At 46.9% G+C, this 144179-nt stretch overlaps 2 long non-coding RNA genes across 2 annotated transcripts; one reads left to right on the top strand and one right to left on the bottom strand.

Moving 5' to 3' along the window:
* The first annotated feature begins 77770 nt into the window (after window positions 1–77770).
* On the top strand, window positions 77771–132322 carry LOC109492763. Its single transcript, XR_002736966.2, has 3 exons — window positions 77771–77960; window positions 102473–102607; window positions 131039–132322. It is a non-coding gene; the product is annotated as an uncharacterized LOC109492763 (long non-coding RNA).
* Window positions 123291–129015, bottom strand: LOC123380947. The gene is made up of 3 exons (XR_006587405.1): window positions 128826–129015; window positions 127819–127907; window positions 123291–123824 (listed from the first exon to the last, which is right to left on the bottom strand). It is a non-coding gene; the product is annotated as an uncharacterized LOC123380947 (long non-coding RNA).
* Window positions 132323–144179: the final 11857 nt, after the last annotated feature.

Raw genomic sequence — 144179 nt, 5'->3', positions numbered from 1 at the left:
CTCTCTCTCACACACACACACACACACCCCTGGTATGAGTTCCAAGGATTCACAACTCGGTGAGAAGCAGAGCTGAGGAAATGCGGCGTGCCCCCCTCCCCCCCCCCCCCCCGGCAAGGCTTCTGTGGTTTGGTCTTGTTTTGTTCTGCTTTGTTTGGGGGGGGTTTGTGTGTTTGGGGGGTGTCTTTTTATTTTTTATTTTTGGCCTTTCCCATTTGCCTCGTTCCCCGCCCGGCACAGAGAGCTGCGTCCTGCCGGAGTTCCAGAGAAAATAGAGGACTTCTTCCTACTCCGTCCCCTTTTCGTACTCGGCTTTCCACCACATGCTGACAGGACGTCCACGGTCCCTACGCGAGCTTTGATGTAAGGGACAGTTTTGACACCTGGGCTCCTCCCGGTTCTTGAGCCAAATTCAGCAGCAGCAAGAGCACCGCCTCACTGGAGGGAGAACCGCCAGGCTTGGGGCCGAAGCCACACCTTGGCCTCCAGCAGCTTCTGGGGCTCACACGCCTTTGTCCCCACAGACCACCATGACCTTGCATGCGTGGTTCCAGACCTGACTCGGTCTGAGGAGCTCAAGTCACTATTCCAAATCCCCCTACACACACACACACGCACATCCATATACTTACATGTTCCACACATGTGCACACAGGTGCATGCATTGCTTTGATCCTGGACATCCATGAACTTGAACTTTTCCCCCCTTAAGGAAACCTTGCCATCAGTCCTGTTTTTAAGAGGTTTTGTGACTAAGGGATGAACCAGGGATATTTGTCCTAAATGAGTACAGGTTCTTTACGTGGTCAAGCCCAGGAGCAGAGCTCCCCCCCCCCCCCCACCACCCCGGACATCGTTCTCGTTATTTGCCTCTGTGTTTTGGTAGCAAGTTAAAAACCGCTACGAATAACACTGAACTTCTGGTGAGGACTTCTGTGTCCCAGATGGTAGGCCAATGACTTTAAGTGTATTATCTGATTTACTTTTTACCAAAACAAACAAAACAAACAAACGAACCCGAACACTACGATGTAGGTGTTATCATGATCCCTATTTGGCATCTGAGGACACTGAGCCACCAAGAGGTTAAGACACTGTTCAAGGTCGTACAGCAGGAACGGGGGTATAGTTGGGATAAATACTCAGGTGAGAGGGGCGCCTGGGCGGCCCAGTCGCTTCAGTGTCGGACGCCTGATTTCGGCTCAGGTCATGACCTCGTGGTTCATGAGATTGACCCCTGCATCAGGCTCTGCGCTGACTGCTTAGGATTCTCTGTCTCCCTCTCTCTCTGCTCCTCCCCCACGCACACGCTCTCCCAAGCTCTCTCTCTCTCTCTCTCAAAATGAATATAAACTTTAAAAGAAAAAAACTGAGGTCGAAGCTTACAACCTTAACCACTGTGTTTGTCTCCCAGACATCTGTCACGCTTGTATCGGTCATCCATCTACTCTTTTCTCAGTAACCTCACCTGATGTCCTGGGGAAAGCCAGTCCATACGCCCCTGGTGGTGGTGGCTGTACCACGGGCTCTTGGGTAAGCCCAAGACGTGCACGGAAACCAACCAGCTCGCCTCCTTCACCGGGCCCGGGGATGCTTTGAAGGGAATGTAGGCCAGTCAGAGCCAACAGTATGTGTAGGGGTCCCTCTAGACGGTCGTAGCCCTGTTGGATTTGAATGGAGAAGTCCGAGTCCTGGGAGCTGCCTGTGCCTACCTGGGGACCCCCTGACCTGAGAAGTCATGGAGACCCGAAGAGGAAGCGAGGACCCAGGTCCTGGACACATTTCTGGACCCGGAATAGAAACCAGCCGACAGTAAGTTTTACCCCTCATTGAGTTCGTCACACGCACCAAAAAACTCCCTTGAAGTTTTCAGCTGGTTTGACCGGACTTCGCTGCCCCACACAGCTCGGAGTCCTGAGTGGTGGGTGGGTCCTCTCCCGTGTGCCACCTGTGCGACACCACTTGGGAGGTCACCCCCTCTCCCTGAGACCAGGTGTCCTCCCCACCGAAGCAGAGGGAGAGCGCCCCCCAGAGCACGCCGTGCTCTGCCCACCACGGGCAAGAGCGAGGCCAGCGGGCGAGAGAGCGCGAAGGTTGATTTTTCTCCCGCTAGAGAAAAATCTCCCGACTTCCTCAAGTTGACCTTAATTCGTTTCATTATAACATCACTTAAATATGTGCAAACGTAAATTAGATACGATCTCCTTATGTTTATAGCTTTTATACGTCTATAAAAACCAAAACAAATTTAAAGATTAAATACAAACAAAACCATAAAACCCTATAAAAGTCCAATTAAAAGCATGGATTTAATGTGACAGATGATGTGGTGACAAAACCAAATCTCGGCAGTGTGGCTCTCCTCCCCGCGGTTCCCCTGCAGGGTCCGGAGAATTCTGTGAATCGTACCCCCACGGTCTCCCGAGGAGGCCGTCCTCACCTCTGTCTGCCCCAGAAGCTTTTCTCAGTTCAACCCGCAGGAACCCTGTCTGTCCAGCACACCGTGACGTTTTCTGGCCTTCTCAGTGCACACAGTCCTCTGTGCTTGTGGCCGGCCCGACCCCAACACGGTCCCGGCCACAGCTATAAAGGCAGGCGCTGGGGGCCCGTTGGGTCACGTGGCATATTGGGTCCATAATATGCTGACCCAATGGATTTTTTTAGGCAAGTATTATCAGAATAAAAGAACAACGTTTTGTGAATTATTCTTAAGACTTAGAGGCATCCCAAGGACATGACCTTGAACTCTACTGAGAGAAACACAGGATCATAAAGAATCTGGAGCTTAAGACCAGTCTCTGAGCACAGCCACTGAAGCCATTGGACTTAAGGCAAGTTATTTCTAAGTCTCCGTGTTTCTGTCTGTAAGCTGAGATTTAATAAAAATATCTGCCTCATAAGTTTGATAAGTCATATGCAATGAGGTAATGAATTAAAGCTCTATACTGGGTTGACTAGTGTCCCCCTAGAATTCAGGCTCATACCCGATTAGAGAACACTGTATTTCGATGCCTGGTGTCCTTAAAAGAAATGGGAGATTTGGACACAGAGACACAGACAGAGAAAGACACACACACATGTCACGACAGGCCGAGATCAGAGAGACGGATCTACAACGCAGGGAATGCCAGGGTTGCTGGCAATCGCCGGAAGCTGGGAGAAAGGCATGGAACAGATTCTATCTCAGAGTTTCCGGAAAGGATCCAAACCTGCTGACGCTTCATTTTTGAATTCCCGTCCTCCAAAACTGTGAGGCGATGAACTTCTGTGGTTTTAAGCCACTCCGTTTGTGACCCTTTGTTACAGCAGCCCAGGAAACTAAGCTCATCGTAAAGGTAAACAATATATGGCAGCTTTTTATCAGCCGAAGAGACTTCCAAGCATTTCAAGCAAGTGTCTGTGAACCTTTTCTCCTTCACTTCCAGCCCCTGGGTCTGGCCCCGATGTGAAGTTTGTAGCACCAGCAGCCAATAGAACACGGCACTTTATAGTTTACAAAGCTTTTCCCTACAGGTTGTTTCAGTTAATTCTCCCAGGTCGATAAAGTTAACAACTTTCGCACGTTGGCCAAGGAATCTTCTAGAGCTAATTGGATAAGTGCAATGTGGTATCTCAGACGAGATCCTGGAAGAAAAATGGATGTTGGTGGAAACACTGGCAAAACCCAATTAAAGCCTGTGGCTTGGTTTACAGTAATACAACAGTGATAATTTCCTAATTTTGACAAATTTAACATGCTCCTGTAAGAGGCTGTCAGTTTATGGAATCTGGGTGAATAGTATATGGAAATTCTCTGTACTGTCTTTGCAACTTTTCTTGGAATCTCAAATTACCCCAAATAAAATCTGATTTTAAAAAGGCTAATTGGAAATACTCTGAGTTAGATCTGAATGCTTTGCTGAAATGTCACCGAGAAACCCTAGCAGATAAAAATAATGACTACCCTCACTTTTGCTCCCATATTTTTTTCTTTGAAAAAGCTATCATCGGGGCACCTAGGTGGCTCGGTTGGTTAAGCGTCCGACTTCCGGTTTCAGCTCAGGTCATGATCTCATGATTCGCGGGTTCAAGCACCACGTGGAGCTCTGTGCAGACAGTGTGGAGCCTGCTTGGGACTCTCTCTCTCTCCCTCTCTCTCGGTCCCTTCCCCACTCGAGTGCTTTCTCTCTCTAAATAAATAAATAAATGTAAATACATTTATATATATAATATATTACATATTATATATATAATTATTATATATTATATATATCATTATACAAATATATAAAATATATTATATATTATATATATATAAATGATATATATAATTATTTTATATCTATGTATAGGCTATCATTATATTGTCCACTATTATTAAAGCTCCATATAGGATATGTGGAAGGTACATAAAATTTAAAGGAGGAATTAAAAAGCACCAACCATGGTCTCACCACCGAAAGACCATGAGTGTTTTAGTGCACCTCCTCACCATCTGTTTAGTTTGGGCTTTCTACACATGTGACCGTCCTCCTTCCCTCCTCGTACTCACCTGAGCAGCTGGATGTTGCCAGAGAGCTCACTTTTGTGCTGGGAGAGCTGGGGGTGTGGCTAGAACTCACAGCCATGAATCCTAGTGGGCACCCAGCATGACCCTACTTTGTCGCTTCTCTATACTGAAACTGCACACGCACACGCACACACACGAGAGGTCTCCTGTGTCATCCTCCTCTTCCCGTGACCAGTGCCACCAGCCCAGCCATGTGTGCCCCCGTGTCCTGTGTGCCCTGCTCCGATCCGAACACCTTCTCGGAGACGTGCTTGTCCTCTGTCTCCCGAGTCACCAACATCTCCTTCTTCATTCCCAGTAGCGTGAGTAGGCTCCACTAGCTCCTAGCGTGGGGGAAAGACCCCCTGTGTCCCACAGCCCCTCCAGCTTCACCATTTGTCCTTTAGAAGAGGATGCGGCTGTAGGGAACACTATTTTGTATTTTGTGTAGATTCTTTAGTTGTTCATCATCAAATGACCAAAACATATATACAGAGTTATAAATATGGAATCCTTTCTTACGTGTACGGGGGGGGGGGGGGGGGGGGGCGCGTTTGGGAGAGCAGAGAGGGGCAGGGAGAGAAAATCTTAAGCAGGCTCCACACCCAGTATGGAGCCCAACAGGGTCTTGATCTCACAATCGTGAGATCATGACCTGAGCTGAAATCGAGAGTCGTACCCTCAACCGACTGAGCCACCCAGGCGCCCCTGGAGTCCTTTCTGTCAACACTGTGGAAGGTGCTGTGGGTACAAACAAGGAACCAAAAGACTAGTCTGTACAAAAATGCTATGGAGGAACATGAAAGAACATAACCATGGCCCAACTCTGAATAGCGTGCACACCGAAGGGTGCGTGCGTCAGCGGAGAGGTGGGCGGGAGCTGGGAAGCCTGGGGAGTTCTCAGAGGGAGACAACTGAGCCTGCCCTGGTTTTCCCGTAATGCTTTTGTATTGCATGTAACAGTTTACAAATCAATCTCACGTCATCAACTTGGGGGGTCCTCAGACACCCCTCCCCCCAGAGAGGTATTCAAGAGGTAGGTGTCCTCACTTGCAGACAGTTTGGGATGGTTTGTCCAGGATCACACAGATAGACTCCAAACCCAGAAGGTCCAGCTACAAGGCTGGTGTCGGGCCCCTTGCCCCTCTCCCCTCCCCCAGCTCCCCCACGCAGAGTAAATGTTCAAGTACGTCTCTGGGTTTGTCACCTCACCACACAGAAATGACTAGAAGAACTGTCCCCAGATTTGAAGGGTGTGGTAAAGGTGGGCTCACGTAAGATACTGGCAACGTAGCCCACACAAGCTCACGAGAAGGGTCTACAAAGACACAGACCGACGTCCCCCAGGGAAGCCAAAGCTGAGGAGTGACCAGGGGCTGTGTCTTCATCCAAAGACTGTAGGGACGCCATAGACAGAGACAACAAACCGGGGCATGTGCCAAGTCAGAGGCCCCGAGGATGCTTCCAAAGGCAGCATTGGGATCAGACTATCAGGCAGGCGACTCTGGCCTTCAGCCTAATGGAGGTGGGGGCTCCGGCTGGGGTTCAGTGAAAAGCACATGAATTCATAAAATATTAAAATTGGAAGACTCTCAGGGATCATCTTGTCCCACCCACTCAGTGTATAGATGAGGAAGTGAATTTCCCACGGCTACACAGCCAGCTCAGAAGGGAGCTCAGACAACGTTCTTCTCCAGTATCACATGGAGCCTCTCGCCCACAGAGTATTACTAAAGAAATGCAACCTGATTTTCCCGTACATAAAGTTACGCGGGAAAAAATTATCCCCTGCTCAAAGCTCTTAGGGAAAGAATTTTAATGAATAGGTTAAGTTACATTTTGTAGACAAATGGGCATTTTCTTCCCAAGGGCACTTGAAAGCAATCTACACATCTTCTGTGCTTTGCTTCTTTCCCCGTGGACTCTCTTAGCACACGCTCTCCAGGAATGCACAAAGGTGAGCCTCAGCCCAGTCCTTGCTGAGAATATCACAACCCCCAAATGACGGGGTCGGCTGAATGAGACCCTGCTGTCCCATGAACTAAGAAGACGTCACCGCTGAATGGCATGATCATTCATGACCATGCCACATTTCCTGGGCAGTCAGTCACTTGACCCAGGTAAGGATGGGGAGACAGGATGCACTGACGGAATGGGCGTAAGGTCTTAAATATTCTTCTGTGCTGAACTACCTGTAGCTGAGATCTTGTACCCTGCTCGTGGCATGGAGTCAAGAGGGGTGTGGCCAGCAGCAGGGAAGTACCTGTCCACGTGTCTGCGGGAGAACGTGCCAGAAGACGGTGGGGGGGGCGCATATGTGGAGACAGCCTCACAGCTACTTCCTCTCCCCTATCACGTGGTGGCTGTTTTGCTGTCCCTTCAGACCTGCTCACCTGTCTTGATCACACCATCAGGATGGAAGTTACGTAGCTCTTCGTTAATAATTCTCGCAAAGGTCCTTTTTAAAAATAATTTATTTAGGGGCACCTGGGTGGCGCAGTCGGTTAAGCGTCTGACTTCAGCCAGGTCACGATCTCTTGGTCTGGGAGTTCGAGCCCCGCGTCGGGCTCTGGGCTGATGGCTCAGAGCCTGGAGCCTGTTTCCGATTCTGTGTCTCCCTCTCTCTCTGCCCCTCCCCTGTTCATGCTCTGTCTCTCTCTGTCCCAAAAATAAATAAACGTTGAAAAAATATATATAAAAAAAATAATAATTTATTTATTTGTTTACATTTTATTTATTTTTGAGAGACAGAGAGGGACAGAACACAAGTGGGGGAGGGGCAGAGAGAGACGGAGACACAGAATCCGAAGCAGGCTCCAGGCTCCCAGCTGTCAGCACAGAGCCCGACGAGGGGCTCGAACCCACAGACCGCGAGATCGTGACGTGAGCCGAGGTCGGATGCTCAACCAACGGAGCCACCCAGGCGCCCCTTATAAATGTCCTTTTTAAGATACTTGCACTGGTATCGCAAGAATGGATTCCCCTTGGCGACTAGATGCCATGATTAGACGATCTTTTATGCTACATCAAAGCAATGTTTTAATGGCAAATCAGACTCCTATCATCTCAAAAACAGAAGCAGGTCAACTAGGGCACCTGAAGGCTTATTTCTGGCGGGGGTGGGGGTGGTAGCTATTTTATGCCAAAATTACTAAAATCATAATGAGATCAAGAGTGAGGCTAACACTCAAAGTTTGGGGCCTGGTGGGTAGGGTTTTGGCAATACACATGTTTTTTTTTCTTTTTTCCACTCGTTCAATCCAAAACGACAGCCTTGAAAACCCCTCTGTGATGTTCACCGTGCTCTAAGACATGACAGTGGCCGTAATTCAAATTTATGGCTGGGTGTGTGTGTGTGTGTGTGTGCGCGCGAATGTACGCTTTTCTTTCTCTTCTTTAAACTAGTAATGAAGTTGTAAGCGCGGCACCTTTCATTACCTATTCATTAAAGATATGACATGAAAACAGTTTCCATGGAAATGGCTTTGTGGATTCTGAGTACATAATAAGAATTTCATTGTTTACACTACAGCACAGATAACTGACGGATGTTATTGTAGCTAGTAAAGTCTTACTTAGCTCCGTGAATGCGTGCAGGGGCACAAGGGCGGTGCGCGTGGTCCCCGACGCTCCCCCGCGCGCCCCGAAGCTCTCCCTTGTCGGTGGCCGTGACCTTACGGTGGGGAGGAGTGCTGAGCTACGCCTTTTCAACACCATGAAGCTTAAATATTGAAACATTCCAAAGAAAAGAGCCAAAATAGTTCCCTTCCACATTAACATGAATGCATTTAATGTAAAGGAAGATTTTTTTTCCTCTGCTGACGTTTGGGCTCTGACACAAGAGCCTGGGTTCAAATCTCGGCTCTGATGCTTATTAGGTGCAAGACCTCAGCCAAATGGCCTCGTCTCTCCCTAAGCCTTAGTTTTCTTATCTGTGAAAGGGGAGTAATCTGCATATGTAATACATTACACATATTATAAGACATACATATAATCGTAATTGTATATAACATAATGACTACATATACTTAGCACAGGATTGTCTTGAGGATTGGAGGAGAAACTCCATAAAGCACTCAGCAGATGCCTGGCTCCTATAAAATGCTCCCTACCTGGGACGTGGTGGTGTTGTCCTTGTTTACCATTAACAGGTTGAGAAAACTGACGGGGGCCCATTTCCAGGCTCAGCCAAGTGCCTTCTTCCTTCCGAGGGTCTCCCTGAAAGTGCAGCGGCCCCTCCCTGCTCCAAGCAGCGGCGGGAGGCACCTGTCCCCTTGCGGCCCCTTCCAGCTCCCGTCTGCCTTCAATGATTTATGGCCTCTCTCCATGAGGCCAGGCCCTCCTGAAGGTCAGTGGCCACCCCAGCCTTTCCTATCACGGCTCAGGGCCCGGCACAAAGTAGAAACACCCCCCACACACACACAAAAGGGAGGGGGTTGGTTTATGAACAACTGAATTAATTAACACCCACCCTGTGAACTCAACTCAGGAAGTGAGGATTTTTATTGCTTCGATTTGGTTTGGGAGGTGGCTGGAGCACAGGGAGGCCAAGATCTTTTTTTTTTTTTTTAATAAATGTAAAAGTACAGAGGTGCCTGGGTGGCTCAGCCGGTTCGGCATCCAACTCTCGGTTTCGGCTCGGGTCATGATCTCACGGTTTCGGGGGTTCGAGCCCCACATCAGGCTCTGTGCTGACAGCACAGAGCCTGCTTGGGATTCTCTCTCTCTCTCTCTCTCTCTCTCCTTCGTGCCCCTCCCCCCCTCGCATGGTCTCTGTCTCTCCAAAATAAATAAATAAATAAATTTTAATAAAATAAAAAATTAAATTAAAATATATAAAAGGATGCAGGATATGCATGACCCAAGGCTGAAAACGAGTCCTTAATGACTAAGACACATGCAGTTTCTGGAGTATTCCCCGGCCACCGGTCCCATGGGGCCAGGACGAGGGCCAGGACCAGGAGGCACCCAGCTGCCACCTTTCATGTGGCATTCACTCACAGGGCGGTTAAGCCCTGCACTCTAGACTCGCCCATCTTTACCCCAGACCCAGCCCTGCGTCCCGTACAGCCCGTGCACTTGGATCCTGTGTTTGTTCGCTCTGGGCTGTCACACAAAGCCCTCCTGCCCCCGGTCACCTAAAGTCCCTTCCCTCCACTTCTGAGGCAAAAATCAGAATAGGGACAAGAACAGTCCCTGACACAGCAGACGGGGATGTCACCGGGTGACTCTGGCGCTACACTTTGCAAAGGGATACCATTGGGACCTTATTTATCAAACAGACATTAATCCAGTTCCGCACGACTGTAGCACAATTTACTCAAAACATGCCAGGAAGCCTTCCAGCCTATGAAAATCCGCGTCCCACCCTCTTCATCTGCACTGTGAATCCCGACTGCTGGCATCCAGATGAGAGAAAGAGATTCAACCATGAAGACGTGTTTGACATAGACCATGACTATAGAATAAGAATTGTAATTGCCAGAAGGATTCCTTGAATAATTAAGCCAGTTAGGGGTAAGGGGTACCGGGAAACAGAGAGAGAGAGAGAGGAAGGCAGAGACACAGGACATCGTCCCTCGTCTGTTGTTTCACACGGAGGGCCCCCACTCATCGTATTTCCAAGGTGCCCCAGGAAAGCAAAAATGCCTGGAGTCATCGTCACGCAGAAGAGCAGGTTGTAACTGGAACACTGACTCTCAAATTTACGTGGAGGGGCCACTCGGGTGGCTCAGCCGGTTAAACATCTGGCTCTTGGTCATGATCTCGCCGTTTGTGAGTTCAAGCCCCACACTGGGCTCTGCGCTGTTAGCGTGGAGCCTGCTTGGGGTTCTCTCTCTCCCTCTCTCTCTCTGCCCCTCCCCTGCTCTTGCTCTCTCTCCCTCCCTCTCTCTCTCTCTCTCTCAAAATAAATAAATAAACTTAAGAAAAATACAAATAAAATTTACGTGGAAATGTAAAGGACCCAGCATATCCAAAACAACTTGGAAAAGGAGAATAGAGCCCAAACACAGAGATTGCAAGGCTTATTAAAAAGCTATAACTTCGGGGCGCCTGGGTGGCACAGTCGGTTAAGCGTCCGACTTCAGCCAGGTCACGATCTCGCGGTCCGTGAGTTCGAGCCCCGCGTCAGGCTCTGGGCTGATGGCTCAGAGCCTGGAGCCTGTTTCTGATTCTGTGTCTCCCTCTCTCTCTGCCCCTCCCCCGTTCATGCTCTGTCTCTCTCTGTCCCAAAAATAAATAAACGTTGAAAAAAAAATTAAAAAAAAAAAAAAAAGCATAACTTCAAGAGGGTGTGGTTTTGGCACACAGAGATCAGTAGGACAGAACAGAGTCCAGAAATCAACCCAGGCATATATCAAATATACTCATCAAAGCACGTATCATTTGGTTTTCAATAAAAGGGCTAAGGTAATTTAAAGTGAAAAGCTTATAGGGCGGGGACAATTGGATTTCCATATGCAAAAAAATAAAGAACCCAAACCCTTACCTCACATCATATACAAGACTTAACATGAAATAGATCACACATCTAAATGTAGGTGCTAAAATTTTTTTGAATTTTAGGGGCGCCCGGGTGGCTCAGTCAGTTAAGTATCTGACTCCGGCTGAGGTCACGATCTCACGGTTTGTGGGTTCCAGCCCCGTGTCAGGCTCTGTGCTGACGGCTCGGAGCCCGGAGCCTGCTTCTGATTCTGTGTCTCCCTCTCTCTCTCTGCCCCTCCTCTGCTCACGCTCTGTCTCTCTCTGTCTCAAAAATAAACATTAAAAAAATGTTTTTTTTTTAATTTTTTTAATTTTAAATTTTGGAGAAAACGTAGGTGAAAACCCTAATGATGTGGATTTGCCAAAAATTTCTCAAATATAACAAAAATAAAAAGCACACACTACATAATTTTTTAAAATCAGTACATTGACTTCATTAAAATTTAAAACTTTTGCTCTTTAAAACTCTCTGTTCTGAACAAGAAAGGCAAGCCACAGACTGGGACAGAATATGTGTAAAAGTTCATCAGACAAAGACTTGTCCCTAGAATATATAAAGAGCTTTTGAAACGGAATAATAAAGGAGACAACTCAATTTACATATGGGGAAATATTTGTACACTTTATCAAGGAAGATCTACAGACAACAAATGAGGACATGACTGTGTGACATTATTCCTCGGTGAGGGAGGTACAAATTAAAATCACAACGGGATATTATTACACACTCACCACAAGGGCTGGAAGGAAAAAGACCGACCGCACCGAGAGCTGGCAAGAATTTGGGAGAACTGAAATGAATCCTTACATGCTGTTGGAAGACAAAGTGATGTGACTACTTTTGCAAACATTTGGCATTTTCTTAGAGATTTTATTTTTTGAAGTAATCTCTATACCCAATGTGGGGCTTGAGCTCACAACTTCGAGATCAAGAGTCTCATGCTCTACGGACCGAACCAGCCAGGGCCCCCCACCCCGACATTTTTTTCAAAAAGCAAAGCGCATGCCTACCGTATGGCCCAGCCATTCCATTCCTAGGTATTTGCCCCCCAAAACAGAGGCATACGCTCACACAAAGATTGTACTCAAGGGGCGCCTGGATGGCTCAGTCACTTAAACGTCTGACTCTTGGTTTCAATTCCGGTCACGATCTCACGGATCGTGAGTTCCAGCCCCACATCGGGCTCTGCGCTGTTAGCATGGAGCCTGCTTGGGCTTCTCTCTCTCCCTCTCTCTCTGCTCCTCCCCCGCTTGCTCTCTCTGTCTCTCTCGCAACATAAGCAAATAAACCTAAAACAACAAAGGCTGCACTCAAACATTTGTAGCAGCTTTGCTTGTAATAGTTAAAAGCTGGGGAAAAAATACAAATGTCCGTCACCAGGTGAACGTATAATCAAGTTGCAGGAAATCCATACGACGGACTCGGCGACGTGAGGGAATGAACTACTGATACACTCAGCAACATAGGTGGATCTCCACCATGATTATGCTGACAGAAGCGAGGCAAAAAAAAAGAGTCCATACTGGATGAATCTGTTTGCGTAAGAGTCAGGGAGATACATACACATCTGTAATGACACAAAACAGCTATGTCTGGGGACAGGGACGCAGAGAGGGTCGGGAGGACGGCTTCCTAAGGGGCACGGGAAGCTTTGAGGAAGACAGATTGGTTTGTCGTCTTGAGTGTGGAGGGTGAGTCATGGGTGCGCACGCACGTCAAAACCCATCAGGCTACACGCTTCCCATACGCGTCACTTATTATATGTCAATTTTACCTTAATAAACTTGCTTCTTTTTTTTTTTTAAGGCAAAACAAAGCAGTGAATGAGGGAGAAAACCAGTATCAGCCGTGGCCCCAAGATGGCGGAGGAGCTGCACGTACCCCACTGACCTTCCTCTTCGAAGCCCCCCAGCGGATGAGAGGCCAGCTGGAGCCCTGGGGGAGCTCCCCTCACACCGTCTCAGGAAGTGGATCCGAGCATCTCGGGGGTAGACTGACGGCCACTGGGATGTGCGTCCCGGTCTCCCCAGTGAAGGCGGCCTCCCTGCTGCCGGGAATGCTGTTGGCAGGAGAGCCTCTACCCGGAACACAAAGATGGGTTCGTGGCTCTGGGCTCCCTAAAGCTCCTCTCTGAATCCTGTGTTGGCAGGGACCCCCCCACCCCTTCCCTGGGGGACCAGGAGCTTGTGTCCCTGGCACAGCAGACAAATATCTTGTCCTTGTGATGCTATCAGGAAGCCGTTCGTCTGATGAATAGTCCACAGTTCCTGCTCCTGGGCCTCCAAACTCCACCCCAAACTCCTCACCACATCAACCTACCGTGTCTGGGCACTGTGGCTCTCTGCACACCCCTTGTCCCCTCCCCCCCCAACGGTCCTAGCAACAAAGGACAACTACAAGCAGAACTGAGATACGAAACTTTTTCATAGAACAATTCAGTAACGGTCACAATAAATAATAGTATTATTTTACACCCCGAGGACAATTACCGTTTCCATGATCTCATTCTATTAGCAATAATGAAGTGATCTGCACAGGGCTACCTGACGAGGGAAGGGCAGAGCCGGGTTCAAAGCCAGGACCGCATCCTAGGTCAGGCGCGAATGTTTTCCAAACTTCGTGAACTTTGTACATCGTTCGTCCTCGTATTTAATTATCGTTTTCTTAAAGTTGATCCTCTTCTGTGAAAGAAATGTATCAATTTTAAAATTTCTGTCGCTTCTGAAAATGGAAAGTAAGGATCACTTACACAAATGGGAAAAAATAAACGTAAAAACAAATGCCGTAAACGCAAAACAGTATTATTAACCGTTGGCCTAAAGCCACTGTCTACAGAAGGCTCTGAGCCTGGGGCTGGCATCAGAAAAGCGTTAAGACCAACACCCAGGGGCGCCTGGGTGGCGCAGTCAGTTAAGCGTCCAACTTCAGCCAGGTCACGATCTCGCGGTCCGTGAGTTCGAGTCCCGCGTCAGGCTCTGGGCTGATGACCCGGAGCCTGGAGACTGTTTCCGATTCTGTGTCTCCCTCTCTCTCTGCCCCTCCCCCGTTCATGCTCTGTCTCTCTCTGTCCCAAAAATAAATAAAAACATTGAAAAAAAATTTAAAAAAAAGACCAACACCCAATAGGCCTTTGCGCCTGGCTGGACCCAGAATGGCTCAAGGGGGACTGGAAACTGAGTAACTTTGTCACTGGGCGAGTCCGTCGGCAACTATTGCCTCACCCGTGCCGCCCAAACCGCCTGGGTGCCTCTGTACGTGAGGCTCAGTCCCCTCTCCAGCCGTGGCAGAACCCCAGGAGCCAGCTGTGTCACCAGCTTACCGGCCCTGGGACAGCATGGCCGTCGGCGCTGGCTTTGTGTGTCTCTGACGCAGGTCAGAGCCCTGACTCTACACCACGTCCCTGGTCTAGCAGTCTCCTTCTGTGTTGGTCATGCCTCTCCAGAGAAACAGAACCAGTAGGAGATAGGTAGATGATAGGAAGCTGGGTAGCAGGTAAATAGGTAGATATCTGTAAGGAGGAGTTGGCTTACGTGGTTACGGAGGCTCTGGAGTCCCACAGTCTGCCATCTGTAAGCTGGAGCCCCTGGAAAGCCGGTGGGAGGATTCCATCGGAGTCTGAAGGTCTGGGGACCACAGGAGCCAATGGGGGCCGGGGCGGTTGAAGATGGGCGTCCCAGCTCAATAGCGAGGCAGAGAGCGAAAGGGGCCAATTCCCCTTCCTCTTCCTCTCTGCTCTGTCCAGGCCCGCGGTGGCTGGGTGGTTGGGAGGGCAGTCTCCCTTACCGAGTCCACTAATGATTATTCAAGGGTTAATCTCACCCAGAAGCGCCCTCACAGAGCCACCCAGAAATCGTGTCCAACCGAGTCACCCCGTGGCCCACTCCAGCTGACACGAGAGATTGCTCACCACACCCTCCGAGCCTCAGCGGGCGTCTAGAAGCAAAGCGTGGCCAGAGGGAGGCCCGTGTGCCCCGGCTGGCACAGCTCACCCCGTCGGGGGTGTGCCTGAGGCCACACACGGGCAGTGAGCGGAACCCACCGAACCCACTTACAGCTATTCTCCTGGTAGGAGGCCCACCTCGACGCCCAAAATGTCCTGCATTGCGTGGGGTTAGTTAGGCCAAGGCAAGCCCACAAAAGGCACAACGTGGGGTTCCCTCCGAGTCTGTCCACCGCACCCTGATCGCTTTGGTTTCCGCTTGACGGGCACGGGACATGCCCTGCTGGGTTGCCCTGGTCGCGTTGCCTCCAGCTGTCTGCAAAGCGCAGAAGGAAGCACACAGGGGCCTTTGCCCCCCTCTCTGGCCGGCCTGCGAGCCCTCCCCGGGACGCGCTTCCCGGCTCAGAGGGCATCCGATTTGCCATAGGGCCTTCCCGCAAAAAGCGTGACCGGCCAGCGCTCCCTCCTTGCGCGAATGAACTTCATCGCTGAAGCTCAGTACAGCGGCGGAGGAAGATGCTTCCGTGCCTTTTCAAGGTCAGAAAGGAGAGCGAGGAGCATAAATACGGAGCGGGCCTTGCCGCAGCCAAACAGACCTTGGCATCAGACCCACAAAAGCAGAGATTAGCTACACGCAGCCGCTTGCCAGCCGAATGCGTCTCCCCTTGTGGGGGTTTTATCGCCCCCCCTCTGGAGCCTCTCTGGAGCTGGCTGGCATCCTCGCACTTTTTGGGTGGGGCCACTGGCAAAATGCGGTTTCTTAAAAAAAAAAAAAAAAAAAAATCCGTTTTCTGTTAGATTTGGTCTGCCCCGCAGCGGAAGGGCTCCAATCGTCCTGAGGCAGGAGTGTATATCCTTGGACCCTGAACGAAAAGCTCAGGGAAGGCCACTTGCTCCCCCAAAGTCCAGAGTCCAGAACCGCCCCCCCCCCGAGGGGACAGCGTCGCCTCCCCCTTGCACAGGCGGCTGCTCCCCTTTGATCCCCCCCCCCCCCGGGTTCCTCTGGGACCAGGAGCCAAGGACTCGCTCCTGGAGCCTCCCACCCACCTGTGTGTGTGATGACACGGCGTTAGACGGCTCACTGGGAAGGCGGGAGGTGGCTCTTGTCCTTCCGTCTTCACGAGATTATGACTCCGCTCCGTGGGTCCGTAGGTGGGAGCGGGCTTTGTGCAGATATAAGAGCACTGGCCGGGGGAGCCTGGCCACCTGGGCCCTGAACCCAGCTCCCCACGTGACCCTGGGCCAGTCACTTACCCTCTCAGAGGCTTTGTTTCCCCGGCAGCAAAATGAGAACGAGTGAAATTGTCTCTTACGGGTCACGGTGAGACTCCCGCGTCGCTACAGTTAAACTCCAAAGTACAGGCCACGGTGTGGGGAGCCAGCGGTAGCCCTTCTGATGAGGACCATGGAAATGCCACAGGGGGGGCCCAGGAAGGGAGAGAATGCGCCGTCACTGGGTCTCCCGCTCCGTAGCGTGTGATGCTGGCCAGGCTGGTTCTCCCCAGAAAAATGGGACCAAAAAATGCACACGGCCTCACGTGGAGCCTTACGGCACGGCCACAGCCCTCAGTTGACCACAATTCTCCTGCATTCCGTTTTCAAGCCAAACACCCTGATGTCGACGGCTCGACGGAGAAGCATCAGAGTAAAAACAAACGTCCCGCTTACTCCCTACGCGTATGTCTGTTGCCTGTAGGAAGAACGTTCTAGCTGGCACCCGCCTTTCCAAGGAACAGTGACCTAAACAAAGTGAAGAGCCACTTTTCTATGCTTTCTGGGGGGAAGGGAAGCGAACGCTCGTTAGCCTGGAGAAGGGGAGGTTGAAAGGCGCAGGAATCCCCTCTCCCCAGGTTGGAAGGTCATCCCAGGAAAAGCTGCTGTCATTGAAGGTGATGTGGTGGCAGGAGGGATGCCTGTCAGAGAGAGGGAGCTTCTGCTGCAAACGGAAAAGACTTTTCTGCCGGGAAGCGTTGTGCGAGCTGCCTCATGAGGGAGAGAAGTGTGAGTTTCACAGAAGGTTCCGGTGGCATCCAGATAACTGTTTGTCGGGATGTTCTTTAAGAAATTCCTGCCTCAAGGGGAAACACTGAGCTGCGTACCTTCGGGGATCCCTGCCTCCCTCCCTGCTAGACTTGAAGACTCTGAAATTGACAGACATAACATTTGTTGGAAGCTGGTCTACACTGGGATACCCAACATGCATTCACGAACAGCCGAATAGATGCAATCTTCCTTCAGAAAGGTTGTCTGCCGTTTCATTTTTTAACTTTTTTCTCTCTACAGTCAACATTTCCAGAAGGTTCCCCTCACCCAATATCCGCTTTCCTGATCAACATTCCTCTACACAGTCACCAACAAATAGTGGCAAAGAGTAGCATCTCCCTAAACAAAACTGAGTCATCGGCATCACACAATCTCATGGCCTTCCTGTGTTAGAGTGTAGAGGACAGGCTCAAACACCGGAGGGGTGCCAAGGGTAAAGGAACCCGAGTCACATCTACTCGGTGCTGACAGGTAGCATTTTTACCTGTCCCTCACTCTCCTACCAGCCATTGGTAACCATCCGAAATCTGACTTTGTGAATAATGTCATTCCTCCTGTTTTTCCCCAAGAACCATAGACTGTAGTTACTTGGTACCACGGGTAATCATTTTCATAGAAGGAGAGCTTTAAGAATTTATGGCACACATTTCGTACTTGTTACCTCGACCCGCTTAAATGTTTGGGAGTCAGGCATTACATACGGCTAAGGGGGAAATCATTCCAAGCCCAAGTTTCCAGGTCTGACTTGTGGTTTGTAATTATATCTAATAGAAAAAAGTGAAATTCACACAGTAGACTTAAAAAAAAAAAAAAAAGCATTGGGGCGCCCCGGGTGGCTCAGTCGGTTAAGCATCCGACTTTGGCTCAGGTCGTGATCTCACGGTTGGTGGGTTCCAGCCCCGTGTGGGGCTCTGTACTGACAGCTCAGAGCCTGGAGCCTACTTTGGATTCTGTGTCTCCCTCTCTCTCTGCCCCTCCCCTGCTCCTGCTCTGTCTCTCTCTCTCAAAAATAAATAAACATTTAAAAAAGTTTTAAAAAAAGAAAAGAGCATGGTTGGCTCCTAAACACATACTTACATCCATCTTTTACCTGAATTTCTTGGCTTAACCCATTAAAGTGATTAGGGATATAGCTGGGATCGATTGCTGGGGTTTTCTCCTTGAACACTTTATTTATTCAATTTTTTAAAAAACGTTTATTTTTGAGAGAGAGCACACGAGCACAAGCAGGGCAGGGGCAGAGAGATAGGGGGAGACACAGCATCCGAAGCGGGCTCCAGGCTCCAAGCTGTCAGCCCAAGGCCTGACGCGGGGCCCGAACCCACAAACCGTGAGATCATGACCTGAGCCAAAGTTGGACGCCTAACTGGCTGAGCCACCCAGGCGCCCCCTCTTTGTACAGTTTAAATAATGGCCCTTTGTCTTTCACTTTTGCTGAATGACCTTCTGGCAACATAACCAGGGAGTAAACAGTCCGCAGGCCAGCTTCTTGTGAAAGTCTTTTTTCCAGAAGGGGGCCCCTGCCAGGACCCCCCAGGGTCTCAGGAGAATGGCTTGCTCCTCAGCACCTGACAAATAGGGCCAAAATGATAGATCTCTTGGCTTAAGGACATCTTACATATTTATGGAATGACATCTTTCTCCATCAAGATTCATGATCTAGATTTTCAGCTACCAAGAGGGACCTCGGCCGTTGTCCTAGCAAGTGTCACATTAATGTGGCCCTTACATTGTTGAGATTCACAGAGCAGAGTGAACAAAAGTCAGAGGCAATGCAAATACGTGGTTAGAAGACAACTACACCTAAATCTTTCCCTTTCAGATTTCAAAGACAGCACAGCAGAGAACCTATTTCATCTAGAAAACCTTAACGTGAGTCAGGGCAAGCTTTGTAAACAGCATTCCAGCTTATGATCCAATATGTTTCTTGAAGCCTGAATTTAAAATTAGTATTCATATTTTTCCTTTTTTTCTTTTTGAAAGCGAGCGCGAGAGCATGTGAACGGGGAGGGGCAGAGGGAGAGAGGATCTTAAGCAGGCTCCACGCCTTGCACGGAGCCCAGCTTGTGGGGCTCAAGCTCACACCCGCGAGATCCTGACCAGAGCCAAAGTCAAGAATCAGACGCTTAACCCCCTGAGCCCCCCCGGCACCCCTAAAAATAGTATTCTTCTCATCGCTTAGCAAACTCCTTCAAAAAGGTCAGTCTGCCACTGTGTTACATGCTACAACTGTGAATTTTTAAAACATTATTTCACCTTCGTTTGAGAGCTCAAAAACTAAACTTTGAGGTTAAGTTAAAAGGGTTGCTACACAAGAATTCTGCGATAAACCTCAACTGTGCAGTTAGGGGCCTTCCAGGATAGTGCTTGTTGAATACATAACAAACCGTTTCTCTTGCATGAAAGTTGGCTGTTAGCATGATCTCAGGATTTGTGTCATGAGAGGACTATTTTTAATGCAAATTACAGCTTACACACAACTGTTGAGTTGTGGAGCCTGGGAGACTTCCTGGATCTTAGAACTGTTATTAGTAATTCACGGAAATTGATTACCTGAAGAACAGTCAGATCTTTTTACCCTTGTGTGGCAGAGATGGTAAACATAACTGTTAGTTGTCAGGGTGATCTTTTTTTTTTCTTTCAAAAAACATTCATTAAAACCGCTGGAAACCATGCTGGTTAAAACAGGGGGTTGCAATTTTCCGAGTACTTCATGCGTCTTGGAAGGGAATTCATTACAACAACAGAGCACTGGGCTGACTCCACTTGCGTGAAACAATGGCCTCTTTGGAAACGCTAGGTGTGTAACCAAATGAATGCACACTGCCCTCACAGAGATAAAAATATTGATCTTAGGAGCGTCACAGCCTAAAGACTACAGGTTATTGGAAAATAAGGAAATCTCTTCTTTCTGTTCCAGCCTCTTAACGCCCCTGATTATCACGAGGGTACTTAATTATCTGGTGAGCACATCTTCAGTAATGGGCAGAGTTCTGAAGAGAAACAATCAAAAATTTCTGGTTTGATGTTTTGCTTGTTGCGTTTTCCCCTGAGAGGTTGAAATTAAGTGCCTTCCTCCCTCCTGAAATCTATTCTTGAATCAGGACTGTCAAGAAAGCCTGATGCTAGAGGTTAAGAAATACCTTAGTAAATTCAAGCCACCTGGATAATTACATTTAAAATGTCCTCCCTTCCAAATTAACCAGACACCGCCTTGGTTACTTCAATTCCCACTTCCCTGCTAATTTCCTGGACCCATCATGGTGTAATGAATTCTTTATTCCGAATTGACTCTTCTTCGCTTAGTTCCACCGGAGTTTTTAAAAAGCCACAACCACAGCAAGAACTATTTGCCTTTTACAGAAGTTTCCCTTTAAATATAAAGGCTACAAAGGCACTGGTACGTTACAAGTAAAAGGACAGAAAAGATATTCCATAATCTTTACCATTAGTACAAATTATAGGAAAAGTGCTATGGGTCTATTAATATCAGACACAAGATTAAAGGCAAGGAGAACTACAAGAGATAAAGGGGGGGGGTTGTGATAAAAGGGTTCACTAATCGGAAAGACAAAGCAATTCTAAATGTGTTTGCGCCCAGTCGTAGAGCATAGGGAAATCTTACAAAATAAACAGCTGGAGGCAGAAGGAGGGGAAGGAAGCCTAGTTAATGATTTTAACATTCCACTCTCAGTAATTGATGGACCAGTAGACAGAAGCCCAACAAAGAGAGAATCGACAGGAGATCTCTGGACTATTCAAGAAAGCCCCACAAACCAAAAGTCAAGGACAGCCCCGACAGAAAGATGGGGGGAAGATGTGTAAGGGTGACTTCCAACAGAGGAATCCCAAAAGGCTAGCAGGCAAATTAAAAGACGCTCAAATGTGTTAGTAATCAGAGAGGGACAGTGAAACCAGTGAAGAGCCGTCACTTGACATCTGTAAGACTGGCAAAAATTAGGACATGGGCTGATTCCAAGCCTTGGAAAAGAGCATAGACAAGCACAGAGATGGGCAGCAATGGGGTGAGGGGGAGGAGTGAATGGTTTACTCGGCATGGCGCTGGTTGCAAGCCATGGAATGTTGATGGCCGAGAGAAGCGATGACCTTCAGCGGCGTGGATGGGTCTTCATCTTAGTGCTCAGCGAAGAAAGTAAGAAACAGAGTCAGATACATAACCAAATACCATTCCTGGAAAACACAAATGCATGCACGCAAACAACGGTGCGCGTTTTCGAGAAGCCCTTACAAACCAAAACAAACACGTTGCATTAGAATCGTTCCCTACAGCAGGGAAGGGAATAATGATGGAGATTCAGAGTGAAAGAAAATAAAGGTGGAAAACCAGGAGCAAGGAAGAAAAAAAGGGAAATGTTTTCACGTGGCTGGAAACATTCTATACACACACACACACGCACACACACAGCACTGAGACACAACACGCATTCATAGGGAATCATCAGTTGTGGTATATACACTAAATAGATTATTAAGACTGTGTAGGAACTTTCCCAATGCTTATGGTATCATGCTAAATTAAAAAAAACAAGATACACATGTTATCACAATGTGATTATGACTTTTTTTTTTTAAAAAAAGTGTTTACATACATATACACACGGGAAACAAGATCAGAAGGGAAAGAACTAAAATGCTAAAAATAATAGGGTGGTGTGATTATGGATATTTGTTTTCCTTTTTCTTTTTAGTCAGTTACATTTACATTCATATATATTTCTTTTCATGGGCTCTGTTTCATCCTTTCTTTGTAATCTATGTTCTCATTTCTCTTTCACACACAATGTTGACCCCTTATGAATAAATACAGAAAAAGAACACATTTTTACCGGAACTTAAAGGGTTTCTAGATGATTCTTCCATCTCCAAACTGACCAGAAAGTTGGTCAGTTGGAACCCCACGTTCGATATTTGATCACGGCACGCTTGTATCTCCACGACCCCAATGGCGGAGGGTGTATGGGTTCACCTGCTTGCTTGGATGAACGTCTTTGGACTACTTTGGGATTTGCTAATGGGGACCTACGGGTTAAAATCTGTTAAAAATCTGGAAGCGGCCCATGATTACCCGTGGTCATTCATAAAGGACCTCTGCTGTGTTCTCAAGGCCGGGCCAGCATGGGGCGGGGAGTGGGGGGGGGGGGAGTTTTGATATTTTTCCTTCCTTTTTTCTTCTTTAAACGTTTATGGTGATTTTCTTCCTGTTTTCATACAAACGTTGTTAGCGATCAGGGGTGACTGCAAGAGAGCCAAATGTTCCAGTTTTGTTTAGACCCACAGCCAGGACCATTCTGTCGCTTTCTAGTTTGAATTCCAGTGGGGTTTTTTTCTTTTGCAGAGATGTGTAAAGTATGGATTATGAATGAAGACAAAACCGTGGAATTTAATTTGCCAAGGGACCCCTCCACAGAAGCTCTACAGAGCCGCAGACATCAACTTTACCCCAGCAAAGGAATCCCCAGAGAGAGGCAATAAATCTCAAATATTGTCCACAGATGTGCAGTAATCAGAAACCACCCATATAATATAGGACTGTTCTGTTTTTTCCTCTGCCCTCCTAATTTTTTCTGATGTCTCTTTCCACTCTCCTCTCCCCTGCTCCTATCTCTTAAGACACATAATCAAAGGACGTCTCTGGGTCTTATCAGACATCTGTGGTTTTCCTTTCCCTCCATAACTGTCAGAAAGAAGAAAGTGGATAGTAGTTATCTGCAAAGTATCCTGTATTTCACCTTTATTATCTGTATGCTACACTATCCTAGATCTAACCCCTTGACAGTAATAAAGAGAAAATCTTTTTAAGAAATTGATCTACCATTGCTGCCTATTCTTCCTCAGAGGATGTGATCCTTCCATTTATTACAGAATAATCGTCCCGATGCCGAAGCGTGTGATGTAATATGCTAAGAGCACGCTGTGAGCCATCCGTCAGGACGCACGGCAGTGGAGCATGTGACCGAGCTTTGGTTGTCTCGCACAGAGAGTGGCCAGGTCAGTGTGGGTCCTGGCCGCTCAGAGAAGCACAACACCTCTGTTACATTTAGACGGAGCACTCCAGGAGGAGATGGAGGAAATTGCCGCTTTCACTCACCTTCCTGTGGTGGTTTTAATGAGATTGCTCCGGAACCTGACAAAACAATTCTGGGGCTTATCTGGAAGAAGTAACTTGTGAGAATAACAAGAAAAATTCTGAAACAGAAGAATCATTATGGAGTGTCTGCCCTGGCAAATGCCAGAACCCATAATGCTGGTTTCTGGAACAGTATGTCCTGGCACAGCAACGATCAAGCAAGTGAAACAGAACGGAACGTACATACGCAAACCCGAGGTTAGAGAAGAAACAGTATTTGAGGGTGATGCCTGCAATCAGTGAGCGAGAGATGGGTTATTTAATCAGCGGATATGGAAAACCTTACCAGCTATTTGTATGCCCACCTTGGTCCTTACACCAAAATAAATTACAGTGGGATCAAAGGGTTCAATGTAAAATTGTAACTGTAACTCTAAAGCTGTTAGAATAAAACAGTGGGGAAGGCTGTTATGCTCTTGTGATAGTACTTTCTCAATATAAACACCCCAGCCAGAAAACTTTAAAGATCGAATATTTTATTGTATGAAGCCTGTACGTTTCTTCATGTCAAATGATACCACCAAGATTAAAGACAAAATAGAAACTGAGAAAACATTTTTGTAAGATATATGACCAAGGATCAACAGTATCAATTTACGAAGACAACTATATCAAAAATGGGTGAAGGACTAGAACAGGTCATTCGCAAAAGTACACGTGGCGTTTCAACGTGTAAGAATTCAGCTTGCTAACGCTTAAAAGAAATGAAAATCAAAACTATGGTAACATATTTTACTGCATCAAGTTGGCAGGGATTTAGAAGAGTGATAACACACAGTGTAGGCAAAGGGGTAGGGGAACCGGTGTTTTCATATTCAGTTGATGGGAGAATAAATTGCTAAAACCCGTTGCATGGAAATTTGGGGATAACTCAAATTGTGATCATCGTAACAATAACCGGCACCCTTGTCTCTTACTGACTTTAAAGGACATTGTTTCTAGTGTTTTATTAGTAAGCAGAAATTGGCTGTTGTTTTGCGTAACATGATTTACACACGTACCATACACACACATAAAAAGTTTATCTGGAAGCATTGTTTTGTTTCACCATGGGCTTATTAAAAATAAAGAGTAGACACTGAAGCTTGTTAATTAAAGTTCTAGGATCTATTGATAATATATAGTGGAATATATTAATAGATTTCTTACTATTAAATCAGCTTTGCTTTTCTACTAAAGCCTCCCCTCTGTCTCGTATACCTTCGATATCCCATAGGCTCTATATTTCAATAGAGGATTCTAATATTTACCCGGGTTTTGAGTGAGAGCGTCCTGCCATTTGTCTGTGACGTACATGGGTTGGTCTGTGACGTACATGGGTTGGTCTCTAAAATCTAAAGATTTTAGAGGCTTTCCTTATTTCTCTGTGCTCTCAAAGAGCTAACGAGGCACAGACGTTCTGTTCCTTGAAGGTTTGAAGGAGCTGGCCATGAAACCCTCTGGATAAAAACCTTTACATTCTGACTTAACTTCCTCCAGCCCTTTCCTTGGTTATTAGCTCATTTAGATTTTCTAGTTACCTCTCAGTTGATTAAGATCTTGAGGATTTTCCTTGAAAATCATCTACCTCATCCTTGTGTTTAAGTTGATTAGTAGAGGAATAAGCGAAGTAGCATCGTAGAATCCTTCAAATTTTATCAACATCTCTGCTCACTTTCCCTGTGGGCTTCTTCTCCCAAATCTTGACTAAGCTGTTTAGTAAACTAATACAATGCATTAATTATCCCCTGGCCTCCCAAAGAACTAGCTCTTGGGTTTTTTAGTTATGCCATTTTCTACTTTATTAACATGTAATTTTATGTCTGTTTTTCCCTCCTAGTTTCTTAAAATGTGTGAACTCTCTTTAAAAAAATTTTTTTAATGTTTACTTATTTTTGAGAGAGAGAGACAGAGTGTGATCAGGGGAGGTGCAGAGAGAGAGAGGGAGACACAGAATCCGAAGCAGGCTCCAGGCTCCAAGCTGTCAGCACAGAGCCTGATGAGGGGCTTGAACTCAAGGACTGTGAGATCATGACCTGAGCTGAAGTCGAATGCTCAACTGACTGAGCCACCCAGGTGCCCCTGAACTCTCTTTTAAAATAGGTTTTCATTTTTAGAACAGTTTTAAGGTCACAGCAAAATGGAGCAGAATATCGATTCTTTTTTATTATCTGAATTGGATACTTGAATTATGTATTTTTCTTTTTTATTTAATAAAGTGCTTAACAGAAAATGCCCGTACCATCCACTTTCAGCTAATTTTAAAACTCAAAGGTTTTAAAATCGTATTTTTATTGTCATTATTTCCTAGATATTCTATATATAGTTACAGGGTTTCTTTCCTTTTCGGTTTAAAAATGGGATAAAAGGGAGAGTTTTTGTTTGGGTTGCAGGCTTTTGGAGTTTCTTTTCCACCTTTGCCGTTAGCTTCCAGAATATTGGGTAGAGACTGTGGTACTTTTCCTTCTTTAGGGAACACATCGAGTTTTTGTAACGGTTTCACTGTGATAATGCGTAAATGTACCATTGGCATATGAAAAGGCATACTGCGTAAAGTTCATATATTTACTAGATTTGCCTTGTTAATTACATTATTCAGATTTCTACATGTTCACTTTTGTTTCCTATTTGGTCCCTAAAGTGGAGGAGTGGAGGTTCTTTTGTTTTGTTTTAAGCTTATAAGCTTTGTGAAATCTTTTTTTTTTTAATTTTTTTTTCTCAACGTTTTTATTTATTTTGGGGACAGAGAGAGACAGAGCATGAACGGGGGAGGGGCAGAGAGAGAGGGAGACACAGAATCGGAAACAGGCTCCAGGCTCCGAGCCATCAGCCCAGAGCCCGATGCAGGGCTCGAACTCACGGACCGCGAGATCGTGACCTGGCTGAAGTTGGACGCTTAACCGACTGCGCCACCCAGGCGCCCCCTTTTTTTTTTTTTTGAGAGAGAGAGAGAGAGAGTGAGCGAGCGAGCATGAGTGGCAGAGGGGCAGAGGGAGAGGGAGAGAGAGAATCCTAAGCAGCCTCCACACCCCGCACCAAGCTCAGTCTCATGAGATCATGACCTGAGCTGATCTCAAGATTCGGATGCTTACCTGACCAAGCCACCCAGGTGCCCCCCCCCTCCCCAAGAGGAGTTTTAAGGTTTTTCATTAAAATGTTATTTCTATTTTTTTCTCCTGCATTTCTTGAGTTTTTCCCAGTGATAGATTTTATTTAGTTAGGAAAGATTATGACAATTCTATCTTAATTGTATACTATCCCCTTTGTGTCAGTGAAAGCTTTTTACATTGTAAATGATAGAAAGCCTATCTCAAACTTGCTTGAACAATAAATGGAATGTACTGGTTCTTGTAACTAACGAACCAAGCTTTAGGTGAGGCTTGATCCAGCAGCCCCATTTGACATCACCAAGATCTTGGTTACTTGCCTTCTTTCTACTCTTTTGGAGTATCTATGAGTACCTATGTTCTTTTTTTTTTTTTTTTTTTTTAATGTTTATTTTTGAGGGAGAGAGAGCGGGGAAGGGACAGAAAGAGAGGGAGACAGAGAATCTGAAGCAGCCTCTGCACTGTCCGCACAGAGTGGGACACAGGGCTTGAACTCACAACTCATGAACTGAGCCAAAGGTGGATGCTTAACCAACCGAGTCACCCAGGCATCCCTATTGTTTTGTGGTCTCTTCCCAAAGCTGAAAGTCCGTCTTTCCCAGCTCAAGACACATGGCTAATCATAGAAGAAAGTTAAACTCCTCAAAGGGGGGATCAGGACAATACAGTATTGGGGAAAAAATGTTCTGGAAAAGCAATCAACAAATATTCACTACCATTGTATCAATGATCTCATTCGATGCCTCTTTCCTTGAAGTTTTCTTTCTTTGATATTCATACTGTAATCTGTTTTTATTCATTCTGTTTGCCATAGTTTTGCCTATCCTATATACATGTGTCAGTATGTTCTTCTATTTATGTCCTTTATTTATTTATTTTTATTTTTTTATCTTTATTTTTGAGAGAGAGAGAGAGAGAGAGAGAGAGAGAGAATGAGCAGGGGAGGAACAGAGAGAAAGTCACAGAATCCGAAGCAAGCTCCAGGCTCTGAGCTGTCAGCACAGAGCCCGACAAGGGGCTCCAGCTCACAAACCGTGAGATCATGACCTGAGCCGAAGTCGGACTCTTAACCAGCTGAGCCCCCCAGGTGCCCCCTTTATTTATTTTTTAAAGTTTATTTATTTACTTTGAGGGCGGATGAGGGGCAGACAGAAGGAGAGAGAGGATCCCAAGCAGGCTCAGCCCTGCCAGCTCACAGAGCCTGCTGTGGGGCTCAAACCCATGAACTGAGAGATCACGACCTGAGCCAAAATCAAGAGTCAGACGCTTAACCGACTGGGCCACCCAGGCGCCCCTCTCTGTGTCCTTTAGAAATGAAACCACATCACTGATGCACCCTTATGACCGATGTGCCCAAACTACCCCTTTACACAGCTGCCGTCCATGAAAAAGTTAACCTCTCCTGTGGTAACTTCAATGCTCCCCGGTGATCTTTCTACCCTTGTCATAGGCAGGATGCTTGTGCTTGTCATGTGCCTAATTCTGCACCACCAGGTTCAGAGAGCCCCCAGATAGCTGTCATTGTCCTGGGAGTCCCTGCACCTGTGCCCTCGTTCTGCCGCTGGGACCATTGCACTCACTGCGGTTGCCCCTTTATTTCCAACCCCTTTACTATCTCAACATCTCCTCTCTCCAGCTTGTTTCCCCGAAGGCCAAGTGCCATGCTCCCACCTGAGCTCACGTGTCTCGGCTTTCTACCCAGAAGGCCGCCAGTGCGGGCTCTACAGGTGTCCTGCCCGCGTCACCCCAGGTTTTGCCTCTACAAGCTGAAGGAGGCTTCCTTCCTACACACAGCGCAGCTCTGCCCAGGGGCTTTATCTGCAGGCAGGGAGGGGGCTGGGCTGCACCCAGGACAAGCCAGAAGTTTCGAAGAGGGATGGCCTGGGCGGCAGTGTCACCCATTGCCAGGGACGTGGTGACAATTACCCAGCTGCCTCAGCGTGCGGTTGGGTTGACTTCCTGCTGGAGGCGGAGGGAGGGAGCCCGTCCCCGTGAGTGGCTCCAGAATTCAGCCTTTTTTTTTTTTTTTTTGGCGTCCTTGTCTGTCCTGTCTCACCTCCTCACACCCCTGCCAGTATTTCTCAGGATCACCCTACAAATAAACTACCTCGAATCCGCATCTCAGGATCTGCTTCCAGGGAAACCGAAATCAAGACGGCCCTGCGAGACGAGATCAAAGACACTATTTGAACCGTTGCCACGCAGAACTTTGTTTATTTAAATTATTTGATGAACCATGGAGAGCGTTCCTTTAACTTGTAGGCACAATCGTCTCACTGACAGCGGTCGCTTCTTTTATATAAACTCAATTAAACACAACAGCGTGCGTTGAACACTTCCCCTGTCCGCTACGCTAAGTGAGGTGCCAAGGGAGATGTGAGGATTGATACGTGTTGTGCCCAGCCATCAAGGTCTTAGAGGGAGAGGGCGCTGAGCCACTTACAGAAATCTCTCTGACTCGGAGAGCGTGATTAGCGTTACAGAAAATCCGACGCGTTTGGATGGGAGGTTTTTGTTTTGTTTTGTTTTGTCCTTCTCTTTTGAAAATCTGCTGGGTTTCTGGTAATCAGATGTTGACGAGATACAAAGACCATGAATTAAATTTAAGATGTAAATAATAGCAACTCAATGGTCGTGGACCCATCACCCAGTATGAGAAAAAAATTGTCAATTACCTTTGAAGTCAGCGCCGTGTGTGTGTGTGTGTGTGTGTGTGTGTGTGTGCGCGCGTGTCCTTCCCTGATCTGAGTCCTTCCGCTTCCCTGATCTGAGTCACCGTGATGGTGAATTCCGTGTTTATCACTCTTATTTTCTCTATACTTGTAGCATGTGTTTGTATCGCTAAGCAATATTTATTTTAGTTTTGTTTGTTTTTAAACTTTTGCACGTGAGTCCTTCCCTTTTTCCTCTATTTGTTTAGAGATTAGGGGCGCCTGGGTGGCTCTGTCGGTTAAGCATCCGACTTCAGCTCAGGTCATGATCGCGGTTCCTGAGTTCGAGCCCTGCGTCGGGCTCTGTGTCGACAGCTCAGAGCCCGGAGCCTGTTTCAGATTCTGTGTCTCCCTCGCTCTCTGCCCCTCCCCTGCTCATGCTCTGTCTCTTCTCCCTCTCTCAAAAATAAATAAACGTTAAAAAAAATTTTTTTAAGAAAATATGCTTCTCATTTTCATTATTTTAATAGCTACCCTAGAGATTTTAACACACACATTTGATTTACCAAAATGTATAACTCATGACTATCTGTACTCTCCTCTGAAACGATATAAGGCCTTAGAACAGTTTAATTCTAGGGGCGCCTGGCTGGCTCATTTGGAAGAATGTGCGACTCTACATCTCTGGGGTGTGAGTTCGAGCCTTACATTGGGTGTAGAGATCACTTAAAAATAAATACATACATACATACATAACTTTTTAAAAAAACACTTTAATTCTGAGAACCCCCTCCAGACATTAGTGCTATTTTATAAGAATTCTGTTTTTTCAACCAGGAGAATTGCTAATATTGTTTTATTCAGCCCATGTTTGGGTGCACGTACTTCCTTCACTCTTTGTTCCTTCTTGCACCGCAGACCTTCATCTGGATTGCATTCCTTCTGCCTAACATCCATGTTTTAGAATTTCCTTTACTTAGGGGTCTACAGGGAGCAAAGCCTCTCCATTTTCTAGAAAGATGTTCTGCTGGGTACATTGAACTAGGTAGACAGTTATTTTCTCTTAGGATGGTGATGGTACCTTTCTTTCCTGCCTGGGATTCGGTGGTTCCTACTGAGAAATCAGGGGTCAGTCTCATTGCCATTCATTTGAAGGTGCTTTCCTTCCCTCTGGATATTTTTTACGCTTGTCTCTGTTCCTGGTGGTCTATGTGTGGTGATGAGTCTATGCGTAGGATTTCCTTTTACTCATCCATCTTGCTTGGGTTTCGCTGGGCTTTCTCAATCTGTGTTGTGGGGAAGGACTGACTATTATCTCTTCAAATATTGCCTCTGAGCCATTTTGTCCCTATTCTCTTTCAGAAACTCTGATCAGACGTGTGTTGGACCGTCTCATTCCACCCTGCACATCTCCTTGTCACTCTTCCTACTCTCCGATGTCTTAATCTCTCGGTGGCTCCCTGGGAAAGTTTTTAGACGTGCCTTTTCCTTTACGGGCTCTTGTCAGCTGTGTCTCATTGCCTTCCGTCGAGTTTTCAATATTAATCATTCTGGTTTTCATCTTAAAATTCTATCTGTTTATTTTTCAAACCTGCTCAGTCATTTATTTATAATCTCTTATTGTTTAATCATCTTTTCATTAACTCATTTTATGTCTTTCAACGTAAACACTGAACCCTCCTTATTGTGTGTTCTTTATGTGATAATTTCAACCATGACTTATTTGGGAATCTGATTCTCCACTCTCTGCTGGCTTTCACTCTTGATTATTTTCTTGTGGCTTTTACTGTGTATATGTTTCTAGGAAGTTTATACGTGTGGGTTAGTTGGGGCCCAAGCTGAAGGTGGGTTTGTCCAGAGAAGAGAGAGATGATTTGCTTCTGCTAAGCTTCTAGGAAGACAACCAGCCTGGAACCCCTTTAAATTTGCTACAGATAAATTAGCCTCAGGTTACATTTTAGGTATAAATCTTGTGCTTATAGATGGTCAGGGAGGCACACTTCCTCCAACACCATGTTTCAGAAACAATTTTACCTGCATTTTGGGGAATGGGAGAAAGTGGTTTCATTTCGAGTTTACTCTTTTTTTAATGTTTGTTCATTTATTTCGAGGGAGTGGGGAGAGGCGGAGAGAGAGGGAAAGAGAGAATCCCAAGCAAGCTTGGAACCGCCAGTGTGCAGAGCCCGAGGTGGGGCTCGATCTCACAAACCGTGAGATCGTGACCTGAGCTGGAATCCAGAGTCAGACGCTTAACCATCTGAGCCACCCAAGCACCTGTCTAGTTTACTCTTATACTAATGAGATAACCCTTCAGAGCAGGGTTTCTCAATCTCGTCACTCCTGACATTTTGGACCCGATAATTCTCTGTTGTGAGAGTCTGTCCTGTACGTCGAAGGGTGTTTCGCAGCATTCCTGGCTTTACCCAGAAAATGCCAGTAGCACCTCTCTGACCATGACAATCAAAAATGTCTCCAGACATTGCCACTCGTACCCTGGTGGGCCAAATCACCCCCCCCCCCCCCCCCGGTTAAAAAAGAACAGCTGCTTTAGATTACCAGTAGGGATTCTTCTTTTAGACTCCATCCATTCCCAAGGAGCTATGAAAATCAAAGTTCAAGGTTATCCTGTTCATCAAACGCTCCCAAGAGGAAAACCAGCCTACCTCCGTAGGTAGCTAGATAATGCCTAATCCATTACGGCAGGTGCTCTTTCAAGAAAAAGAAATTAAGACCCAGACACGCAGAAGGAGGATGAGGTGAAGACACAGGGTGAAGAGGACCATCTGAAGGTCAAGGACAGAGGCCTCTGAGGACACCGACTCTGCAGATACCTTGATATCAGACTTCCAGGCCCCAGAACCAAAAGAAAATGAATGTCTGTTGCGTAAGCCCCTGGTGTGAGGTACTTGTTACGGCGGTCCTAGCAAACTAATATGTCTCTTCACCTTGATTTTCTTTTTCTTATGTTCTTAGTGTACTCTTAGTACCCAGCTTGCAGACTGGGGCCAGTTAGTACCTGTGATTAGAACATATGGGGAACCTGGGTGGCTTGGTCGCTTAAGCGTCCCATCTGGACTCAGGTCATGGTCTCAGGATTTGTGAGTTCGAGCCCCACGTCGGGCTCTCTGCTGTCAGCATGGAGCCCGGTTTGAATTCGCTGTCTCCCTCTCTCTCTGCCCCCTCCCTGACTCGCTCTTTCTCTTTCCCTCAAAAATAAATCAACATCAAAAATTTTTTTAAAAAGATGCCAGTGATGCCAAGGTCACGCACCCAGTCACAGGGTGGGAGTCAGGAGGGAAACATCTCCATCACCACAGAATGCCTCTAATGCCAAAGTAACCACCAGACAAAAATGTTTGCCCAGCACAAGACAACCCGACACAACGTCTGCCAGCCCACGGATACTTCCTAAAAATTGTCCATGAAGTTCAGATGCTTCGGGTGCTATTTTATCCCCTTGAGGTGAACACATGCGGTTTCTCATAACTGTTACCCTAATACTTCATGGTTAGAATCTAAGAGCCGTTGCTCTTACTAGTTCCCTCCTCAAACCAGCATGATCTGTCCTTGAAGCTGAGACGCCAATCTGTCCTAGTGATGGAGAAGAGAACTGCTCAAAACCTCCGTTAACCAGGAGAAACTTGGAAAGTCTGGCTGCACGTGCTCATTATGGTTTATTTGAATATATCCTCCCGTTACTCAACCAGATGGGAGACGGAAACCCTGACCCCACCCCATTCATCGCCGTGAAGGACCACCAATCACAGGGAAGGGACACGCCGACGGAGGTTCCTCACAGCGAGCGCTCCTGGGGTCCAGTGGGTCCGCTTTCCATCTCCCACCCTTTCGCGGCAATGTTTTTTCTTTCTTTTATTTTCCCTTTCTCTTCTGATCAATAAGTCATAGAGGACAAAAGGCAACTTGCACTGGCTCCTTGATTTGCTGTGTACCTCACTCGAAGTGTTAGGTTTTAGAACCCAATTTTTAAAAATCATTTATACTTCAGAGTAGAAAAATAGCAACATTACTAGAAGATTCAATTAAATTATCCCAGGTTAATGCGTTCACTGTCGGCCATGAATAAACCACAAGTACATAGCCAATGAATAGACTATAAAGCTCCATTTCTTTCACAGATCTATAGTCTCTTTGGCGAGCATATTAAAATATATTTTCTAACAGAAAAAAAAATGAGATGCCCTTTTGTTTACTCCTTTTTACAGCAAGTTAGTGCCTATCATTCCCAGGACAATGGTTTCCTTAAAACTACAATAGCTTTGATCTCTTCCAGCCCCAGAGGACGCTGGGAAAATCTCTCACTTGGGTTAACTTTGCTGAATATATTTAACCAGTAAATTATTTGCCTTCCCAACTGGAAGAACCAATATACATTTATGTCCTAGGAATGGTTTGTTTTACTAACTTTATGAGTGAAGACCTCAATAGTAGCAAAGCCAAGGGACATTTAATTAAGTTATATTTGCTTTTTCATGATCTTTAGCTCTAGCTTATAAATCAAGAATCAATGAGTACTTAATTTCCTCTTATAGCATTAAAAGTAATTGCTTCATAAATTCACTTTAGTAATCCAAATATTTGCACACAGTACAGCACAAAGAGAAGTTGTTTCACTGATGAGATCCTAACTTTTATTTTATTAGTATAAAATGGAGCTTGCTCATTTTATAGCTTATGATTTTCCTGGCTGCCTCAAATTCCTTTTTGAAGCAGACAGGATATAAATTTAAAATAAATACAATTATGACTTTGCTTGAGAAAAAAAAAGGCCAGTCTACTTATTTAAAATATAAAAAGACATCATAGTTGCAGATACATTTCTGCTTAGTAGAGTATAACTACAATGAGTAAATTCTTTCCCCCAAAATTGGGCATGCTGGGAAAGCAACAGAAAATATTTTCAAGCCTGGTTTAACCTTTATCTGTATGTTTTATTGGGGGGGAGGAAGTCTTCATAAAACTGTTATCTCCACTGCTACGTGATTTTGCTCTGCCCCAGAGGCTGAACATGTTTTGTCTTCTTTAACTGCCCTGGTCTCAATATTTCCCTAAATTTGGATAGCACGTTACGATTTCCAAAACGCATTTACAGTGGCCGAGTGCTCCAAGTCTCCATGAACTGCAGATCATGTTCTTGGCATAACTAAAGGAAAAGCTCAGCCAGGGGCGAGCTGGGGCGAAGGCACCCAGCAAGGGGCGAGCTGGGGGGAAGGCACCCAGTTCTTCAGGTGGCAGGTGGGGGCCGTGGCTCTCCCACAGCTACTTACACCTGTGCGCTGTTTCCTTCAATATATATATACATATACGTATGTGTATATATATGCACATATATACGTATATGTATATATACGTATACGTATATATGCGTATATATACATACGTATATATATATATATTTTAATGTTTATTTATTTTTGAGAGAGATAGAGACAGAGCGTGAGTAGGGCAGGGGCAGAGAGAGAGAGGGAGACACAGAACCTGAAGCAGGCTCCAGGCTCTGAGCCATCAGCACAGATCCCAATGTGGGGCTCGAACTCATGAACCACGAGATCATGACCTGAGCCAAAGTCCCATGCTTAACCCACTGAGCCACCCAGGCGCCCCTCATTCAACACCTATTTCAGCACCTACTGTGTATCAGCTTCTTAAGGAACTTACAGTCCAGAGCCAACATGGATGAACCTAGAAAACATGCCCAGTGAAAGAAGTCAGCAGGAAAGACCACATATTATACGATTCCACACATACGAAGCATCTGGGGGCCTGGGGGATGGAAGGAGAGAGGAATGGGGGGCGGGGAACAGGTAAGGTGTGTGGGGTTTCTTTGAGGGGCAACTAGAATGTTCTAAAATTGATTGTGGTGGTAGATACTCAACACTGTGAATATAAAACCACTGAATTGTACATTTAAAGTGGGCAAATTGTATGGGGTGTGCATTGTATCTCAATTAAGTTGTTTTCTTAAAAAACTAGGGGCGCCTGGGTGGCTCGGTCAGTTAAGCGTCAACTTTGGCTCAGGTCATGATCTCACAGTTCGTGAGTTTGAGCCCCGCGTCGGGCTCTGTGCCGAAAGCTCGGAGCCTGGAGCCTGCTTTGGATTCTGTGTCTCCCTCTCTCTCTGCCCTTCCCCCCCACTCTCTCTCTCTCTCTCTCTCTCTCTCAAAAATAAATAAAAAACATTAATTAAAAAGAAAGTTTAAAAAAAAAAAACTAGACAGAGCGACTAGAGAAGCCACACCTCCTGACCCCGAGGGGGCGGATGCTGACCTACTCTGTCCCAGCTGTCCCCAGCGCACCGGCTGCCTCTGTGAGCATGGCTACATTCCCCAGAGGCAGGACCAGCCCTGGCTCTGGGGACACCCCTGGGGACCACGCGAAACCACAACGCTGTTCCCTCCCTCCAGCCCCTGCCACTCTAGAGCGTCCCCGCTCCAACCTTGTGGACAGTGTGGGACAAACCCCACACGGGTGTGGGGGTGAAGAATGGTCACGTCCTTAGAGTCCTTTCCTTGTCAGACACCAGATTCCTCTAGGACCAGGGACAGCAACCCAGAGGAAGGGCACATAGCCTGGACCCTCAGGAGGGACAGGTGTCCTTCAGTACCAGGGATCCTGTTGCTTCGGACACGAGCCTTGGTGCTCCTGGCTGCAACACGGCTCCAAGAAGTTCCCGGAGGCTTCCTGCAAGGCACGCCCGGGGCCGTGCGGAGGCCCTTGGCGGATCTCGAGTCTAAATGACCCCATTCCAGAAACTTACCGGTAGAAAAATTGCCACTACAATTTGTCTTGCCTTGATAAGCCACCCTCTTCCCGCCTCCCCGTCTGCACGGGCAGGTCGCACTACCCTGCTCCCGTCCCTCCACCTGGTGCCTGGTGGCATCTCACACACCTCTTCGCAGGTCCCACTCAGGACCACTTCCTCCGCGAACTGCTCGGTAAGCCCTTCCGGCGTTCTCTTAATGTCAAGGGCACTCATGTGGTGACAGGATCCGTCTCTCGTGAGTCGGGGACCGCGGGTCTGGGGCTGTCTGCTACGTCTTCCTGTGGCCCCAGCCTAGAGCCCTGCGCCCACAAAGGAAGGCGCCACCCCGCTGGGGTTATCCAACTTGAAAGGAGTTCAGTCATTTAACAAGCAGAGGCTTAGATGAGAGGCATGTAGGCAGAAGCCAGAGTTCTACTTCCAAAAGCCTGAGAAGAAAAACAAGCATGTTTCTTTAGTGATATCAAACGAGACAAAGGAAAGAAGAAACCGCCTGAGGTCACAGACAACCATCAGAGTGGAAGATTTCCACTGGAGCGCGAGGGAATAATCAAGATTTATTTTTTAAATATTGTTATTAAATAAACATTAGAGCAACTTTTGCATATCCGACTTATTTATAGCTTAAGGCATGAAAAACTACATTAGAATGTTGAATTCGAAGAATCCACTGCAGCCTGCTAGCTGACAGGCCGTCAACGTATTTGCAAATATTTTCTGGAACAGTAACCTTGAAGGATGCCAGCCCCATTCAGTGTAACCTTATCACAAGACAGGAAGGGAGCGTGGAGACGCGTCGGACGCAAAGGACGGTCTAGGTCCCTGTAACCCCTGCCGGCGCTTTGAACAAGGAGCTTGCCCACCGTCTCAGCCAAAAGCCGCGCGTGTATCTCTTGGGTATTTACATCTCTCTCGGCTGCACTTTAAAAAGACGCTATGCGGAAGGCCCCCTTGAGAAATTGTGCTCCGGGCAGGAATTTGTGAGTACATTAGTCACATTTAAGAGGGTTTATATCCTCCAGTCTGCAATAACATAGTTCTGTGAAAATTATGTAATCATTTTAACAAAGAGTCTCTAATTGACATGAAAAGGCAAAGTCAAAATAAAAATGAATTTCAGCGCGAGCAGTACAGATTCTTCATCTTCACAGCCACCCCCCCCCCCCCCGAGCCTGGTGGCGGGTGGGGGAAGGGGGGGAGCACCGGGAGCCGCATCACAGGACCTTTCCGTCGCTCTTGGCCTTGTGAAAGCCTTAGTGGCGGATTCCTCCAGGGAGCGATTTTTCTTTAATACCCGATACCTGTACCTTTCAAACACCTCAAATGTGTTCCTTTTCTTCTGATATTCAGCATGATCTTCAGTACTTTAAAGATCTTCCCTTCCACCGAGAAGAAAAATACCTTTCTTTGGATGAAAAGCTATTATGGCCCATTTAAATAATCATGAAACGTTTGGGTGGTTTAAAAATTATATCTGGATCATTTAGCAAGGTTGGCACAACATCTGACTTCTAAAATCAGCATTTTGCCAAATATTTTAGCCATATCACAGTTGCTAAGCTAACGAGAAAATGTTAATCGCTTGGCACGAATGTGGCCATGTTAAAATTAAACAAAATTGATTGCCTTCAAAATAACCTTTTGTTTTCGCCTCCAAAAACCTGCTTTGCACATTTGGTGTAGGTGCAAACTCATTGCTCATCCTGACACTAACATCCTTCATGTCTTAAACAGGTTCTGTGTTTTCCTTTGTTCTTCTCATCAATAACAAGGAGCCCATATTTCACGACTATTCAACAGTTGCTGCGTACCCATTACTTGCTCGATGTTACGCGGTGAGATGTAACTAGGGTCTGCGGTTATGGTAGACTGTAGGCCAAGTGCTACAAGGGAGGAAATAATAGTGTATCGAATCTAGCCAGTGTACCGTTGCTAGATTATAACGTTTCCAGAGGAGTTTATGAGTGAAAAGAAAAGCAAATTCATTACTTCCTTTGGCTTATCCATTCTAATATGTTCTCAGCAACGTATTTTGCAAAAGTAAATCTGTGCAGCTGCCGTCTGTCCGTCCCCGTGGTGAGCACAAAAGCACAAGACGTAGCGCCCCCTCCCCTCCCGCCTCCCGCCAAAGGAGTTCAGAAGCTAGCTCCGAAGACAAAGCATACAGTTCGTAACACTGTGAATAATAATGAGCTCCATAAAAACCATACCAGAGGCATGAGAAATGTATCAGGAGAAGAGGGGAGGAAATGAAATTCGCTGAACACCTGCTATGTGCCGAGGTGTTTCACACGTACGATGAGTCTCAATCTAGGCACCCAGAGGCACCCTGGTGGCGCCCCACGGCATTCGTCAAAGAGGGGGTGGGAAAATGTACACAAAAACGTCTGAAACCGTTCACCGCGGGGGAGAAGATTTGTATCCTATATATCCATGGAACTTTTTTAGATTAACACATATATGTGGTTTTCAATTAAAACTGGTTAGTTAAATGCACATACGTGTACCTGAGCCTACTCCTGATCCATCAGAATTTCTCACATTCTCCACTAACAATCACTAACATATATAGATCATCCTAGCTCTATTGACTGATTTAACCCTTTACCATGGAGGAAACTGAGGCTCAGAGACGTCAAGACATTTGCTAAAGACACCAAAGTCAGTGAGTGGCAGGGACAGAATTTGACACACGGTCTCTCCGCAGCTGTTGAGGTGATCACGTGGGTCTTGCCTTTATTCCATTAACACGGTCTGTTATATTGATCGATTTTCATAGGTTGAACAAACCTTGCATTCATTCCAAGGATAAATCTCATGTGGTCATGGTTTATCATCTTTTTTATATGTGGCTGGATTCAGTTTACTGGTATTTTATTGGGAAATTTTGTATTGTCTCTACTGGTATTTTATTGGGATGCTGGTTTGTAGTTTTCCTGTGATGTCTTTTGTCTGGTTTTGACATCAGGGTAACACTGGCCTCTAGAATGATTTGAGAAGTGGTCCCCACTCTTCTATGTTTGGAAGACTTAGCAAAGAACTGGTGTTAATTCTTCCTTAAGGTTTGATGGAAATTACCAGTGAAGCCATCTGGTTCTGGGCTTTTCTTTGCGGGAGGTTTTCTTCATTACTAATTCGATCTCCTTGTATCCAGATTTTCTATTTCTTCTTAAGTTAGTTTTGGTAATTTCTGTCCTTATAGGAATTTGTCCACTTCACCTAGGTTATCTGATTTTTTGGTGTACAATTATTCATAGTACTGCCTCGCTGTCCTTTTTCATAGTGGTATTTTCTCCTTTTTCAGTTCTTTTGGTGGGCGAGAGGGTCAGTCGAAAGATTTTTCAATGTTTTTATTTTCTTGGTCTTCATTGATTTTCTCTATTGTTTTTCTACTTTCTGTTTCCCCTGTGTCGACTCCAATCTTTATTATCTCCTTTCTTCTGCTAGCTTTGGATTTAGTTCGCTCTTCTTTTTATAGTTTGTTAAGGTGTAAGTTTGGGCTATTGATTCAGGATATTTTTCCCCCTTTAATATAGGTAGTTAGTGCCATCTAAGAACTATTGTTATTATGTGCCATAAGTTTTGGTGTGTTGTGTTTTCGTTCCCATTCATTCAAAGGACTTTTCTAATTTCACTTGTGATTTCTGGTTGGATCCATTGGTTCTGTGGAACGTGTTAACTAATTTACACATATGTGTAAATTTCCCAAATTTTCTTCTGTGATTGATTTCCAATTTCATTCCATTTTAGCTGGAGAACGTATTTTGTATCATTTTAACCCTTGTAAATCTACTGAGTCTTGTTTTATGACCTTACATATGCTCTATCTTGGAGAATATTCTATTTTGTACTTGAAGAGAATGTGTGTTCTGCTGCCAGGTGGAATGTTCTGCAGATGTCTATTAGGTCTAGTTGGATTACGGCGTTGCTCAAATGGTTTATTTCCCTGTTCATCTTCTGCCTGGTTGTCTCTACTAGTGCAAGCGAGGCATTAAAATCACCAACTGTCATTGTTGAATTGTCTATTTCTTTCTTCAAATCTGTTAGTTTTTGTTTCATGCATTTTGGAACTTTATTTCAGGCGCATGAATGTTTATTATTGTTATATCTTCTTAATTTCTTGAACTTTTATCATGATAAAATGTCCTTTGTCTCTACTAACGATTTTGTACATAAAGCCTACTTTTTTCTGATATTAGTATAGCCACTCCAGCTCTTTTTTGATTATTGTTTGCACGATATATCTTTTTTCCATCCCTTGATTTCCAACCTATTTTTGCCTTTGGCTAAAACATGTCTCTTATAGACAGCATGCAATGGAATCTTTTTTAAATGCGTTTCGCCAATATCTGCCTTTTAATTGGAGTTTTACTCTATTTACATTTAGTATAATTATTGATAGGATAAGATTTATGTCTGCAGTTTTCCTATTTGCTTTATCTACATCTTTTGTCTTTTTTGCTCTTCTATTATCATCTTTTGTATGTTAAATATTTTCTCGTGCCTCATTTTAATACCATTGTCACCACTTTAGCTTTTCTTTCTTTTTTTTAATGTAGCTATTTTCTTACTGGTTGCCCTAGGGATCATAATTAATATATTTTTAAAGTTTATTTTATTTATTTTGAGAGAGAGAACACACACGTGAGAGAATGTAATTTTTTTAGATTAAGGCATATATGTGGTTTTCAATTAAAACTGGTTATGGGGCGCCTGGGTGGCTCAGTCGGTTAAGCGTCCGACTTCGGCTCAGGTCACGATCTCGCGGTCCGTGAGTTCGAGCCCCGCGTCAGGCTCTGGGCTGATGGCTCAGAGCCTGGAGCCTGCTTCCGATTCTGTGTCTCGCTCTCTCTCTGCCCCTCCCCTGTTCATGCTCTGTCTCTCTCTGTCCCAAAAATAAATAAAAAACATTAAAAAAAATTTTTTTAACTGGTTAGTTAACCGCACATACGTGTACCTGAGCCCACCCAGGGCTCAAACCCACAAAATGTGAGATGATGAGCTGAGCTGAAATCAAGAGTCAGATGCTTAACCGACTGAACCACCCGGTGGTTAACATCTTAATTTACAACTTAAATTACAACAGTTTGGATTAATACCAACTCAATTTCAATGTACTACAAAAACTGTACTCCTCTATAGTTCCATTCTCTCCCTCATCCTTTGCATTGTTATTAGTGTATAAATGACATTTGTGCACATTGTCTGTCAATTACCGCAAATTTATAACTACTGCTCTCTGCAGTTGTCTTTCGTATCAGATGGGAGAAAAAGAAGAATTAAAAATATGTTAATACTGTCTTTTATGTTTGCTTCTGTCACGATCTCTGCCACTGCCCTTTATTTCTTCATATGGATTCAAGTTGCTGCCTAGAGTCCTTTCAGCTCAGACTCGAGGACCCCCTTTAGTATTACTTGTGGAGCAGGTCTGTTAGCCACAAAATACTCAGTTTTTGTTTTTCAGGGAACATTTTAACTTCTCTATCATTTTCAAGGGATAATTTGCTAGATTTAAGTTTTGGTTGGTAGCCTCTATCTTTCGGCACTTTGAATATGTCTTCCCACTGCCCTCTGGCCTCCATAGTTTCTGATGAGGACTCAGATGTTAATCTTATTGAAGCTCTTCTGTATTTGATGAGTTGCTTCTTTATGCAGGTCTTAAGACTCTCTTTGTTTTTGGCTTTTAATAGTTTGATTATAATATGTTTAGCTGTGACTCTCTCAGTATATCCTACTTGAAATTCATTGGGCTTCTTGAATGTGTTGATTAATGTTTTTCATCAAATTTGGGAAGTTTTGAGGGCTCCTAGGTGGCTCAGTCAGTTAAGCGGCTGACCTTGGCTCTGGTCATGATCTCGCAGTCCATGAGTTCGAGCCCCACGACGGGCTCTGTGCCGACGGCTCGGAGCCTGGAGCCTGCTTCAGATTCTGTGTCTCCCTCTCTCTCTGCCCCTCCCCAACTCACGCTCTGTCTCTCTCTTTCTCAAAACTGAATAAATGTTAAAAAAAATTTTTTTTTTAATTTGGGAAGTTTTTGTCCATTAATTCATCAAATATTCTTTCTGCCCCTTTTTCTCTCTGCTCTCCTTCTGGGATTTTCAGTATGCATATTTGGTATGTTTCGCGGAGTCCTACAGATCTCTGTTTTTCCTCATCCTTCTTTTCTTTCTTTCTTTCTTTTTATTTTTTTTCTGTCCTCAGACTGGAAGGTCTCAGTTGACCTGTCTTCAAGTTTTCTGATTCTTCACTCTGCCTACTCAAATCTGTAACTAAGCCCCTCTAGTATATTTTTCATTTTAATTACTATAATTTTCAAATCCAGGATTTCTATTTGGTTCTTTCCCATAATTTCTGTCCCTACCTGATATTCCCTATTTGGTAAGACATCATTCATGTACTTTCATTTAGTTATTTATACAGGATTTCTTTTTAGTTTTTGAACATATTTTAAATAAATAATGTAAAGCCTTTGTCTAGTAATTCCAATGTCTGGGCTTCCTCAAGGATAGTTTCTATTGAATTTTTCCCCCCTGTATTTGAGCCACACTTTCTTGTTTATTTGCAAGTTTTGTGTCTTGTTTTTGTTTGTTTGTTCCTAAAAACTAGACATTTAAAATAAGAAATGGGGCAACTGTTGAAATCAGATTCTCCCCCAACCCCAGGGTTTATTGTTGTTGCTGTTTGTTATGGTTGCTGTTGGCTTTTTATTGACTTTTCTGAACCAATTCCGTAATGTCTTATTCTTCGTTAGGTGACAAAAGTCTGTGCAGTTAGCTTAGTGGTCAGCTAATCATTGGGCAGAGAGATTTCCTTAAATACTTAAAACCAATAAATCTCCTAGTCTTTGATGAGGGGCTCTGTGTGCATGTTGGGCACAACTTCAACACTCAGCCACGAGGCTTATAACTCTGTCTTAGCCTCACTTCTTGCTTGTGCAGAGCCTCAGAGTTCTTCAAACTTGAGAGCTTAGAGCCTTCTCAGGCCTTTCCCTAAGCATATGTATAGCCCTGTAGATGTGTATAAACATGTGCATGGCCTTCTAGATTCCTAACAATATGTCAGAGATTCCAAAGCTCCCTATGGACATCTGATTTCCTAGATTTTTCCTTTAAACCCTTTGTTTGTGTATTATTTTCCCCAACTGCTATCCATCACCTTTTGAGTACTTACTGTGTTCCAGACATTGTGCTGGGTACCTAGAGATACATGACATAGTCCCTCCCGTTGTGGGGTCCACATTCTAGATAAGGAGGTGGCACTGCAGCTGGGTTTCATAAATGATGTGGGCAAAGTAACACCTGGGGAAGTCCAAGGGCGAGACATTCAATGAAGCTTGGGGTAGAGGCAGGCTTTCCAGAAGAGGCAGTGTCCTACCTGAGCTTTAAGGGACAAATGCTTGCTCAAAATTGGTGGGGGGAGTGGTCATGTGTTAGCCTGTTCAGGCTGCCGTAACAAAATCTCACCGACTTAGTGGCTTAAGCAACACAAATTTACTTTCTCACATTCCTGGAGGCTAGAAGTCCAAGATCAAGGTATCAGCAGCTTGGTTTCCCCTGAGCACTCTCTTTCTGGCTTGCAGACAGCCAGCTGACTGTGTCCTCACATGGCCTCCCCTCTGTATGTGCACACTCCGGGTGTCTCTTCCTCCTCGTATAAGAAAACCAGTCCTTTTGGAATAAGGACCCACTCTTACGACTTCATTTGACCCTAAGTACTTTTTAAAGTCCTGTCTCCAAATATGGACACTGGGAGTTATGGCTTCAGTGTATGAATTTCGGGAGGATACAGTTCAGTCCATAACAGATAATAATTCAACAAAAGTTTGGAAATGGGAGGGGACGCTGGTATGCACTAAGATGTACACTTTGATTGATGCTTTCTCCTTTACCTACCAGTTCCTACCCCCAGGTTATCTTGGTTTTCTGAGTTTCTATGTCCTTGTTTCACTTTCCTGAAATAAAAGAGTATACAGAAGTCTTTAAATAACTTACATTTATTTAAAAAATACATTTAATGAAACGAAAGAAAATTTTATGGAAAGAAAAAATATCACTAGGACAGATATAGATGATTATTAAAGTTTTAAAGTACTAAAGTACTTAAGTATACTAGAATATTGTGTACCCTTTCATAGTGTGCTCTTGTGATTAGGCAGCGGCAGCCCAGCTGGGACTACATTTCCCAGCCTTCCTTGCCTCCAGATGGGGCCATGTGACTCCCTCAGGCCAATCAAATGTGAGTTTGGCCAAATTAGGTTAGAACGTGGCTCTTTATCCATCACTGAATGGAGAAGATTCCAAAGCACTACAGGAGGGACTCACCATGAGCTGGAAGATAGCCTGGGTTCCTGAAAACTCGCACTGGACTTGCTGTGAGCAAAACTTCACTTCTAGAGCATTACACCTCTGAGATTTCAGAGTTTCTCTTTTCAAACTACCTGCATCACCTTAACTAAAGTAATCACCATAACCCCAAAGTTGTTTTTCTTTTTGCACATATTTCCTTCTAGTTCTTAGCAACACGGATTCATTTTTACATAGCCGTCAGCCTGGAGACCATTTCTATTCATTTCTATTCATTTTTTTAACATGCAGATATTTTTTAAAGATTTCCTTGTCCATCCATTAATTTCATTAAAAAAATTTTTTTTCAACGTTTATTTATTTTTGGGACAGAGAGAGACAGAGCATGAACGGGGGAGGGGCAGAGAGAGAGGGAGACACAGAATCGGAAACAGGCTCCAGGCTTTGAGCCATCAGCCCAGAGCCTGACGCGGGGCTCGAACTCACGGACCGCGAGATCGTGACCTGGCTGAAGTCGGATGCTTAACCTACTGCGCCACCCAGGCGCCCCAATTAATTTCATTTTTAGGGCCTAGATAATATTTCACTGAACAAACCTGTTCCCGATTGTTGAACATTTGGCTGTTTCCAATTATTACTTGAAAGTTATATAAAGTACCTATTAGTCTGACATTGGGCAGGGAAATAAAAAAAAAAAAAAATTATCCAGCAAGATAACACCACAGACATGGAAAAGAGAAGCAAACGCCAGAAGAAGGGAAACAGACCAGGAGATAAAAGGAATTGATTCCTATAATAGGTCCCTCAAGGATAGCTACATTTGAAGAGCAGAAATTCTCAACCCACACATGTCCCTTAAGTGTAGGACATGGGATTCAATCAGATACGGTCTCTAGGCTAATGTGACAGGTCATTAAATATTTACCACCAGTTAGAACCCGAAGACGCAAAGTTAACACAGAAAAAAAAAAAAAAATAGCTGAGGCGCCTAGATGGCTCAGTTAGTTGAACCTCCGATGTTGGCTCAGGTCATGATCTCACAGTTGGTGGGCTGGAGCCCCGCGTTAGGCTCTGAGCTGACAGAGCAGAGCCTGCTAGGGATTTTCTCTCTCTCCCTCTCTCTCTCTGTCCCTCCCCCACTCTCTGAAAACAAATAAACAAATTTTAAAAAAAAGAGAAGAAATAAAAGTTTTAGAACCAAAAGCCTGGATTTCAGGATCGAAGTGCCCTTCTTCCCCCCGGGAGGTCTCTGTTTTGTCTCTACAACCGGACTGTATCACTTATGTAAGTGAAAATGTTTGGCAAGCTGTAAATTGCCAGTGCGTATGCATGCAGACAATATTTTGAAATATTATCCAACATACTTTCCTTCTGGGTAGTTCCCGTGTTTCCTGTGCGAGTTTCCACACAGAAATTTTGCAAGTCCATGCCTGGCGGTTATTTGACAGGCAGCCTTGCCTTTCCTTTGCAGGAACCAAGAGAAATGGCTCCAGGGATTTCTAAAACCAACAGCGGCCCATCACGATTGAAACCCGGTGGACTGACGTGTGAGCTGCAGCCGAGAGAAGGGTGTGTGGGATGCGTGGGGAAAGCTAAGAGAACTGGGGCAGGGGGGCTAGGGTCTAAACGCTGGTGAGGGTCCTCTTCCCGCCCCACACCCCGGGTGCCATCTGAGATTCCCCAGATGGATCTGCAGACTCAAAATTAGGTAACACAAAACTGTTCCCCATCAGCACTCTGAAAGAGTCTTCAAGCGTGATGATCTCACAACACGCCCCCCCCCCGGGGGGGCAGAAGGGAGAACCCGTGATTCCTCAGGGCTTTGGAAACTGAGGACTCCCGTCCCCCCGCCCTGAACCGAGTGCCAGAGGACCTGTGCTGTTGCGCCTGGTCCCCAGCACGCGGGGCTCCAGGGAGAGGCCACCGGTGGGATCCCCAGCCTGGCGGGGCGGAAGGATGTGGCCCTTCTTAGGGTGAGCACCCCAGAAAACCGGGTCAGGGTGAGGCATGTCAGAGCCCCCCCAGTTCTCCAGCCAGGCCAGCCAGAGAGGACGCCCGCACAGCAGACGTGGGTGCCCTGGGGCCTATCCAGGGAGCGTGGGAGGGAAGAAAATGGAGAGTTCCCTTGTACCCGCAAGACTCTTCCGCCCTCAGGGGAATCAGGGGTCTGGCGACAAGTTCACTCGCTCCCAGTATACAGAAAGTGATCACCTTTGCACATCCCGGTTTGTGACCAGGAAATGCATGACAAGAGGGGGAAAGCGGCTTTGCATTCAGAGCGCTTTGCAAATTGTAATGCAAATGTTTACTATTATCGCTATTAATTGCTACAGTGGCGCTATGTTCACTTATTCCGTAAATATTTATTGTCTACCAAGAGTCACACACCAGTGAGGCTACTGAAGACAAGGGCACAAAAAGCAGCAAAACGCCTGCCCTGGGGAGCCTCGGGTCTGGGGAGGCTCGGGTCTGCGGGGGGGGGGGGGGGGGTCTCGGATCTGGGGCGTGGGGGGCTCGGGTCTGGGGAGGTTCGAGTCTGGAGGGGGCTCGGGTCTGGGGGAGGCTCGGGTCTGAGGAGGCTAGGGTCTGGGGGGGGTCTCGGATCTGGGGCGAGGGCGGGGCTCGGGTCTGGGGGGGTGTCGGATCTGGGGGGTGGGGGGCTCGGGTCTGGGGGGGGCTTGGGTCTGGGGGGGCTCGGATCTGGGGCGTGGGGGGTTCGGGTCTGGGGAGGCTCAGGTCTGGGGCGGGGGGGGGTCTCAGATCTGGGGCGAGGGAGGGGCTTGGGTCTGGGGGGGCTCGGATCTGGGGCGTGGGGGGCTCGGGTCTGGGGAGGCTCAGGTCTGGGGCGGGGGGGGGGGTCTCGGATCTGGGGCGAGGGAGGGGCTTGGGTCTGGGGGCGTCTCGGATCTGGGGCGTGGGGGGCTTGGATCTGGGGCGTGGGGGGCTCGGGTCTGGGGGGTGCTCGGGTCTGGGGGGGTCTCGGATCTGGGGCGTGGGGGGCTCGGGTCTGGGGAGGCTCAGGTCTGGGGCGGGGGGGGGTCTCAGATCTGGGGCGAGGGAGGGGCTTGGGTCTGGGGGGGCTCGGATCTGGGGCGTGGGGGGCTCGGGTCTGGGGGGTGCTCGGGTCTGGGGGGGTCTCGGATCTGGGGCGTGGGGGGCTCGGGTCTGGGGAGGCTCAGGTCTGGGGCGGGGGGGATCTCGGATCTGGGGCGAGGGAGGGGCTTGGGTCTGGGGGCGTCTCGGATCTGGGACGTGGGGGGGCTCGGGTCTGGGGCGTGGGGGGCTCGGGTCTGGGGAGGCTCGGATCTGGGGCGTGGGGGGGGCTCGGGTCTGGGGAAGCTCAGGTCTGGGGGAGGCTTGGGTCTGGGGGGGGGGCTCGGATCTGGGCGGGGCGTGCTCGGGTCTGGGTGGGGCGGACAGGAGCAAACGCATAGGGAGGGTGCTAAGCAAGCCAGCTGGTGGTAAATACTAGGAGGAAAATAAGGCAGGGGGTGCCGAGGATGGTCAGGGCGGCCCTCCCTGAGAAGGTGTGGTCAGAGCGGAGCCCGGGGGGTAAAGGATCGGCTCGCTGCTCGGCGAACCATCCAGGGCGGAGGCGGGCAGGTGCGATGCAGGAGCCTCCAGGCCGGGTGGCTGGAGCAGAGAGAGCAGGGCCGGGAGGGGAGGAGGCCTGGCTGCAAGGGAAGGAGAGGGGCGACTCCCTTAAGGCCCCCGGGACCCGCTTCGCCTCCAGTGAGATCGGCCGGCCCTTGGAGGGCTTGGAAACTGTGCAGGGACAGACCTGAAATGAAGTCGGGGAAGTGGAGGGGGAGAGGGGTTGGGGACTCCTCCCCGGAGGGCGGCCTTTCCAGCAAGGACACCGGTGAGCAGGGGAGGGTAGACAACCGTGTCCTTCCTAGAACTCGGTGAATTTGCTTCTTGATCATCATAGTTGGTCTCCCAGATTTATTGCAGCAGGGAAAAACAAAAGCTCCGGCCTGACTCCGCGGGGAGAGCGGGGGAGGCGGAGGCGGGGAGGGACCGTCATAATTTGTCCGTTTCACAGCTCAGGACACACAAAAGACACTGAAAGATCGGCCCACAGTCGTCCAACCGCAACAGTGGGGAGAGAGGGCCAGATGTGAGGCCCCCCGTATTTCCATCTCCGGCGCCCTCACCGACAGGTGCAGCGGCTGAGGGGGGGGGGGGCAGGGCCCTCGGGAGGGAGCGGGCTTCTCACCTGTGCAGGGGCCTCTGTGGGGGGCCGCGGGGAGAGGGGAGCAGGTAGCTGCCTGGGACAGAGCGCTCGCTCTCTCGCTCTCTCTCTCTCTCTCTCTCTCTCTCCATCCCTCCTTCCCTCTCCCTTCCAGACTGGGATGGAGAACAGCCAACCTCAGGAGAGTCAGAAATAACAAACAAACGGGCAATGAAGTGCTTTACGGATGGCGGGTGGATGCTGAATAACATTAACGCAGCCGGGACGGTGAACCGACGGGAAGACTGCCGTCGCCATGACTCCAGGTGTGCGAGGCCAGCTGCCCCCCCCCCCCCGGCCTCCACCCCCGCTACCTGCAGCTCAGCGCACGATCACAGGGCCCGGGATGCCTGCGCCTGCCGCTGGCTGCTGATGGATGGCCCCCTCCCCTAATGGAGACCATCCCCGGGTTGGGGGGGGGGGCATCGCCCTCCCTTGCGCCCTCTCCGCTGCGCTAACGAAGCATCGGCCAGTGCATACATCACCGGGAAATGGCACGCGGGGGTTGGGGCAGCTTTCCCTTGCATTTTGTTGCCCTCCGTCGATTGCTTCGCACCCCCGCCCCCCCCCCCCCCGCCTCCTCGCCTCTTCGCTGCCGTCCTGTTTTTACACCGATCGCTGTCCTGACCCTTATTCTCTCTCCCTTCACGTCTCTGCCCTCGGCCGACTAATTTATTGATTGGCTTTTACCTAAGGCCAAATGAAGTTCTCCTTTATTGAGACAATTTCTCAAAGTCTGGAACTCGCACAGAAGGACTGCGCCTCACGTTCTCTTTAATTAATGGAGAGCCACTCACCGAGCGGGGTCCGGCCGCCACATGCACCGCGCATGTTAATGTCCTTCCCACTCTGCTGGCTGCACCCGCGCGCGTGCCGCCCAGACGCCAGAGACACAAAGAATGGTTTGATCCGGGCCGCTGGCCCAGGAAGTCGTCCCACACATCCTGCCCTTAAGCCAGGGGCTGTGCCTTTGCGACCTGGATGGGCAGTGGGGTCTGAGTCACCGTCCAAAGGCACAAAAACAAGACATCGCTGACCCTTGTCCGGAATTACTGCTTCCCTGAGAGCTACTTCTGTGTCAAATAGGCAGGTCGTTGAGGAAATTGAGGCGTGTGCTCAATTTCTCGCCGAACCCCGCCGCCAGCCCCCTCTCCTTACTCACCTTCTCTCTGCCTGCGAAGCTGCGAGGAAGCAACTCGAACACCTGTCCCACGGTCCAGCCTCTTTGCCCGGCTGTCGACTTCCAAAACTCTGTGCTTTACCGTGAGTCTCAAAAGCAGGCTGGGCAGCCCACTTAGGTCCCTTTCGTTTACCAAACGCCATGGTAAAAATATGATTCTGCAGTAGTGTTGTGACTTCTATCTGCTGTTGTGTTAATGCCAAGACTGGGCCCACCAAAGACCACAAAGTCACAAATGCTGTCTCTCTAATCTTTACTTTGCCAAGTCACCAGCTTAAGGAGGAGGCAGGGCCTCTTACCCCAAACTCCCCCCCGGGGGCGGACTGACGGGCAATAATGTGTTTGTGTTAAACCATTTATAGGAAAAGGTCCTTAGGGAAAAGTCGGCTACCTGCTCAGCTTAAAATCACCCCCATCTTGGGGGCGCCCGGGGGGCTCAGTCGGTTGGGCGTCCGGCTTCGGCTCAGGTCATGATCTCGTGGTTCGTCAGTTTGAGCCCCGCATCGGGGCTTTGTGCTGATGGCTCGGAGCCTGGAGCCTGCTTCCGATTCCGTGTCTCCCCCTCTCTCTGCCCCTCCCCCGCTTGTGCTCCGTCCCTCAAAAATAAATGTAAAAAAAAAAAAAAATTAAAATCACCCCCATCTCTCTACGGAGTTTACCTGTGTTCAGATTCCTAATGTATTCCTCCAAGTTTCCTTACCCGAATCAAGCAAGCACGAATATAGATTCTTCCTCTGCCCCCGCCCACCACGCGTACCTTTATGTAAAAAGTGCCATACTATATATACTGTTCCTTCTTTCCACACAACGGTGTACCCTGGAGATCTTTCTTTACCTAAATAGAGATCATGTGGATGCATCATCCGTGTAACCAGCCATCTGTTGATGGCCTTGGATTGTCTCCAGGCTTCCCGATGACAGTGCTGCAACGAATAACCAGACACGTACTCCGTACTAACATGTGGGCTAGAAGACGTGTACACAAAGTCCCAAAATTGGAATCCAGAGTCCCAGGGATAGCCCTTTGGCACTTTGATAGATATTGCCAAAGAGCCTCCAGAAGGTTTGCACCGATTTAAACGCACGGCAGTCACGCATACCTATGCCTCTTCCCCCACCCCTTCACCAACATGATATTATCACACGTCTTTCCTGAGGCGCCTGGGTGGCTCAGGCAGTCAAGCATCTGACTCTTGGTTTCAGCTCCGGTCATGATTGCACAGTTCATGAGTTCGAGCCCTGCATCTGGCTCCATGCTGACAGCTCAGAGCCCGCTTGGGATTCTCTCTCTCCTTTTTCTGCCCCCTCCTGCTCTCTCTCTCTCTCTCTCTCTCTCTCTCTCAAAATAAAACAAACTTAAAAACAAACAAACAAACAAAACAGGGGCGCCTGGGTGGCTCAGTTGGTTAAGCGTCCGACTTCGGCTCAGGTCTAGAGCTCACGATTTGCGGGTTCGAGCCCCACATGGGGCTCTGTGCTGACGGCTCAGAGCCTGGAGCCTGCTTTGGATTCTGTGTCTCCCTCTCTCTGCCCCTCCCCTGCTCATGCTATCTCTCTCTCTCTGTCTCTCAAAAATAATGTTAAAAAAAATTTTTTTTAGTTAAAAGCGCAACCAACCTCTTTTTTTAAAAAAAAACATGTTTTTCCTCCAATCTAATAAGCAAAAACTGGAGACTCCATTTTTCTTTGCCTTCCTCTACTTATGAGAGAGGCTAAGTAAGCATCATTTCATAGGTTTAGGAGGAACTTGTATTTCCTTTATTGTCAACTGTATCATTCGCCTATTTTTTCTTAAGTAGGCTCCACACTCAGCACAGGGCTTGAACTCACCACCCCGAGATCAAGACCCGAGCTGAGATCAAGAGCCAGACCCTTAACCAACTGAGCCACCCATCATTTGCCTATTTTTCTATTGAGCGCTTAGGTTTCGTCGTATTGTCATCAATTTCTGGGAGCTCTTTACATATTCAGAAGGTCAGTCCTTTGCTACAAGGTGAGCCAAATGGGTTGCACTTTATCCGTTCAGTTTTGGTTTGTGCTTTGGCTCTGCTTCGTAGGATTTCTGTTTGCTTTCTTCTATCCTGTGATGCGATTGTGGTGGTTTTGCCACCCGGGAGGCTTTTAGTACTGTGTAGTCAAATTTGTCCGTATTTTCTGGCTTTCGCGTCATAGTTAGAAAGGACTTCTCCACTCCAAAATTAAAAAGGAACTCTCCCGTTTTTCCTCTGGCAAATGCGTGGTTACATTCACATCTTTGACTCCTCTAGAGTTTATCCTGATGGACAGTGTAAAGGTGAGATCATAGATTTACTTTTCCTCACAGCTACTCTCCGGTCTCATCAGATGACAGACATTTTTGCTGTGTCATACAGAAAAGAAAGCAAGTCATTACTGTCAGAGGTTTTGTTTTTCGTCCCTCCACAGAGACTCGAGGATATGTTCCTGCTGCATTCTCTTTGCTGCCTTTCCCGCCTCTCTGCCACTATTCAAACCCTGGGAATTCCTCGTCATTTTGTTTGTCAGGTCGGTCCTTCCAATCGCCCAGCCAGTTTTGTCCTTTGTCTTTTTAATGAAGCTTTTTATGGAAGTATGACACCCAGACAGAAAAGCACACAGGTCATAAATAGCTTTATGAAGTCTCACAAAGCGAACACACCCGGATAACCACCCGGCTGCAGATCGAGGGCGTCCCAGCATCCCAGAGCCCCTGGGTCCTCCCTGCCAGTGTCTACCCCCGCCCAAAGGTAACCGCTCACGATTTCCGTCACCACAGGCTGGTCTGCTTGTCGTTCAAGTGTGTATCAATCGCATATACCACATGCACCCTCTTGCCTCTGACTCCTTTCTCCCCGCATTGTGCTTATGGATTCCAACACGTTGTTCCCACTGTAGTTCTTCCTTTGTTCTGGTCGCTGTGCGTCTCACTGTGTGAAAAGAACACCACGGACTTATCCATTCTCCTGCTGACATTTGCATTGTTTCAAATTGGGGACCATTATGAGGACCGATGCTATCAACATGCTCGTCGTGTCCTTTGGTGCACCTGCGGGAGCTTTTCGACTGGGTAAATACCTCGGTGTGGGAGTCCTGAGTTAAGATATGCATACGGCTGGCTCTCCGCTCTACAGCGATGCAGTTTCTAACTGTTTTTAAACTCGATTCAACAAAAGTGTAGTCAGTTAAATCCCCAGCGAAATACAGCCCGTTAATTTCTTGGTGCCCCGCTGTCTTCAGATACCTTACATAAATTCTCTCTCTATATATACCCCCCATTATCCCGAGATGTCATTCTATTATTGCCCCCACTTTACAGCTGATAAGACTGAGCGGGGTCATGTTCTCCCAGTGGAGAATTTTCACTGCCACATTGTAAAATGCTGACGCTATCATATTTTATAAAGCTACTTATCTCTGCAGCAATTTTGAGTTTGACTCCTGGGTTTTTAAGATAGATTTCAGAACAGGGATGGGTTTGGGCTATGAAGACAAGAAGCAATTGCTAAGCATTAAGAGATTGATGGGATTCAAGACAATATGTATTATACTTAAGTTGTCATTTAAACTGCAGTGAGTTTCTATGTCTACAGGTGGTTGGGTAAGAAGTGTGAACATGTAAGAGGTCGTGAGTATTCATTCATTCATTCATTCATTCATTCATTCACATTTTCCAGCAATGTTACTGAGTCCCTACCGAGTTCAGGACTGGGACAAAGCTCGGGGAAAATGGTAAAGTAAAATGGAGTAAAAGATTATAAATGTCCTAGACATTGAAAGCTAAGACTCGCCAGTTTCTATTGGAACTAAAGCGAAACAATTCAAAGCAATCTGACAAGTACTATCAAAGACTATGGATAGGGTGCCTGGGTGGCTCCGTGAGTGAAGCGTCCGACTTCGGCTCGGGTCATGATCTCGGGGTTCGTGACTCGAGCCCTGCGTTGGGCTCTGTGATGACAGCTCAGAGCCTGGAGCCTACTTCGGATTCTCTGTTCTTCCTCTCTCTCTGCCCCTCCCCTGCTCATGCACGCGCACACGCTCTCTCTCTCTCTCTCCCAAAAATAAACATCAAAAAATTTTAATATTCTAACAAAAAAAAGATTATGGACAAAACTATTGCAATAAAGGAGAGAATTGGAGAAGGCTTCCCAGAGATGGGACATTTGGGCTGGCCTTTGAAGGATAAATAGGGGTTCTCTGGACAGCTGAGCAAAGGAAAGAGCACGGTTGCAAAAAATGATAATTTAGGTGTTGTTCAAGGTATACAAGGGGAAGAAGAGAGAAGTGATGGGGAGTGACAGACGTATGTTGCTCAAGTCAAAGAAATCTCTGAATGCCACACCAAGGATTTAGATCTTATTCTGTGTGTACTTGGGGGCAGGGTAACGACTCAAAGAGTTTGGCAACAACAATGCATAAAATGTACAAGTTTGTGCAATTTAAACACGAAATTGCCATTTTTGAATTTGTTTCATGTTTTTAATTTATTTTTGAGCCTCCTTTGGATTCTGTGTCTCCCTCTCTCTCTGCCCCTCCCCTACTCATGTTCTCTCTCTCTCTCAAAAATAAGGAAACATTTTTAAAAAATCAAAACAAATAAATTTACATAGATTTGACAATATTCTAATGTAGAGACAAGACCTCTTCTTTCAGTGTAAAGTATTCAAATGCATTTCCAATGTCTTTTTTACATATGAAATTTTTACACCATTAACACACTGGCATACATTTTTGAGGAACTTTACCATGGAACAAGAACTTAGACACTTGCAAATAATCTTTTAAAATTTTCTAGCTTAGGGGAAACTGGGTGGCTCAGTCCGCTAAGCTTCCGACTTCAGCTCAGGTCATGATCTCACGGTTCACGGGTTCAAGCCCCACCCGGGGCTCTGTGCGGACAGCTCCGAGCCTGGAGCCCGCTTCCAATTCTGTGTCTCCCTCTCTCTCTGCCCCTCCCCCGCTCGTGCTCTGTCTCCCAAAAATAAATAAATGTTAAAAATGGCGCAGTCGGTTAAGCGTCCGACTTCGGCCAGGTCACGATCTCGCGGTCCGTGAGTTTGAGCCCCGCGTCGGGCTCTGGGCTGATGGCTCAGAGCCTGGAGCCTGTTTCCGATTCTGTGTCTCCCTCTCTCTCTGCCCCTCCCCCGTTCATGCTCTGTCTCTCTCTGTCCCAAAAATAAATAAACGTTGAAAAAAATTAAAAAAAAATTTTTTTTCTTTCATAAAATAAAATTTTCTAGCTTCCTGTGACTCTTCAGTTTTCAATTACTGTGATTTTTTTTTAATCATTGTCTCAGCTGCTCCTAATTCTATAGCAATTTTTCAATGACTTATCCATAGCGTGTCTTTTTAATAGCATTCCACTCATATTTTATAGATACAGGTCTTTTTCCCTTACCCCCCCTCCCCCGTATGTCATTCATTCAGTCAACACTAAATTAGATGACCGGGTTACACTAACAAGGGCAACTGACATAAACAGGTTTGGGAACTAACACATTAGACTCTGGGCGGTCACACAATCCAGCTGGTGGGGAAAATGCATAGATGTCCTGAGTGAATGATCTCTAGACCAGCAACATCAGTATCACTGACGACTGGTGAAAAGGGTAAATGCTTCAGCCCCACCCAGAGTTATTGAATTAGAAACTGTGGGGGTGGAGCCCAGAAGCCCCTCCAGGTACTTCTGATGTTCCCTAACATTTGAGAACCTCTGCCCTGCAGAGCAACCTGCTGGTCCCATGCTTTCTCCACAAGTGTGAACCATGTTTCGTCAAGGAATGGAGGGCACCAGTTCATCGGTTCACGGTCAAGAGGCTTCGGGTGCATAGCTCTATGTAGATATGGAAATTATTTTTTAACCGAATTGAATCAGTCTATAGTGGACTCCTCTGGGACCCTGGATCACATCCCCTGAACCACTCCCGATTTCAGCCCCAACGGGGCCAGGCAGTTGTATGTGAGCACCAACCTCCTCTCACACATACTGCCCACCTTCCCTTTCATCTTCTGTCCCAGAGGCTCCGTCTCCTGTCTTGCAGTCAGGGGACATCTCTGGAGCAATTCCGCCCTCTTCTCAGGAGGTTCCAGGTGGATGAAGCCTTCAATTCCCATTTTATGTGACGATTTTGCTTTTTCTTCCTCCTGGACTCACTCTCCCTGCCACCTCACTCCTGCTTCCTGGGATCTCTTCCCAAAGAAACTACCTGCACCGCACCCTTGTCTCAGGCTCTGCTTCCAGGGAAACCCACACTGAGACATAACCCCCTTTTTTCTTAATCACATGCTTTCGATATTGTATTTCAGCATAGGCATCTACCGTAATGCAACTAGTCATCTACTGTTAAGACACTGAGAGGGTTTCAAATTATAAGGTGATGACATTTTTTTACAAAAGTCTTCCTACTCTTATACCGATATATCTATTGGGAAGTTTTCAAAAGTAGAACTGCTGGGTATATGCATTTATTATTTTTTTTATTTTTTTAACGTTTATTTATTTTTGAGAGAGACAGAGACAGGATGCGAGTGGGTTAGGGGCAGAGAGAAAGGGAGACACAGCATCCGAGGCAGGCTCCAGGCTCCGAGCTGTCAGCACAGAGCCTGACGCGGGGCTTGAACTCACGAGCTGTGAGATCATGACCTGAGCCGAAGTCGGACGCTCGACCGACTGAGCCACCCAAGCGCCCCTGGGTATGTGCATTAAAAATTTTTATTAGTGCTGCCAGATTTCCCTCCCAAAAAACTATGTCACTACGAACTCACACCCAAAGTTTATAATACTGCCTGTTACATTATCTTTCCCATCATTTAGTGTTAGCATTTTTTTAATCTCATAAGTAAAATTCATGTGACGTCAATTATAAGCTCTTTTGAGCATGAAAAAAATCTTAGCCTCTCCAATAGTCCACCCTTTTTTTCTACCTTTTGTATTTTATTTTTGTTTCTAGTCTTGCGCTACTGTAAACAATGATATATAGTAAACATTGTTATTTATAAATTTTGACTATGTTTCTGATTGTTTTTAGCATAGATTTTAAAAGCTGAATTACTTGGGCACACCTGGGTGGCTCAGTCGGTTAAGCGTCCTGCTTCAGCTCCGGTCATGATCTCAAGGTTCATGGGTTTGAACCCCGCATCGGGCTCTGGGCTGACATCTCAGAGCCTGGAGGCTGTTTTGGATTCTGTGTCTCCCTCTCTCTCTGTGCCTCCCCAACTCATGCTCTGTCTGTGTCTCTCACAAATAAATAAATGTTAAAAAAAAATTTTTTTTTAAGTTGAATTACTTGGTCGAAAAGTATGAACGTTTTATGGGTACCTGGGTGGCTGAGTCGGTTAAGCATCTGACTCTTAATTTCAGCCCAGGTCATGATCTCATGGCCGTGGGATTCAGCCCTGTGTCCGTCTACTAAAGATTCTCTTTCTCTCTCCCTCTGCCCCTCTCCCCTGCTTGTGGGCTTGCTCTCTCTCTCTCTCTCTCTCTCTCTCAACAACAACAAAAAAAGGTATGAACATTTTAAAGGCTTTTGAAGCATACTAACAAATTGCTTCCCAGAAACGTGGATCATTCTACACGCTCAACTTCAGTAGATAAGAATGACTCATTCTTATAATCTTTGAAAGACATGGAATTTCATTGTTGTTTTTATTTTAATTCATTTAATGGCTAGTAGCCCAAAACACTTTTATGTTTATTCTCCATTTGTATTTTTTTCATTGACTTCTTACCCTTATCTTATTTTTCTATCATGTTGGACATTTTTCTTATCAGGTAGTGAGAACTATTTATATAGTATCTTGACACTGGGTCTCTTTTTACTTTATATCTTTTAAGGGAAATCTATTAGAAATAAACAAGATCTAAATTTAAAAAAATTACAAAGCCTTTTAATGGGAGACATTAAAGAAGGCCCACATGGAGAGAAAGCGTATGTTTATGGATAAAACAACTTCTCTTTTACTTTTTCTTTTTCTTTTTAGTATCTTTGGAATATACATTTTTATCACGTATAGTACAGTTTTACGGTGAAAATATAAAAAGAACATGTTTCTGTTGGGTTGATTATCTTTTTTTTTAAGGACTTTGAGGGGATTTTTCGTATTTTCTTGGCGATCAGACTTTGTCCCCTATCTCGACTGCAGATATCTCTCAGCTTGTGACTTTCCATTTCACTTAAAAAAAAAAATGGTTGTTGTTTTTAATGGTTGCAGATTTTTTTTTCAACGTTTTTTATTTATTTTTGGGACAGAGAGAGACAGAGCATGAACGGGGGAGGGGCAGAGAGAGAGGGAGACACAGAATCGGAGGCTCCGAGCCATCAGCCCAGAGCCCCACGCGGGGCTCGAACTCCCGGACCGCGAGATCGTGACCTGGCTGAAGTCGGACGCTTCACCGACTGCGCCACCCAGGCGCCCCAATGGTTGCAGATTAAAGAAGATGAAGAATAGGAAGAGGAGGAGGAAAGCTTTCATTTGCATTTAGTCAGATTTAGCTTTCTTGCCTGTTGAAATTCACTTACTGGAGTTCTGTTGTAAAAAATCCATCCTGGCTCAAGATGAGAACGATATTCACCTCTATTTTTAACTTTTTTTTTTTTAATGTTTATTTATTTGTTTTGAAAGAGAGACAGAGAGAGCGCAAGCCAGCGAGGGGCAGAGGTGTGGGGGAGACAGAGCATCCCAAGCAGGCTCCACACTGTCAGTGCACAGCAGCCCGACACGGGGCTTGAGCCCATGAACTGCGAGGTCATGATCTGAGCCAGAATCAAGAGTTGGGTGTTCCAGCCACTGAGCCACCCCAGCACCCCATTCACCTATATTTTAAAGTTTCGCTTTAATCCACTTGGAGTTGATAGGGACCCAGTTTGGTTTTTCATAAGGGTAATTATCTTTTCAGCTTCATTTGTTGAGTGGTCGCTCTTTCCCCAGTGTTCTCTCATGCTACCCGCGTTGTATTTCAAAGTTCCACATACGCAAGGATCTCTTCTTGGTCTCTCTCTTCTTGGTCTCTCTTGGTCTCTCTTATTAGGTACTCTCACCCTCCTCCTACTGCTCCGTATACATTCTGGAATTAACTTGTCAAACTCCACAGACCAGAATCGTGCTCACTCTGTATAGATCAAGTTGGGGGGGGGGGGCGGGTAGGAATCAAAATCCTATCCGTGAACATAAAATATCTCTCAACTTCTCTCGATCTTCTGAATGTGACTCACTAGAGAATTTTATGTTTTTAAGTTTTTGCCTCGCACACCTTTTGTAGGGCTAATTGGAGGTATTGTGTAACGTTGCTTGGCTATTATAAATAATGACATTCTTAATATTACATTTTCTAACTGTTTATAGATGGTGTATAGAAAATACCACTGGCATTTGTCTATTGGTTCCATATCCAGCCACCCTGCTAAGGTCTCCTGTTTTAGATTATTTGGAGTGTTCTATGCACTCAGTAATGTCATCTGCAAAGAATAATAGTCATATATTTCTTCCCAATCCTACTGTCTTTAATTTATTTTTCATGTCTTTATTATTCTTTGACAAGGACCTCCAGGACAGCATTGAATAGCAGGGGCATTAGCGGACATCCTTGTCTTATTCCTACAAATCAATGTAACAAAAACAAACAATGTAGTTGAAGAACAGAAAAGACATAAGCCTATAAATTCAGAGGGGGGAAAAGATATAGCCTACAAATGTATGAAAAACTGTTCAATTTTATTAGAACTGTGAAAAGGCAGATCCAGACCACAACAAGATGCTATTTTATTCCCATTCGACTGACAAAAATTAAGAAGCCTGGCGTAGAAGTGTCGGGCAGAATGTGGACTGATAGGGTCTCTTGGACCTTGATGGTGGGTTGTAGGAGACGCTAGAGGTGGGGGGGGGGGCAGTACACAGGAAATGTAGGCCAATCTTATCGCTGGAGAGCTCAAGTTGGTTGTTGGGCATAGAGGGTCGCTGCAACTATCAGGCAAATACTCAGATTTACTCAGATTAGTCAAACAAGTCAATAAAAGAGACAATTTATGAGTGTGTGTCCTAAACCAAGGCTTGTCATTAATCCTCCTCTGGGCATCAGAAGTCCACGAGGCAAAAAAGGAAAAAGAAACAAAACAGAAAGTCAAATCCACTCATTCATCCCATTGTTGTGGGACACCTGCCATCAACATTTTCTGAGCATCCTTTCAGTCCGGTTTTATGCACACTTGTAGATAGATTAGATCGGCAGATGAAAGATAGATACACAAACAGCACAGCAATAACAAAACTGGGATAATGCTGTGGATGCTGCTTTATAAATTGATTGGTGTCTTTAACTTGCAGGGGTTGTTAAAAGTTCTTATTGTCCTCTGTGACTTAATCTCATGCTTTTCTGCTCAGAAATATTTTGAGAGAAGAATAAATAAAAATCATATGAATAAATGAGAAAGCGGCTAAAGAAAAGAAAAAAATTAAGTTTGGCTTTAACATTTCTCTTGCGGATAATTGAGAAAATGGTGCTATGGACAGACAGGGCAGGGGAGGTGAGAAAAATCTAGTAGAGAGCTGGTTTGGGAAGCATGCTCTGTAAAGCTTTAGAGATCTTGAGTTGAAGGTGAGCAACCAGTTGGATATTTGGTTGAAAGTTCAATATAGAGATGTGAACTTCGGGGTCATCAGATTTAGGATGATGAGTGAAGCCAGGAAGATGAACGTTAGGGATGTCTAAAGAATAAGAAGGATTTGGGGCGCCTGGTGGCTCAGTCGGTTGGGTGGCTGACTTCGGCTCAGGTCACGATCTCGCGGTTCATGAGTTTGAGCCCCACGTCAGGCTCTGTGCTGACCGCTCGGAGCCTGGAGCCCGCTTCCGATTCTGTGTCTCCCTCTCTCTCTGCCCCTCCCCTGCTTGCTCTCTGTCTCTCTCTCTCTCTCTCTCTCTCAACAATAATAAACATTAGAAATTTTTAATAAAAAAAAATAAGAAGGATTTGAAGAGATGGTCAGTGCTAAAAGAACGATATTGTAAAGAGATAAATCAGCGGGCACTGTGAAAATCCATCATTTGGGAAAAGAAAAAGAGAGACGGTGAGCAAGAGAAATACGAAACAGATGCCAAAGTTCCCGCAGAAGAAGGGGCCAGAGGGAGAAGAAGAGAACAGAGCAGTGGTGGGGGGAGGAAAGGCAGAGTTTGAGGGTCAGTAGGATCCAATCCAACAACAAAAATGGAGGAAGAGAAGAAAGCATTGTTGGCCGAGTGTGTGGAACAGAAATCAAATTGGAAGGGGTCAAGGACACTGAAAGAAATGGAAATCGACCAGGAGGAAATAAACCTGAGGGTCGCAGCTCAGTGCCGTGAGCCATTGACAGGCCACGCAGATTATCTCCCGGCTCCCCCCGGGGATGGGCATCTCCATCCTGGCCAAAGAGGAAGGGATGGCGGAGGTTAAGGTCACACCCTCTGCAGGGAAGCAGGCTGGGGTTCCGACCACGCCCTTTCTGCTCCGCCATGTTGCTTCCCATTCTACCAGCCTCAAGAACCTCTCATTTCCCCAGAGCTGAGCACAGACCTGGCACTTGTAGGTGCTTAATCACTGTTTTCTGGGTGAATGGAAGAATAAAGACATTTGAAGGAATGTTCTCAGAGGCTCCTGGTTGCCCTCTGGGGACGGGTGTCTTTCTCCAGCACACATTAGCATACTGTCAAAGCTGAAAAATGGATCTTGGCATTCAGGGAGCAAACCGCTAGTGGCCAAATATTTTTTAATTTTAAATAAGTGCCATGGGACTTCCGGGCCGAAGGATGAAGGCCCTTTAATTTGAACTTCAGCATCTTCCTATCTGCTACTTTCTCTAACATATGGCACAAAAATACTGAGTGCACGTGTATTTGCTAATGTGCCCGAAGTGATGTGAAAATGAAAAGCCTTGAGAAATCACACTTGCTGTTTTCCAAAAGACATAGAGAAAATGCGATATCTATAGCTGAGATTACACAAGAGAGTCGCGTTTCTTTCTTTCTCCTGTTTAATCTGTTTACTGACAGGAAGGAAAAAAAAGCAATAAGGGGGGGCGGAAATCTGCGTTCTGCCTAACACATGATTCGGCTGACGGCACAAAGAATCAGATAATTCTACAAAGAACTGACTAGCTTGATAGTGATTGGGATGAGGGTGTAGACTTCTCTAAATACCCACAAATATTACCGTCTGATGCTTAACATTCACAAACCATTAGATCCACCGTGTATATTTACGGCTTGAAAATCAGCTGTCATTAAGAGGTGAATAAGGGGCGCCTGGGTGGCGCAGTCGGTTAAGCGTCCGACTTCAGCCAGGTCGCGATCTCGCGGTCTGTGAGTTCGAGCCCCGCGTCGGGCTCTGGGCTGATGGCTCGGAGCCTGGAGCCTGTTTCGGATTCTGTGTCTCCCTCTCTCTCTGCCCCTCCCCCGTTCATGCTCTGTCTCTCTCTGTCCCAAAAATAAATAAACGTTGAAAAAAAAAAAATTAAAAAAAAAAAAAAAAAAGAGGTGAATAAACAACATAATGCTCATGTTTAGAGGAATATAAAAGCGGGAAAAATAGAGCCAACAAACCCAAGAACATTTACCTTGTTCCCCTCCACGAAAACAAAGAAGAATGAATCTCTATAGTTTTGATAGTTCAATCTTGTCTGATATCCTGTCTTGTCTTAGATGGCAGAGCCCGAGACTTCTCTTTTTTTTTTTTCACATGAAATTTATAAATTTAGAATTTAGAATTTATAAATTTATAACTTATTTCGTTTCAAGGGAAAAGGTTGCATTAAAGTTACCAGATTAGAGATCATCATTCAATGGCTGCCTCTGTCTAATCAACCCCCAAGAGCATCTATGCAAACAAAAGAGGTCAACTATGCCTTTCAGGCTGATAGAATGACTCGGTGTTTTTAGTTGTACCTCTCACTAGTTTAGGGAAGTCACTTAATCTCTCCGGAGCTCAATCTCTTGAGCTCCCTCTTGGATTATGATAATGGACCCGGCAGTGTGCCAAGTAAAACTCCTCACCCTGGGTTATTGCATGGATGACAATGTGATGGTGATGATAATCATGATCACGATGGCGATGATCCCCTCTCAGTGCGATGGGAAATGTACACACAAATACATTGGATTTGGGGGTGAGTGGTCGGGGTCTCTTGTATAGCAGCCCTTTTAAAACTCAACAATGGTCGTACAGCCGTGTTCACAGCAGCATGACTCACAATGACCAAAATGGCCAAAAAGGTGGAAGCCACCCCAGTGTCCGTTGATGGGTAAATGGATAAACAAAATATGGTCTATCCATACAATGGAATATCGTTCACCCTTAAAAAGGGAGGGAATTCTGACACAGAACCACAAGGTTCTGGACGAACCTTGAGGACACGATGCTAAGGGAAACAAGCCAGTCACCAAAGGACACATATTGCATGATCCCACGTAGGTGAGGTAGGTACCTGGGGCAATCAAATTTATAACGACAGAGAGGGAGAGCGGTGGTACCTGGGAGGCGGGATGGGGAACCGCCGCGTGACGGAGACAGAGTCGCTCTTTGCAAGATGGAAAGAACTCTGGAGATGGATGGTGGTGGTCCCACGACACACGAATGTCCTTAACGCTACTGAACTCCACCTTTAAAACGGTTAAGACGTAAAATTCTATGTTGTATATATTTTACCACCATTAGAAATTGAATTTTTAAAGCAACGAAGCTGAAAAAAGAACCGCAACGGTCTTCCAGGTGAAAACTGAACCCAGTATTCTCTTCCCCCCCGGGACTCCATTAAAATAATATTGAAAGAATAAAAAAAAAAAAATGGAGGCTCTCACACCAATGAAGGAAACCAAAGGGAGCCATGAGAGAATAAGTAATTTAAACCAGTTTCTAGGTAATGTAAAGGTGATGGGTGAATCTTGGTTGTTAAATCAGAGCAGAGGACGGCAAGAAGCTGCACATGAATGGTGTGAACGGGGGGTCATGCAGCCCAGAAGTACCCAGAGAGTCTCCAGACTTGAAAACTGCAGCCAGCTGGACCTCTCCAGGCACCTGCCCTTAGGTCTACTATACTCACGACACAAAAGGGTATGTTCATCGTAAGTACAATATTTAAGGTAACTCCCCCAGGCGCCCGGGGGGTTCAGTTGGTTAAGCCTCCGACCCTGATTTCTGCTCAGGTCATGATCCCACGTTGTGAGATCAAGCCCCACGATGGGCTCCATGCTGAGCACAGAGCCTGCTTGGGATTCTCACTCCCTCTCCTTCTGCCCCTCTCCCCTGCCCACTCTCTGTCTTTCGCTCTCTCGCTGTCTCTCGCTCTCAAAACCAAAACATTTTTTTAATTTAAAAAGCATAATAACTCGGGGCGCCTGGGTGGCGCAGTCGGTTAAGCGTCCGACTTCAGCCAGGTCACGATCTCACGGTCCGTGAGTTCGAGCCCCGCGTCGGGCTCTGGGCTGATGGCTCGGAGCCTGGAGCCTACTTCCGATTCTGTGTCTCCCTCTCTCTCTGCCCCTCCCCCGTTCATGCTCTGTCTCTCTCTGTCCCAAAAAAAAATAAATAAACGTTGAAAAAAAAATTAAAAAAAAAATAAAAAAATAAAAAACATAATAACTCACCAACATGAGCTACAAGATACCAGATAGTCCATACTGATCACCGCTACCATTTACTGAAGCTTTGCTGTGTGCCAGGCACCGTTCCGAGCACTTTGCTGCATTATCACGTTTGATACGGCAATCCTATGGGGTGGGCAGTTTTATTACCATTTTCACTTTACACACCAGAAAACAGAAGCTCCAAGAAGTTGCCCAAATCTGACTTCATTCACTTTAGTTTAAGTAACCCCCACATCTAGCTGACTTCATATTGTCAACCACTGTGCTATTAGGCCTCTAGTATGTCCTGTTGAGAACACGGGGGGCTTAGAAACAGATATATATGCAGCTATGGATATCTGTAGGCGGATGTGCATCCAAATAGGTATTATGGACCAGATATCTCAGGAGCGGGAGGAACAAAATCTCCTCTTGCCCCTACCTCTCATGGACTGGACCCAATGGGGGAAAGCTGGACACAAGAGAGGGTATTGATGCAGTCCCCATGGACCACCAGGAGCACAGAGCCTCTCTGGGGTGAAGGAAGAAGGGGGGAGAATGGAGGTAAAGAAGGGAGTCTGTCACTTTGGTTTGTTGTCTATCTCCCAATAAAAATGTAAGCTCTGGAGCCCCTGGGTGGCTCAGTTGGTTCAGCGTCCGACTTTGGCTCAGGTCATGATCTCACGGTTTGTGAATTCAAGCCCCGCGTTGGGCTCTGTGCTGACGGTTCAGAGCCTGGAGCCTGCTTCGGATTCTGTGTCTCCCTCTCTCTCTGCCCCTCCCCTGCTCACGCTCTCTCTCTGTCTCTGTCTCTCTCTCTCTCTCTCAAAAATAACTAATCCTCAGTGTTTAAAAAAAAAAAATGTAAGCTCTAAGAGCATGGAACTCTATGGACGTTTGCCTGGGCTGTTCACGGATAGATCTCCAACAGCTAGAACTGTGGGCAGTTTACAAGGCACCGAGCAGATGCACAGTGAACTTTTGCTAAATAAACGAACAATGTGTTGCCTGAGCCAGCTGGCCAACCAACATCATCTAGGGCAGGAATCAGCAAACTCCAACAAGGAGTCAAATCCTGCCTTCTTTCTGTTCTTGTAAATAAAGTTTTATAGAAACGCAGCCATGCTGTTTGTTTACACATTGTCTGGGACTCCTTTACATAATAACGGCAGGGTTGAGCAGGTGCTATGAGACTGTACGGCCCACGAAACTAAAAACGGTTACTATTTGGCCCTTTCCAGAAAACGTTTGCCAATCCCTCCGGCTGTGGGACGGGGAGCCGGGGACCACGAGCTATTGAGTCTCGACACCGAAGCAGCGTGTGTGGATGGTGGACGGTTTCCGAGCCCACGATTCCGTCTTGTGACTTGCCTCTGCACAAACCCCAAATGATCCTGGAAGAAGTAAGTCTGCTTATGCAGAAGGAAACCCCCTCGCCAGGACGCCTCACCCATAGCTGAGAATAATGGCGCCACCCATGAAGAGAAGTTTTATCTGAGGCGCCGACAAGGGCTTCTCATCTCCTCAATCCTGGGGACTTATGTGGTGAACAGGTGCCTGAGGACGGGCCTGCCCGACAAGCTTCCATTTTCCAAAATTCTTGAGCCAAGCAGAGTGGCCAGGTAGAAGTCCCACCCTCCTGCCTGCCCTCTGCTCACCAGAACTCTCTCCTCTCAGAAGCTCTGCGGGGTTTGCGTTCAACCGTGAATCACGTATTCCCCTCAGTTCTGAACCGGAAACCACAAACTTCCACTTAGCTATTGACCTGTAGGGAATAGCAAGCCGGGGGACAAGGAGTGCAGGGTGGTTGACATTTCCAGGTCTCCTCATCGCGGCAGGGCTGAGGTGGGGCTTCTCACCGCGCGAGGGTGGCGTAGCCCATCCAAGAGGCCGCTCCTCCGCGCCTCACCTCCCTGCTGCTCTTCCGAGGCCATCCTCTTCGTCTCCCTCCCAGAGGGACATCTACACATCGCTTTCTGCTGTGGACTGAAGGTTTGTGTCCCCCTGAAATGTTTATGTTGAAACCTCATTCATACCCCGGTGTGATGGCATCTGGAGGTGCTTTGGGGAGGTAATTCAGTCATGATGGTGGAGCCTTCATGACTGGGGCCACTGCCCCTACAAGAAGAGATGGCAGAAATGATCTCTCCCTCCGCTGTGTGAGGCTACAAGAAAGAGACTGTCCACAGCCCCGGAAGAGGACCCTAACCAGAATCCAACCACACGGACATCCTGATGTTGGCCTTCCAGCTTCCGGAACCGTGAGACACAAGTGTCGGTTGTATGAGCTCCCTCAGTCTGTGGTACGTGTTACCACTGAGCTGACTCTCCAGGTTCCCAGCTTGCTGGGGTTTGCTTCCTACCCATGAGCTCTAGCGACACCTGGCCATCCACTCCACAAAGCCCGCCAGAACCACCATGGACGTCAATCGGACAAAAATTGTGTGCGCCCGAAGACACATTCTTTGCACTTATAAAATGGCGTATTCAGGGGCACCTGGGTGGCTCAGTCGGTTGAGGGTCCAACTCGATTCTGGCTCAACTCGTGATCCCAGATCACGGAATCGAGCCCCAGAGTCATGGGATGGAGAGATTCCCTCTCTTTCTCTCTCTCTCTCCCTCTGCTCCTCTCCCCAGCTTGCTCTCTCTCTGCCCAAAATAAAAAGTAAAACAAAATGCTTTTCTAAATAAAATGGCATATTTATTTGCAGAGACACCAACAGCAAGCCATTTGCCTCTGGGATGAATAACTGATAATGAATAACTGAGTCCTGACCAACAGGGTCAAGGCTTTGCTGACACAGCACTGTATTCACTTTTCCTGGTGAACCTTCATTTGGGAGAATGAATTCTCCTCAAGGTTTCAGGAACTCCCTGACCAATTTATGTGCCTGGGGACACACACCGATTATACTACATAAATCGTGGTTCTGCGAACCTGCGATGAATACAAACATTTCTGTAAGCACGACCTATTACTGGAAGCTTCTTCATATTGCCAAAATGCAGCCGTAGTAATGCTATTAACATTGCATTTGGAAGAGCCAAAACTGGGAACAGAGAAGATGCATTCCCCCACCACTTCTCAGCACACTTCCAGAATACAGGAAATAGTTCCGAGAGACATGTGACTCATTCTTGGTGACTTTATCGTAACCCCCATCAGTCTTGCTTGAGTTCATAACATTCTGTTTATGACAGCCTTTCAAGAGCAAGCAAGGTACGTGGAAAGGTATTTCTGGCTCCGTGGAGGTTGCCTATTTGCCCGTCTGTTGTAGTAAGTGCTAAAAGTTGCAATGAAAGCTTCAACACTTATGCAAGATGGAGAGAGATGTACTCACATCTGTGTGTAAAATGAACAGGTACAATGGTGCCCACATTGGATGTGACCTCCCCCCTGGTGTTGGCAACATGCAAGGGAGGCCGGCGAGAGGTGGCAGGTGTCAGAGAACGGCAGAAGTACAAGACCGGCCCTGACCAGGCAGCAGCTGTCAGGTGACCTGCCCTGCCCATAAAGAAGCAAATGGAAGACACTGCAGGAATTGGGGTGCCGATGGCTGAACAGTGATCTGAGGAAGGCTGGCAAATCAGGGCCCGATCATAGCATTCGTCTGAAGCCCCAAGAACTGCAAGCCCGACATCTAATTCACTTACACCGGATCCACCCAGCATCCCAGGCAGGCCCGAGTATCGACCGGGTTGCCCCGTTCAAATGCGTGTCTCCTAAAGGAAGGCGGTAAGTCTTGCGGTTCCATCTCACCAGTTACTGGGAAAATTGGAAAGATGCTCCCGGCCCCATTTTGAAAAATGGAGTCCAGCATATAAGCCACCTGGAATGAAAACAAAGATGGCTTCCCGAAGCTACCACTTGGGAAAAAACAAAAGCTCTAAGAAAAAAAAGCACACATGCTCTGTGATCACCAGCTAATGCATAGCCCAGCCTTGGACGGTGGGTGTTACAGTTCTCTGTTCTAAGACATTCTTTTTAACACCGACATCTTGGCCCCGAAGATAAATGTTGGCTCACTCGTTCAGAATAAGAAATGGGTTATGCTGGTTTGGAAACTCAGAACGCAGTGGAATTTTTCTTTTATTCAGATTTTATTACTTACCAATGGCATGCGAGGGGAGGAAGAGGTCTGCTTCAAAGCAAAAACAAGTTTCCTACAAGGTCATCTCAATGGCCTTCTTGTGGACACGTGGACACACCAGCGAATGGAAGAGAAGTAGGTCCGCTTAGGTTTCTCCCTGTTCGGAAAACAAAACAGTTTCCTCTTCAGCTTGCTATTTTATAAACAATTTGGCACAATGATACTGCCTTCCGTTTTCATTTGACAGCGCGAGGTCAAATCGAAAAGCTACAAGGAAGTCTTCAGAGGGTGACGCTGGAGGAGGTTCAGAGTTCAAGGCTCGCCCACCGGGAGGGGAGTGGACGAGGGGGACAGGGAAAGCCTTGCTGACCACAGACCTTGAGCACCGGGCAGCACAGGCCCTGGAAAAGCAGAGGGGGGGTCATATGGAGTCAAGCTCCTCTTTGACAAAGACAGGAGATCACTTGTCCTCGAAGGATACGGAAAGCGGCCGCCCCCGGCTGGGTGACTGGGGAGACGTTTCTGAAAGCAGTCTTCGGGTATCCCCTACCTGCCCGAGAAGCTGTGCTTCTGAGCCGCTTTGGATTTTGAAACGAGGCTGAAGGGGTACGGAGAGCCGGAAGCCTGCGAACACCTCCCTTGCCAAAGTCATTTCTGTGGCAGAGCCTCCGCTCCGCTCATACCTGTGTCCAGATGGACACTTTGACCTTGGCCGCGGCCACTCGGGTCCTCTTCTGTCCATGCCGGGCCTGGGTTTGGCCGGACTGCCGTGGAGGGGCAGGAGGGATGGCCATCTGGTGTGGGAGGCGTTGCCTGACAGGTGGCTCAGCGGCGGGAGAACTTAGCGGGCCGAAACGAATCCGAGGAGAGGCTGGCGGCCGGGGATGACGAGGCTCACAGAAACCTCCCAGGCCAGCTCAGGCGGTGACGTGGAGAGGCCAGCAAGCAGCGAGGAACTGGGTCACCCTTACCACTGCTGCCGTGGTGTGGCCCTGAGTGAGGTCCCTGGACCCCAAGCCTGCCAGCGACAGGAGAGCCAGCCCCAAGGTGAGACAAGGGGACCAGGGCCCCTGGGGAGGAGGACGGGTTCTGTGAGTGGTTCTTGTGTCCCAAGCCACGTTCAGAGCAGCCTTTGAGGACCATCTCTGTGGCTTCTTCCTGAAGGGGACTGTGGCTCAGTCCAATCCAAAGTGACTCTTGAGTTGAGGATACCATAAAGACGGAGCCCCATATGACACATGAGGTTTCTGTTCCTGGTGCGTGGGAACCAGCCTCCAGCAGCCTGGGGTCACCCAGAGCCGGACGCAGTACCGAAGGACCTCTGGGGGCCACCTCCTGACAAGGAAAACAGCTGTTTGACACACCCCCTCTGACCCTGGTGAAGCTAGTAAGCTCCGCGGACCACATTGGTTCACCGAGCAAGTGAAGGAGACCCACCTGGTAAACTGTGTCTACACTCCTCACGGGAGGAAGGAGGGCATCAGAGCCAGATAATTCGGAGCTTGGTCCTCCGAATTAGGTCCTCCAAGGCTCTACACCTTGCAAGTTACGTGATATTGGGGAACTTTTTTTTTTAAAGTTTATTTATTTATTTTGAGAGAGAGAGGGAGGGAGGGAGGGGCAAAGAGAGAGGGAGAGACGGAATCCCAGGCAGGCTCCGCACTGTCAGCACAGGTCCCAACTCGGGGCTCGCTCTCGCGAACCGTGACGTTGTGACCTGAGCTGAGATCAAGAGTCGGACGCTTCACCCGACTGAGCCCCCCAGGCGCCCCTGGTCTCGAGGAACTTTCTTCCCTCACCCGACCTTCATTCTGTCGTTGGTAAGGTCACACCATAATGCATCACGTGATCCAAGGGCTGAGTGAGACACAAGGGCACCAGAGAGTGGAGGGCACAGAGCAGGCCAGCCTTTCTTCCCAGCCATCCTCCTCCCTCGGGTCCCTCCAGCTTAAAACTCCTGCAAATCCTGGAAAAGCCCACTGTTGGCCTATAACATCTTCGGGATCCTGTCCTCTTAAGGCTGCTTTCATTTGCCCAGGTAGGGGATTTATTTGTACAGACAGAGGATTTGCACAGGGAGGGGATTTGCACAGGTAAGGGATTCCATCGAAAGGTGCAGGTGCCATGCTATCACCCGGACTGGCTACACTGGGGCAAATCACCTTTCCTTCTGTAGCCACAAATAAACCACACCCGCCATTTCTCCTGGAGCCGCTGAGCCGCAAATGGCATCCCCACAGACCTGGTGTCCTTCTTCGGGGGCATCCAGCACTCTCAGGGATTTGCTGTCATGTCGTGTGGAAGGGGTGCTCACATCGGTGGCTCGTGGCCACGGCAGCACATCAGGACCACCTGAGCTGCTTGCCCAGGGGAGGGCAGCCAGCACCCCCCCCCCACCCCAGGGCTCCCGCACCAGAGGTGTCCAGAGGGGGTCTGCTTTTCCGAAAGCTGAGGTTTCATGGAACAAGGAAACTGAAATCTAGGGGGCAAACGGCATCGAAGGAAGATTTCGAAAACAATGGGGAATTTGTTAGGGAAAAGGAGGGACGTGTCTAGGACTTTTTTTTCCCCAAGGCTGATTATCTTTGCCAAAAGTCCAGATGAGCAGTTCATTCTTGTGTTGGTTCAACATCAACTTATTGGCCACCTAGTTGAGCCTATACATCACACCGTGGGCTGGGGGGGTTCAAATTCCTGAGGGTGAACAACACTTTAAAGATGGAATCTCCTAGACCTGTGACTCTCCGGGATGAAGAAAATGAGGCCCAAGAAGGGACACGACTTGGACGATGCCACACAGCCAGTGGCTCTGGAGAACCAGCATCCAGGGGCCTGACTTCCCCCTCCCCTGCCCCTCCACGCCCTGCCTTCCCCTGGCTGCCCCCATGTGGACTACAGACACGCTTTGTTTGATCCAGCCATGTTTTTCTGCCAATTTCAAGAAGTACAGAGAGCCATCTTCTCTTACTAAGCTCTGACCACGCGGGAACACTGGGCCAGTGCTGCCATGCTTCCTTTCAAAGCGAGCTGAGGGCCTCACTTGGCCACAGGCCTACCCTCCGTGTGCCGTTTATTCCCGTCACCCGCCCGGCCCCTGAAGCCTGGGTTTGCAATCCCTGCGTCAGGGAGAAGAGGCCGGCACCCTCCCCGCACCCCACACCCCACACCCACGAGAGGGGAGGGCCAGCAGTCAGGTCCCCCCGTGAAAGCTCATGGCCAAACCTCAGTGAGATGTTCGACCCTAAGAACGGTCGTGCGAACGTAAAAATTAAGAAGTGTAATTGACATGTTTACATTTACATTTTAGCAAGAGTTAGCATCCAAGGGATTTCCACTGGGCCTGAGGCCGTGGGTCTCAGAATATGGGGATCCTTTCCTAGAGAACTCTGATATCCCCAGTGGACCACAAAGGTTGAAAAACGTTTTTTCTCAACCTTTTCCCTGGCCCCACGCGGGTTGCCACAGAGAGATTCTGCGTTTCCTGCTGCCCTCGCCAGCTGGGACCAGTTACCTCCTCCACCAGATCCTGACCCAGCTTCTCACAAGCCCACCCCGGCCCCCCCCCCCGCCCTGCCCCACCCCACCCCACCCCACCCCACCATCGTAGCTGGTGTGGGTCCTGGAGAATTCAGGCTGCGTTTGTTGCCAAGTTCAGAGGAAAGGGGGTTCGCTGTGCAAATTAACTGTGTTCGCAGAGCAGAAAGTAAATGTTTCACCTACAGAGAAGATGCCATTTGAAAACACTTAGCTACCCTTTTCTGCAGACAACCCACGTGCTTCTTGTGAAGACGTAGGTTAAAACAGGCCCAGCCTGACCTGGGGGCCGGCTTGAGCACCTGACGGTGAGCCTGAGTGAGAGCGAGAGCGAGGCTTTGAATGTGGATCTGAGCAGGTGCTTCACCAGCCAGACCAGCTTTCCCGCGTTCATTTCACTTTTCAGTGCCAAGCTCCCAGTGTCTCGTAGGACATCTGCAAACAAGAACAATGGATTCAGTCTCTTCGGGTCATTTTCTTAAAGGACACTGGAGCAGGGTTAGGGTGACAGAGACTTTGTGACCAGCCACCGACCGGAAAAGCACTGCTGCTCTTCCCAGGAAAGCGCAGTTCTGGAGTCAGTCTGAGCCACCACTTGAGGTAAGAGCCAGAGAGACCTCTGGAGACACCTCGATGCTTCTCCCTTGATCCTTCCAAAGGGGGTGGGGAAGGGGCTGGAACACGAGAACAAATGGGGAGCGTGGGCACCGAGCACGGGTGTCCCGTCCTCCAGGCTGCCGGTCAGAGCCCCCCGTTCGTCCGCCGGGCTCAGCCCAAACCTCCCTCCCAGTCTTCCGCCGTCTCCCCGGTTCAAGCGTCACCACCTCCAGCCCCTTCCGCAGCTCCGCGTCCCCTAGCGCTGGCTCCCTGGGTCTCAGCCGCCGCAGGGGGCCCTGAAGGCAGGTCCACTTTTCTTACTCCTGTGTCTCCCCTGCCCTCTACCCACCGCGAGCACCAGGACAGTGCTGAGCCCAAGACAGATGCTCAGTAAGGTTTGCTGAGGTGGAGACAATGAGAGTTTAGAACCACAGGGAAAGATACGTGGGAAATCGACAAGCACGTTATGCTGAAGAAAGTGTGATACAAACTTGCAGGGTCAGAGCGGGGGCTGCCTAGGAAAACACCTTGTTTGGAAGTTGGAATGTTCTCTTAACTGATGGAAGTTGGAATGTTCTCTTAACTGATTCGCTTCAGGGCGAGCCACTCAGTACCTGCTCTGTGCAAGGTACCACGAGTGCCTTGGTTCTCTGGAGTTGGGCAAAACCACCCAACGTCAGGGCTGAAAACCAGGGTCCGGGTGTGGGGAGAGACTAGCGAGGTCCCCGGAGCACGAGATCTAAGGAGGTATTCACTCTCGAAGTCAAGCAAGGACCTGAGAGCAAAACACCTCCTAGGTGCCTTCTTGCCCCCCTAGACCCCACCCTGCTTAAAACAACCAGTTTAACATCCCTTGTGGGGGGCACCTGGGTGGCTCAGTCGGTTGAGCATCCGACTCTTGATTGCGGCTCAGGTCGTGATCCCGGGGTTGTGGGATGGAACCCCTGCGTGGGGCTCCGCACTCCGCATGGAACCTGCTTGGGATTCTCTCTCTTTCCCTCTGCCCCTCTTTCCTGCTCGTTTTCTCTCTCTTGAAAAAAGATAATCCCTCCTGGTACTGCAGGTTTAAAGGGCTCAGCTGGGCAGTCCTGCTGGTCTCACCCGAGACCTTGTGATCTCGTGAAGTGGCAGCCGATTGGCAGCTGGGCTGGTGTCCCCTGGAGGTTTTGCCGAAATGGCCCCACAGCTATGTATCGTGCATGTAGCATTGCCACGTGGCCTTTCCAAGAGGACGGTCGGTCTCACAAGGCAGTTAGGTGGCCCAACAGTAAGCGTTCTAAGAGGGAGGACGGCAACGTTGCCGGTCCCCTTGGACGCCGAGCCCGGAACTGGCACAGCTTCCCTTCTGCAGCCATCCTCTTGGTCAATGTCAGTTCAGTCTCTGGAGCGTCCCGGATCCGGGTGCAAAGCATGGACCACGTCTCCAGAGAGAATGTGATAAAGACTTTGTGGCCATTCTAACCCATCCCGGTGAATTGACGAGAATCCACTGTTTCCTAATTCCAAGAGGGATTATGGAAACAGGAAGGTTGGATGACCCGGGTGGGAAGCCAGGCTTTGTCACTTGCGCTGAGTTTCACTGTTGTCATGTATAAAATGGAGATACAAATATGTGCCCAACAAATACGTATTAGATGCCTTCGTTGTGCCAAGCGCCCTGGCAGGGACTGGAAGTACGATGGCGAACAGGACGGTTGACCTGGCTCCTAGCGCAATTTTATTCTGAGAGAAATAAATTGCTTAAAAAGGAAACCTAGAAATAGAAATTGCAGCAAGTTCTGTGACAGCAAGGGAAAGGGTGCTGAAAGAAAGGACAGATTGGGGAGAAGGGCTGGTGGACTCCTCCAGAATGATCACAAAAGGTCTATCTCGGGGGGGTAACGGTAGACTGAGATCTGAGTGCTGAGAAGGACTAAGGATTGATGGACGCTGAGGGGCAGGGGAGGAGCTGAGAGGTAGTAATATTTTGAACCGAAGGGGCATGAGAAGGCTTGTACTTATTCCCTGGCTTTCCACTAACCCCGAAATGTAAGTAAAATGAAACATTAAACAGTTTGCAAATACATTATGGGCACAGAATGCCAAGGCGTAGTCGCTCTAGGGCTGCAAAGTATTTGATATTGACTATTCTTACTGAAGGCTTGAGTGATGGGACAGAAACAATCCCCCTGATGATGTCGCTGTTGTTGTTGTTTTTAATGGAGATGACTCTTAAGTGTTTGTTTGTTTTGAGAGACCGTAGGGGAAGGGCAGAGAGAGAGAGAGGGGAAGGAGAGAATCCCAAGCAGGCTCCTCGCTGTGAGTCCTGAGCCCCATGTGGGGCTCGATCTCACCAACAGTGAGCTCGTGACCTGAGCCCAAACCAAGAGTCCACGCTTAACGGACTGAGCCCCTCCAGCTGCTGTTTTTTGTTCGTTTGCATGCTTTATTTATTTTTGAGAGAGTGCCAGAGAGGGAGGGGGGACAGAGGCTCTGAAGCAGGCTCTTTGCTGAAAGCAGGGAGCCTGATGCAGGGCTTGAACCAACGTGAGATCTTGATGACCTGAGCCAAAGGCAACTGCTTAACCGACTGAGCCACCCTCATGCCCCTTAAAAGTGATAAAGCTGAAGCTTTGCTCTACCCCAAAGCCCTGATCTCTTGGGGGTGTTCGTGGCCCCACACGCCAACACCACAGGGACAAGGGTGGTGGGGTTGGACTTCAGAGCCATCGCTCCTTTACCTTCAGGTCACCCCGTTCTTGTGGGGCCCTCACCGGTTTCCCTCCCAGGCTGACTGCTGTTTCTGGCTGTTTTGCTGGTTCTTCTTCTCCCAACTTAATTTTGGAGTGTGCAGGGCTCAGTCTTTGGTTTTCTCCGCTGTGTCCATATTGTCAGTTATCTCACCTAGTTTCGTGGCTTTAAGTCAAATCTGTATGCTGACAATCCCCCAAATATATGTATTTGTTGCTAAGCTGTAGTTCCTAAGCTTGGCACTTGCCTATCAATGGCCTACTCAGCAAACATCTCAAATTCAACATGTCCAAAACTGAACTTCTGATTCCGCCCCCCCCCCCCCCCACCAAAATCTGCACCATCCCTGGTCTTCCCCAATTCAGTTGGTACTAACTCTATCTTTACAAGTTTCCGGTGAAAACTCCTTAGAGAAAAACCAAAATTCTCTCAAGTTCCACAGTCTAACTTCAAAATATATCCAATCCTGGTTACTGTGAGAAGTTCTAATCAAACAGACTCTTGTGCAGATAATCCAATATAAAAATATAACTACCTAAAGGCACTGGAGAACAACCCAGAGCAGACGGGTTTTTGAGGGGCGTAGACACCTGGGAGAAAGTAATGACCCTGGATGAGTTTCCCACTTTTGATGGGTGTTATCCAAGGGAAGCCTCAAATGTACACCAGGTGGGGCATCTAAAAGTCCAACGGCCAGACTTCAGTCTTGTTCGAGGAACTAGAAGAGAGGGTCCAAGTCCACTGCGTCTGATAGAAAATGAGAAGGGAAAGGTTGAAAGGGAGAGAACCGTAAAACTGAAACCTGAAATTCGGGATGTAAACTCAACCCAAATCTCTGAGTGACACCAAACCACGTGTGGGAAGGGCAGATTCCAGAGGCCCAGCTTGGGCTAAAGGAACTGAACTGAGATTTGATCGGCCACCGACCGCAGGAATTCACCTGGACTTCACAACTTACGCCTGGAATGCACCCAGTTAAGTGACTGCTTAAAAAAATGGACACTCTTCAAAGGAATATAATGGAACCCAGTGACTCCACAACATAAGCTTCACAGTACAATCCAAAATTACTCAACAGACAAAGAAATGGGAAAAATGTGACCCATTTTTTTTTTCAAGAGAAAAGATGACCTAGAAAAGACCATTTTTCTGTATTTTTTAAATGCTCATAATAACCTATGGGAAACTATGAAAAATCTACATTTCCAGAATCTGATCACACCTTAACCACCTCCTTGTCATTGCCCTGCTTGAATGACAGGTGGGAGCAGTGCACTGGCCTTCAAACTGATCTCCTGTTTCCACCACTGCCCCCCTCTAGTCTACTCCCAACACAGCACCCAGAGAAATCCTCTCAAAATAGAAGTCGGATCATACGGCCTGTGCTCAGAACCCTCTGGTGGCTTCCATCTTATTCAGAGTAAAAGCCAAAGCCCTTGCGATGGCAGATACAGCTATGTCCATCTGTTGAGGCTGCTCTAATGGAATATTGGAGACTTAATGGCTTGTAAACTACAGACATCGGTTTCTCATGGTTCTGGAGAGTGGAGGTCCAAATCAAGAAGCCAGCAGTTTCCATGAAGGCCTGCTACCTAGTTCGTGGCTGCCCATCTTCCTACTGTGTCCTCACAGGGCACGAGGGGTTGGGGAGCTCTGTGGAGCCTCTTGTACAAGGCTACCAATCCCGTCCGTGAGGGCTCCCCCCTTACAACTTAGCCGCCTCCTAAAGGCTCACCTCCTAACAACATCGCCTTGGGCTTAGAATTCAACATATGGATGGTGGGTGGGGACGCACATATTCAGTCCTTAGCAACAACCTTATGTGATCTGACCCCCGTACCTCTTTGGCCTCTTCTCTTTATCTCTTCCCTTCACTCACTGGGTGCTAGTCACACCAGCCTCCCAGCGGTTCAGACGCTCCAGGCAAATGCTCCCTCCTTAGAGGCTAGTATGCCTTCTGCTGGATCACTCTTCTCCAGATGCCTACTCGGTTAACTCTCTCCTCCTCCAGGTCTTTGCTCAGATTTTGCCTCCCCACTCGGACCACCCTGACCCCGCCCCCCCAGCCTGTTCTAATCTTTTTCCCATATGACTTACCGCCTTCTGACATATTCTGTCGTTTTTCTTTAGTTATATTATTTGTGGCAGGTTTTCCCAGCTTTGAAGACAGGAAGCTTTGTCTCTTTGGTTCACTAGTATGTCCCAAGAGCCCAGTACAGTGCCTGGTCCGTAGCAAGCACTCAGTAATGAGTGAAATGAATAAATACATTAACTATTGCTAGGGAAAACCATGTCATTGTGAGGACAAAAATCACAGGCTAAATATATACACCTGTCTTTCCTTCCTTGCAAATTCCCATTGAAATGGAAAGAAAAAAGAGAGATTTTAAAAGATTTTTTTAAAATTTTTTTTAACGTTTATTTATTTTTGAGACAGAGAGAGACAGAGCATGAACAGGGGAGGGTCAGGGAGAGGGAGACACAGAATCTGAAACAGGCTCCAGGCTCTGAGCAGTCAGCACAGAGCCCGACACGGGGCTCGAACTCATGGACCGCGAGATCTTGACCTGAGCCGAAGTCGGCCACCCAACCGACTGAGCCACCCAGGGGCCCCTTTTAAAAGATTTTAAAACTCGTCTTGAGGGGCCCCTGGGCGGCTCAGTCGGTTAAGTGTCGGACTTCGGCTCAGGTCACGGTCTCACCGCTCATGGGTTCGAGCCCCTCATCGGGCTCTCTGCTGTCAGATCCTCTGTCCCCTTCTTTCTCTGCCCCTCCCCCACTCATCCTCTCTTCTCTCTCTCTCTCTCTGTCTCAAAAATGAACATTTTACAAAAATCAAAATCAAAATCAGCCTTGAAAAACAGGAAAGGGAGTCTGCAGCCAGAGTCTGCGGAAACTCTGGAAGGCAAGCCACAGGTGGACTGGATCGATTGTTACACAAAGCAGGTTGTCACAAAGCATGTCCCAGCACCTTTTATGATGAGGTACTGTTCCCAGTGCTGAGGGGGACAAGTCAGTGGATGTCCAGCCCTCAAGGAGTGTGGGGAAGGTGGGCAGATAATAGGAACGAACCTACTATTTTATACAGATTAAGTTCCGCGGATAGAGAAACACCGGTAATTTGGTAGAGAACTTAGAAGTCTGGACCTAGAACAAAAGGAGTAGGACACGAGATTTATAAGCTCTCCAAGGACTGTGTCCTTTCTGAAACCCTGTAAGAAGGTTGGATTTTACTCTAGCTACAAGGGGGTTGTAGTGGAAGGATAAAAGCAGAGAAGTGACATGACCAGATAGAGATTTTTTTTAAGACCTCTCTGGTTTCTGAGTACTGGGGAGGTTGTGGGGACACAGGGCAAGAGGCACGGAGGTGAGTCAGAGACGGTTGCAGAAGTCCGGGCAAAAGGAGACCGTGACTGGGACGAGGCTATGGCAGGGAAGACGTGGGAAGTTCTTTGAGTTTTTTTTTTTTTAATTTTTTTAATGTTTATTTATTTTTTTTAATTTTTTTTTTCTCCACGTTTTTATTTATTTTTGGGACAGAGAGAGACAGAGCATGAACGGGGGAGGGGCAGAGAGAGAGGGAGACACAGAATCGGAAACAGGCTCCAGGCTCTGAGCCATCAGCCCAGAGCCCGACGCGGGGCTCGAACTCACGGACAGTGAGATCGTGACCTGGCTGAAGTCGGACGCTTAACCGACTGCGCCACCCAGGCGCCCCAATGTTTATTTATTTTTGAGAGAGAGAGGGAGAGAGGGAAGGGGAGAATCCTTAGCAGGCTCCAGGCTCTGAGCTGTCAGCATAGAGCCCGACACGGGGCTGGAACTCACCAGCTGTGAGATCACGACCTGAGCCGAAGTCGGATGCTTAACCGACGGAGCCACCCAGGCGCCCCAGGAGTTCTTTGAATTTTGATTTTGGGTGGCAATACCACAACAGGAATTGTCAATATATTGGATTCCACGGGTGAGGTAAAGGGAGGAATCAGCGGTAAATAATACTGCCTCGGGCCTGCCACTGGACGGTGACTCAGTTTACTGAAAGGCTCAAACCGCGCAAGGCAACAGGTCGACCAGAGCGGGAAGGTGCTCCCCCAGCAGGTGTCTCCGGATCCCCATCCGCGGGGCTTCTGTAAGAATCACGGTGTAGCCTGTGGGTAGCGGGCTGTCTCCGAATCTGCCATCAGCAAGGAAGGAAAATCACAGGCCGGCATCCTTCGTGAGCATAGATGCGAAAGACCTAAACAAATATGAGCAAATCAAATTCAGCGGTAAGTGTCGGCTTCCAGCGCCACGCGTCAGGGGCTTGGAAGCGGCCACTCCGTCCCAACAAGTAAACAGCCAGATAGAGTGAAAACGTGAACGGTTCTTCTCGAGTCCGCGAGCGAGGGGGAGACCGCGTGCACACTTCTCCCAGTGCCGGAGAAACAGGCGAATATAGCGAGTCACGGCTTCCCAGGGCAGAGATTTGCGAGCAGAAACCGCAGAGGGAACCGGGGCCGTGGTAGGAGATCCTGAGCTCTAATTGCCAAAGTTGCTCGAGGCTCAGCGCAGGCAAGTCTGAAGTTGAAAACTCCAGGGGGACCCGGTCATGAGGGAGCCTCCCCCAGATATTGTGAAATTTACTTCCAGGAGCTCAGCCGCATTCCCACGGTAAATATCAGACGGAAAAATACCCCCTCGGGTTCCGGCAGGGGGAGTGGAGAAAGAGCCAGCCTGACACGGGTCTGAGCACCCTGTTGTTCCCTGGCCTCAAGGGAAACTCGTTAACCAGAGCCTCGCTGGCTGTGGGGAAGAGAGACACCCAACTCCACTCCAGCCACCCTGTCCCAGCTGAGGGTGAGAACAACACGGAGAAACACTTGTGACATTCACGGCCCACGGGGCGAGGCTCACTAGACAACTGAGACCCAATGGCGGGACCGTAGAATGCTTCCCGACACATCACCACCACATCCCTAAAGGCCTCTTTACCCAGTATGTTCCTTCTACCTGGTGCATCATGACTGAGTATCACTCTAAATTATAAGGCACACTGAGAGGCAAAAGCCACAATGCGAAGAGAGGGCAAGCATCGAACCAAGCATGGCAGGGACGTTGGAATTCTCAGACCAGGAATTTAAAACAACTGTGATTACTATGCCAAGGGCTCCGACGGATAAAGGGGACGGCACGCAAGAACAGGTGGGCGATCTAAGCGGAGAGATGGAAATCCTAAAAAGAAACCAGAAAGAAATGGTAGAGGGGCGCCTGGGTGGCTCACTTGGTTGAGCATCCGACTCTTGATTTTGGCCCGGGTGGTGATCCCAGGGTCATGAGATCCAGCCCTGCGTCGGGCTCTGCGCTGTGCGTGTGCTCTCTCTCTCCCTCTGCCCCTCTCTTCCGCTCATGCTCTCTAAAAATTTAAAAAAAGAGAAGAAATGCCTCTGAATCCCCCGCGGAACCACGCGAAAAAGAGAGTAGAGTGGACTATTTCGTGTTGAGACGAAAACACCACCAGCCTAGAATTCTGTGTCCTGTGGAATTATCCTTCAAAAGCGAAGGAGGAATCAAGACTTTTCAGATGAACAGAAGTCGAGGGAATGTTTGCCAGTAGTTCTTCCCTGCAAGAAATGTTACAAGGACGTTTTTTAGAAGGAAAGAAATAGAGCGGAAATGTGGATCTACATAAAGGAAGAAATAAGTGAAGGTAAAAACGCTTATTTTTCTTAACCGACCAAACAGAGAACAGTTGGCTCAAAATAATCGGAGCCACGATGTATTCAGTCATGTTTGGTTTTGTGTATATCGTATATACGTATACCATATTAGTATATACCCAAAGACTAGTGTATGTTTACATTTAAGTAAAATGAATGACAGAAATGATGAAAGGGACAGAAAGGAGGATCATTTCAGGACTATAAGGCACTTGCCCAATCCATAGCGTTCTTTGCAAGGGGATTTGGACTCGTTGCAAGCGTATTTTGCAAACTCTGGGGGCAACCGCTGAAAAATGGAAAAAGAGAGGGTATGCCTGACATGCTAAGAAAGCAGAGAAAATAGAATCCTATAAAATGCTCAATTCAAACAACAAAAGGCAGAAAAAAGAGCGGAAGACAAAAATAACAAAGAACAAGGGTGGCAAATGGAAACTAGAAGCCACTAATATCTAATGGTAGATAATAATCTAACTATATCAAATTCAACGATAGATAAAAAAGGATGATGCATCGTTATTGAGTCGGGTTTATGCTAAGATTTGGAAAGTTGTTTAACATTCTAAATTCAGTCAAAATAATGTACCGCATTATCAAATTATGCAATCATCTCAGTAGATGCAGAAAAAGCACTTAATAAAATTCAATACCCATTCATAACAAACATATGGATAGTAAGGAACCTCGTTAAACTGAAAAAGAGTACCAGACAAAGAAACCGAATGAGCATCATAATTTAGTGGTGAGATATTGAAACTTTTCCCCCCTCGAGATTAAGAATAAGATACGATTGCTCACCACCACTTTTGTCAATATCGTGTAATAGAGGTCTTTGCTAGTGCAATAAAGCAAGGGAAAAAAATTTAAGGATAAAAAAAAGCAAAAAACTGCCATTATTCACAGGCAACGTGTTTGAATATTAGCAGTTGAAAAGATTTACAGCTAAGTGAATTCAAGGTCACTGGATATGAGGTCAATATACAGAAATCTATTGTACCAGCCACAAACACGTAGAAAACTAAATTCAAAAATGATATCGCTTTACAGTGGCGTCAGAAAACAAAATGTCCAGGAATCAATCTAACAAAAGATGTTGCAAAATCTATACACCCCGCAAAATGCAGAACAGTATCCATGGTAATTTTCAAAGACCTGAGGGAGGAGAGGGAAGGAAGGAAGGAAGGAAGAAAGGAAGGAAGGAAGGGACACATTCATGAATTTGAATAGTCAGTATTATAAAGATATTCCCAAACTGAATTACAGATTCAGTGCAATCCCAATAAAAATTCAGAAGTTTTTTTTTTTCCTTTAATGTGTGTGTCTAAACTGACAAGCTGGTTTTCAAGTTTATGGGCCAATGAGAAAGGCCAAGAACAACCCAGATCATCTTAAAGATGCACAGAGCTTGAGGACTTACATGACCAGGTGTCCAGATTTACTACAAAGCCACAGTGACGAAGGCAGTGTGGTATTGGTGCACGTACTGGAAACAGAGAAGTGGAGTGGAACACAGGATCCAGAAAGATCCGCGCATATACAGTCACTATATTCATAACAAAGGCAACACGTTTGTGTGATAGGAAAAGATGGCACTTTCTAGAAATGAAACCGAGTCAGCTGGATATCCCCGTGGGAAAAACAAATCCCAGCCAGAACCTCACGCCATTAACAAAAATCAATTCCAGATTGATTGAAGGTCAACTTGTGACGGGGAAAACAAAAAACCTTTTAGAAAAAAAAAAACCACACAGGATTATCTTCATGGCTGCAAAGTGGGCACAGATCTCCTAAGCATAACCGTGAGGGGAAAAAATTAGAATTAAAAAAAAATTTAAGGTAAACATTTTTAACTCAAAAAATTAAGTTAGGGGCGCCTGGGTGGCTCAGTCGGTTAAGCATCCGACTCTTGACTGGGCTCAAGTCATGATCTCGCGGTTCGTGAGTTTGAGCCCTGCATCGGGCTCTGCACTGACAGTGTGGAGCCTACTTGAGATTCTCTGTGCCTCCCTCTCTCTCTGCTCTTGCCCTGCTCACTCTCTCTCTCTCTCTCTCTCTCTCTCTCTCTCTCTCTCACATACACACAAAATATTTTTAAAAAGTCATCAAACAGACAAAAAACACCATAGAGAGTATAAAAAAGGAAAGCCATGCGGAGTGACAAGGCAGTCATTCCAAAATACATAAAGAATTCCTATGAATCAGTGAGAAAAAGACACACAACCCAGTGGAAAACTAAGCAAGATACTTGAGCAGATGCCTCACAAAAGAGGCTGCCAAATGGCCCAAAGCACATGGAAATCTCCCAAACTCATTAGTCATTAGAGAAATACAGATTAAAACCACAGTGAATACTAACACGTATCCAGCAGCACGACTAAAATTAAAAAGACTGATCCTACCAAGCGCTGGTGAGGACCTTGAACTGACCTCTCCAACAGGGCTGGTGGGAATTCATCAGTATCAGCTACGGGTGAACTATTCTGTGCCTGAGAAATCTCTTCCCGATTAATAGACATTGACACGATAACATGTGCAAGAATGTTTATAGTAGTGCTATTTTCAATAGCCCCAAACTGGAAACAACTTTAATAGAAGTGTTAAATACACTGTGGCATATTCGTGTAATGGAATAGTATTTAGAAATACGAGGAATAGTACTTAGAAATGCGAGCAAACTGATGGCTACGTACGATGTGGATTTCACAAGCATAATACTGAGTGAAAGAAGTTAGACCTAGAGAGATACATCCCGCATGATTCCATTCCGGTAAAGTTCACAATTATCAAGTCAAAATAGTGGTTACCTTTTGGTTGGTAGCATATGGGAGTACAGAGAAGGTTTTTGGCGTGTTGGTCATTTTATTTATCTTTTGGTTGGTTATACGAACGTGTTCCCTTGGTGAAAATTTATTGAATTTCCCACTTAGGACTTGCGTTCTTTTTTGTACTTGTACAAAACGCTTAAAAATGAATATTAAACCCATAACAAAACTGCTCACCCATCTGATACAAAGAATAACCAGAGAAATAAAGTTCTTAGAAATTAAAAATAATTAAAAATGGGGAGCCGGGTGGCTCAGTCGGTTAAGCGTCCCATCTTGGTTTCAGCTCCGGTCATGATCTCACGGTTCGTGAGTTCGAGCCCCGTGTCCGGCTCCGTACTGACAGCACAGAGCCTGCTTGGGATTCTCTCTCTCAGCCCCTCCCCTGTTCTCTCTCTCTCTCTCTTTAAAACTATATTAGTTAAAAATAATGATTGTTGAAGAAAACTTTCAGTGAACCGCCTGAACAATAGAATGAGCATGGCTAAAATCCATGCTGGTATTCTCGGACAGGAATCAGCAAACTTTCTCTGTACAGGGCAGATAGTTAATATTTTAGGCCTTGTGAGCCATACGGTCTCTGCCACAGCTGCGTAACTGCCATTACAGCCCAAAGCAACCGGAGACCATATGTAAGTGAATAGGCAGGACCGTACTTCAATGAAACTTTATGTATGAACACTGAAATTTAAGTGTCCTATAATTGTCAACTGCCTTGCAGTATTATTTTTCTTTTTCTCCACCAGTTAAAAATATACGTTAGCCCACAAGCCGTAGAAAAACACGGAGTAGACCAGATTTGCCCCATGGTCCAGATCAGCCAAGGAAACCTCATATACTTTAGAGCAGACCCAAACAGAAAAATTAGCAAAGGTGAAGAAACAAGCATGATAGACCCAGAAGGCAAACTATTACTTTTATTCGACTTCCAGAAGCAGAGGGGGGAAAAAGAGTACATAAGGGTGGAAGCGAAGGTGTGATATTCAGACTACCAGGGACCATCACGTGCCCCGAGGGACGAATGGAAGAAGGCCCACGAGAGTCAGACTTACCTCAGACACCTCTTCAGACACAGTGAGTGCTGGAGGGTGGCGGAACCATACCTCAAAGTCCCCGGGCACAGTGCTTTTGATCCGGAAGTCTACACCCGGCCAGACCGGCAGTGAAATGTAGTGGCAGATAGAGATGCCTCTGGGTACACAAGGAGTCAACACTATCTCCTGTGTAAAATGAAGATCTCCAGAGCGTTTCCTGGGAATCAGGATGGGCATGTTTCTTGGGTGCTCTGTTGTCACCAAAACCCGGGGGGCTGCAGACGCGGTGAGTCGCTTGTCCTACAGCCACTTCTCCTCACTCAAGTGGCTTGAACAAACCCCGATTTTCTCCAACACCAGATGGCAAAGTGCTTTAGGCAGGCAGCTCAGAAAGTTCAATGTCAATCTACACCTTTCCCAGGAAATACATTCCCTTTGCCACCGACCAGTTAAGGGTGGGTCTGTGATGAAATTCTGGACTGTGAGGTGTTAGGGGCAACTTCTAGAAGGCTCCGGTGCAAGTTCTTCCTTGCTGATAAAGGGAAACACACAGGAGAAGACGGCTCCCCTCTGCCACTCACTTCACTGTGTCTGGCCAGAGGGCTGGGCACTGGGGCACCGATCGGTAACGACAGGGAACAGGCCTAAGGACAATAAGTAACATGAGGGTTGTGACGGAGTGGAAAAACAGAGAGCACCTGGGCCTCTGATAATATCTGAGCCGCTTAATTAACCCGGCCTGAACCAGCCTACCTCCAGAATTCTTGACACGTGAGGTAATAAATACTCTTTTGCTTAAGTCATTCCTGGTTGGAGTCGTTTCTCACCAATTGGCATCCAATTGACATAAGTGCAGAAAAAGACTGGACAGCGTTTACCTGTCTCCGTGTTTGTAAAACCATGGCTCTGGGGCCTAGGCTAGGCCGCCCAGGGAAGGACCGCGGAAATGACCTTGGGGCTGCTGGGAAGGGCAGGCTGCAAGCTTGGGGCCTCTTTGGTCCAGACAGACTAAATCTGGGAGTAAATACGATCAACATCCATTAAGAATAGATATCGTTGATACGGTCAGTGCGGACTTGGATGCCACATCCAGATACGTCGGAGCACCATAAGCATCAGTGGGAACACAAGCCCTGCGTAAGTAGCCTGAGCTGCGGGGACACAATCTAGCTGAATCTCTAAGACCTCTCGGGACTTAGGACCTTTGCCATCCAGCCAGGACTTAAGAAAGCCACAAGCCTCCCGGCACACTGTTCTATAAACACCTGGTTGACGCTCATCAACCATACAGGAGCTATGCCTTACTCAATTCCGCAGAACTGGAGGAAGGTGGACAAGTGCCAGCCTGTGGTCATTAGACCACTAATTACCCTGCTCCATTCAGGATCCATCCCGGGTGTGTGTCAACACGGGATCAGCCTCAAAGTCATTTCCTCGAGGGCCTTCTAGTGGATACTGACGCCATCATGAAGCATTTTCTTAGGTGAGCTTCGATTTTCAGTCATGCCCCTTGAGGACTCGCCAGGAGGCCTGTCTCCCCTTTGCTTGGGCTGTGTGAGCGAAGTGTGTGGGCCCAGAGACCCTGACGTTACTGGAAGAGCTGGGTCCTTTGGAATTCCTATAACTATTTGGTGGGAGTGGAGAGCAGATCTGAAGTCTGGTTGGTCGCGAAGCCCGCAGGCTCAACAGGTAGGACACTTCTCTGCGTCCTCCTCAAAGCGCATTTTGGTGCTGTCGTTCCTGTTGTTGATGTTTTACGTGGCTCTGTATATCACCCCAAAAAGTCAGGCACAGCTGAGAAGTCGAAGCAGCCCCCGTGTCAGGAACAAGATATTTTCTAATATTTCATTTGTGAGTCAGTGATTCGTTGTGTATACGGGGTCGGCCAGTGGAGGACTGCCCTTTCGGTTTTGATTGCTTGTTGCTTGCTTTTTCTGCTGCTCTCAACTTGACCATGGAGCAGGCCTCCTACAATTACCGTGTCCTTCATTGCTTATTATTCGGGTAACACACAGGAGTGTGTTGGGGCTGGCCTGTACCAGCTCATGGGAGCTAATTGTCTGTGTCCCTTCCCAACTCTGCATTCAGTGCCATTACATCAGGAGCCGGAAATTGGCCATGGTGGCAGGATTTGCACCATGAAAATGAGCAAATGCTACAAATCAGGGCTTCCTCCCCCCCCCCCACCGCCCCCAGAGGGCCACTCATGCAGCATTTCCCAGCACAGCACTGAGTTCACATCTTCATATTTCAGGAAGCACATAAAACAAATGAAGATACTCACTATTCATGGTGAAGAATTGACTATGTGCATTTATCTTTCCTGCCTCCTGTCACCCCTCCTAAATCATGGTAAACAACAACCAAAAAGGGTATAAGTCAATGACAGAGAGAACAAGAGGCAGACCACTGGCCAGAGTCGTTGATGGGATATACCTACCTTCAGCCCCACTTCAGAAACTCTCGTCCTAGCCACAGAGCAGGGAGTGCTTTGGCCAGTTTCCAGCGGGCAGCACCTGACAAGGTCTTACCTCCTGCCTTGGTCTTCCCTGGGGCATGGGATGCTGCAGACGGCTCCGGGACTTCTGCAACCTGGAAGTGTGGGGTGGTCAAGTCTCAGGGGGTAAGCCTTTGATTAACGAGAGATGGGGCCACTGGACCCCTCACAGTATCTTGGTTCTGCAAGACCAGTCTACTGAACTTAAACTTAGTGGGCCAGCACATCCTTGTACGGGTTCTCCCTCCTCCCTGTGGCCCTTTAACTGGAGTTGCACCTCCTAGTAAAGTGGTAGCTCATCAGCCTTTACCTCTGCTCAGTCTGGAACAGGACAAAATTTATGGAGGACGGCAAGGAGGTAACTGCTGAGGCCCAGGTGACAGAATTGTAGCAAGGAGCACAGCACAGGAGTTGGACTCCTTTGGGGGAGGACTGGTCGACCCCCAAGGACCTTGGATGCCCAAGAACAAGAAATACTGTGCCTGATGGAAGGTGGGACAGAGACATAGACCAAAAAGTGTCGGGGAGGGGGGGATTCAGAGCACCCTGTAGCTTTCTACGCCAGGCAACCCAAGGTAAACATGGTCAAATGACAACAGGGAGGATTAACTCATGGTGTGCGGGTGAACCAGGACTCTTGGGAAGGCCAATATCCTAGGGGAAAATCCAGATTTTAAAAACCTGAAAAGAAATGACAGTGCAATGCATAAAACATCACTGGATCCTGGTTCAAAAAATGAACACCAGGGCACCCGGGTGGCTCAGTCGGTTAAGCATCCGACTTCGGCCCAGGTCATGATCGCGCGGTCCGTGAGTTCGAGCCCCGCGTCGGGATCTGCACTGGTGGTGCGGAGCCTGCTTGGGATTCTCTCTCCGTCTCTGCCCCTTCTTTACTTTCTCTCTCCCAAAATAAGTAAATAAACTTAAAAAAAAAAAAGGTGAGAAACAGTGAACATTATATATACCATTGGGACAGCTGGGGAAAACTGAATATGGACTAGATATTAGATGACATTTTGAAATTTGTGTTAATTTTTTTAGGTGTGATAATAGTGTTGTGGATATATCAGGGGAAATGTCCTTATTTATAAAAGATACATGCTAAAGCAGTTAGGGATGAAGTGACAATTTTGCCTGCAACTTACCTTCAAATAGTTCTGTAAATAGCCGTGTGTATGTAAATACAGATATATACATTATACACATGGACACACACACAGATAAAGCAAATACATCAACCTGTTACCAACAGTTGAATCTAGGTAAAAGATATCAAGGCATATATTGTAGTATTTCAATTTTTCTATTCATGTTTTAAAATTTATAATACAATGGGGATGGGGAGGCAATAGACTAATGGTTTCAAGATCTGAGGAAATGTCTTCTTTGCAAAATAAAATCTACATATGTACGCACATATATAATTTCACACACGTATATAAATACGTCATCAGTGCTTTTTAACATACTCTTATTTTTTTGTTTTCCTTTCTCATTTGACTTCGTTTTCTCCCTCTTTTTCCTTCCCACCTCCCTCCAGCACCAACATAAGTAACTTATGTTAGCGATCTATAAGGAAGCCTTTATTCTCCACGCTCATAAAATTGTGAACAGACACAAAAGTGCACAGGTAAGTGCACGTGTGCATAAATACACATACACACGTAAGAGGTTTTATACTCCATTACACACTCATTGTGCTATTTTACTTTTAAACACTCTTGTGGGTTGAAATATTACATCGCTACTTTAATTTGAAATTCCCTTAACACCGGTACACTTAAGCCTCTTTGCCTGTTGGCTGACCTTTCTGTTTCGTGCTCTCTTGAGCGCCCTGTTCACATCCTTTATCCACTCTCTTCTCGATTGGATCGCTTCTATCAGCTTTTTATTGTCATTTTGTTGACTTTATTTGTAACATCACTCACTGTGCAAAGGTTCTTAATTTCTATATATTCAAATATGTCTTTTTTTAATGAAAATTTTTAAAAAAATTTTTAAGTTTTATAGCAGCACTCTCAACAATAGCCAAATTATGGAAAGAGCCTAAATGTCCATCAACTGATGAATGGATAAAGAAATTGTGGTTTATATACACAATGGAGTACTACGTGGCAATGAGAAAGAATAAAATATGGCCCTTTGTAGCAACATGGATGGAACTGGAGAGTGTGATGCTAAGTGAAATAAGCCATACAGAGAAAGACAGACACCATATGGTTTCACTCTTATGTGGATCCTGAGAAACTTAACAGAAACCCATGGGGGAGGGGAAGGGAAAAAAAAAAAGAGGTTAGAGTGGAAGAGAGCCAAAGCGTAGGAGACTCTTAAAAACTGAGAACAGAGGCGCCTGGGTGGTGCAGTCGGTTAAGCGTCCGACTTCAGCCAGGTCACGATCTCGCGGTCCGTGAGTTTGAGCCCCGCGTCAGGCTCTGGGCTGATGGCTCAGAGCCTGGAGCCTGCTTCCGATTCTGTGTCTCCCTCTCTCTCTGCCCCTCCCCCGTTCATGCTCTGTCTCTCTCTGTCCCAAAAATAAATAAACGTTGAAGAAAAAAAATTAAAAAAAAAAAACTGAGAACAAACTGAGGGTTGATGGGGGGGTGGGAGGGAGGAGAGGGTGGGCGATGGGCATTGAGGAGGGCACCTGTTGGGATGAGCACTGGGTGCTGTATGGAAACCAATTTGACAATAAATTTCATATATTGAAAAAAAAACAAAAAAAAACACAAAAAAAGGAATAAAGACTCATGTATCAAAATGTAAAAAAAAAAAATTTTTAAGTTTACTTAGAGAAAGAGCGCAAGTGGGGGAAGGACAGAGAGAGAGGGAGACAGAGAGTCCCGAAATTCGAACTCACGAAAGCAGGAGATCATGACCTGACCCAAAGCCAAGAGTCGGGTGCTTAACTGACTGAGCTACCCAAGGGCCCCTGTCTTTTTCTTTCAAAGCTTTTGAATCGTCGGTCTGATAAAGTCTCCCCACCCCTAATTATACACAGAGTGGGCCAGGTTTTGCTTCTTGTATATATTCCATATTCTGTAATGTGTGATCAAATAGAATATAAGAGAGAGATTCACTTTTATTTTCTTCTAGATGTTAGGTGGATTGTGCCACCAAGACTTATTAAATAATCTTGTACTTTCCCAAAAACTAAACCACCATTTTTGTCATATAGAAGTTTTCTTCTGGCTCTGATTTCAGATTCCCTCTTCTGATTCACTGATCTATTTGCCTGTTTGGAAACAAATACCATGTTGATTTCACTGCAGTACCTTTAGTGGATCATCTGACACCAGATAAGACAAATGTCCCCTCATTAAGCTTCTCTCTTATGTATCCTTGACTACCCTCTAGGATTTATCCATTCGCAGAATTTTCTGGATTATTTTTATCAGGAAAATTCCAATGGCCTTTTTTTACAGAATAGAAAAACAAACCTAAAATCATCTGAAGCCACCAAAGACCCCGAATAGCCAAAGAAATCCTAAGAAAGAACAAAGCTGGAAGCATCACACCTCCTGGTTTCAAACTATATTACAAAGCTATCGTGATGAAGTCAGTGTGGTATCGGCATAAGAATAGGCACACAGAGCAGTGGAACAGAATCAAGAGCCCAAAGATAAACCCTCACATACATGGTCAACTAATATTTGACAATGGAGCCAAGAGTATTCAATGCAGGAGAGATAGTCTCTTCAATAAATGGTGCTGGGAAAAGTGGATGTTCACATATAAAAGAATGATACTGGACCCCTATCTTATACGATTTACAAAAATTAACTTGAAATGGAGTAAAGACTTAAAGGTACAACCATAAAATTTCTAGAAGAAAACACGGGGGGAAAGCTCCTTGACAGCAGTTTTGGCAATGATTTTATAAATTTTTTTTTCAACGTTTATTTATTTTTGGGATAGAGAGAGACAGAGCATGAACGGGGGAGGGGCAGAGAGAGAGGGAGACACAGAATCGGAAGTAGGCTCCAGGCTCCGAGCCATCAGCCCAGAGCCTGACGCGGGGCTCGAACTCCCAGACCGCGAGATCGTGACCTGGCTGAAGTCGGACGCTTAACCGACTGCGCCACCCAGGCGCCCCAATTTTATAGATGTGCCCCTAAAAGCACACGCACCAAAAACAAAAAAAGTGGGTCTACATCAAACTAAAGAGCTTCTGCACAGCAAAGAAACCATCAACAAAATGAAAGGGCAATCTTTAGCTGGGTGGGAGAAAATATTTATAAACCGTACATCAGATAAGAGTTCGTATCCAAAATATACAAGAGATTTATATAACTCAAAAGCAGCAAAAACAAAAAACAAAAAATCCAGTTTTAAAATGGGCAGAGGACCTGAATAGACATCTTTCCAAAGAAGATATTCAAATGGGCGACAGGTATAGGAACAGGTGCTCAATATTACTGATCATTGGGCAAATGCAAATGAAAACCACGATGAGATATTACCTCACACCTGTTAGAAGGTCTGTTATAAAAATGACAAGAGATGACAAGTACTTGCAAGGACGTGGACAAAAAGAATCCTATTACACTGTTGGTGAAAATATGAATTGATATAGACACTATGGAAAACAATATGGAGGTTCGTCAAATTAAAAAAAAAAAAGCCAACAGAACTACGATATGATCCAGCAAGTCCACGTTGGGTATTTATCTGAAGGAAGTGAAATCGCTGTCGTAAAGAGGTATCTGCACCACCGTGTTCATTATAGCATCATTTACAAGAGCCAAGATATGGAAACAACCTAAGTATTCACCGATGGATAAATGGATAAAGAAAATGTGCTGCACCCACGTACATATAGCTTTCTTCTTGGTTGCATTTGCTTAGTGCCACTTTGCCAACCCATTGCTTTCAACCATTTTTATCACTTATCTTTAAATACGTACACGTTGCATTTAGCTGGGTTTTTTTTTTCATGTTTTAAATTCCCATGTATTTAACATACAGTGTTATATTAATTTCAGGTGTACAATATGGTGATTCCACGATTCTATACATTTCTCAGTGCTCGTCATGTTAAGTGTGCTCTTAATCCCCCTTACTTCATCCGTCCCCCTACACGCCTCCCCTCTGGCAACCATCTGTTCTTTATCCTTAAGAGTCTGTTTTATTGGTCTCTTTTTCTTTCTTTGTTCGCTTGTTCTGTTTCTTAAATTCCAAATATGAGTGAAATCATATGGTATTTGTCTTTCTCTGACTGACTTATTTCGCTTCGCATAATACATTCGTTCCATCCATGTCATTGCATGGCAAGATTTCATTCTTTTTCGTGGCTGAGTAATATTCTATTGAAGATAGATATACCTTCTGTATCCTAGTTGGCTTTGGTTTTAAACACTAATATGACAACCTCTGTCTTCAGGGATAGAATTTAGTTCATTCATTTTTAATATAATGACTGATATACTTGATTGTATTCCTTCTGTCTTTATTAAAGTAGTAGGTCCTTTTACATTTTTCTTGTTTTTGCATGTTTGATCAAGTTGCTAGTCATTCCATTTCTCCTCTTAAAATCGGCTCAATTTTTTTATTTGTCGTATTCAACTTGGGCTGCTATAACAAAATACTATAAACGGAGTGGCTTATGAACAACAGAAATTTATTTCCTATAGTTCTGGAGGCTGAAAAGTCCAAGATCAAGGTACCAGCAGATTCAGTGTATGGTGAGAGCCTGCTTCCTCGTCGATAGATGTCTCTCTTCTCACTGTGTCCTCACAGAGAAGCAGGGGCAATCTAACTCTCTAGGGTCTCTCTTATACGGCCACTAATCTCAATCATGAACCTTCATCTTCATGACCTAATCACCTCTCAAAGGACCTACCCCATAATATCATCACCCTGGGGATTAGGATTTCTACATACGAATTTTGAAGGGATACAGACATTCAATCTACAGCATTATTATTAAATGAAACACACACCCAAAACCTACATAAAATAAGCAGATGACAACGTATTATTATCAAGTGAACACCTTATAACCACCACTTCTGTCAAAAAAATAAAATTTTGCTAGCACTCCAAGAGCCTCTCCAAAAGACCTGCTTCTTTTAGTGTAAAGGACCAGACACTGAGCAGTAGACATGCCCGTTGTTATTGAACGAGTTTGGTGTTACGGGCTGAATCGTGTCCCCCACAGAATTCATATGTTGAATTCGTAATCTCCAGTACCTCAAAATGTAACTGCCTTCAGCGATGGGGTCTTTAAAGGGATAATTAAGGGGGCACCTGGGTGGCTCAGTCCGTTGAGCACCCGACTTTGGCTCAGGTCATGATCTCATGTTCATGAGCTCGAGTCCCACATCAGGCTCTGTGCTGACAGCTCAGAGCCTGGAACCTGCTTCGGATTCTGTGTCTTCCTCTCTCTCTGCCCCTCCCCTATTCTCTCTCTCTCTCTCTCTCTCAAAAATAAACATTTAAAAAAAAAAAAGAAGAATTAAGTTAAAATGAGATCATCAATGTTGACCCTAACCCAAAATGGCCAGTGTCCTTTTAAGAAGAGATCAAGACACAAGGAGAAAAACCATGTGAAGACACTGGGAGGAGGCAAACATCTGCAGGTCAAGGAGAGGGGCCTCTGAAGGAACCATCACCTTGATCTCGGAACTCCAGTCTCTGGACCTGTGAGAAAGTACTCTTTTTTTTGTTTTGTTTTGTTTTTTAATTTTTTTTTCAATGTTTATTTATTTTTGGGACAGAGAGAGACAGAGCATGAACGGGGGAGGGGCAGAGAGAGAGGGAGACACAGAATCCGAAACAGGCTCCAGGCTCCAAGCCATCAGCCCAGAGCCCGACGCGGGGCTCGAACTCACGGACCGCGAGATCGTGACCTGGCTGAAGTCGGACGCTTAACCGACTGCGCCACCCAGGCGCCCCGAGAAAGTACTCTTATTTAAGCCACCCAGACTGTGGTCCTTTGTTGTGGTAGCCCTAGCAGACCAATACAGTTGGTCATTGTATCTAGACCTTTCCAGCAGACGGAGCTAGAAAATAAGTAAGCAAAGGCACATGCCTACTATTTCCTGTCATCCATTACATCTCTATCTCCCTTCCCCACACTGAGATCCTGGCTTTCAAAGTTGTGGGGGGCGATAGGATTAGAATGTCCTGTAACTCATGATTTGTTTTATTCTGTGTAATACGTACAACCACCCCAGAAGAATAATAATATAATTACTAGGCTTACTAAAACTGTTAAGCATTTTATATGCTCTCCCACTCTCCCCCATTATGGTAGTTTGACTGTATTGTAAGAGTACATGGCTGTTATACACTGGACGTGCTCTCTCTTTCCCCTCACTGGGTCTACATTCTGTGGGTAATTATATTTCCTGCTTCCCCGGTGATTCTCCCATCGTTTGGGGTGTCTGAATCTTGTTCTCTAGTAGGTTCTCAGGAAGGACCCATGGGATCAATGGTCCAATTTGTCCATGATCCCTATGCCTGAAAGTTAGTTTTGCTGGATCTCAATCCTTGGCTCATATTTTCTTTCTTTGGGATTCAGGTTCCATCTGTTCATGGGTATGGCTTTCTTGCAGGTGTCCGGAGGGTGTTGTTCTGCTCTTTATTCTCTCCCTTTCTCTTTTCAGTAATAATTTTGTAGACAATTTGGCCTCGATGCTTTTCTGTTATCTGTCTTTATGGAAAATTAGTTCTTAAATTTTAGGATAAGGGAGGGGTTCAGAACAGTTTTCCTGACTTCAGAATTCCCTCTTCTGTTCTTTCTGCATAGTGTCCCCAAAATGCTATGTCTTGTTTTTTTAAGCTCTCCTGCCTCTCTGTTCCTCTGCCCTGCTTTGATCTGGACTTATTCGTTCCTTCCTTTCTCTTGTCCTTGTCATGCTCAGTTTTTATATTCCCAGAATTTTCTTCCTTGTGTAGGACCCCTTCAGTTCTTCTTACCACGGGCCCCTTGCACTTGCCTCTTATTTAGAGAGGGAAAACCCCCTCCTGGTTCCAGCCGTTGCTCTCTAGTGTTCCTACCTTCTTTCCAGGGGGTACTTCCTGCCATTCCAGGTTCTCCTGTACTTAGACTCATTGAACGCTACTCCATTGTTTCCTCCTTCTTCCGCCTGCAGAACTGATGATGTGAAAGTCTTACAGTTCTTGGTGTTTCTCCCACCCAGTTGTATTTTGGGGTAGATACAAACAATTTAGTATTGCCTAGTTTTGTTGTAAATGTGGTCCACGGATTTGGGGTTTTGCTATGTTGTTTCTCTTTCTGTTTTCACACAGATTCAGAGAAATTGAAAAACTCTACTGTATTCATGAGTCCCTACTACTAAAATGAATGAACGAACGAATGAATGAATGAATGATGGGGGAGAATAGACAAAGCTTCTGTGCAGAAGTCCAGATAATTTACGTGGTGGCTCACTTTCATTCACATCTCCTTGCCATGTTGTAATCAGAATGACACTTTACCTCTGTGATCTTTCTCCCCACAACCCACGACCCTAGTCTAACCACGAGAGAAACATCAAATGCCAGTCGAGGAGTGCCCCACAAAACACCTGACCAGCCCTCCTCAAAACTGTCAAGGTTCATCAAAAACAAAGTCTGAGAAACTGTCACAGCCAACAGGAGCCTGAGGAGATGCGATAACTAAATGTAATGTGGTTTCCAGAATGGAATCAGAAAAAAGATATTACATTAAAACTAAGGAAATCTAAAGAAAGTATGGGCTTTAGTTAATAATGATGCATCAATATCAGTTCGTTAATAGTGACAAATGTACTACGCTAACGTGAAATGTCGATAACAGAAGAAACTGGGTGTGGGGTATATGGAAACTTTCTGAACTATCTTCACATTTTTTCCTGTAAATCGAAAACTATTCTAAAATGGAAACATCGTCTTTTTAATCCAGGTGCAGGAGAAGGGTACAGATGTATAAAAAAGGCAGTGCTCAGATATGAAGAAGAGTCCAACGTGACATGATCTTAAGGAAATGATGGAAGGCAAAAATGGAGAATCCATTTGAACATTTCCTTTTCCCTTGGAGTGATAGCGGAGCGGCGGAGAAGGAAATACGATCCTGGTACCAGACTTGGTTCTTTTAGGAAAAGTACTTGGATCATCGTGTTGACATAAATGCCGCTCACGGATTTCAATCCTGTAAAGTTTATTTGTGTAAAAGGTTGGCATTCTTTGCAAAACAAAAGTACATGTACGATTTGGAGACGTTTGGGAAATGGAAGCGAGAGAACAGGAGCAGCGGGAGATGGGGTAACCATCTTGCCCCACAAAGGAGGAAGCGGACAGCCCTGTTTCTAGCTGACGGAACGAGAAAGAGAGAGTTGTGTCATGTTTTATATATTTTAACAGCCCTCTTGAGGTATAATTTACATTCCATAAAATTCGCTCTTGATGCGCACAATTCAATGACTATTAGTCAATTGACAGATCCGTGCAACGTGTCTTTCAGCTCGGGAAGAACCTTCATGCCCAGCTGCCGTTTCGCCCCGATCCCACCCCCCAGCTCCTGGCAACCACTGATATTCCTGTCTCTATCCACGTGCCTTTTCTAGACATTCTGCACATGTGGAATTCTACAGCGCATGGTCTTTCGGGTCTGGCTTCTTTCACGTGGCACGATGTCTTCAAGGCTTATCCGTGTTGTAGCACGTGTTCCTTCTTATTGGTGAATAATATTTTTGTCTGGACATAACACACTTGATCCATTCATAAGTGGGCCAACATTTGGGTCATTTCCACCTTTTGGTGATTATAGATAGCGCTGCCATGAACCTTCTGGCGCAAGTCTTTGTGGAGACATAGGTGTTTGTTCCTCTTTGGACACGTGGTAAATTCATGTTTAACTTTCTAAGAAACTTCCAGACTATAGATAAATAAGTATATGTGTATGGATGCAAACTGTTAACAAAAAAAACTAAAAATAATGATATAATTATGGGGGGGGGGAGGACTATAAAGTTACCAAACTATGACTTAATGGTTAAAGGGATCGCCCATGAGGAGCAGGATTGGGTCATGAGCGACAAGGCAAGGGGCCCACGATAAATCCCTCTGTGCAGCTTTATTTTCTGACCTTGAGCACGTGTTACTTCGATTTGAATTTTCTTTAGTAAAATTAAGCATGTAGGTGGACATAGATGGGAAGGGAAGCCACGGGAACCGGGTGGGAGCAAGACAGTGGATCAGGGTGCTTGTGCTGGGGATGACGAAAAGACAAATTCTAGTGGTCTTCAGGGAGGAGTATTTGAAAAAACTAGAAACTGCCGAATGTCAAGCCACTCCAGTTATGTTGGAATCACACACGTCATTGTAACCGTTCACAGTCAATACGTAATGTCAACACTGAGAAACCTCTATGCCGAAGATTCAACTTTCTGATGGCCTGAGTCATTTAGAATTCTCCAGAATGAGACGGCTTCTCTGTCTGGTATCCTATCACCTAGAATGACAGACTTTTCAGTGGGATTCCTTTGTGTGCTTTTTAATCACAGCATCACTTAGCGTATTTTCCAACCCAACATTGCATATTCAGGTAAGAGTAGCTTCGCTGTGGGGTTTATTTCTTTTCTATACCGAAGAGTGTGGGGGTAAGCAGTTTCCAGGGCTCTGGGGCCATACCCTGGCAATCCCCTTAGCCTTCCCCCAAAGAATCTCAAGATGCCTGCAGCAGCTCCAGGCTTCACATCCGCATAGGACAATATTCAAAAGCAAAAAGAAGGTTCTTCTAAGGTGTCTGTCTCTTACAGGGAGGAAAGTCTTTTCCAGAAGCCCCCAGCAGACTTTCCTTTATCTCTCATTGGCTAGCATGGGTCACGTGCCCATGCCTGAGCTGCAGGGGATTAGCTGGCATCCGTGGATGGACAGATTCAGCAGCCTGGGTAGCTGAAGCAACTGGAATTTGTTTTCTCACGGTTCTGGGAGCTGGAAGTCCAGGATCAAGGTGTCAGTGGGTTGGTTTCCGATGAAAACTCTATTCTCGGCTTGTCGACGGCCATCTTCCCATCGTGTCCTCGCGTGGCCTTTTCTCTGTACTTACGCACTCCTGGTGTCTTCTTGTAAAGACACCAGTCTTAATTCAGGCCCTACCCTTTGGACTTAATTTAGCCTTAATTCCCTTCTTAAAGGCCCCATCTCTAAATACAATCACCCTGGGAGTTAGGACTTTATCTTATGAATGGGGGGGAAGGTGGGGGACACAACTCAGTACATAACTAACCATAGACAACCAGGATTGTCTGTCCACCATTACCAGATTGTGGGAGATGATACTGGCTGCTCTTCCTCTCTGAGATAAGCAGTCTTTATGTCTATACACACTTGTGCTTTCCTTTATTTTCATTCTAACATTCTTGGTACAACGGATGTTCTGGAAAGCCAGGAGCAGGCGTCGCTTTTGGCTGTCACCACCCGAGCTGTGAAGTCTTCCCACTGTCTTCTCTATCCCAGAAAGCACCCTCTGCCTATCACTTAACACCGCTCACAAGGGTCTTGACTTTTAAGCAATGCGACATCAGTGTGTATTTAAATGCCATCCATTACCATCAAATGGTGACATTTACTTCATTTGTAATTCAGAAAAAAGAAAACACGTCCTCGCAGACAGCAAAGAGACACTCATATCAAAGATAATGGACCCAAACAATTGTCGTCCCTTGTATTTCGAGTTTGGAGAACAGAGCTAATGAAAGATTAAAGAGAAGGCCCAGGAGCTGTAGGAACAAGTTTGAGCAATCGCTTGTCACTTGAGGTTAGCGCAGAAGTTATTTTAACAAGATATTACTCGCAAAATTTCCACCATAAATCTTTTATTAAGTCCAGGAATCTCAGTCAAGACATTTTCCATGCAGGATTGTCAGAAATGCTCCTTCATCGCTTCCTTTAAAACCCGAGGATGAGAGAAGCTAAGTGCTGAACGGCTTGACCTTCACATAAACCTAATATTATCATTGATTTTCCTCTACTCAAAGAGGCGAAATATATTTTTTGGAAACACCTATTAACGAGCCTGTTTGGATAAGCCTGGACAAAGCCAATGAGTATTTATTTTGCACTCCTATTTGCTTGGAACAGAAGCCCCTGGCTGGGCGTAATAAGCCTCGACACATTTTGATTGCCCTGCATCACCCCTGGGCACGATAAAGAAAGGGCAGCAGAGGCAGCTGAGTCGGGGGGGGGAAATACTGTAGAATTCTAGCAACCTTAGCAGGCCCTGCTGACCTTCCCAATTAGGGCAGAATTGTTTATTCTCAGAGATTTCAGGAAAGAAGTCCTCACTCCCTCCTCGGTAGCCCCACTCCGGCATTTCATCTAACGTTTCGTCCCCCTCATGCCTAATAATCTGGTCCCATCCGTTACAAATATCTAGATTCTTTTTTTTTTTTTTAATTGCATGTGGATGTCCGGCTGTTCCAGTATCACTTGTTGAAAAGACCATCTTTTATCCATTCTATGGCTTTTGCTCCTTCTTCAAAGATCAGTTGACTGCTTATATGGGTCTATTTCTCTCTCTATTCCGTTCCATTAATCTATTTGTTCTTTCCCCGATACCACACTGTCTGTAGCTTTATCGTCAGTCTTAAAGTCAAGTAGTGTCAGTCGTCCAACTTTGTTCTTCTTCAATATTGTGTTGGCTCTTCTGGCCTTTTGACTCCGTATAAACTTTAGAATCAATTTGTTGCTATCCACAAAATAACGTGCCAGGATTTTAACATCCGTTGCAAGTGGAAAGTTCTCTCTGCGCCAGTCGTGTTTTTTCCTTTTACTTACATCCTTTTCCATGTTTTAAAATTTAAAAAAAAAAAAAAGAAAAAAAGACTTTTGAAGAAAGTGCCAGACTTCCCATTTCTTTCCAAAGCAGGAAGTTTTATTGGCCTTGATTTGATACAACTAAGTCTGGGGGCCGAAGCTCAGTCCCCAGAGGCCATGGTGTGGCTGTCAGTGTCACTGATGGAGCTGGGCTCATGGTTTATTATCGGTCAACTGCCAATATCTTCTTCTACATTAAGATCACTCTCTTGGAATTTGAGACTAAGTAAAATAAAAATCCATCATTTAGACAATGGGGATGTTGGAAATGAAGCAGAAACAAATACTCTAAAGAAATCATATGTGTAATATATATTTGATACAGTTATCCTCTTGGCCTTTGGTTTAAAAAAAAAAAAAAACACCGTTAAATAGGTTGTGAATGTTCCGATGCGTGCCAATTTTTTTAGGTCTTCCCAAACCCTGTAAATCGGATAATTAAAATCCATGGTATATTAAACAAGGCAGTTTATTAAGGGGGGAAAGACTTTCAAAATAAACTAACAGAGACTGTGTGGGTTATAGGATGCTTATGTTATGCTACATAAAGTGATTTTTAAATACTTTTAAATTTCAGCCGTGCGGGGACTTATTGTGGGCTGAAGCCCAACAAGAACAAAATTCATTAGCCATAATATTTACCCAAAACATGCCCTGTCTTCTGCTGTGAATGCCTGCCAATTCTAAACGCAGATATGCATGATATTTACAGGTGTCTGCAGTTTCTGGGACTCAAAACCTATGGATTGAGTTTTGTTCTGCTTCTTAATTTTTTAAATAACAAAAACTTTTTTTAATCTTTATTTGTTTTTAAGAGAGAGAGAGAGAGAGCATGAGCAGGGGAGGAGCAGAGAGAGAGGGAGACACAGAATCTGAAGCAGGCTCCAGGCTCTGAGCTGTCAGCATAGGGCTTGACGCGGGGCTTGAACTCACGAACTGCGAGATCACGACCTGAGCCGAAGTCGGACGCTTAACCGACTGAGCCACCCAGGCGCCCCAACAACAAAAACTTTTTTACATCTATCACATACCCTGATGGTGAGGGATAAATTGGAACCATCTCAATGGAAGGCAATTTGGTGATATCAGTCAAAAATGTGAATGAACATACCCTCTGACCCAACAATTCTGCCTGTAATGATTTCTCCTACAGATCGACTCACAGACCTACAGAAAAGAGGTAGGGACCACGGTGTTTGCCGAGACAGTGTTTGGTAATAGCAAACAATTGGAAGCAAACTCCACGTCCGTCAATAGGAGCTTAAAAAAAACTTACGGTCCATTCATAAAATAGAATGCCGTCAACCTTTTATTTTTAAAAAATGCAGAATTGGGGCTCCTGGGTAGCTCAGTCGGTTGAGCGTCCGACTTCGGCTCAGGTCACGATCTCGCGGTCCGTGAGTTCGAGCCCCGCGTCGGGCTCTGGGCTGATGGCTCAGAGCCTGGAGCCTGCTTCCGATTCTGTGTCTCCCTCTCTCTCTGCCCCTCCCCCGTTCATGCTTTGTCTCTCTCTGTCTCAAAAATAAATAAACGTTAAAAAAAATTTTTTTTAAATAAAAACAAAAAGTGCAGAATCTCTGTACGTAAAGAGAGAACTATCTTCAAGATGCTCTGTCAAGTTTCGAAGAGCAAGTTATAGGAAAGTGTGTATAGAACGCTACCATTTGGGCAAAAAAATACACTTGTGTGAACTCAGACCGTCTCTCGGGAAAAACTCCTAACTGGTAACAGTTGTTGACTGGAGGGAGTTGTTGACTGTAATTGTTTGTAGCTTTGACTTGGTACGGTGTGCCATTTTACCTGTGGAGAAAATAATCATTTGGGGAATAAGATACTTTAAGGAAATGTATAGTAACATGTAAACTATAAAAATAAATAATATGAAGGCTAAATCTAACATGATAAATAATAAAACTAATTACCACCCCACATTCCCGGCGCCCAGAATGTCACTACTTGACATTTTGCCATATTTGCTTCCCATTTGTTTATGTTTATTATTTTTAAAGATTATACGACCCATATGAACCCATTGTCCTGTTTTAAAAAATGAAGCTATTCCAAATAAAGCTGAACTCCGTTGACCTTCAACACATCCAGACACCCCCCCACACACCCCGCCAGAGGGGACACCCCCACAGGTGGTGTTTAACATTATGCTCTTAGGTAATAAATACACTTACCGACATGTCCATTGATAGAAAACACTTTGTGCCTTTAAATTTTTACATAAATGGGGGCACCTGGGTGGCTCAGTCGGTTAAGCATCTGACTTCAACCCGGGTCATGATCTTGCGGTTGGTTCAAGCCCCACGTCGGGCTCTGTGCTGACAGCTCAGAGCCTAGGGCCAGCTTGGGATTCTGTGCCTCCCTCTCTTTCTGCCCCTCCCTGACTTGTGTGCACGCGCTCGCTCGCTCTCTCTCTCTCTTTCAAACATAAACATAAGAAGATGGAAAAGATAAGATAAAAAATAAATGTATATAAATGATGTCATAGAAGAGTCCTCCTTCTCCAACTTAATTTTTTTTTACCGCAGTTCTACCTTTTAAGGTTCATCCGTGTGAATATATATAGGTCTTGCTCAGGGTTTGCTTTTCCGAGATACAAAAATCCCCATGACTCAACTTACCGCTATCTTAAAGGTATCGTATCTCCTGGTTCTCTTCGTCCGAATGAGCTTGTATCCATTCATCTCTTCTCACATGTGCAGCATCCATAAAACACCACGGCGGTAGGAGGATGCTGAGCTCCTGAGACGACTCAGAGGATGGGGCCGGACGTCAGGCCGGGCTGCACACCTCCCGGGCGATGCGGAAAGCGCTAACTGCCAGAGGAGAAGCCGAAGGTACCGCTGGGGGTTCCGAGGGGGCGCGATGGGCTTCTGGTGGACTAAGTCTACTGGATGGCTCCTGGTTGGAATAACCGTTGCTGTTATCATTCCCTGCGGCGACCCGGGCCTGGCTCCGTGTGCTTTATGCGGATTTTCTCATTCGATCTTGACGGCTCTCTGAGGTGGTGCTATGACTTGTCCCGTTCTCTGGATTCAGAAGAAAGAGTCTCAGGGAAGTTTAAGGAACTTGTTCATGGTCACCTGGCTAATACGTGGCAGATCTAGGCCCTTGCAAGAGGCCCTCAGAGCGCATAGAATTCTCAATTCACAGGTGACGAATAAGAGGCTCAGAGGGTTTGTTAAAGAGGCCCCCCCGCCCCCAACTGAGTCACTCGGCTAGCGTTTTGCACGCCGGTTCCCTGGGTCCACTCTGTCTCCTGAATCGAGTATACTTGTCATGGCATTCAAGGCTTACATTGATGAGGTCACGCATAGCAAGTCCTGCCCCCACGGTGGGTCTGTAAGAGGTGTGGGAAGAGACGGTGCCCATGCCACCTGCTGGACCCAGGTGCTTGCACTGTCCCTGCTCCCTGATACCCACCCCCTCACCCCATCCTTAAACTTTCTTCCAAGCGTTGTGTCTTTTGTCACGTGACTTCTTCCTTCTGACTTGAGTTTTTCTACCTCTCTGCCTGGGAGTTTCACCATCCAAGTCTATGTAGTGGCCCAAACTTCTGTTTGGTTGACATTTTATGTGCCATGTGGTGCTAAATCTGTACCTGTGCCTCCTCCCTCTCCCTCCCTCTCTCTCTCTCTCTCTCTCTCTCTCTCTCTCTCTCTCTCGGCAGAGCCGTCTTTCTGTCACTCCCGAGATAGCCCGCACAGTCCATGTGACTCCAGGGGCTGCCCTTGTTCCCTTACACCCACCAGAGCCCCAAGATGGGTGCAGTGAGGCCAGTGAGAGAAGCCCAGGTCCCTGGCCACAATGGCTGGTTCAGAGATGAACGCTTAATCTAAGTCAGGCCAATCAGAGTCTTTCCCAAGCTTTCCTCTCTCTTTGGGATCAGGAGGTATAAAGAGAATATAAGTTCAGAATATAATGCCAACTGCCATTTACTGCATGGAAAGAAAATGCTTGGGAATAAACCCAGCTAGAGGCAAACAAGCTGAGAGGTGGAAAAAGTAACAGAACTCTGATAACGTTATTTGAACCCCTAGATCCGGCCATTCCTGACTTCCCCCCCAAGATTTCTCAGTTACAAATGTAAACATATTCCTTTCTTTTTTTTTTTTTTTTTGAGTTGTGTTTTTGGCTTGCAGCCCAAAGAGTCCTAAGTAGTTCAGACCTCAATACATAAAATAGGTACTTTAGAAATTCTATTTGTATCATATTTCCTTTGAAGTAAAAACAGCCAGAACTTTCATAATCACACAAAAATGAAAACCAGGGGCTACCGATAAAGATTGTAATATCAGCATCAGCAATCAATTTCTTTATTTTGGGTTCTCAATATCAAGAGAATCCGGAGTCAAACAGATAAGTAGCTACAAATGGTAACACTTTTAAGCAGTTTACAGAAACACCTCAGGCCTGTCTCCTAACTAATGTCAAAAGCTTGAAAGAGGAGTAGGTCAGTTTTGAGAACCATCAAAATAATACAGTTGTAATTTGAGAACCATCAAAATAATACAGCGTAATACAGTTGTTCCCATGGCGGTGGGAAGTTTGAGCCGGTGAGAGCTGAATATTACATTCTCCGGAATTTTGCTGCCAACCCTTGAACCAGTGTAGCTTGGAAGTGGCATGGTGAGAATATTTACACCAGGAAAATTAGCAGAAAGAAGTCAGCAAGCACCAAAAGTCAGAGTGGGCAACTTTTCCCCTACAGAATTGGGTAAACATTTGCCAACGCACTGCTGGCTCTAATTTCTTTTACATTTCTATTGCAATGTTACATGCATACAATAAAGTGTGCAAATCTTAGGTGTCCTCTGGGTGGATGGATTTTTACTGTATATGCACCTAAGTAACCACCACTCTGATCATGAAATAGAATGTTTCCATTACTCTAGAAAATTCCCACAGGCCCCCTTGCTGGTCATAGCACAAGCAGGCGCACAGTGTTTTGATCTCCGTCCTTACAGGCCTGTCGGTAAACATCTTATCAATGGATACATGGTGTATACTCTTTTGTGCCTGGTTTTTTTTTTTTCATTCATTATGTCTGTGAGATTCGTCCGTGTTGTTTCCTAGAGCAATAGTTTACTCTTTTTTATATCTGTGTCGTATTCCAGTGTATAAATATACTGCAGTGTATTCATCCGTTCTGCTCTTTTTTTTTTAAGTTTGTTTATTTATTGAGACAGAGAGAGAGAGAGAGACAGAGTGTGAGAGCACACGGGTTGGGAGTGGGGAAGAGAGAGAGGGAGAGAGCAGGCTCCACACTGTCAACTCAGAGCCCAGCGAGGGGCTCAACTCACAAACCAAACGATGAGATCATGACCTGAGCTGAAACCAGATGCTTAACTGACTGAGCCACCCAGGCGCCCCTCTTCTGCCCATTTTTCAACTGGATTGTTCATTGTTGAGTTGTACAAGTTCCTTTTATATTTTGGATACGAACCCTTTATCGGATATGTCATTCTCAAATACCTCCCCCCATTCAGTAAGTTGGCTTTTAGTTTCGTTGATTGTTTCCTTCTCTGTGCAGGAGCATTTTATTTTTGATGTAGTCCCAGTAGTTTAAGTTTGCTTTTTGTTTCCCTTGCCTCAGGAGATAGATCTAGACAAAATGTCGCTATCACTAATGTCAGAGAAATCACTGCCAGAGAAATCCTCTGCTAGGATTTTTATGGTTTCAGGTCTTACATTTCGATCCTTAATCCATTTTGAGTTTATTTTTATGTGTGGTGTAAGAAGGTGGACCAGTTTCATTGTTTTTCATGTAGCTGCCTCGTTTTCCCAGCACCGTTTGTGGAAAAGACTGTCTTTTCCCCATTGTACGTTCTTCCCTCCTTTGTGAAAGATTAATTGACCATATAAGCATGGATTTATTTCTGGGGCTCTGTTGTATTCTATTGATCTATGTGTCTATTTTGTGCCGCTACCATACTATTTTGATCACCACAGCTTTGTAGTATACCTTGGAATCTGGGATTGCGATTTCCTCCTGCTTTGTTCTTTCTCAAGATTGCTTTGGCTCTTTGGGGTCTTTTGTGGTTCCATACACATTTTAGGATCATTTGTTCTAGTTGTGTGGAAAATGCTATTGGTATTTTGATGGGGATTACATTAAATCTGTACATTGCTTTGGGTAGTGTAGACATTTTAACGATATTTGTTCTTCCAACCCGTAAGCGTGGAACATCTTTCTATGCTGCAATTTCTTTCATCAGTGTTTTAGAATTTTCAGAGTACAGGTCTTTGACCTCCTTGGTTAAGTTTATTCCTAAGGTATTTTAGTACTTTTGGTGCAGTTGTAAATGGGATTGTTTTCTTAATTTCTCCTTCTGCTACTTCGTTACTAGTGCACAGAAATGCAACAGATTTCTGTATAATGATTCTGTATCCTGAAACCTTACTAGATTTATCAGTTCTAGTAGTTTTTTGGTGGAGTCTGTAGGATTTTCTATATATAGTATTATGTCATCTACAAATAGTGAAAGTTTTACTTCTTCCTTACCAATCCGAATGCCTTTTATTTCTTTTTCTTGTCTGATTGCTGTGGCTAGGACTTCCAGTACTACATTGAATACATGTGAGAGTGTTCCTGTTCTTAGGGGAGAAGCTCTGTTTTTCCCCATTGAATATGATGTCAGCTGTGGGTTTTTCATATGCAGCCTTTATTATGTTGAGGTATGTTCCCTCTAAATCTACTTTGCTGAGGGTTTTTAATACGGATGGATGTTGTACTTTGTCAAATGTTTTTTCTGTATCTATTGAGATGATCATATGGTTTTTATCCTTTCTCTTGTTGATATGATGTATCATGTTGATTGATTTGTGAACATTGAACCAGCCTTGCATCCCCAGAATAAATCCCACTTGATCATGGTAAAGAATCTCTTTTTTTTTTTTTTTTTTTAATTTTTTTTTTTCAACGTTTATTTATTTTTGGGACAGAGAGAGACAGAGCATGAACGGGGGAGGGTCAGAGAGAGAGGGAGACACAGAATCGGCAACAGGCTCCAGGCTCTGAGCCATCAGCCCAGAGCCCGACGCGGGGCTCAAACTCACGGACCGCGAGATCGTGACCTGGCTGAAGTCGGACGCTTAACCGACTGTGCCACCCAGGCGCCCCGTAAAGAATCTCTTTAATGTATTGTTGGATTCTGTTTGCTAGTATTTTGTTGAGGATTTCTGCATCTGTGTTCATCAGAGATGTTAGCCTGTAGTTCTCTTTTTTTGTAGTGTATTTATCTGGTTGTGGTGTCAGGGTCATGCTGACCTCATAGAATGAATATGAAAGTTTTCCTCTTCTATATTTTGGAATTTTTTGAGAAGAATATATAATTAACTCTTCTTTAAATGTTTAGTAGAATTCACCTGCAAAGCCATCTGGTCCTGGACTTTTGCTTGTTGGGAGTTTTTTATTGCTGATTTAATCTCCTTGCTGATAATTGGTCTGTTCAGATTTGCTATTTCTTCTTTAAAAGATTTTAAGGTTTATTTTTGAGAGAGAGAGAGACAGAATGCAAGCGGGGGTGGGGCAGAGAGAGAGGGAGACACAGAATCTAAAGCAGGCTGCAGGCTCTGAGCTGTCAGCACAGAGCCTGATGCAGAGCTCAAACTCACAGACTACAAGATCATGACCTGAGCCAAAGTTGGGCACTTAACCGATTGAGCCATCCAGGAACCCCAAATTTTCGATTTCTTCCTGATTCAGTTTAGAGAGGTTATATGTTTCTAGGAATTTATCTATTCCTTCTAGGTTGTCCAATTTACTAACATAGAATATTGCCCTATAATTCTTTGTATTTCTGTGGTGTCCATTGCTATTTCTCCTCTTTCATTTCAGATTTTATTTGAGTCCTCTATTTTTTAATGTGTCTGGCTAAGGGTTTATCCATTTTGTTGCTCTTTTCAAAGAACCAGCTCCTGGTTTCATAGATCTGTTCAATCGGGTTTTTTTAGTTTTTATTTCATTTATTTCTTCTCTAATCTTTTTTTTTAACGTTTATTTTTATTTTTGAGAGATAGAAACAGAGGAAAAACGGGGGAGGGGTAGAGAGAGAGACACACAGAAGCAAGCTCCAGGCTCCAAACTATCAGCACAGAACCCGATGCGAGGCTCAAACCCATGAACTGTGGGATCATGACCTGAACTGAAGTTGGATGCTCAACCGACTGAGCCACCAAGGCACCCCTATTTCTCCTCTAATCTTTTTTTTTTTAATTTTTTTTTTTGACGTTTACTTATTTTTGAGACAGAGAGAGACAGAGCATGAACGGGGGAGGGTCAGAGAGAGGGAGACACAGAATCTGAAACAGGCTCCAGGCTCTGAGCGGTCAGCACAGAGCCTGACGCGGGGCTCGAACTCACGGATCGCGAGATCATGATCTGGGCTGAAGTCGGCCGCTTAACCGACTGAGCCACCCAGCGCCCCCCTCCTCTAATCTTTATTATTTCCTTCCTTCTATTGGTTTGGGCTTTTGTCTGTTCCTCTTTTTCTAGCTCCTTTAGATATAAGGTTAGGTTGTTTATTTGAGATTTTTCTGGCTTCTTTATCCATTCTGTTCTTAATGGGCATTTGGGTTGTTGCCAGTTTTTTTTTAATTCAAGTATAATTAAAATACAGTGTTATATTAGTTTCAGATGTCAGTATAATAACTCAACAATTCTATACATTTCTCAGTGCTCATACGATAAGTGTGCTCTGAATCTCCTTCGCCTATTCCAGCCATAGTCCCACCCCCTTCCCCTTTAGCAAACACCAATTCTGTATATTTAAGAGTCTATTTTTGTCTCTTTGTTTCTTTGTTTTGTTTCTTAGATTTCACATATGAGTGGAATCATATGGTATTTGTCTCTCTTTGTCTGACTTATTTCACTTAGCATTATACCCTCTAGGTCCATCCATATTGTTGCAAATGGTAAGGTCTCATTCTTTTTATGGCTGAGTAATATTCTTCTGTGTGTGTGTGTATGTGTGTGTATGTGTGTGTGTGTGTGTGTGTGTGTGTGTGTATATATATATTATATATATATATATATATATATATATATATATATATACCACATCGTCTGTATCCATTCATCTGTGGATGAATACTTGGGTGCTTTCATGTCTTGGCTATTGTAAATAATGCTTTGTATCCTAAATTATTTCCAGTTTGTAAACAAAGCTGGTGTAAACATTTTTGTACATTCTTTTGGGAGATAGATAAACTTATGTCTTGGGTATATACCTAGGAATCTAATTACTTGGCCGTAGGATATGTGTTTACACAACTGAAATAGATTCTGACAAATAGAGATTGTAGCAATTAACTCTCCACGAGCAATGTGTCCTCATCGTCACCAACACTTATTATTAACATTTTTTTTTCAGTTTTAGCCATTCTAAAGAGTATACAGTGAAGTCTTATGATTTTAATTTGCATTCCCTAGTGAGTAATGTTGAGTATCTTTTCACATGTTTATTGGCCATTTGAACATTATTTTTGGTGAGGTACCCGTTCAAGTCTTTTCCTTATTGACTTGTAAGGTCTGTTTATATATTCTGGAGACAAATCCTTTGTCAGATATATATGGTGCAAATATCTTCTCCAGCCTTTGTTGTACCTTTTCACTCTCTTAATAGCATATTTTGATGGGCAAAAGTTCTTAATTTTAATTGTATCTCTATTTTTCTTTAAGTTCTTAACTTTAACGATGTCAAATTTGGCAGTCTTTTGTGGATCGCATTTGTGAGACTGGGGATATCCCAAGATATCTCTGTCTAACCCGTCCGTGATCATGAAGGTATTCTCCTCTGTTTCACTTTGGATGATACATCGTTCTGCCTTTTCAACTGCCTCCATGTTTTATCAACTAGAAGCCAGACAGTAAATACTTAAAATTCACTAGTTCCAAAACCATAAGACGGCATTATCATAGCATAAACTGTAACTGCCCTCTTGACTAATTATGTAGTCTAGGAACGTGTATCAGGTAAATGCACTCGAATTGGCCTAGCCTTTCATTGGGCATGACATGTAGGTTCTGTGATTCATAAGAAGGCTAGTGGAGAGCTGCAACCTTCCTTACAGAAACACATTTATTGGAAGCTCCTACCTTTCCGCAGGAATGATCCCAGAATCCTCACTCCAGGGTCAGCCCTTGCAACTGAGCCGGTAGATCCATCTGGTTAAAATTGGACTGTTGCACATTTGTGTGGACACGATGGGGTTTTTTTTTTAATTACAGTCCTATAAAACTTGCCACTAATCTATTTGAAAGGTGAATTTTAAGTCAAATAAATATTTCATATACCATTGGTGATTCTGGCTTGAAAACCACTGATATTTAAGTTTTATAAAATTTGGGAGAAATCCGCAGCCGTCATCCACCCTTGGAGGGTGACCAAAAGCCCCTTGACCAGCTTGGAAATCTCTATTGATGACAAAGCAGATATTAGACTCCATTCTCCATGACCAATGGAAACCATGCCCGCCTCCGAATCGTGGGGGAGACCTGTCCTTCTTCATTGGGATGATGTACAGAAATTTTATAACGTTTAGTAAAACATGCAGCGGCAATCAATACAGATTTACAGCTGCATCCTCAATGAGTCTTTAAATATTTATGCCATTGCTTTACTTAAGTCACTCACTGAATTATATTGCATGCGATCCTCGGGCATTCAACAAAAGGTTGATTAAATATCTACTACGTTTAGTGTTCTGTATTAGCAAATTACATTCTGTGAGATAGCAAACAGGCGGCAAGCAAACCAGCCCCCGTGGAAGCAGGATGAACAGGAGGACAGTGTACCGGTCTGGTGTACTTCTCCGTGTCTGCACGTATGCCGGGGGGCACAGAGACTAGAAAAGGAAGGTAAGACGTACTAGTCACCCAATCTTATGAGAAGGATATTTTACTCGTGAGGAAACTGAGGTTTTGGAGAGTTTGAGTAACTTGTGGAAGATCACACCATAACTTCTGGAAGGTGGGAGGTGGGGATTGGGATTCAGTTGCGAGTTTCCCTCGCTCCCAGATCTGTGCCTTGTGCATCCCGTGGTGGCCACATGCTGGAGAGGGGAGCAAAGCCAAGGCTGCCTGGGACAGCTTGTTTCATGTCAGGTGTTTCTAGGTGGGTTCAGGTGGATTTAAGTCTGACTATACCCAAGGACCTTTTGTTTATGTGTAGGGATCCATAGGTTTCTCTCTTGCGGACTTTTATAGTTTTAGGCTTAGTGTTTTTGCTGATAAATGTGTGTGGATGGGCTTTTCAATTTCCTTTTCATTCCTGGAGATATTATTTAGTACATTTCTTTGATGGCTGCTGATGCACAAACCGGTTTTAATATCAATAATGTACCATTTGGAAAACATTCAGTTTCTAGACCCGCCAAGAAAATATCCCTCTGTGTCAGAATTTATTGAATCCAATCCTAGGAGGCTGTGGGAGAGAGAAGTTCCTTAAGCAGAAGAGTAAACAGATGGTCTTTGGAAAGCGCTCACGTTCTTCAGCATCGAATTCGTTTTTGGACAGAATGGAGTCACATATGCCAACGCTTGTTGGCCAGCAGGGTGGTAGCACGGAGACATCAAAACTATCATGACCTTCTTCAAGCCTTTGGGCTTAATCTGGGCCTCGGTGATCTGAGAGAAATGGTCACAAATTGCCGGATGCCCCTTGGTTGGATAACTTAGGGAGAAAATGTATGACTGGCAGACACTAATGGGACACCCCAGAGATGCTTAGAGCAGTTGAGAGCATTTGATGCCCCATGTATCTTCAGGGCCGCCGCCTCCTTGGGCCAGAAATCAGTAAAGCTGTGACCGCCAGCTGCTGGCCGCATCCAAAATGGTAACCCACAAGGTGAAACCCACTGGCATAGCACGGCCTGGGTTCAGAAGACTCCAGTTGCCGGTTCATTCAAGGCATCCCTCTCCCAATTAACCCCTCCTTCTGTGGCTCCTTCATTCTCCTTCTCTCTGGGGCTCTCTCCCCTCCATCTTCAATGGTTCCCTCAACCCACCATCGTAGCATGGACATTCTCACTTGCCGCTGAGGTCCTGCCCGCTCCCACGTCCAGCGTCTTGTCCCTCTACATCTGGTGCTTCCATTTCCTCTCCGCACATCCCCACCTGAAACACCTAAGACCTGACTTCCCTGCCCAGCATTCCACTTCCTCAAAAAACACTGAAATCCCCATAACCAGCATGGAGCCTGGCATACCACAGGAGCTCAGTAAATAGATGTTGGATGATTCAACCCAGTGACCTTTCCTACAGCTTCTCTTTCTTCCACTGTTCTACCTGACTGAGCACTGCTGGCCACCTGCTCCCCATCCATACCTCACTCCCAGGCTCCTGGGGCCCTGAACCTCAGTGTTCTACTTCTCTGGCCAACCCTGTGCTTCCCATTCTGGCTCCCCTGCCACTTCCGGATCCCTGGACACTTCTCTTCTTCAATGCTCTCTTGACAGGCCAGGATTCCCAAAGTCCACCTCCTTTGAACTTATTTTTCTTTCGTTTTTTTTTTTATTGAGGTGAAATCCACAGAACACAAAAGGAACTATTTTAGGGGCACCTGGGTGGCTCAGTCAGTTAAGCGTCTGACTTCAGCTCAGGTCATGGTCTCACGGTTGGTGGGTTCGAGCCCCGTGTTGGGCTCTGTGTCGGCAGCTCAGAGGCTGGAGTCTGCTTCGGGTTCTGTGTCTCCCTCTCTCTCTGCCCCTCCCCTGCTCATACTCGCTCTCCCTCTTTCTCCCTCTCTCTCAAAAATAAGTAAACATTAAAAAATTGGAAACAAAAGAAACTGTTTTAAAGTATATCGTTCAGTGGCATTTAGTACATTAACAATGTTGTATGCCTACCCCTCTACCTTTCCCAGAATATTTGCCTCATCCCCAAAGGAGACTGAGTACTCATTAAGCAGTCATCCTTCATCCTGTCCTCTCCCCACCCCGGACAACCACTATTCTACTTTGTGTCTCTGTGGATCTACCCATTCTAGACATTTCCTATAAATGGAATCATATACGTGGTCTTTTGTGTCTGGTTTATTTTGCTTGGCATAGTGTTCCCAAGGTTCTTCCATGTTGTCGTGTGTATCAGTACCTTGGTCCTTTAGAGTGGCTGAATAATAGTCCAGTGTATGGATAGACCACATTTTCTTGCCCATTCATCTGTCGATGGGCATTTGGGTAGCTTCTACCTTTAGACGCTTGTGGTACTGCTGCTAGGAACATGATGTACAAATTTTTCTTTGAAACCTGGTTTCCATTCTTCAGGGTGTATACCCAGGAGTGGAATCGTGGGGTCAGAGGGCAATTCTACACTTCACTTTTGGAGGAATTCCGAAATCTCCTTTTGCCACCCTTTGGTCACTTAGCTTTGCACTGGTGGGTGGAGCGCACATCGTCACTTCGGGGGGCTGTCCTCTCCTCACTGCACACCGTGAGTCCAGGGTTGGCCTTGTACCCTCTGCCTCAGCCAGGCCTTGCTCCGGCTGGTGGCCCTCTTGCCAGCCGGGGTCACCATTCCTCCAGTTTCCCAGGCTAAAACCTAGATTTGAGCCAAATCTTCATAAAACCCAGGGTTTTGTCCACCCCAAGCTCCAAATTCCCACCCTCAAGACCATCCAACGAGAAAGCCTGTTGTATTGACTCATCCACCCGTTCGTGCATTCAATCATGATCTATCACGGCCTTACCCTGTACCGAGAGCTACAGAAGACAAAGTTGCGGGAAACAGAGTCCTTGCCTCAAAAGGCTTGAAAACACCAGTGATTTAAAAAAAAAAACAAAAAGGAAAACAAAAAAGCCCGCAACGCCACAAGCGTCTCCAGAGACATGGTACAAATCAGCCTCGAGAACTGCAGAGGCCGAGGGAATCCAGTACAAGCATCTTGAAGGAGGTACATCTGAGCCGTGCCTTACTAGATACTTTTTCTAGAGGCAAGAGAGAAGGGCCAGGGTGAGGCAAAAGGAAGGCCATGAACCACGTGCCTCTGTGCCACAGTATGTATTGTCCACGAGGAGGAACCCCCTAGCTCAGAAGGCGTCTCTTGAGGTCGGAGGACAAAGACCCTGGGCGAAGGAAAGCAAAGACTGTCCTCGGGAAGCATGGGGAGCCAGTGGAAGTGTCGAGAGGAAAGATGGAACTGCCTTGGCAGTGCTCCAGGAAGATGCCATAGCATCGGTGTGGGTATGAATATGGCGGCCAAGACTGAGGCGGGAGCCCACTCGTTGGGCCTCCATTTCCCGCTGTAGGCTCCTTATGACCTCAAAAGTGTTACGTGAAAAGGGATGCTGAGTTTTCTTTAAATTTTTTTATCGTTTATTTATTTTTGAGAGAGAGAGAGAGAGAGGCAGAGAGAGCACGAGCAGGGGAGGGGCAGAGAGCGAGAGGAAGACACGGAACCCGAAGCAGGCTCCGGGCTCTGGCCGGTCAGCACGGAGCCTGACTCACAAACTGCAAGATCGTGACCTGAGCCCAAGTCGTACGCCTAACCGACTGAGCCACCCAGGTGCCCCGGGATGCTGAATTTTCTAAAACTCTGAAATGGTATGACAAAATGCTAAGACTGAACACAGGGCAATGGGTACAAGGAAGGGTACTTATGTTGGCCTCTGTGTTTAACATGTGCTTAAAATGCATCACAGGAATCATTTTTCAATACAAGCCCAAAAAGGGGTGATTGTGTATGTTTGGGCCACACTGGAGTCAACAGTTAAATTGAGTTATTTACAGCAGGCTTTCTCAGGGCCTCTGGAATTCAAGTGTGGGCTATAAATTTCCTTAAGATGACTGTCCTTCTCTAACAGAAATCTTCATCCAGATCCTAATGCGGATCTGCCTGGATCAGTGTTCTGCCTGCTCACGGCTTTACAAATATCCCCCAACATCTGGGGATATTGAGATTTAAGGCATGCTTGGCCTCAAGGATCTTAGACCCCGGGGCTGGGGGGTGTTTATTAAGAAATAATGAAAACCCAGAGTCTATCAGGATCCAATAAAGACGTGGGGCTTACCTGCGTGCAGGCTAATTAATTATCTGGCCCCTTCTTCAAAGCAACGCATTTTAAACGTTGAACAGTTGGAGAGAGAGAAGAAATTCCTTTTCTGTGAACAAGAACAGCATTACTTGTCTTTACGGTTCAAATAAGCAACACATCGCACGTACTGAGCATAACGTTAGAGCTTATTTGGCACTGTTTTTCCTTCGGCAGGTTTCTGAGACCCCCCCCAAACCGGAGAACATTAGTCCCTCAGGTGCACTACGGATAGAGGTGTTCCGTATGGAGACAGCCAAGACGTCTCATCCGATGCGCGTTGCAAAGTTATTGTCCGGGCTTCGCGGCCAGCGCGACATTTCTCGCATTGCTGTAGCTCAGGTTTTCATTGCTGTTTTGTTCTGTGATCTACCAAACCGGGCAAGTGTCGCTGAAGGAGCGGGGTCCTATTCGACTGTGTGAGACGTAGATCGATCCCTCGTTCACAGTAAATGGAACCATGCCATGGGCTACGATGGTTTCAGACTTTTGGTGTCCTGAGACCTGCCAGATCCAGGCAGCTGTCACCGGTGGGTCTCAGGCTAGAGGGTGTGGCCTAAGGTTGTCCTCACCTTGCTCGCAGCAGCTGCAGAAATCACTCAACGGGTTGCCACTAGCAAGGATGTTTTCGGGGCACCGGCTTTCGCTTTTACTGAGAATGGAACCAAGTTGCATTTCACCTGTCGAGTAAGGAGTCCCGCGTGGAAACCTGTGCTAACTAGCACTGATCCGTGATTGAGGCCAGTGATATTTTATAGCAAGTGGGAGTCACCCCTATCCCTAAACGCTCCTCCTTCCACTGTAGTCAGACTTTTACCGGGGCACACAACCACCAAGAATATAAAAACTACACTTCCCAGACTCCTTTGCAGCTCATCGAGGCTATTTAACGTCTAGTCAACGGAACGTGAACAAAAGTAAAGTTGTTTCCTTAAAGGGAGGGGACAAACCCTTCACTTTTCCTTTGTCCTCTCTCCTGGCCAAAATAAGGACATGGTGGTCAAGTATCTTGGACCTTGTAGACAAGGGCCACACGCCAGGGACTGTGGAGCCACAGGAGAGAAAGGGCTTGTACCCTGATGACTCCACGGCACAGACCCATATGCCTGCTCAGACCTTGACATACACGAGAATAAATACCTGTCTTGGTGAAGCCACTGGTGTTAAGTCCTTATCACACACATCTGAAACCACATCCTAATAATGCTGACCTTTTGGAAGCCGCCTGTCTCGTCGCCCCCTTAATCACTGCACAACGGAGGCATAAGGGAGTGCGAAAACAACCCTTCTCTTGGGATTCGGGAAGGCTCTTCAGAGAAGATGATATTTGGCTGGGTCTTGGGACGATATGGAGCTTGGACGGTCTGACTAGGGGACAGGAGATGAGGGGACCCAGGAAATAAAGTGGACAGTGCCCTCATCTGTTTTCTCAACAGTCCTGGGCAGACACACAAGCCCCCAGAGGATGCCGGGAAAGATGTGGAGGAATTTGTGAGAAACAGAACACACGTTCAAGGTAAACCAGCGGGGAGAAGGAAGGTGGGTGCGGTATCAGGAGGCCTGGGGTTGCAAGATCAAACCCCCCACAGAAACCGAAATCACTGATTCCCAGGACACCAGACTCTGGGTAAACGGGACGCCAGTCATGGCTGACCAGGCAGCCCAGTGCCACCAAGATCCAGTGTCTTCCGAGATCTGTGCGTCCACATCTTCGTCATTGGTCTCCTCCTCAAGCTGGCTCCCTCCTGGCTGTCAGAGAGCTGCTAGCGTGCGGGGTGGCTCACCTCTTGGCTCACCTTCAGAAGGAACCAGAAATCCTGCCTCTCTTATGAGGGAGGAAGAACTTTCTCAGGAGCTGCCAGAGACAGACTCAAGTCGGAATGGCCAGAATGGAGTTCTCCGTCCGGTCCAAGGGGAAACGGATTACCTCTCACCCAGTGTTGCCCGTTCTCGACCTGGGTCAGTTCCCAACATGGCCTGCCGCCGCGCGGTGCGTGTTGGGGAGTCACCCCAAAGTGCCCCTAACATTCACCTCAAGGATACGGGGCCAGAGTTTTGAAATCGTTCCAGAGAGCTAGCTCTAATCCTCTGAAACGGGACAGAAAGTCTTCAGCTCAGAGTCAAAAAAAAAAACCAGAAACGTAACCCTTTACCCACACTTAGGTCCCTTTTCCCATGCCCGCTGAAAATGGCGGCTCAGGAAGGGAGAGAAGGGAGAATTAAACGCATAAACAAGGTAGCCCTCTCCTGGGGCCGGGGAAGATCAGGCGCTCGCCTGGAGGTAATGTTGAAGGTTAAATACAGGAGAAAAAAAAAAGAACACAGTACACAATTATAGTTGTTCACTCTTCTGCTTAAAATGGAGGCTAAAGGTCACGAATCAAATCACCACCTTAAGTGCAACAGTCACCTGCCTCCAATCACCTCAGTCCCTTTGTTAGCTGGTGACAAAGGTGCCCCTGTTCCTGTTCATTAGAAGGCCAGGGCTCTCCGTGGCTCTGGAGCTAACAGGTGAGGGTCTTGGGGCCCTCGAGTTAATTGCCCCATTTGAAGCCAGGGGCTTCCGGACTGTGGAGCCGAGGTGGCCGGGAGGCCAGGGCATCTGCCCTACTGGGCGAAGTTTGCATTGGCTTGAAGCAAAAAAGAGAAACAGAAGTGGTCTGGTACCACACTGAGCGTGTCCAGCGTGCAGCACGGTCCTCCGTTCTGAGGTTCGGTCCTTCCTGTTTTACGGGGGTGGAAATTCCCCCGTTTTCTGCCGTGACGGTGATCGGAGACGGTGAGTCTGGGATTTGCAAACGTCTCCCTGACTCGAACAAATAACAGGTTGGCAACGCGAGGTCAGTGCCTACCGTTTTGCGCTCTTGATCACGCTAGACTGTGAAACCCACGTGTCTGGAGCCACCGATCAGGTCTGTCCCTGATGCGGGAGACACTTCCGTGCTCACTCCCCCGTCCCCAGAGCGTTCCCCTTTGTCCTCCCACATCTAAGTAGGCGTGGCTCACGTACTGGTTTATCTGGCCCAACCCCACGCTACCTGTCTTACTGCGTAATTCCACACCCAGAACCTTTTACCGAGTCCTTTTCCAGCCTCTGCTTCGTGTTCATCCTTTGCCTTTCCCCATGTTTTCTTCATCTGCCTCATGGGAGTTAGAACGTACCCTGGGCCGAGCCCCGCACAGGCACCAGGAGGCAGCGCGGCCTGGGCGCCCGGCTGGCCAGTTGTCTTTCTCTTCCCCGCCACCTCCGGCTGTCCCCACCCCCAGGTCCTTCCTGGCCTCGTGCCAGCTCAGCCTCCCAAACACTTCCTTGTCACCGCCTGGGCAGCAGCCCCAGCCCCACTGAGCTGTGCTCCCTTCACTCTGCTCCTCTCTCTACCCGGGATCCCCAGCCCTCCTGGCTGTAAGGAAAAGAATCTTCAATTCAATTCTGTTCTTCAGGACAGTTTCTTCTAAAATGCCTAGGATGCGGGTAATGTCTCAGTTTTAAAAAGCAGCCCTACCGGGGAGCCTGGGCGGCTCAGTCGGTTAAGCGTCTGACTCTTGATTTCAGCTCAGGTCATGATCTCACGGTTCGTGAGTTGTGAGTTCAAGCCCCGAGTTGGGCTCTGTGCTGACAGTGCAAGGTCCTGCTTGGGCTTCTCTCTCTCCCTCTCTCTCTGCCTCTCCCCACCACTCACTCCCACTTTCTATCTCAAGATAAATAAACATTAAAACACACACACACACACATCCCTCCTAACTCAAGGAAATGTTGCAGAGAATGTGCTGCATTCCCAGCAAGGATCCAACTTATGCAGAGGTCAGATGCATGTGATTCTGGATTTTCTGCTTCATCATCTGTCACCTGTCAGTTGTCAGTCGCCCACTGCCATGGTGCCACTGAGAATCACACTTCCTCCATTAATCTTAATTCCATGTCTGGCAAGCAAACGGCTTCCTGTGGAGCATATCTACAGACTTGGGGTGAAGACGAGGGGACTATTCCGTTAATCTGATCAGCACAGACATCTATAAGTGACTCTGAGTTACTGCGCATCACATCTGTGAGTTACATCTGCGGGTAACTGAAAACAGAACCGGTACGTGACACAAGTCTAAGTGTCAGGACAATGTCTTCTGGAAGGGCCTCCGGAGCTCATCAGATCCCCTGGAAAAAGGCCACATGTCTACTTCTCTTTAAACAGCAGCCCTGTGGCTGAGTTTGGTTTGGGCTAAATCGATGCTGGGCCGATAGTGAACCAGATGATATGATAAGATATGAAAGAAGAATTAGAGAGCATTCTAAACCTTCTTTCCCTATGAAGCTCATAAAAGTTGATGCAGGGAAGGTCCTAGGAACCTTCATTAACGTCACGGACGATACACTCTGGCAAGTGCTAGATAGATCCTGTCCCCCGAGCCTGGAACCACTCCAGAAAAGATGCCTGATTTCAATACAACCTGAGAGGGTGTTGTTCTTCTTGCCCAACATAAGAAATAACCTTTTATTTTGGAAATGCCCAACCTATTTTTTTAAATGTGGCCATAGTGCCGTGATCAACACTCATGTACCCTCTACCTGCACACCTGTATTCATCAGGTGAGCCACAACTGCATGGATGTGCCCGCTCTCTCCCAGTCTCTCTCTCTCTCTCTCTCTCTCTCTCTCCCTTCCTCCCTCCCCATCTCATGTGTTACAGAATTTTTTTTCGCTCCACTAATTGAGAATAAGTTGCAGAACCACAACCCGTCACCCTTAAATATCTCAGCCTAGGTTTCATAAGAACAAAGACATCCTCTTATGTAACCACAATATAATTATCAGGAAATTTTACCCTGATACAAGATTACTCTCATAGCATCCATACCCAATTCCCAGTTGTTCCAAGAACGTCTTTTAGCGCAACGTGTTTCTGACCCAAGAGCCAAGCATTAACTTTCGTGGCTCTGGTTTCCATGAACCTGGACCACATCTGCAGCTTGTCTGCCTTCTGGGACGCTGACTGCTTTAAAGAGAACGGGCCAGTTGTTTTATAACGTGGTCTCCAATTGGAATTTGTTGGATTTGCTGTTGGATCCAGGCCGTGCGTATTGGGCAAAATACGCAGTAGAGCGGATGACGGTCCCAAATCCCCATGTCCGTCCCCCTATTGGCGATGTTGGCTCTGATCACTTGGTTAAGGCACAGTCTGCCAGATGTCTCTACCGTGAAAGGTAGACTTCCATAAAACTTCGTGATGAACAAATGTGTGGGGAAATTCTCTGACACCTCCATTCAGAGTTCTTGGTTAAATAGCGAAAGGAGTAAGCATGACTCTTAAATGGGCCACGATCTCTGCCATTAAGTTCAGTCCTGCGGAAGACAGACACCCACCGCACACGATGCGGCCTGCAATCCTTTGAGGAAGGAAGCAGGACGTGAAGTGAACAAATTCATGTATTTCCCGTATACGAAACCAAACAAAATAAATGTTCTGATAGAGGCCTTAGCTAACTGCAGGTACCAAGGGGCCAAACATCTAATTCTAAATGTGATGATTAAGAAACACGTCCTGGAGACACAAAAAAATGGAGAGAGCCTATAGGCAAAGACTTGCAATTATATGCGTGCGTGCGTGTGTGTTTATACACACACATATATATATTTTTTTTAATGTTTATTTTTGAGAGAGAGTGCCAGCAGGGGAGGGCAGAGAGCGAGAGGGGGACAGAGGATCCAAAGCGGGCTGTGTGCTGACAGCAGTGAGCCCCATGAGCCCTCACAAAGCATGAGATCACGACCTGAGCCAAAATCAAGAGTTGGACACCAAATGAACCAGCCAGGTGCCCCCATACTTGCAGTTACAACAAGCAAGTCACAAAAGAAAAGGGGTGCATGAACAACAAACGTGCAAAACGCTCGACCTCGTCAGCGTCCAGAGAAATACACACGGAAATATGGAGTTTTAAGCCATCCTAGAGTCAAAACATACAAATATTGGTAACACCCCATGCTGACAAGGGTTTAGGGAAGCTGGTGGGCACAAACCCAACCCCCACCCCCAACCCCACCCCCAGGTGTCAGAGGACACTCCCAAATGCTTTCACCTCCCAGGAAATGTGTTTCCCATGTTCCCAAGGGCTCTTTCAACCAGGGCCCTCTGCACACTTCACAAAAACCTGGGTGGAGGGTGCCAGGTGGTTACCAGGCCACACCAAAGCTGCCCACAGGCCTTGTTGGTGTGAGTGATGGACACAACCTGGCCTATGAACTCCCTGAGGGTGGGCTGCGTCCTTGATCTTGGCACCATCCAAGTGCAGGATCTGGCAAGTTGTAGGTCCCCAGTCAATGTTTATGGAACGAGTGAAGAAACAAAAGCGTGGATGGACAGAATGATGGAAGATGGATGAATGCATGCGTGGGTGAGTAGATGGCTAGGTAGGTGGCTGAATGGCTGGATGGGTGGATAAGTATTCATGTGAGTGAATGGATGGGCAGATGGGTCGTCACACCAGCAAAGAAGTTTGGATGGATGAACAGAGGTATGGGCTGGCCGCTGAGTCAATGGATGGGGTGGGGGCGTGGATGAGTGGATGATAGATAGGTAAGTGAGTGGATGAGTGGACAGGCAGATAAGTGTATGAATGAGCAGTTGGATGGGTGGTTAGATAGATGAAGGAAAAGGTAGGTGAATGAATGGAGAGTTGGGTGGGTAGATGGATGGAACTGGAAAAAATGTGACTTAGAAGAGTTTTCAGGGCACACTAGTTTTAGGAAGGCCGGAATAAGGACTTCTCTTTTCTCTCCAATCCTTGTAGAGTAAGCAGTGATCCTCCTAAAAGTCCCTTGGACAATGGCCAGCCTAATGTGTCACTTGCTTCCTTGAGGCCTGCCTCATTCACTCTGGGGCTCGGAAGGGCTCTCAGCATGCCTGGGGCCCCATGCTCTGAGCAGCTCACGGGTAGCACAACAGACCTCACTGAGGACAGGCCTCATCCAGGACATGCCTCACTGACTACACACTGCTCCACGGAGCAAAATAGGTGAGATGCATTGAATGAAGGAATCTATCGGCGAAAACGGGGATAAATCACCCCTAATTCTGCCATCTGGAAACAGAGTTATAGTTACCAGTTTCGTATATTTTTTGTCATTCTTTTTAATTAGCACATGTGTATTTCAGTGCAAAATTATGTACTACTCTAGAATCAGATTACTTTATATAACAATGCGTTTTGAATAATTTCCATTTCGGTCAATATTCTTCAAAAACGTCACACGCCATTACATAAGTGTGCCATGATTAACGAGCCAGACTCTTGTCGTTTTCGACTGTTCGTTATCATATGCTCTACTATAATGGACACGCTTACAACTCTGTTTACAAGCATTCAGGATTCTTTCCTTAGAAGAAATCCCAATTTGCAGAATCGTGCCATCGAAGGACATGCAGAATCATAAGGCTTTTCTTGAATGTCACCAGATCGTCCTCTAGAAGGACGGTGTTAATTCACACTCCAACCGGCGGGGTCAGAGAATCCGTGCCGCTGACACATTAACCTGGGCTGGTTTCTAAACACAGAAGCAAGTTGCCACGTAAAATCTGCCTCCTCTTTACGGAGTGCAAGAACCCTTGATTCGCTTGCTGCAACTCTTGAGAGTAACTTTCATTTCTTATTTTTTTTTACTTAAAAATGTTTAATGTTTATTTTTGAGAGAGACAGAGCGTGAGTGGGGGAGGGGCAGAGAGAGAGGGAGACACAGACTCCGAAGCGGGCTCCAGGCTCCGAGCTGTCAGCACAGAGCCCGACGCGGGGCTCGAACCCACGGACCTGTGAGATCGTGACCTGAGCCGAAGTCGGACGCGTGACCGACTGAGCCACCCAGGCTGTAATTTTCACTTCTAAAACACCCCTCGTGTTTCGAATGCCACCACAAAGGGGCTGGTTCCTCAACGAGAACAATACCGTGCTCCGCACGAGGTGTGTCTGAGCAGGGAACCGAGGCAGAGGGAAGGAACCGACTTCTGCTCTCAGATATGTTTGCATACCCGGTATGGGAGGCAGCCCTTGGGAGAAACCGCCAGCGCTCCCCGCGGTTTTACTGAAGGCAGGGCAATTAGCATCCTCCCGTTTCTTATTTCCAATAAATGATCTCCATCATAAAAGTAGTGATCTTCTCATTAAAGAAAAGGACATAAAAGGAATGGGGGCAGGGGTTCTCACCTACAATTCCACTCCCCAAGAACAACCAGGGTAACGTTTCATTGCATTTCCTTCCAGGATTCGTTTTCTCCCGTGTATAGCTTATTCCTTTTATGTGGCTGTAATAAATACAGGAATGCAGTGGTATGTCCTGTGTTCAGGTGCCAACACACTTTAAGCATGTCCCTCTCTTATTACAAACTCCCAGTAGACCTAATTTTAACAAGTGTATGATACTCCTTCGGGTGGTTGGGACATAGCTTAACCATTTCCCCATGGGACACATAAGTTACCTGTGGTGTCATTAACAACGCGGCACAAAGGTTGGCATGTGTCCATATATCTATTATCTCCTTGCTTTTAAGCACATAGGATGACAATCGGAGAATTCATTTGGAGAGAGGGGGAAGGGAGAGCAACACTTTGAGATGCCGACTCCTTGGCAAACAGTCAAATAAGGCTGTGAGTGGGTCTTTATGCCATCCACCAGTGGGATGCCGCCGTCTTGGGCGCTTTTCAGCAGAGTATTGCCAAATCCTCAGGGTCTGGGGTTGCAGGCCAGTAGGTGAAAGCATCCCCGGGGATTCCCACCTGGCATCCCGTGAGCCTTCCTGGTTCCGAACACAGAGTGCAGCCAGCAGAGCGGTGGGGACTTTGCTTTCGTGAGACCGTGTGCTTTCTACGGATGCGATTAGAAGAAAACGCTCCATCTGGTTTCGCAGCAATCCCTCATTTCTGCTTACTAACTTCTTCGGCAACTTTGACTTTCCAGAGAACCAGCGTTGTACTTCTGATGACCGTCATTGGGTTCAAGCGCATAAGTGGCATTTTACAGCCTCCGTCTCCTCCAGGAGCGTGCTAATGCGGGGCGGGGGGGTGGGGGTGGGGGGGCGGGGGGGGCAGGAGTGCATAAAGAAGTAGGAATTCTTCTTTAGAAAGGCTGTTCCTACCCACTCAGCATTGCTTTCAATGTGAAAATAAAAACTGCCTGGGCTGGCGGCGCCTGGGTGGCTCAGTCGGTTAAGCGCCTGACTCTTGATTTCAGCTCAGGTCATGATCTCACGGTACGTGGGACTGGGCCCCACGTCAGGCTCGGCAGTGACAGCACGGAGCCTGCTTGGGATTCTCTCTCTCTCCCTCTCGCTGCCCCTCCCCTGCTCGCTCGCGCTCTCTCTCTCTCTCTATATATATATACACACATACATATATATATATAAATATATATAAATAAATATATATAATATATATAAATAATTAATATATATTAATTATAATATATTATAATATAATATATATAATATTATAATATAATATATATTATATTATATATAATATCATATATAATATATATAATTATATATATTATATAATATATAATATAATATATTATAATAATATAATATATATTAATATAATATAATATAATATAATATATATAATATAATATAATATAATATATATAATATATAATATATAATATAATATATTATATAATAATATAATATATAATATATAATGAAATATAATATAATATAATATAAATAATTAATATATAAATAATATATAAATAAATAAATATATATATAAATATATATATAAATAAATAAACTTTTTTAAAAAGTGCATGGGCTAAAGAACAGAAGATAAATACAAATGACTAATAAACAGAAGAAAAACGGGCAGTCTCACTAATGATCAGAACAAAGAAAAATAAAACAGTAATACCTTTATATGTCACATCAAAGTATGAACACTAACAATGTATATTGTGTGGTGACAAGGGTACTGTTCTTAGACCGGACTTAGGCTAGTTTAACCTTTCTTTTTTCTCAAATATTCTTATTTATCAACAACTACTTAAATATAAATGAGTGTCAATGGCAATTAATATGAAAAATGAGGGGCGCCTGGGGGGCTCAGTCGGTGAAGCGTCTGACTTCGGCTCAGGTCACGATCTCACCGTTCGTGGGTTCGAGACCCGCGTCAGGCTCTGTGCTGACAGCTCGGAGCCTGGAGCTTGTTTTGGATTCTGTGTCCCCCTCTCTCTCTCTGCCCCTCCCTGACTCATGTCCTCTCTCTCTCCCTCTCTCAAAAATAAACATTTAAAAAAATTAATGAAATAAACCAGACACAAAAGAGTGAATATTGTATGAATCTACTTCTGTGTGGTCCCTAGAATTGTCAAGTTCATAGAAAGAAACAGAATGGAGGTCCAGGGACCAGGGGAGGTCAGAACGTGAAATTATTGCTCAGTAGGTACAAAGTTTCTGTTCTCAGTGATGACAAGTTTTGGAAACAGCTAGTAGAGAGGGTTGTACCACACTGTGAATGTAGACTTAATTATGCCACTGCATTAGACGCTTAGAAACGGTTATGATGGCAAATTTTATATCTATTTGACCACAATTTTTAAAATGCTTTTTAATGCAGAAAATACCAAGAGAGCAAAAGAGCACAAGGCATCAAGGTGGTGACGACCCTTCCCTCTTGTCTCAACTCCCCTCAGCTTTGATCGGGAGCCCTCCACGTTGGCTACTTAGCTGGGGCCAGCATTCACCCCCCACCATCGTCTTAGAGGCCCCTCCACCTGTCTTTCTCCTTGTTGCTTGCCCAGTTTCCTGCCTCCCAGTCTTCCTTTATGTTCACTTTGCTATTTTGGTAAAATATACACTATGGCAGCTTTATGAGAAACGTGCGTATGGGATATAAATTTTCTAGGACTTTACAAATACGAAACTAAGTTTATGCTACTCTCAGATTTGATTGGTAGGTCAGTTGGGTAGAATTTGGGCCTGAGAATCACTTTCCTTCCATGTTATGAAAGCATTGCTCATTGTCTGGGAACTGCCAGGTGGCTTGCAAGCTAAGAAATCCAAAGCCCGCCTGACATCTGTCCCTACGAGTTGGCCTTATTCTCTTGTGTTGGGTTTACTTTATTTCTTTTCTCTGTGATAGCTCACAGTTTGTCCTCAGTGCCTGGGAATTCCTTGATGTGACTCTATACTGATTCAGGGTAAACTCGTGAGCCCCTTTCATTCTGAAACCTATGTCCTTTCACTTTGAAATTTTTTATTGGATCAGGTCCCTTGCTATTTTCTCTTTTCTCTTTCCTCTCTTCCTACTCTCTAAACTGGTCTGCTCATTTTCTCATCTTTTTTATTTTCCATCCCGTGGTCTTTTCACTCTGTTTTTGTGAGATTCTTCAACTTTATCTTTTTTAGCCCTATTCTGGGCTTCTCGTTTCTAGAAGAATTTTTTGAGAGAGAGAGAGAGAGAGAGAGAGAGAGAGAGCAAGCATGAGCAGGAGAGAGGCAGAGAGAGAGGAAAAGAGAGAATCCCAAGCAGGCTCCACGCTATCAGTACAGAGCCCCACATGGGGCTCAATCTCCCAAACCAGGAGATCATGACCTGAGCCGAGATCAAGAGCCAGAAGCTTCACCGACTGAGCCACCCAGGCGCCCCATTTCTAGAAGACTTTTAATCTTCAAACGATCTTTTTTTTACTGGCTGGTTTTTTTAATTATGGGTTTGTAGAGTTCTCTATATAATCTGGATAGAAGCCCTTTGTCTAATATAAGAATTACAAATATCTAGTCCCGTTCTGGGTCTTATGTTTTCATTCTCTAAATGGTGTCCTTTGACGAGCGGAACTTCTAAATTTTCATGAATTCTAATTAATTAGTCTTTTATTTCTCAATTAATGGGTTTTGTGTGTGTGTGCGTGTGCGTGTGTGTGTGTGTGTGTGTGTGTGTCCGAGTTTAAAAATCTTTGCCTACTTCAAAATCATGACAGTTCCGCTATGTTTTCTTCTCGAAGCTCTATGACTTATTGTACCTTTCACATTCAGACTCATGGTCCATCTCAGATTGGTTTTTGTGTGCGGCGTGAAGTAGAGGCCAGTGTTTCTGACAGTTTGCTTTGGCCCTTTCCTTCCATGTTAGAGACGTTCTTCAGATATCTGGTAATCCTTGGTGACCTTCACATGCTCAAACATGAGGAACTAAAAAATCGGTCTAGGGATTCTGCGTGTGTGGGAAGGGCATGTCAACTACAAACATCCTTGGAAGTTCATCTGAAGTTCTGCACATTAGTATCTTTACAGTCTTTCCTCCTGTGCTGAACAGTCTCCCTAAAGAAAATTCCTGCAGGGGCGCCTGGGTGGCTCAGTCGGTTAAGCATCTGATTTTGGCTCAGGTCATGATCTCACAATCCGGGAGTTCGAGCCCCCCATTGGGCTCTGTGCCGACAGCTCAGAACCTGGAGTCTGCTTTGGATTCTGTGTCTCCCTCTCTCTCTATGTCCCTTCCCCTGCTCATGCTTGTGCGCTCTCTCTCTCTCGCTCTCCCTCTCTCTCTCCCCCTCCCTTCTCTATCTCTCTCTCTCAAAAATAAGTAAACATTAAAAAAAATTCCTTCAGTCTCCAGCCTGGCAGTCTCTGCCTAGCTGTCCATGTCCCAGGAGTCTTGGCGGGGGGGGGGGTTGTTGGAGTGGGGGTTCCAGCAGCCACCCTGCCTAGGTTCACTCAGACTATCAGGTATGGTAAACACCCCATCCCAACTGCATCTAACGGCCCAATGCAACGTTGCTTGGTCTTACCTTCTCCAGAGAATAACATCCAAGTGCATGCAAGGTGTAAGAGGGTGTGGGACCCACTCCATGCCCCGCCAACAGAGTTCAGTAGGAAGTCTAGGGATCTGACCGCTTCTGGAAAAACTCTCAGCTTCCAAGACTCACTTGGTACCACCCCTGCATGTTTCGAGGACTCGGCTGAGTGTATTGAATTGGTTTTCTGTTTTCTCCACTACCGGCTGGGAGTTCAGTCTTCCCAAATCTGCGAAAGCGGCTACCTACCCCTTGTCCATCTGCTTCCCAGATTCCCAGATCGTGCTGCTGTGCTCCTCTCGTATTCTTGCAAGTTTATGCCTTTTCAAAAAATCCTGCTGTATCGGGGGGGGGAAGGAGATCAAAATTAGTGTGTTTTCATCTGCCATCTTTACCTGGAAGTTGGTTTAAACTTTTTTTTAAGTGTATTTCTTGAGAGAGAGAGAGAGAGAGAGAGAGAGAGAGAGAGAGAGAGAGGCAGAGAGAGAGAATCCCTAGCAGGCTCCATGCTATCAGCGCAGAGCCCAATGCGAGGCTCGAACTCACTAACCAAGAGATCACGATCTGAGCCGAAGAGTCAGACACTTCTTAGCCAACTGAACCATCCAGGCGCCCCTGGTTTGAACTTTTTTTAAAGAAAGCAATCAATGATGTGTACCAAGAACCTTAGAAACATTCATACCCTTTGATTCCACTTTTAGAGTTCTAGGAATTTATCCTGAAGAACTCATCAGAAATATGGACAAAGGTATTGATCTTGACATTCACTGCAGTGTCAAAAAAACTGAAAACAAACTAAACGTCCTACGCGAGAGAACAGTTTAGAAACCGATAGTACATCCATGTGATGAAGTACTAAGTCATTAAAAATAATATCTATGAAGAATATTTCACGATAGGGGAAATGTTCATAACATAATCCGTAAGTGCCATAAGGATATAAAAACTATATGTGCAATTTCATCCCAACTCTGGAGAGAGAGATAAATGAGTAGGAAGAAGTCTGCTCGTAGAGGAGGCAGTGGGGGGAGGACGCAGCGGAGGAGGAATACCCAAATTTTAACCGCGGTGATCTTTAAACATTTATTATTGCTCTACTCAGAAAAACTTAATTGTTTTCAAATTAAAATAGGGTCTTGCCTCATTTCAGCCACTGTGTCACCCTTCCTGCCCCTAGACTTGCAGTCTGCTTGAGTGCCTCCATATCGTGACTCACGGAGCCCTCCTGCCTGGAACAGACTTGCTCTCTTACTTACCCTTCCAACGCCAGCCTCTCTTAGATTCCTGTCCATTCCAAACTGGCTTGGGAATCCGTTCTCTAGTTCCTAAGCCCCGTGTGCACGTCTTCATTAGAATGCCTTGCGGGGCACCTGGGTGGCTCAGTCGGTTAAGCGTCCGACTTCGGCTCAGGTCATGATCTCGCAGTCTGTGGGTTCGAGCCCAGCGTCGGGCTCTGTGCTGACAGCTCAGAGCCTGGAGCCTGCTTCGGATTCTGTGTCTCCTTCTCTCTGCCCCTCGCCCACTTGTGCTCTGTCTCTCACTGTCTGTCAAAAATAAAAAAATTAAAAAAATAAAATAAAAAGAATGCCTTGCACGTTATTATGACCAGTGGTTTCGTGTTCTACGAACTCCTGGAAAGGGGAAGCATATCCTGTTTCCTTCTGGGTCCTCAGCCTGAGGCCGGGCACCTGGCCAGGCACAGAAGAAAGCTTCCCTCAATGGCCATCACTAGTCTTGGAATGGGACAGAGGTGATTGGATAAAAGAATGAATAGCGTTTGCGTGGACGGTCATCCGGGCATTGAGTGTGCGTCAGTCTCCCCAATCCTAGTTTTCCGTGACCACGGAAGGCCTAAGCTGCCGGACGTACGATGCCAAACGCCGAATGTCTGGGTTCGTCTGGTGATGCCTACCCAAAGCACAGTTAGGAAGTTTCAGAGGAAATAATCGCACGCATCTGTAGACTGGCCTCACAAACCGATCTCGGAGAGAAATGACAAACCCCACAGGCCCCAGCTGCAGTTGACGAGAGCTGCTCAACGCACAGGGCTCCGTAATAATGATCATTAGTTAACATCATTCCACAAGGAACCATTAGAGGAACAAGGCTTGAAATTAGAGTCAAATGATTCCCCCTTCTCTTCCGTCCATGCACACCAGGCCCCGGCGGCACAGCAAGAGGGGTGGGAAAGCTGTGCTCAGTTGTGCTGTAATTATTTCTAACTCTATCCCCAACCCCAAAATACCATCTCGTCACATGGCTTGTCGTTTTTGCTTGGCTCGGTCTGTCATAAGTTGTCAGGTTTTCCCAGCTTTTATTCTGGCTTTCATGAAGCGCCTGCATTCCTGGTAGAATGAGGCTCGTGCTGGGGAATTCTCTTTAAAAGCTGCCGAACGTATGTACTGCCTCTGCTCCTGCAAAGGCTTGGGGACAGTTGTCTCCCACTGACAGGGGGCTACTGCGGCCGGGACAGGAGCTCTCTGTACCGCAGGGGCACCTGAACGGCCTTGCCTAGAGCCCCACGCCACCAGCCGGTGTGAGGCCTGTGGATACTCTGAGGGTGACCCTGAAGGCCAAAGGCCAACCTGTCCCTGCTGGCAACACTCTCGACAACCAGGCGTGAGCCACAGACTCTCCAGGCGAGTGTGCATCTCTAGTGGGCCGTGGTGTGGCTCAGGGCCGCCCGCCCCCCGTTCACCTTCCTAATGCAGTGTCTTTATGGGGAACCTACTCTACCTGTGGGATTGTAGGAGGGCCCTGCCCTCCCCGAGCCAAGAGGAAGATGGGAGGCTCACGCCGGGATCTGAGCTGAGGCCCCGTGAGTGCGGATCTTGAGCGGGTAGACTAGTTGTCCAGGAATGTTCCCAGCATTCTGGCCCTGAGGCTAGTCCCACCGTTCTACTCCACCCTCCCCCTCTCCCACCCCCACCTTCCGCCCCCAAGAAGCTTCCTTGGTTTCTGCCTATTTCTGAGCCAGGTCTCCAGTCTTCCCGTTGATTCTGGATACTTGTCCAATAAATTCTCTTTTGCTTCACTCCAGAGTTCGTTTCTACTGCTTGCAACCTGAGCACCCTGGCCAACCAACTTGTTCCTCCCTCTTCTCAAGGCCCTCAGAGGCTGCTGAGAAATCCTGAGCCTGGGCAAGTCTGTGATAAAGCCTTTTTCTCCTAGATCAGAACTCCACGTCCTGTCCCCCTCCCCAGGAGCCCTCCAGGTCTCCGATCTCTACCAACCCTTCCCTCTTCTCCCCTGTCGCATCAGTGCCCACCGTCTGCTGGCTGACGATCACCTCTCTGGCCAGTGAATCTTGTTCCAGCTGTATTCACTAACTAGAATGGCCACCCCAAATGGTATGGGACACCCGCCCCACAGAGCCATTCCCTTCCACCCCAGAGGGACACAACTGCCCCTCCCACAGCCCTTTACGGGCACCTTTCAGACACTTAGCACATCTGACCTTCTGTTACAGCTGCGTCCAAAGGTGTCCTTTCAACTCCCCCAGCAGGAGCGACGTGTCAGCAAGCCGTCGGAGAAGCCGGGATGTCCCCAGCTTTGTGCCTCCGCCAGCCATGCTCGCACGCAGTGACTTGGCTGCAACTCTGCGGAGACTCGGCCGAGCACTGACAGAGTCCCCGCAACAGAAACCAGACCCGTCCTCCCCAGTCGCAGGATAATCTCTGGAAGAACACGTGCCCATCTTGCTTACCTTCTCTTGCAGACCCGGACTCTGTTTTCCATTAAATGTCAAGTCCAGTGGCCCATCTTGATCGGAAAGGGCAGGCTTTCACTGCCATTAAAAACATCTTATTAAAAAGATGGACAGATTCAATAATAGAGTTAAAAGGTGATTCAGGTTCGGAGTCTGCACCTGGGAGATAGCACCGCTTTCCACAGAATGAAACTCAAAGGGCTTGGCCGAGCTTTCAGCCTCCCTGTCCCCTCTGATGCGCGCGCACACACACACACACACGGAGCCAGCACCCAGCTGCAGCTCAGCAAGGACCTCTCTTCCCGCCACGCGTCCTCACTCTCTGTCCTCTGCCACTGCTGTGCCCCGTCTGAGGCCCCTCTTCCCATCTCCACCCAGCGACACTCCGCTGGATTTTCAAAGTACCCTCTTGAAACCCACCACTGCCAAAAGCCTCCCCACCGCCGCTAATCTGAGTCCCACACCCCCCCCCCTTCTCCCAGTACCTTCTGTAGCCCTTTGGTGAGGCTTACCAGCGCACTCCACTTACGGGGACTGTCGGTGCCTCCTGCCAGATCCTAATCCAGGAGGAGAAAGAACGAACACCTCTCCTTCAGCTTCCTCACCTGCGAAATGGGTAGAACCACAGCCACAGCACTACGCTGAGAATTATGTGAGCCTGATGTGTGCAAAGCGCTTAAACAGCACGTGGCACGTGGTGATGCTCTCTGGGCTCCCGGGTGCCCGCCGAGGGCCACTGGTCTTACCGCCACGCTCTCAGTCGCTTCTCCGGGCCTGGAGAGATGAGGTCACTGAAGCACGCAGAGGTCACGTGCATGCGCCAAAGTCATAGAGCCCCTGAGTAGAGTCGCAGGAGCGGGGTGGGGGGTGGGGGGGCTCACATCCAGGTCTGGCTGGCTCTCAGGTGCACGTTCTAGGACCATCTCTGACTCTTCCCAAGGTCAGGCCTTCAAGGGCTGCCTTTTTGAATTTTGAGGGAGGAAATGATCATGACAATCCATTTTTTTTTTTTAAAGAAATACCCCCCAGGGGCGCCTGGGTGGCTCAGTCGGTTGAGCCTCCGACTTCAGCTCAGGTCATGATCTCGCAGTCTGTGAGTTCAAGCCCCGTGCCAGGCTCTGTGCTGACAGCTCAGAGCCTGGAGCCTGCTTCAGATTCTGTGTCTCCCTCTCTCTCGGTCCCTCCCCCATTCACGCTCTGTCTCTCTCTCAAAAATGAATAAACATTTTTTTTTAAATCTAAAGAAGTCCCCCCAGTTTAGGAACACGTGTCCCAGCTTAGCAGAGCTCCAGTAGACTTTCAGCATCATCTTTGTGCCCCCACCGCCAACTCCAAGCAGAATTTGGTACAAGATGGGCCAAAAGGGATCAGGCGGGAGGGAAAGACCCATCTGGATAATTGAAAGCACCGTGGAACTTTCCAGAGTAGGAGGGGAGGAAGCCTTTTCTCGGCAGAAGGAAAACCATCTCCAGGAACTGATACCCGGACATCCCTGGGACACAAAACCAAGTTCCTCGATCCAGGTGCCGTCCACCCCCAACACCCACTGCCAGAGACGTCACGGTCCTCAGCACCCAGAACTGCAGATGCCTGCCGTGGGGCTGGCCTTCGTAGTCTCCCCGTAGTAATGGCAACACGCCGGAACAAGTCGGACCCAGAGCTTCCAGAAGCTGTTTTGCCTGCATCACCTCAGGGGGGATGAACCCAGTAGGTCCTGGGAACACGTAGGTGTCCCCCGAGGCCAGCTTTGCCTGCTGACCGCCCAGCGGGATCCTGCTCCTGCTCGTACAAATCACAGACGCCCGGACACGGGACACATCATGTGCGATCCCCACAAGTGCTGACTCTTCCTGTTGACAAAAGGGAGGCAGCTGGACGAGGGGAGCCAGACGGTCATCAGCATCCGGGTTCTTGCAGTCAGAAGCGTGCACGTGACATTGTCGGATCCTCCCTGACGTGTGGCCCCAGCGGCTCCTGGGAAGGAGGAGCCCTGTCAACGAAGGATCCCACAGAGACCACGGCCTCTAAGCCGACACACTGTCCAGGCCAGTCGGACTGGCCGTGGAGACAGCAGTGCGGTGCCCTTTCTGTCAAGACAGCTTCCAGTCCAAGTTGTTCAGAATTGTCGTTTCCATTCCAAAAACTAAGACATGATCTCTCTCTCTCTCTGTCCCACACACACACACACACACACACGCCTTGTTTCTTAGGACACAGCTGGCAGCTTCTTCTTATCAATGGTTACCAAAGACTAGGGTTGCCTGGTCAAATAACAGCACACCCAGGAAATTTGCATTTCATATAAACAGCAAACAATTTTTAGTCTGAGTATACCCCCAAATATTGGGTGGGATATACTTATACTACAAAATTATCCCTTTTTTTTTTTTTTTCCTTTTTCCGCCCCTGAAAATCAAATTTAACGGAGCATCCTGTACTTCTATTTGCTGGATCCGGCAACCCCATCAAAAAGCTGTAGTTTCAAGCGCGGTGTGGATGCGGCCACAGAGGAGGCAAAGGCGCTGGGAAATCTCACCCTGCAGCCTAAGTGCACTGAGAAATGCTAGCCGTCCATTCGTACCCGGTCCCCCTGGGGGTCGCCAAGCATTGGTAGGATCAGAAGAGGAAAGATGCCGTGGAAAGGCGGACGGGTCCTACTACTAAAGTACTCTGCCCTGCGCCACCTTCCCCTGACCCCCTCCCACTCCCCCCTGCATCTGTCCTGCCCTTCGCCACGCAGAAGCCACCATGCCCCCCCTCTGCAAATGACCCCATGCCGCCTCCGGTGGCCATGCCCTTCATCCCCTTCACTCCTTCGTCCCTGGGCATCTCAGCACCCTCCCGTGGGTCTCTCCCTTCCGGCCACACTCCAATTCTTCCGTCCCGCACACTGCCGCTCTGCTGTGCTCCCTAAAGCACCGCTGGCTCTCATCACACACTCCTCCCCTCGACGACCTGTCTTGGCTCCCTACTGCGCCCTGGCTAAGATGTATACTCCTGAGCCTGGTGTTCAAGTTCTCCCCGGCCCCCCTTCCCGCCTCCTGTCTTCTGTCTACTCTTCTGCGCCCCTGTTCTCCTCCAGGCTTCTTCCCTCAGGACACTCTGCCTGGAGCTCCCTGCCATCCTTTCCTCCGAGGACCCACTTCTACACATTCATCAAGGCCCCGGACATCTTCATCCTCTGAACTCATCACTCCCTGCCGAGGGTCCTTTCCATTTACTCATTGGCTTGTTCATCGCCGCTGGGCCTCACCTCCGCAACAATGTGAGCTCCGTAAGCACAGGGACCTTCTAGCCCAGAACTTATGGCAGGTAGGGAGCCTTAAGAGACGTGCTCAGGAAATGCTTATTGGTTTTCCTTTTTATCTTTTTTTAACGTTTATTCATTTTTGAGAGACTGAGTGCGAGTGGGGGAGGGGCAGAGAGAGGGAGACACAGAATCTGAAGCAGGCTCCAGGCTCTGAGCGGTCAGCACAGCGCCCGACGCGGGGCTCGGACCCACAGAGTGCAAGTTCATGACCTGAGCCCAAGTCGGATGCTCCACCGGCTGAGCCACCCAGGCGCCCCAGGAAATGCTTGCTGTTGAATGAATACAAAGCCACCTCTTCTAAGAAGCCCTCCTTGATTCCCCCCCAGCTGCCTATGATCCCCCCAGGCTCAGAACCAAGGCAGCGCCAGAGAAGGCCTCTCTAAGTCACTGACCATTTCTGACTTGGGTTACACAGTGTGTCTTACTCCTCCCACTGGACTGCAAGTTCCTGAAGGGCAGAAACTGAGCCTTATCCTGTGCCTTCTGGGCAGATTGTAGGTACCCCATGTTTTGAACCAGTGCATCCATGAAAATGTGAGTAAGTACAGACAATTGGCCTAGGTCTCTGGGACCCACAGAATACGTTATGCGAGAACATCAAGGCTCAAGCTCTCAGCCCCAGCTTTCGCCAGACAAACCTCTACATCTCTCTCCAGGCTGGCTGCGATCCCAGGGCTTCTGGCTTCACCTCCTAGTGCTTCTGATCTGCCCTGGCCTGTGTCCCGGCCCCAAGCAGCGGTACTCCGGGAACAGGGAATCCCTCACACCCATATGATCCATTCAGGGGAGACGAGGGTCTGCGTCTGAAGGGGTATCGCCACCTGCTTCACAGAGGCCAGAGCTCCCTCAACCCCGGAAGGCCCGGGTGAGGCAAAGTGTGGGTGAGAGGGTGAGTGGTGGGGCTGGGGAGCAGCAGCACTTATGGGGACGCTGGCCGGGGTCCAGCATCCATGGACGGAGAGGTCTTGAGTTTGCACTTGATAAGTGTGTATCTCGTGGTGAAAATGACAACCCCGCTACCCGTTCGGGAGCCGTGACGGAATGCACATGCAGGTCCGTACAAACCCACACCCACACCCCAGACCACCCAGCGGTTCCACTGGGTGCCCCCGTGCTGGGGGATTCAAGGGGAAGGTCACCAAGAGCTGCGTCCGTCTTCCCCCAACTCGTTCATTCAACAAGCGTTTACTGAGCCATCACCCACCAAGGCTGGAATGCCATCCCCCACCCACGGCTTCCCCATGCTGCGGCTAATTCCCGCCCCCGCTTGTTCTATACGAAATTGACGATCGAAAACGTGATGCAACGCGCCCAAGGTCACGTCGGAAGCGTGTCCGGGTCTGAGTGATTCCCACCCGCGTACTCAGCGTCCATCAGGCCTCTTACTGGTTTTTCACTGTGTTTTGTTCAAGAAGAATGTGGGCTTCTGTGTGCTCTCCAGGTGTCTAAATGCAGGTTTTAAACTCAAAGGAGAAAGCTCCTTTCTTTCCGGAGTCCGCTCAGCAAACACACCCTGAGGGCCAACCTCGCATGAGGTCCCAGGGATAACCTACCGGAAATACACACGAGCCCCACATGTCCTTCCTCAAGCAGCTGGCAGTCCGGTGGGGGACAGCGTGAGGCCCACAAGCCACTGTTCTGACCCCTGGACTTTTCTTCTAACTTATCTGCAAGACCGGGATAAAAATAACAAGTGAGTCATCTCCAAACCCACGTGTCACCCACACAGATCTCGTGTGCACGCGCACGCACACACACACACACACACACACTCTCTCTCTCTCTCTCTCTCTCAAGGAAACACTTCCCCGTTGCAATGAGCATCATTTTGTTTTCATACTCCTGTTTTGGTTTCGCTCATCACAGGCTAGGATTTTCCTGTTGTCTTTTTTTTTTTTTTTTCCACTCCTTTCCTTTCTTTATTTCCCTGCTATGACAACCCTCTCAGAGAAGCATTGGAATATCAGGCTGGATGAGAGGTATCATTAGAAGTGCACTGATATTATTTAAGACAGGGCTCATTAAAGCAAAATAATAAAGATCCGGATGATAGCAGGGAAAGCCAGGTTGTCTGGGTTCCCCCGGCACAAAATACTTCGTTAGCGTTCCTAATTAATACTAGCAACTGTCATGAAATAAAAATATCACACCCTTGAAGATCTGCCTGCCTATCAGGCGCGGCCCGAGCCGGAAAGCCCCCGTGTCTATTTCACTGTGATCCCGTTCGGAAATAATTGGAGTGGTTTGATTGATAATGTGGATTCCTCTTTAAAAGAAAACACACTATTTTTCATAATCAGAGCCAGAATGCATAATGAGCAGGCGGGTGATGCCTTCAGCATCAGGTCTGTCAAAGCGCACCGTTATTTCCATCTTGATGCAAACTAAGATATTACACTCCCTCATTACGTTGACGTGGCGCATCTTTCAACAGTCAGCTCCGAATCATACATTCCTTGCAAACAAAATTACCTTCATTTTCTCCTTTGGTTCGGCAGAGCTAGCAGTTAAAATATGCCCTAACAAGCTAATCAACTAATTTTTAGAATATGTTGGAACCGTTTAATATTCTCAAAGAAAACAAGAAAAAGTTGCTAATGGGTCTGCAGGCACAAACAGAAATAAATAGACAACTGGTTCATTGAGCATTAGCATACTTAAGTTTGAGCCAGTCGCGGTGGAATTCATTTTGCAAGTCAAAAAAGCAGTATCTATTTGTATCCATAAGCCAAACAACCTCATTTACTCGGTACATACTTGAGCAGATAACCTTGGCGTGAAAATAACAAGGAGAAAGCGTTCTTTTAAAGAGTGGTGGCTGCCCGGAGGGAAGCCAGCCCAGGGGAGGGCCTGGACTTTGAGGCCTGGGCTTGGCCTCCTGGCTCTGACAAAAAGAAATGCTCAGCATTGTCTGGGGGTGGTCCAAGAGCAAAAAGGAGCCCCAAGGCCAAGTGCATCCCAAGGAAGAGGATGAATGGAACTTTTGATGGCGGTCGGTGGTCAGTAAAGGGGCCTGGGGACACCTGTCGAGGGCCCCACACCTGGGGTGGCCCCAGACTGGCTGAGGAGAGTCAGCAGGCTCAGACAAACCTAGTGTATTAGCTTGGGCTGCTATAACGAAACATCACAGACTATGGCGTTTAAATAATAGAGAGTTAATTCTCAGTTTGGGAGGCTAAGAAACCCAAGATCGAGGTATCCCCCCCACTCCATATTGGTTCTGGCTTTTCTCCCCGGCTTGCCTTCTCACCGTGTCCTCACATGGCGGAGAGAGTGCAATCTCTCTCTCCCTCTTCTTATAAGGACACAAATTCCACCATGGGTGTCCCACCCTCATGACCTCCGTTAACCCTAATTACCTCCCCAAAGCGCCCTACCTCCCAAATACCATCATGCTGAGGGCTAGGGCTGCACCCTATGAACTTGAGAGGGACAATTCAATCCATAGCATCTGGATTTAAATGTCAGAGTCACTGGGATCGTACCAGCTGTTTGGCCTTGAGCAGGTGTCTCAGTGTTGTCACTATGAAGCAAGGGAGAGGGGGATGGCAGCTCCCCTTCCTAGGGCTAGAGCAGGGGTTAAGTGTAATAATGGATACAAAGGGCTTAGTACATGGGATGCCCCACTTGAGTGTTAGCCGTGGTCTCCCACTTCTCCTCTGTAGCGACCCTAGTATCCTGCTGTCCAGGCAAACCTAGGTCCCCTCTGGTCCCCAAACGTGCCCATAAGGTCCCGCCTTCCTGCCTTTGCCCATTCATACCTTCCTCTGAATTGTCTTCCCTTCCTCCTTCCCCACAACCTGAATCCTGCCCATCCTTGGCTTTCAAGGTTCTTCTCAAAGACACCAATGCTCCCAAATCCTTCCCTGGCCCCCACTTAACACACTCACCAACAGACGCAGTCTTCCCTGACTTTGAGCTCCGAGAGCATTTTCGCAAAGATTGCGTGAGGGAGTGACTGTCTCCGTCCACTGAGCTGTGAGGCCTTGAGGATGAGGACAGAGTCTTGGTTTTTGGTATCCACGTTGGACATGGTGCCTCAGACCATGTTTGCTGGATAGACAAATGGATAGACGGACAAATGTGTGGATGGATGGGGGAATAGTACTTTATGTACGTTTTTATTATGGTGCTCCCTATCCTTCTCGTTGGTTGACAGCCAATTGTCGTCCCTTTCACTGTGCTGTCCTCAAGAGGCCCCTCCCACCCTGACCAGTCGACACCTGCTGTCCCCTGGGTCTGGCAGGCCCCCTCTTCCACTGAGGACCTGACACTATTAGAACGTGGCATCACCTACATGTGGGGTGATATCCAACATCGTTAACATTCTGTATGGCACCAGCACGGACAAATGGGACAGACACTGGCAGATGCACCAGGTAGAGCTGGCTATACGCCAACCCGGCGAGGCCCAGGAAGACCGAGGGTCAGGCTTACCTCTCTGTGGCAAGCCCGGGCCCAGCACAAAGTCAGTGACACTCAATGGAGTCTGGATGAGGCTACATTGCCCCATGCTGGCCAGGCCGCTTGGAGATGCTCGGCGCCCCTGCCCCTCCTATAGGTACTCAGGACCCAGGACCACCCCCCGGACCACACAACAAACACTTCTTGTCTTCAGCCAGCCCAACTGCGCTACACAGCGAAGATCAAGGAGTGGCACTTTCCTCCCATCACCGGTCCCGAAAGCCACTTTTTACAAAAACCCAAAATGAAATATGGTCTACTAGGCAACAGTTCATCATTTCCCCAGGAATCTCTCTACGGTTTAGGACTCCGTTATATGTGAATCATATGCCTCCCCTTCGCCTGGCCTTTTCCACAGCACCCACACGTCAATTCCCCATTGGTCCCATCGGCCTTCACGTCAGACCTGGTACTGTTATCCGTCTTTCCAGGTGAGGAAGGCTGATGTTCCTTGACGCTGAGCAGTTTGCCCAAGAACTTTGCTAGGAAGAGCTGGGGTCAGGATTTGAACACGGGTCTTGGCCAACTAAGCACACTTGCTCTCCTACACCCCAAGGCCTTCTCTCGATTCTGTGAGGTCTACTCATCACTCAGCAAACAGCTTCTGGGTGTCTACTCTTGGCCAAGTCCTGTTCTGAGAACTGAGGGGAGAAAGAGCCCCGGGGGCAGGAAGGAAGCTGATGCGTCCACAGAGAGAGGGGGGTCTTGTTCTGTCGGAGTAAGGACCGCAGGGAGATAGGAGGGGAGTCACAGGTACGAACACAAGTTGACTTTCAGACCAGGAGACTTTTCGGAGATGTGCATATTTATGCCCTTTTGAAAACCCCCATTTAAATTTATAACCACAGCCCTGAATTCTCCTCTTTCGAAGAAGACCAACAGGCAGAAATTGCTAACCCATCGCCCACAGTCCAGGGCAAGTAAGGACATCACGCGCTGGCTCGAAAAAGTAATTTTCAGAGCGTATCACTGGTTTAAGAAAGTGTCTGTTTCACGTAGACGCGCGGAGAAAGCCCCACAGGTGTCCCTTTTTAACAAATTGGCAAAGGCCACACAGGATGGGGACATGCCTCTGTCAGGTAGGTGGGAAGCTTGGGGTCGGAGGCGCGCAGGCTGGATACGAGGTCACAAGGAAAGTCCGTTTTCTCTAGCCACAGCGGAGAGCCCTGCTTCAACACAGTAGACACTCGCCGTGCAACACCGTTTAGAGGGCAGAACCCTATTTCGTTTAGTCGCTTCCCTAAGGCAGGGAGGTATCGTCCTATTTTTACCTTTCTGCATCCTTAAAAAAAAATCTTTAAAAAAAAGTTCAAAGGACCCAGCTTCAATTTTCTAGAGAGACATGAGAAATCGTTGTGAGCAGAGCCTCTAACACCGCCTTTAGGGGGTCAGAAGGCAGCCGAAGTTGCGTGAGCTCGATGCGCTTTGGGATGTTATGGCAACAAAACGCGTTACAGACGCAGAAAACACGTGTGTGGATGTGGTGGCTCGCTCGGTCCTTTGTGCAGGCGTGACCTCAAATACCCACGTGTGAAGGGTTGTCAAGGAGACAGCAGCTCGCCCTCTGGACCTGTGAGACAAAATGGCCCCAAGCATCTGAGCGACCAGCTGGGTGGGGGTGAGGGCGAGGGGAGGCAGAAACCCGGTAGGGACGATGCGCCCCACAGTGCGCCCCAGGACCCCTCCTTCCTGAGCCCCTGTGGGTGGCACCGGAGCCGGGGTGGCCATAAAGGAGACGGGGGCTCCGCCCTCAGGAGGCTCCCAATCCAGAAACAGCCACTGGAGTGAGGACAAATCACCCCACTCGAGGGGGGTGTGGCTGGTGCCAGGACACGTGGAGCGGGACCTGGAGGGTCAGACTCGGGAGCAATGACCGTGACTGCGGAGTGCAGAGAAGCCTTTCTCAAGGATGTGGACGTTCAGCTGGGCACCCAGGGCAGGGTGGGACTCCGCGGAGGGACAGCGCAGACAGAGGGACCCGTGTTTCACTGCACGGAGCGTGTGCCCAGGGGTGGGAGTGAAAGACACATCTGGAGAGGCAGATGTGCAGCTCAACATGGATAAACAGCCCCAGTGCCCACACTGTTGAGATTTGTGTCTAGCGGGTGACCCTGGCGGAGATGACCCTCTTTGAAAACGCAGGTGGTAGCTTCTTGAGGGTTACGACACATGGGTTTTAAAGATTCTGACGTTGGATATTTCCCAACACTCCAATGGTTCCCTTCAGTGTCTTGCCTTGTATATGGCAGCACAGAAAACTCCTGGAAATGAGCGTCTGTAATAAATGCGGGACGCAGCGTTTTGGGGGGATCGAGTTTTATAATCAAATTACGCATGTTGTTTTATAATCAAACTCTGGGGTGGGGACGGGGTGTTCTCTAGGAATCACAAGTTAGTTATGGAAGGCGGGGCATCACCGGGAGCCCCTCCCCCGTGTCCTGGCTGTGGGACCATCAGCCTTGTGTCCCCTCCCGGGTCGTACAGATGCTCACAGTGACCCTCACATGGAACCTCTGAAGCCGTGCCCGTGTCTTTGGGTAACAGTCGTCCCAGGCAACTGGAAGATACTTGAGCTTGATCCAGATTGCACGTCACAAAGATAACGAGACTGGATGCCTGGTAAATCAAGGTGAAAAGAAACAGACAGGTTAGCTCTGGGCTCAGCCTCCCTGGGACCTGATGTGGCTGAGCTGCACCGTGGCTGGGGTGACGTATGGTCTGGGGGCAACCTGGAGGCAAACACATTCACTCCGGACTCCGGACTTTGGGGGCCCCATTTGGGACCTCCAAATGCTGCAGGAGATGAAAAAATTTGTCCTGGCGGCCAGAGCAGATGGGTAAAGGGGTCCCATCTGGGGCACAGCAGAGGGAATCACCGAGCATGCCCAGTGGCAGCCTGGGCCCGCTCCTGCCTGACTCCCGGAGCTAGCCAAGTACCCATTAGAGCAGACCCACCCAACAGCATCTGCAAACTCGCCAAGAACACCCACCCTAAAACACTGTGGCTGCTTTGCTCAAAGTGTACTTATTGACTGTGGCATCCTGTCTTGTTGATTAATTAGCTCATATTTTCAGAATGCTTTGATGATGAAAAGAGCTACTTGGGAGCTAAGTTTCTCTGGTTATTTCTGCCGTTACTTATGTAAGGCCACACAGACAATGCTCCACAGCCCTGTGGATGATGGCGAGCTTTAAACAAAGAGCAAGTCCTGCCCCAGCAGAGTTGGAAGGTGCCGACACAATAGCAAAAACAAAATGAAACAAAACACCAGCAAAATGGAGTGCAGATGAATCAGACTTTTCTAAGCATGGTGACTGGAAATTAAGGGCTTACAGAGCTTCAGGCAGTCCAGAAGCTGGTCCAAAGAGCATTCGTTCCCCGGACACTGAGGCGTGGGAAGCATCTGAAATGACAAGCTCTTTGTTGTTCTTGGGGCTGCACCCCGTGGACCCCATGGGGAACCTCACGTACCCCCCAGGCTCTCAAAACAGCTTCACCTGTATTGTTCCCATTCTTTGGGATGGGAAAACTGAGGTGAGCCTGCACCACAGATGCCCTTTCCTGGCCCCCTCTCGCCTCGACAGAATGATCTTGGTGTTCACTCGGCTTAAGGAGGTGGAGAAAATACTCTCCTGCGGCAAGCCTGTGAATTTCCCTCAGGGAAACTCCTATCCTCTGGGATAAATTAATTGACAAATCTGATTGGAACAGAAGCAAAGGTCCCAGGAGCCTGAGGGGGGTGAAGCTGCCCCACAAGGGTGGTTGTTGGAGGGGCAGGAAAAGAAGAGGCAAGACAGGGGAGGCAGCCAAGAAGGGGGCAAGAGACTGTGCAAGGCACAATGGGGTGTTCTAGGAACTTCTGAAGTTGCCACATTCATCAAGTGCTTGCTACAAATGAGTCTTTAATGGAAACAAACGAAGGAGATTGAACTTTGTGTACAGGTGATGGGGAAAGAAACGCAATGCAATTGTGCCAATTCAGACATGAAGGAAGCTAAAGAGAAGACTCCACATTTCTCCCAGGTGTGGTCTTAGGGGTTCAAGCCAGGTTTACCTAAATTCCTGCCTGAAAGGCTCAGCCCTCATCAGGTGACACCAGAATCTGAGCTCCAAGAGAGTTGGGAGGCCACATCTGCAAAGGGGGATTCATCCAGAAGCCAACAAAGCTTAAGCTTCAGGGTCTCTCGCTCCCATGGGCACCTGCAGAAGCCGTGGGAAAGCCCTAGAAATTTTGTATCTGTGAGTGTGTGTCCTTTTAAAGAGGGACCCCCAAACTGCATAAGCGTTAGGTCACATAAACCTGGGGCCCCTTCTGCTCAACTGCCTTATTCACCACTGTACCCTCAGAACCTACTACCACTGTGCCTGGTACACAACAGGCGACTTAAATCTGTGTACTAGAGAGGTGGGTGGATGGAAGGAAAGAAACATGAATGGATAGATAGTTGTATAGAAGAGAGGGAGGAAGGAAACATGGATGAACCATAGCTGGTTGAATGGAGGGAGGAAGGAAAGGACAGATGGATGGAGAGATGGACAGATGGTTGGAAGGGAGGAAACATGGATAAAAAGAGATGGATGAAGAAAGAGAGGTAGAGTGGGAGGGAGGGAGGAAGGGAGGGAGGGACAGTAGGAAACATGTCTGCATGGACAGTTGAATGGGTGGGTGGGTGGATGGGTGGATGGATGGATGGATGGATGGATGGGTAGATGAGTGGGTGGATGAATGGTTGGGTGGGTGGGTGGATGGATGGCTGGATGGATAGGTAAATCGGTGGGTGGATGGCTGGGTGGATGGATGGATGGATGGATGGATGGACAGATGAGCAAATGGATGGGTAGATGGATGAATGGATAGATGAGTGGACAGATGGGTGGATGGGTGGGTGGGTAAATGGAAGGGAGAGAGGTGTAGATAAAACAGTGACGGCCAATTTAGAACTGAAAAGAAATTGAAAGCACATGACTAAAGTGCCATTTTAATTTGATTTGTATAATTCCAAAAAATATCTTAGTTGGAGAAGGCGTACAAAATCATATAGCTCAAATTCCTCCATTTTTACACATGAGAATCCTGAGATTGTCACATAATAGAGAATTTCCAATACAGCCACAAAGACAGAAGT

This window comes from Felis catus, chromosome D2, assembly GCF_018350175.1.
Source record: "Felis catus isolate Fca126 chromosome D2, F.catus_Fca126_mat1.0, whole genome shotgun sequence".
Classification (NCBI taxonomy): Eukaryota; Metazoa; Chordata; class Mammalia; order Carnivora; family Felidae; genus Felis; species Felis catus.
This window is presented reverse-complemented; position numbering and strand designations above follow the sequence as displayed.